Genomic DNA, 137,926 nt, shown 5'->3' with positions numbered 1-137,926 from the left:
AAACAGATGATTTTACAAGTTACTTTATGTTTCAGGTCCTCAGTATCGGCTGGAGAAGCAGAGTGAACCTAATGTCCCAGTAGATTTAGACTGTACCTTGGAGAGCCAGAGCACTTTGGAATTCTGCCTTGTCCGGGAGAACAGTATGTTTCCCCTTTTCACTTTTGCTCTTGTAAACTGCTTAAACTCACATAAGTTATGTATTTTGGAACACAAGCTGTACTGTCTGGGCAAGTACATTTTGACGAGACTCTCTGTCCCGAGGCACTTCTCCGTGGTGCCAAAACAATATTCCAGAGGGAAATGATGGATTTCATACCTTTAGTAAATAGTCTGCATCCTGTTTATCACTTCATGATTAATCTTTTGCTGTTAAACTGCTCTGTAAAGTTATGACCAACCCTGAAAAACACGAAATATGAACCTGTCTGTGCCGCAGACGTTGCTCAGTGAGTCGAGGGGTTGGTCTGCAGGGTGTTGGGCCGTGTCACTGTGGCTGTCAGAGGCACTGGGGGTTTCTAATACAATTTAAAGAAATTAGCCATGCAGAAATAACTACAGCAGTTTGATGATTTTTGAAGTGCCAGACAAATAATCTTCTCTTCAGCTCTGCTCAAATATTTTTATGCTCTTACTGTTTTAATGATCGTAATATTTACTTCCTGATTTATTTATTTACTTGAAACAATATGAAACTTAAAAAAAAACATTGGTTTGTATTTGTTCCCCATGGAATTTTGATCCATTCTTCATTCTTCGCAGCAGCCGTGCTCTCAGGTTTGGTGTTCTTTCATTCCATTTTGTGTAAAAATGTTGATTGTATCATGAGTAAAGCCAGTCAGTCCTGCCCTCAGCCAGCAACACTGCACACAGCTATTGTGAGAGCCTGCTTCAAGTAGTGGAAGAGTTTGTTCCCTCTGTGTGAAGGTTAAACCTTTCTTGGGTGCTTTTTGGCCACAGCAATTGCGTGTGACCCCAGCAGGGCAGCAGAGCATCCCCAGAGCAGCCCTGGGTGCAGCAGTGAGCACGAGGGACAGGAGCAGCCTGAGCTCCAGTGCTGCCGGGCTGGGGTTGGCACTCTCAGCTCTGGCTGCTGCTCTCCCTGAGGTGGGACTTGCTCCCAAAATGTTCCTGGTGCTCCTGGTTCGTTTCTGCACAAAATGGTTCTGAGAAACTGTAGGAGAGACCTTGCCCGAGGGAGCAGGGGGGCTGTGCTGAGGAAATGGAGCAATTCTGACCTCACTAATCGAGTTGTGCTCTTCCACAAGCCAGAATTCCCCGACGTCTGCATCCCACCTATTATTTTTGTATTGATTTTTAATCTATGAAATGATGCTCACTAGTCATACTTCCATGGGTTTTGCTTGTGATTTAAAATAACATTTTTTTTAAACCCAGGCTCTGTAATTAAAAGAATACTGTAGATACTGCATTTTTAATGTATTTTCATCATCTGTGGAGGAATCCAGGCTGGGGCCCGTAGCTGTGTCTCCTGCAGGGCTTTGCTCTCGTGGGTGACTAGGTTCAGGTTGCACCATTACTGGAAGAGTAAATCTGGTGGCAGTTTGTAAGTGGTGTAGCAGGAGGCAGTCAGTCTGCTCTGCTCCAGGAGAGCCTCGGGAGCCTTGGCTCAGGATAAATGTCAGTCAGTGTTGAGGGGACTCTCTTCCCTGCTCCTGAAGTCCTTGTGCTGCACTGCTCCCCTTCCCTCCCGGGCCAGGGACAGCAAAGGGAGCCCTGGAGAGCTGTGGGATGGATCCCTGAGGCTGCTGGGTCCAAATGCCCTGAGCTGGGGAGCGCCCTGGCCTCTCTGGCGCTCTGTGGTGCCCGTCCAGGAGCATCTCTGAGCCCTGCTGGGGTGACCCTGCCCTGTCCCTGCTGGGGCTGGCTGCTGGCCCTGCTCCAGGGGCTCCAGGGCAGCACAGCCTGTGAGATCACTCACTGTCCCTGCCTTGTGCAGAGCCTGGCTCACCCCGCATCAGAAAATGGATTTGGGGGTGCTTAGCAGCTATCTTTTGGCATGGAAATATTGACAGTTCAGCGCTATTAATAAAATAATGGCTTGACAATCCTATCAGCAAACTGAAATATTCACTTTGTGCATTCTGTCTTGATTTGAAATACTTTTAGCTTTGATATGCCAGTCAGAAAAAACTCTGTTGTAACAGCTATTACTTGTAAATGTGCTCTTCATAGTCTCATAGTCATTTATAAATATATATATGGATGATGGCAAGCATCTCCTGGGAGAAGAGCAGCCACATTCCTTTGGGCAAAGAGAAAGTTTATATTTCAGGGTATTAAATGAAACAAAAACTTTCCATTATTAAGAAATATGTATGGAGAAATCCCCTTTCCAGCCAGCATTTACTAATAGCATTCGAGCTAATAAACTGCTTCCAGTGTGCAGAACTTTTAACTTGCACCAAGATTTATCTTTAAACTGAAAGCTGCACTTTGTAATGTGAAATGCCTTTATGTGTGGTAGGAAGCCGTTCATGGCTAATTTAGTTTTATTCTTGCCATCTTACTTCTGGAAAGTTCCTCTTTCTCATTTTATCATTAGATAGTAATTAGTATTCAAGGGAAATTGGTCTTAATATATTAAAATTGGTTTAGTGCCTTTAGACCTATAGCAAAGCCAGTGTCTTATTGGAAAATGTAATTGGGGACTCTGTGTATGTAATTAATTGTATTGCAATTAAGAACTTTCATTAAGCAATATTCTAGTACATTAAAGTAATAAGGGACATTTTTGCAGTGCAGTTAACTTTGTGTTTTGTTGTTTTATCGAGGAAAGGCAGGTTCCCTTCTCTGCAGCAGGCTGCCTGTGGCACTTCAGTGCCGTGGTGCTCCCGAGGCGCCGTTTCGGCGCTGGCAGGGGGCCCTGGCACAGGAGGCTCCTGCTTCAGCTGGGTGCCCGTAGGAGGAGGCTCCTGCTTTGGCTCCTGCCTCACTCCCAGCTCCTGGAGCTGGGGCTGGTTTTCCACTGCCGTTGGTCTCATTTGAAAATCGGGGTTTCCAGCGGGGAGATGTGACCGAGCTCGCTCTGCTCCGCAGGGACTCAGCTCTGTGCTGGGGCTGTGTGGGCAGCCCAGGGGCAGCTGGAGGGGTCACTTCTGCCCTGTCACAGCTCCTGTCCCAGCACAGGAGCCATTGTGGCCACACAGTGTGGGGACAGGGTTGTGGGGACACCCCACTGGTTTCCAGCCCGGAGGAGGGTCCTGGCTGGCTCCGGGCGGTGGGGCAGCAGTGCCACTGCCACCCTCCTGCCTCGCTGCCAGGCACTGCCACACCACAGCCTCTCAAGATGCTTTTAAGTGCACCAAAAAGTTTGACATATCTCAGTGTATCTTTGGAGTAGTGCAGCATGAGGGTTTGACATGATACATTATGATAATCCATAGTATAGAGACATTAACACAGGGGTCTGTGACAAAATGCATTGTAATGTCTCGGAAGGAGCCATTACAATTTATCTTGTCATTCTGGAGCATGGAGTGGTTGCAGTGTTAAGATGGCTCTGCATAAATTCACATGGAGACTGTTTAATTTGATTTTTGGAATCCTTTCAAGTCGAATGGCACAGCCCAATTTGTAGCTTAACCCTTCGGTGTCCCCCTTCCCCAGAGGAGGGTCCGTGGTGTGTGAGAAGGGCAGCGCTGGGAGAGCTGTGGTGAAATTCTGTGACCTGGGAATCTCCTGCTTTATGCTCCCCGTGTGGTTTTGGACTCATTTAACAGCAGATGCTCACAGTGGTGTGGTGTTGAGGCCACTCCAACAGTACAAGTCTCAAGCAAAATTAATACTGAAAAATCTGACAAGTCGGTACCTGCTTTGCTGGAGCTTTAAGATCTGTACTAAAACTCCATCATCTCATCTTCCCATTATTAAAATTTCAGCAAAATATAGAGTTTTCATTAATCTCCTGCAGCAAATTTAGTTCTCTGAACTGGCAGTTGGTTCAGCTTTTAGGACTACATTAGCCAGGATATTAAACAAAACGTGTCATTCCTCAGGATCTCCTGTAAGAAGCTAAATCAGTTTTCAAACATATTTATGCCACTTTATCTACCAGCATCTGAATGATCATTTCGAGCTGAGGTGCTTTATTAGCAGCTGGCATGGAAATTACTCTGTGCAATTATATATCACATTATAGTAATGTTGAAATTGGTGTTAATCCAACGTCATAAAATGTAAAAAATCTTTAAAGTGTGTTATATTTTTTCAGTAATTGGCATTTTGGCTTAATGAGTTGTTGCCTTTTATAAAGGCAGTACCTGCAGTGGTAATGAGAATACTAATCAGTAAATAAAGTGCAGCTTCTCATCGGCGTGCCCGAGGTGCTGCTGGCACTGAGGGGGCACCTCTGGGGACAGACACCTCTGGGGACAGACACCTCTGGGGACAGACACCTCAGTGCCCACCTCTGGGTGGGCTTTGGGGCAGCTCTGGCTTCCTTGCTGGGTGACAGGCTTGGGTGGCCAGCAGGTCCCCTGCTCACCCCCTGGGGCCCCAGGGCTGCCTGTGGCCCGGGAGCTGTCCCCAGCGTGGTGTGCTGCTCTGCAGGCAGTGCCTGTCCTCGTGGCCTCAGCGCCCTGGTGGCTGCCCTGGGCGGAGGGTGGCGTTTCTGGTCCCTGGGGCAGCCAGGTGTGCCCGAGCCAACCTCCCTTCAGGAGCCTTGTCCCGCAGGTTCCAGAGGAGAAGAGGTGTCGGAGGAGGACCCCCAGATCGACATCGCCACGGTGCAGGACATGCTCAGCAGCCACCACTACAAGTCCTTCAAAGTCAGCATGATCCACCGGCTGCGCTTCACCACGGACGTGCAGCTGGGTAAGTGGGCGCGGGGCAGCGCGGGGGGCTTGGCTCGGCTGCCCGGCCCCCTGCCTCGCTGCACCAACCCTTATCACCCTGCTCCGCTCTCCAATGGAGCCCTTGGAAGCGTTGCTGGCGTCTCAGCAGTTAAAAATATTGCTTTCCATTGAAAATACTTCGGTATTTTTATTATCCCCAATCAGTTGCACATGTTGCCTCTGAAGGAAGGCCATTATTTAATGACCTCGTCTCTTTTTTTCGGTCTAGGCTTCCTAATGGAAAGCTTCTTGCCAACTGTTTTGTTATTTTTAAATGAGGCTTTGCAAAATTGGGAGTTATTGGGTTTTTCCTTTTCTGAGACTGAAAGATTTTTAACGACCTAGTGGAAATTTGAGGTGGAACAAAATAAATGAGCATTCTCTAAAGGTTTTATATTGTCCTTATTGGCTCGCTGAATGCTTTTGAAAACCTGAAGGCCAAGGGCTGACAGAATCCTGAATTATAAAAGCCCCATTACTGTTTTAAAATGATTGAATGGCTTTTTATCTTTGTGTTTAAATTGTGAAAATTTGATTAATGATGCATTGGTAGGTGACCTGTGACATTCCTGCAAATACTTCCATAAAGAAATGATTCAGCAGTAAGATATTACGTGCCATAATGTTTACAAAATACATTTATTCTGTAGAATTCAGAATTGTTAAACTATACCAATTCCTATAATATTGTCACTACGGTCCCTTCATTCCTCCATCCTGAAGCACATGTAAGAGTACATGTGTGTAAAATTCTCCCAGAAGAGGCTTTTTTTGTTTATTTTGAGCTGTCTCGTTGAGGCAGGATTTATCTGCTGGCGCTGGAGCAGGGCAGTGCTGGCCATGTTCCTGCCTTGAGCAAACTCTCGGGGTGTGATAGTTTGCTTCCAGTGAAGTTTGACTCACTGTATCTGGGAAGTGTCAGAAATGAGAGCTTGAAAAGGTCATGACAGATCACTGAAGATAAATGGTTAAGGGAGAAGAGCTGTTAAATGAAACAAATGGCTTAACTTGTGCAGCAGTGGAGGAGCTGACCCTGCCCAGTGCTGTAAGGACCATAAAATTTCCCTTTTATAACAATCTGTGAACTTGTGTGATTTTGATGGCAGTGCATTGACAATGGAACTTTATAATATTTTTTTTTTTTTTTTTAATCAAAGGAAACCCCAGCAGGGTGTTCAAACCTTGGGCAAATGTAGGAAATCAAAACCTTTTGATAAAGTCTGAGTAAGTTGCTGGGCTTTCTCCTGAATTTTTAAGAGACATTAGAAGATCAAGATTGGCAAAACAAGGACTGAGGGGCTGTGTGGGTTTGGGCTGATGAGTGTTACTTGTTACCTGTGAGGGACAGACTGCTTCTTCCTCCCTGAAATGGAAAAGACAGGGGCTAATTTTTTGTCTTCAGTCGAGGTGACTGGTCTGGGAGCTGTTCTCCAGCAGTTTGATGATGGCCAGTTGCAAAGACTTTTCTTTGCAGCTTTTCTGTGCCCTCAGTTCTGTGTAGCAGCCGTAGCAGGGCAAGTGTTTCTCAAGGACCCCAAGAACCCTCTGCCATCCCTTTGCTCCTTGTTGGCAGATCAGTGGTGTCAGTGGCTGTGCAGGAGTGGATTGCACTTTTTGAAATGTTTTAGCTGTTTTCAGGCCTGATCATTGAATTTGAGACAAGGTTTATGAAAAACATGGGAGTAAATGTGATTTCTGTACATTGTGCGTAGGTCTGTAGTAAAAGGTGATATGTGGAGGGCCATGGGAGGAGTGCCCAGCCCTCTGAGTGATGGGGTTTTTGCATTTAAGGTGGCAGTTGAAGGTCTGGGGTTTGTGTTTCAGCCCATATCACAGGGTAATGCACACACAGCAGCACTCTCAGCAGTTTCACAAAGGCTCTATCATGTTCTGGAGGAATAAGACACATTTACTTGTGTATTACGTTAGCACAACTAGCAGGAGCATATTGTCTGGGAAAACAACTGCTGGCAAGTGTTTCAGAGAGGGGAGGGGGCAATTGCAGAGCCCAACAAAGGGAGCAAGAACAGAACACTGCTACTGGACCCATACATTGATGGCATTCCTTTTGACAAAATGAAAGAATTTAAAAAATAGTAGAAGGAGCATTTTCACTTGGGTTTTGAGTATGAGTGATTTGTGCTGCGAGACAGAGACTGCAGAAGCCACAGACACAATACTGTTTTGATTTTAGGTTTCAACACATCCAGATTGTGAGAACAATAACACAAAAAAGACAACATTCTTTGTCAATGTACTCTCTGGATGTGGGTGAGCTTCAGCCAGCGATGTCGAGATACAGAAATAATGGATGAAGTATACAGCAACAATTTGCAGATAAAAATAATAGAAGTTAAAGTGTATTTTACATGATAAAAAAAAGATGAAAGAGGAGGAAGTCTGTTCCATCTGAGATGGTTGCAAAATGGTGAAGTAGCCTCTGCTGAGAAGATTGATGCAATGGGGAGTGACCTTGGCTTGGAGCAGGAGCTGGTGATGTATGTATGAGCATCTCGCTGCTAAATGGACCCAGATTTGTAGCACTAATATACATGGAAGCCCAGAACCAAACTCAGGATGGCAATAAATCAACAGCCACTTTGGGTGTCATTTCTGGTTTATATTCCACTATTGTTCTATCACTTTAATTCATGTCACTATCATCTGTTCATCTGGAACAGTTTTATATAATTTTCCAGTGGAGTTACCTGACAAATCCTATCAAATTAACAAGGTGCATTAACAGTATTGACTGACTGTGAATTCTGAAGTTGCGGGACCAAACAGTGACATTTTTGGAGGATATTTATAGGGGTGATGCTCTTAGAGGAAGGGATAGGGAACAGCCCTCACACACCAAGAATTTGCACCTTTATTTTTAGAACTTCCCCTGACTTTTTTTTAGTGATAAAATGAGACTTTGTATCATCAACTTCCATATTTTCCTTAAACTACAGCAAATACCATTTGGAATAATAAACCATTACAGTGAAATACCAACACCAATTTTACATAATCTGTGCAAAATTAAATCACAAACCAAAATGGGCTGCAGACACAGCCTACTCAAATTAGTGAGTTCCAGGAGCCTGGGTGTTAATTGGACTCTTGATACAATGCTTAATTGCAATGTGATCTCTCTGATGTGTGTTTAACGCATTGCTGGGTTAGGGGGTGTTCCCATAACCCATGGGGTGGGTGAGGCTGGCCTGGTCTCAGGGCAGGGGCTGCAGCCAGACCCCCCAGGCTCCTGCCCTGTTGGAACCCTCAGAAGGGAGAAAGTTTTCTGCTTTTTTTCCAGAGATGCAAGAGTTGAATTAAATTTTAAAACTTTTTTCCTATATTGCTTCCTTTTGTTGATCATGTCTCATGAGCTTCATGCTGTAACTCATGCCTGAAGACACATCATTGTTTTTAGGGTGTAAAAAGCTGCCTGGGAAGTTTGCTCAGCTCAGTTCAGTTCCTGAGCTGGGTCCAGCAGGATCCCCTCTGCCCTGCTGTGGCCTCCCCTTGCGTACTGTGTGCAGTTGTGGGCACCACAATGTAAAAAAGACATGAAGCCATTAGAGAGCATCCAAAGGAGGCATGGCGTGGGGAAGGGTCTGGAGGGGCAGTGTGGTGAGGAGAGATGAGGGTGCTGGGGGAAGCAGAGGGGCAGGTGCCAATCTCTGCTCTCCATGACAGGACTCAGGCAAGTGGCTGAAGCTGAGTCAGGGACGTTGAGGTTGATATCAGGAAAGGGATTTTCACCCAGAGGAGGGCTGGGCTCTGGAACAGGATCCCTGGAAAGTGAGCACAGCATCAGCCCTGCTGGGCTCAGGAGGCACTGTTGGGACAGTGCTCTCAGGCACGGGGGGTGTTGGGGGTCCTGGCAGGGACTCGGTGATCCAGTGGGTCCCTCCCGACTCAGCACGTGCTGAACCTCTGGTTCTGTTATTGTATGACTGCATGTGTGCTGTACAGCAGATGGAGAGGGGTGGGTGGTGATAGTGTCTGTTACACAGAGCACTGGTGACTGCACAACCAGCACTATCTCCCATAAATCTCACAGCTCGTGTAGCTACTGCTTCCAGAAGAGCTCTGTATGCGTTTAGAAGAATCTTTTCTGTGATATTTCTTTCTTTTGGTATGCTTATGCAGGAGAATAAAATACAGATTATCAATGCTGTTTGATAACCATTTGCTTCTGGTTTCAAAAGCTCCTGTGCTTTCAGAAAGCCCAGAAGGGCAATATACCTTCAGCCCATTTAAGATTTATAAAGTGTGTCAAACGGCTGATATGAAATCGGTTAAACTGATCACTCTTGTGGCTCTCTATTCTTTCTCATCTCAGGTATTTCTGGAGACAAGGTAGAGATAGACCCTGTTACTAATCAGAAGGCCAGCACTAAGTTTTGGATTAAGCAGAAACCCATTTCAATCGATTCTGAACTCCTCTGTGCCTGTGACCTTGCGGAAGAAAAAAGCCCAAGTGAGTAGTCCTTTTTATTTATGTTCTCTCTTCTCTGCCTCCCTGGATGTGCTCCATGTCCAAAGAATTATTGCTACCATGTCCTTTTCTTTCTATAGGTGTGTTTTTTTCATTACAGGATGTTTTTAATCTGACTCAGTTCTGTTATAGAGAACACAGCATAAACAGACACACATTTTACGAGTGTCCTCTGATGCTGCTCTCAGCTAATGGCATCACTCAGTGTTTCTTGCCCACTGTGACACCAAGGGAACACTGGCTCTGCCCAGCTGTCTCCAGCCCTGCAGCACAGCCAGCAAATCCATGTTTCAACATAATTGCAATTTTGGGGCACTTTTTAACTTCCAGACCGGCTTTAAATGTCTTTGGTGCAACTGAAGATCTCGGGCATGCAGTGAGTGTCAGCTCAGCCTGGATTTGCCCCAGCCACGGCTGCAGGGTCACTGAAGGTGCCACTCTGGGTGTGCTGCTCTGTGGTGGTGACTGGACCAGGGCAGCAGTGACAGCCAGGTCTGGGGACGGGCTGGACGTCCCAGCTCAGCCATTGCCCAGAGGTCAGGGCTGGCTCTGTGGAGTGCAACTCCAAAAGCAAGGGCTCCTGCTTGTTGTGTCAGGAGAGGAATGAGAGTCTCTGTCTGGAAAAGTTGTTTTAAAAAGCACAGGATGGGCCCTGGGAGAATTGGGCAATGGCTCCCAGTGGGGCCAAAATGGAACTGTCTACTATCAAAAAGTGACTGCAGTTCAAAAGCTCAGATGGATTTTATTGCACTTGTGCCTCTGCAGGGTAGTGAGATGCTGGTATTAAGTACTTATCTGCAAGGTGACAGAGAGGGAGAATTATGTGATACATATTTACAGAGGTAATGATCTGTTGAATTCTCTTGGAAGAGTAAATTTATGGCTGCCCCAGATTTTATCAGCAATTATTGAACTATATCCTTCTCCCCTTCATTACCCCCTTCCTACTCCATGTTCTTGGTTTAGTCATTGTCTTCCTTTTCTGTCTCTCCATCAAGATTTCATGATCCTTGGGTAGGCACAATCCCAAGGAGAAGCTTTCCCTGTGACCTGGCAGCATGAGGATTTTGTGTGCAGTGCAAGGGGCAATTTGTGCTGGTAAACCCTGACACACCTCTGCTCTGTACCCACATTTCTGCAAACGCAGATACTGAGGGGATAAAAGGGTGTCCCCAAAACAAGGCTGTATTTGGAGAGGTTTCTGCTGCTGTCCACACACCGGGGACAATCCCTGGACACCCTGGACCCTGTCCTGCCAGGATGGGGCTCTCCAGCCCCAGAGGCAGCACCTGCTGCTGGGGGGAGATCTCTGTGTACCCAAATCCTGCCAACCCAGGAGTTTCAGCCCCCCAACAGAGCCCAGGTGCAGGAGGGCAGTACCTGCACGTGGGGACCATTGAGTGAAGAATCACAGTGGCTTTGCAGGGGACACGGACAGGTTGCAACCAAGGCAGCCATGACAGTACTGAGGGGCTTATTTGCTCTTTTTTGTGTGAACATCTTTAACTTCTCCTACTAAATAATGGTTCAGCACAGTTCCAAAAGGAGAAAATACTTCCTCCTGAAACTGCTGACCTTTTCCCAACTCACTAAAGATGTTCCAAAAGTCATTATTTTAGGCCAGAGAAAAGACTTTTAGTGTGACATCTCAGAATGATGCATTTTGGGGAACTGAACAGCAGATCAGTATCTCTTGAATTTTAAATGGAAAAAAGTTATTTTAGTAGCATAAAGGAATGAAACTCACTGTATTTCACAAGTTTTGTCTGTGATTTTTATCAGCGTGGTGATGTATGTTTGTAGCAGAGTTTACATCAAAAATTATTCCCGGATCTTTCTTGAATGAATTATTGCAAAGAGAGGCTGGGTACAGATAAGGTCTTTGAGTTCTGCAATATATTTTGTTTTCATGTTTTTATCTCTTGTAACACAAACCTGCTCCATCTCCTCTTTCAGAAATGCTCGTGCTTGTCCCGTGGTGCTGGGCTCTGGGTTTGGGGCTGCCTTCCCTCCCCAGGCCCCTCAGTGGGGTTGGAACCAGCTGGGCTCTGCCCTGCTGGGCTGGGCTCTGTGACTCTGAAGAGGTGAAGGGTTTGGACCAGGCTCCTGCTTTGTAGTGAGGACAGGAGGTGTTGGAGTGGGGGCTGAGTGCTGGGACCAGCACGAGGTGCAGTGGGAGTCTTGTGCTCGTGTTCTTTGCTTTCCCCTGCACCGGCTCCTGCAGAGAGGCTTTGGTGGCACCTGTGTGTGTGTGAAAGGGCTCAGCAGCTTCAGAGCCCACCTGGTGGGGACATTGATGGACAGCTCAGAGCCGTTTTGGACAGGCTGAGTTTTCCTGTGCTGAGAGTTCACAGAACTCAGAGCTGCCTTCAGTGAGGGCAGAAAATGAAAACAGAAAGCTCTGGCATCTCATTTGCCATTAGTTGGGGGGGATTGTAGGCAGGGATGGCTGATGATTTTTGTTTGCCCTTGTAGTAGCCCTGGGTCAGAATTTGAAGTTTTATTTGTAAATTAAATCAGACTCCCTGGATTTAGACTGAGGGGAGAGTTAATGGCCCTGCTGGCTTGCTTCGATGCCATTAGAACCTGACAACGCTGGGCACGAACATCTTCTTTAAATCAGGTTCAGCCTGATTATCATGAGAGATTCTGAATGTTTTGAGTCTTGAAAGGAAGCATCCTATCATGGAGAAATAAGATTTAAGCCTTAATAAAGTAGTTGTCATTTTTATAGCTGAAAAGAGCTTTGTATCTCAATTAAGTGTACATAATATAAAGTCTTAAGGAAGCAACATAATACGTTTAATACAATTATATCCCTTTGCAATAGTGTAATTTAAAGGAAATCTGATTCTGGTAATGTCTCTTACATTACTTGGACAGAGGAGAAACTTCAGTGTCACTGCCCACTGCCGTGTGCAGTGCTGTGTGGCCCGAGTGGCCCCGGTGGATGCCCAGGGCTGCTGGGCACAGCTGAGCTGGGCAGGGGGTGCAGAGCTCAGGACAGCCCCCTGTGCCACCACACCTGAGCAGAACCTGCCCAGGGCCCTCCCAGGCAGCTCTGCTTTACAGGAGCTGCGGAAATTGGATTTATTTGATAATTTACTTGAAACACTGAAGCAACATTCTCTGTGATCCTTTATCTGCCTTTTTTTTTGTTTTCATGAAGCAGAGACATCTCAGTTGCTTTGTCAAAATAGCCTCGGTATGAAGGTAAGTGTAAACAAAGGTGTTCCGTAGGTCATGGAGTACATGGGTAACTCCAGTTTGTAATTTAATTGCCCGCTTTGCACCCTGCAGCTGAAGATTTCCTTTAAATTCTGATTCCATTGTTGCACTGGGGCTTAACAGAGTGTTAACCTGGTAATAGGCACAGGGCCTCCCCATTATATGTCTCGCTATCGAGCGGTTCTGCATGACTAGTTAAAAAAGATGGCAAGAAGATTAATGAAAGCTGCGAGTCCAGAAGGGGGGCAGGTACCTCGGTGAGACTTCCAGCGAGGAGATATTAGAGCTGAACCAGAGCTTGGCTTTTTCTTTATCCCATGACCTTTGAACCTGCCTTACTGTCGAGAGCTGCCAGCCGAGCCGACGTTTTGATTGATGTTGCTACACGAGTCAGTCTTTCCCATTGAATTCCACATCTGCACGAAAATAGCTTTTCCAGCAGTACTCACCCTGGCTGCAAGTGATAGCCAGAGCCATGCCTGAACCCCCTTTATGTAGTTTTCATTTAAAGCTAAAGGGATTTGATGTTTTAATTCAGTGCCCAGTTTCTCCTGATTATGCACGTTGGGTAATATTAATTTAATGAATTCATTGTTGGGTTGTGGAAGGGCTGAAAATACCCAGGAAGTGTTGGGAGGGCATTGGGTTCCTGCTTCTCTGCGGGCTCAAACAGAGCTGTTGCAGGTTTGCTCAGAGCCTGCAGTGGGGCCAGAGCAGAGGCAGTGTGTACTGTGCAATTGGTGCACAAAATATCATGATATCATGGTTCCTGACATCCCTGCTCCTGCAGCGGAGCAAGAAGTAACACAGTAAAATTCCTATTCAACAGGAGACTAGTCACAGGTTCTGACCAGAAGGTAAAAAACAGGTTCAGCAGAGAAAATGTTCCCAAACTTCAGTCTAGGAGGGAAAGGAAGATCCAAGTGTGGAACAGAAGGGCAGAGCCCAGCCGTGGGCACGCTGTGCAGGCAGGGGCGGCAGCGGGCACAGATGGCTCCGTGAGCCCCGGTGGGCTCGGGCTGTGCCAGGGCAGCGCTCAGCAGGACGTGTCCCTGCAGAGAAGGGCTGGCACAGAGGGTCCCCTGGCCCTGGCAGGGGCAGGAGCAGCCGGGCACTGCGGTGCTGATTAACTGCAGCCCCTCCAACAGCCGCTCATAAAAGTTCTCCTGAGCGCAATCAGGAGCGCGCATTGCCTCATCCTTTTAACAAATCTGTTTTGTAGCCCTATTAAAAGGGGTCTTCATCTATCCTGTCAAAGCTATTCTGCTGGGGTTTTTTAGTTTAATTACACTATCCAATTAAAACTCCTCGCTGCATTTTGATTCGCCTCTCCTCGGGCCTGAGTGGATGTGACATTTACAAGGCTCGCCTCTCCAGCAGACAATGCGTGATTGATGAGGTGCAGACGCAGTGGAGGAGCCCATTGCCATGTGGAAACACTGCATTTTGATTTATTTATCTTTTTTCCCCAAACGAGGTTGCTGGTAAAGAGGTTTTGGTCAACCCCGAGTTGCACCTCAATTTTCAGCATTTTTGCAGAAATCTTTATTAGTATTCTGCCTCTGATAATAATTTAAAGAAACAGAAGGCTTTGAGGGAAAATAATCCAGATGTGTGAATAGTTACCACAGTTTGACACAAAAGTGGGTGTGTGCTGCACTTTAATTGCAGCTCTGTTTTCAAGACATCTGGACCCACGTCACCCTCTAACAGCAATGCTGAGTAGCAAGCCTACAGTGGAACATAAAGGCTTGGAGGAAAAGAGATCATGGGATATGCTGCTGCCTGAGAGAATGGGGCAAGCCAGCTGGACCACAGCTGCTATTTTTTTCCTTAAGAGTCTTATCATTTGTTCCCACTTGAGTACTGCCCTGGTTTGAGGAGATCCACCCTGGGTTCATGGTGGGCAGCCCAAACCATCAGTGACTCCACTGGTATCAGTGGGGCGAGGATTTCACCCAGAACTGACTGCCCTCACTGCCTCTAACTTGTGTACCTCTGGGATAAATATCCCTTGCATGAAATGGGATTAACCCCACCTGTGCACACAGGTCCCCATCCCTGTTCTGTCTGTCCCTAGCCGAGCTCGGTGCCACGTCTGGATAATCCAGCTGTGCCTGCAACTTGTGACCTCCCCTGTGAAGTTTTTTTTTTGTTAGCAGAGGGTGTCAGGAAGGGTGTTGGATGTTTTTTAACCCTAACACAACTCTTGCAGCTCTGTAGGCCCTTCAGGCCTTCCTCCAGGGTCACAGCATCATTCCTGGGGTCTCACATGGGGATTTCACACAGCTGAGCCCCTCCCCAGTGCTTTGGTGAAATGCAGCAGTGGCTGCAGAGCAGAGGCTCCCCCATCTCCTGCAGGGTTGAAGGAAATGTGTGTCTTTGTACAAAAGTGTTGCTGATGTGTATTTTGTTATCCTCATTCCTTGCCTTTTACTGGTGTAGTTCTAATCCTTCTGCATCCTTTCTGGGCCCATGGGAAGAGATTTCAGGGTTTGAGCCGGTTGAGGTCACAGTTTCTGAAGCAGTGAGAATCAGTGATGTCAAAGGATGTTCATAAGTGCTTTGTTCTTCAGAGAGTCCTTCTCCAGCTATTTATTCCACTAATAACTCTTAATTGTTGACTTCTGCCTTATGGCCCTGTAATGACAAAGCAATCATCAAGGTATATTGAAAAATTAACATAAATTTGCATTTCTAGTGTTTGTTTGTTTTCTACCTTGTCCAATTCATGAACATTCTTTTCATCCTCCAGCTAATTCATGATTTAATTCCATTCTGTTTGAAGAGTTGGCAAAGGGTAAGGGCTGAATTGTAGGGTGGGAGGGAAAGAAGAAAAACTTTCTAGACTTGGCAGATTCGTAAAAAAATTATCTTTTCTTCTGCAAATTCATATCCTTGTTTTCCAAGCAAAAAATGTATCTTTTGGACTTTGATAAAAAGAGTTTATCACTTAGATTAAAGTGATTATTTTTCTACCTGTGTCAGGTGCAGCGTGGGGCCCACCAAGGGTTTGGATGTTTTCCCAAGATTGCGGGAATTAGCACAAGATTTACTGTTGCCTGTACGAGCACATTCTGGTCGGTGGTGGTGGAGCTGCAGTTCCACAGGGTTTCTGGGGGCTGTGTGCAGGTGTGGGGCTGTGCAGGAGCTGGGGCTGCTGTGCAGGGCGGAGGCTGCTCGAGGAGTTCCAGGGAAGGGCGAGGAGAGCCGGGAGCTGCAGCGCTGCAGGGCCTCTTCCCTCGCCTCGTTGGCAGTGCAGTGGTGCTAAAAATCAGGAGATGGGGTGAGCAGCTGAACGTGAGATGTGGTGCTGAAGGAGTAAATGAGCTCTCCTTGGTGAATTCCCAGTGAATTAGCATCCTGCCCTTCCGTCTGTAGGCTCCTCTCCAGGAGTAACCACACAGGAACCCATTAGTGTTGGGCTGGGGAAGATTTATCAGCGCTCTGAGCTGGGGCCAAGGGGCAGCAGGGGGGAGAGGCTGCTCTGCCGTGGGGCTGTGGCATGGCTGGGGGCTCAGGGGGCACCAGGGACACTGGCACGAGACCCCTTGGCTGTGCTGAGCTCGCCGTGGGCTGCACCCACCCCGTGACAAAAGCTGCTGGTAGCAGCTGAGTTTCTGTCATTGCTTTTGCTTCCATATCTGCTTTAACAGACAAACATACTCGGGAATAGCGTGGATTTTCTGCTGTTGTGCAGCTGATTGATCCTGATTGCGGGGCACTGAGGTTCCCTGCAAACACCCAGCCGCTGGTGGTGTGGAGTGATGGTAGCAGCTGCTTGTGCAGCATCTGCATTTGCTTTAAATCCCCCATCACGTGCAGCAGGAGCCACTCGAGCTGCTGCTGTTTGTTACCAGATCCTCTCACACGGAAACATCAAACCATGGAAGCTCCTATTGATCTCAGAATTGTCAGGGGTGGTGCTCTATTGGAAAGAGGTACATCACGTATTTAAGCACTCTTGGAAATGGAAATCAATCTCACAATTCATAAATTCCATCTGGCTAGAAGAGTAGCAGAGCAAAGTGCCAGTTAGGATTTCAGTGCGCTCATATTTCATTCTGTAAGTAGTGTGTTGTGGACTTGGAGCCCATAAACATGATGCTGTAATGGGGCTTTCTAAGGAAAAGTCTTCTTGGCTTCTTTCCACCGTGTCCCCAGTCCCAGCAGGAGGGGCTGTGAGTCCTGCACGGCCGCGGGTTCGGCATCGCTGCCGCGTCCCCGGCGGCTCCCGGGAGCCCCTGCAGAGCCACACTTGGCCAGTGCCCTGCCAGGCGAGCCCAGAGCAGCCCCTGTGCCCGTGGGAGCAGGAGCTCTGCCCTTGGCAGGGCTCCCTGGGCAGGGCAGAGCCCAAGGGACACGTGGGGGCACCGCAGCACGAGGCCAGGCTGTGCTCCCGGGGAGCAGGGAACACCTGGAGAGGTTTTGTCTTGATCCACAGCAAGAATTACCCAGAATTTCCAAAACCCAAAATGCAGCAGCTCATTGGGGTCCTCTGACCCTGTTTTGTGGCAGTTTAATTTCTGATAACCAGTGTGGAGTGTTCAGTGTCCAAGGAGAATGGTGGAGTGCAGTGCTGTGTCCCATCCCCAGGAGTGGTGCACTGGCACTTTTGGAATCATTAAGATGCTGTGTTCCAGGCAGAGCTGCATGCATTAACATGCTGATGAGCTCCCAGCTTGGAATTCCGCATTTTTAGTACCACTGAGGCATCATTTGTCAAATGATTTAAAGGGTTGAGTTTTTATTATTATTATTAGCCAATTTTTCAATACAGAATTTATATTCCAGATTAGTGCATCATAATGGTGTTTAATTAACATGCCACAATAAAATACTCGCATCTCAAATTTCCTGGCCACCAATCTGAGCATATATCAGTCACTTTTTGGAAATCTGGAGAATTAGATAATGTAAATAAGATTTCCAATTAGCTTTCCTGCAGGAAAGGCCTGGATTTACAGTAATGTGGCTGTTACTTTATGGATTGCTAACTTTGACTGTTGAACTGAATAAATTAGAAAACCGTTGGAAAAGTATCATGTATAGAATACATTTAATTTTAATTTTGAAGCCATCAGCATCCATACAAGTGAAGGATATTTTGCCTTCCTTTGTGTTCCACCTTAGACCTTTGTGTCTGACTCGTTCCTCCTGGCACCGCGTGTTGGAGTCCGGGGCCGCTGTCCCAGGGCAGCCACAGGGCCAGCACGTGGAACCCCATTTGGAATAGAGGCTGAGCGCCAGGAGGTGCCAGCAGGTCGCAGTTAGAGTTTAATTTGATTTTCCTTGCTGTGGGAAGGGCCATCCCAGCCTCGGGATGGGGCTGGCCTTTGGTGGCAGCGTGGCCGCGTCCCTCGGTGCCCTGTGCTTGGTGCCGCTCCCGTGGCCACCAGCAGCCAGCTGGGCTCAGGTGGTGTTTTGGGAGGAGGGTTTGGAGCGGTGGCTCGGGGGATAATTGCCATTTTGTGTTCAGTACACCCCTCCTCCTGCGGGCGGTGAGCAGCCCGGTGCCGGGGCTGCAGCGCCGGCGCGGCCGGGCAGAGCTAACCAGCCATTTGATGGATTTTTGCATTTCCTGCAGTGGGGATGTGATGGGAAAAGGAACTTTATTGACTGGAGTTCAGCTGCTCCTGTAAGCCACCACTTGCCTTAAATTGAAATGACATGAGAAGCCTGTCAGCATTTCATTGCTTCCTTCTGTCGTGCTGATGGTACGCTGAGATCACCATCTGTGGTTTTCTTCTGTCAGGCAACGAGCTCTGCTCAAACTTTACAGGAATATTCTAAGCAGTTTTTTTCTTATCTTTGCAGGTCATGCAATATTTAAACTTACATATCTAAGCAATCATGACTACAAACACCTTTACTTTGAATCAGATGCTGCTACTGTCAATGAAATTGTACTGAAGGTGAGTATTAAATTTTAACGTGACCCAAAATCCTGGTGTTTTACCACTTGTTAGACATTCAGGAGTGTTCAGGAGGCTCTGGAAACACACGAGGGTGCCGTGCCTGAGGACCACTGGGGTGTGTTTAACCTGCCAGGATGGCTGCACCATGCCTGTTGTTTTATTCATCCCTCCAACAGCCACGCAGCCACTGCCTGTCTGTGTGTAGCATTTCCTTTTGTGCTTTTTTCTAGCTAATGGAGACACCATTTTCTGTGGAATTTTATAGGAAACTACCAAATTTTATTGTGTCCAGGTAGTTTCCACCTCTGGACACGTGGCCAGCAGCCCTGTGCCTGCACAGGGTTGGGTGCTCCTGCCCCTCACGGCTCTGCCCCACACTCAGGTGTCCCTGCACAGCACACAGGGGCTTCTCCACCCTGATCCTCTCTCAGGACTGTTTGCTTCCTTGGGGCCCTGTACAGACACAAACTCCCTTGCTTTGGGAAACAAATTTTTGTTACACTCTTGAAAAATTAAATGGAATTTTCCACAAGTTCATCTTTCGTAGCAAGTCAAAATTCAAAAGCAGTAATTTTGGCAAACCATCTGTTATGTTTGCTTTTATTGGCTGTGTGGAGTTTAGAGGATTGTTAAACAACTGACGTGCGATAAAGTAACTTTTATTCATGACACAGGAGGTCAGTGTGTTTGAGGGGTTTCTGCTTTGTGAGCTGTTAGGCCAATTCTTCTGTTCCCACTTTATCTTAGATCAGCTGTTGCAATCCCAGACACTTAAAATCATGGAATCCTAGAATCATTAAGGCTGGAAAAGACCTCCAAGGTCATCAAGTCCAACCTTTGCCCAAGTACCCCCATGCCACATTTCCTTGGGTTTTGAACACTTCCACCCATCCGAGTCTGGTCATAAACAGAGGCTAAAAAAAAGGTTTACTGTCAATAACGTGAATATTCAAGAGAGAAATAATATTGAGCAACTTTTTTCCCAAGTTGCAGTTTGTTTATGTAGAACATTCTCTGGTTTCATGCACAAGTCACTGGTTTGTTTTCAATTCCATCAGCATTAGGGAGCGCAGAAAAATCAGACTTTTCAAATTAGGCTTTTTAGATGATCAAGTGAGAAGGACTGAGACTTTATTGACCATGAAAATTCCCTATATTTTTATGCCTTAAGCTGTAATATGCAATGAAAGTGAAACACTCTACAGTGCATAAAATTGTGCAAGTTTTAAGCCACAGCATATTAACCAGCTAATGACAGACCAAAGGGCATTTTTATCTTTTTGATTCTTGCATTAACCTTCCATTAAAATTATCTCTGAGATTATCACAAAGCATTGGAGATAATAAATTTAGGGAGTAGCAGGCTTGTTAAATATCATTTTAAAATGCTTTCATCAAGTAAAATGTGCCAAAACACAGGGAAACTCTGAGATTAGCTGAGTATGCAAACATCATAATGGAAGAATTCTTTTTACTGAGGCTGATCATGTCCTTTATTGATGCTCATTACTGATTATCCCAGCACCAGGGGGTCTGCACAGCTCCCTGCCTTCCCCAGAGGTTTGGGTGGCCCAGAATGGGACCAGGGACACAGGAGGGCAGCCCAGGGCTCTCCTGGCACTCTGGGCTCTCTCTGCCATCATCCTGCCGGTGCTTGCCAGGACCAGTTAGACCAGAGCCCTGCTCAGGGGTGGGCTGGGGGTCCCTGCCCACCCCGGGCTGTCCCCAGCCTCGGTGGCATTAACACCACCTCGTGTCTTGCAGGTTAACTATATTCTAGAGTCGCGAGCAAGCACAGCCAGAGCAGATTATTTTGCTCAGAAACAAAGAAAACTGAGCAGGAGAACAAGCTTTAGCTTCCAGAAGGAGAAGAAGTCGGGCCAGCAGTGAGCCTGGAGCAGAGCCTGCGCGCCGCGCTCGGAGCCGCTCCGCCGGGCGGCGGCCGGGACCGCTGCTCCTGCCGCGGGGAGCCGGCCGGCCGGGAATCTGAACTATCCCGTCTCTCACGGCTGGAAGATTATCCCTCCTGGGCGGGGGGAAGTCTCCCCTGTGACAGAAATAAAGAGCCATATCAGCCGGAAAGAAGACTGTTACGCTTCAGGTTCCTTTGATTAGAAATAAGAGAATGACGTAGACTGGCATCATTTAATTACTGTATTATGTACAATCACAAGAAGAGATGTGATTACATATTATTTCACAGCCTGGTTAAAATAAATTATATACATCTGTAATCCACCCTCGTACACGCAGGTATTGCTTGTGACATGATCAAATTTCTAAAAACAAAATGTAGGACAAATGTATCCATTTTTACTATTAATAAACAGATGTAATCTTTTTCAAGGTCCATATGATGCACAGTTCTTTTGGGGGGAGGCTGCAGTCCCAGATGGTTTCACTTCTGTTGCTGAAGTGCAGGAGGCATCCGTGAGCCAGGAACAGCAGCCGTGGCAAGGGAGCGCTTAGCGAGGGAGCGCTGAGACAGTCGAGTCTGTTGTGTTTGTTTTGTTCAAAAATATTTTTATTTAATTGTGCTTTTCAGCTTTGCAAATGCTTTATTGGAAGTTCCTTGCTGAAAGCAGCACAGTGGTTGGAAATCCACGTCTTGGAGGTGGAGAGGAGAATCCTCCCGCCCGGGACCCTCAGCTGCTGCCACCCTGGGGCTGGCACATCCACCGGGGCACCTTACCCCTGGGGACTCAGAAATGCCTTCACCTTCTCTCAATATTATTCCTTAACAATAAAAATTAAGACCTACTTTGTACTGGGATTTGTAACTATCTTGGCCTTGTTCATCCTTAACACGTCAGGGAACACGGGAATGGATGCTGGCACCCAGAGCCGCGTTTCTGGTTGAATTCACCAGAGGTGTCTTTCTTGCATCTCTCCAGGTCACTGGAGCTCTGCACACACTATCACAGAACTGCCCTGGTTCCCCACGGGGCTGGGGGCAGCTCCCTGGGGCACTGCCCACCCTCTGCCAGCCTCCACCTTGCTTTTGTACAGAGAAAACTTCCTGAGCCTTAACACAGCGTGCAGAGCAGCCCCTGGGCAGAGGGAGGGCCTGGGTCTCGCTGTTGTGTTTATGTTCTGGGTTTCAGAAGCTTGGCCCTGCACCACCGAGGCCAGGCCTCCCTGTACAGTCTTCCATGATATCTGCAAAACAAGAGAAACAATATTTTATAGTATTCTATTAATTTTTTTAATATTTTCTATGTGCAAATGCAGCACAGATACTATGGGAAAAGCCCCTTTGATGTAAATGACTCTTTTAACCGACTCTGTGAAATATTTAACATTAAAGTTGCTCTGTGAATGTTCTTTGGCCACCCAGTTTCAATTCTTTTTAACTGAACTGAAAAATTGCCTATTTGGTACCATAATCTGCAGCAATCTCCTGTTTCCATGGCCGTAGTGCTGTTGCCACCCCCTCACGTGTATTTATTATCAGCAGGGATTCAGCATGTGCAGGTTTGCTCTCAGGAGAGCCTAAAAAACTCAACCAGTAACATCTCTGCTGTCTGTGACATTGTGGCACAGTCCCTTGCCCAGACAGCTGTGTTCACACCCCCCTGTCAGTCACCTTCCTGCTCCTGGTGTGGGTGTCCTGGGACCCAGGCAGAGACGGACAGACAGAGGCTGCTCCAAGGGCTGGGTGAGGAGCGGGGAGCTTTGGAGCCCAAAGTGAGTTTATTTGCTCCAAGGGAGCCACTGACAATTAAAAACCAAATTTGCTTCCAAAGATCAGATTCAGTTTGATACGTGGCCCGCAGGAAACCTTCCTTAAACCCTGGAAAGGTCCAGCATCCCAGGAGCTGAGCATCCCTGCCCCAGAACAGGCATTTCTGCTGCCCTGCGTTCCTGAAGGAGTTAAATCAGTGCTCGTGGCTGCAGAGTGTGCACAGCTGAGCACGGAGCCATCACGGGCTGGTCTTTCCCCGGTAGCTGTAGATGTAATTGAGTCAGATGGGCATTCAACTGGGTCAGCAAGGCAAGCTGTTCCCCCATCCATCCCTGCTACCGGGCAGAGCCGAGCGCGGCTCCGGCCTGCCGCACGCAGGCAGCTGCTGGAGGCAGCAGAGATCCCCTGAATTCTCTCTGACTCCTGCTGTCAGAGGAGTCCTGTCCACAGGGACAATTCCCCTCCACCTCCTTGGCTTTATCAGAGCATAGGAGAACACCACAGAAAGACCTTTGAGCAGGGGACACCCAGGGCACCCTGGCACATGCTGGCACCCAAGGCCAGAGCACAGCGTGCTCTCCCTGGGCTCTGCAGGGCTTTGCCATGAGCTCCCAGAGCACCAATTCCAGCCAGAGTTACCTTTGGTTTTGGGTTGGTAGGACTCTGCTGCATCCCAGGGGTTTTGCAGCTGCCCCTCGGGGGGATCTGAGACCGGGCACCGGGACAGGCGAGCGAACCCACGGCACAGCCCTGGGTGCAGCCCTGGGATTAATGGAGAGAGTTATTTATGGAGATGTTTGTAATGGGCCCATGAATCCATGGAAATGCGCTGCTGTGGTGGTGGGTGGGGCTGGGTGCTGCTGCTGCAGCTGAAATTAATGCCCCTTAAATCACATCCCAGCACAGCCACCCCGTGCAGCACAGGGACAAGGACAGCAACGAGGACAGGGACGTGTGGGCACTGAGGGCACACGGCCAGCTGGGCCAGCAGCGTGCCCTGGCCAGGTGCTGCTCCCTGGCATCGCTGCTGTCACCATGGAGAGCTCAGGGTCACCATGAACTGGGTCACAAGGAGGGCTGGCCCTGGGCACAGCCCCATGCTGCTGCTCCACTGCGTGAAGGGTTAAGCACTGTCATGTTTTATTCTCCCCACACACCTCTGCTTAAATGCAAAAAGAGAAAAAAATCTCAACAGGGTGTTGTTCACTCTAAAAACCCTAAGCATGATTTGTGAACTCTCACAGCCTGGGTAATCTCATCAGAGTAATGGGATTATATTTCAAATCACCATGGCCTGTTCATTACACATTTAAACTCCTTTGACAGAGGAAAAGTTAAATAAAATGTGTGCGTCAGCCCTGGTTGACTTTCCCAGTTCTCTTTCTTGATTAGACAAACAGATGCTGAGCTCCAAAATGAAAAAATAATGTGCTCATTTATTCATTTTTCTGACAAGTCACAATAGATTTTTAACTACAAATGAGCCCCCTCCCCAGGTGGGAGCGCAGGGCCTGCGTGTGCCGTAATGGGCTGGGAGCTGGTGGCTGGAATGGGGCACAAGTGGTCATTTCCAAGCTGGGAGCGTGGGGACACGGCCACAATTCCCCTGTCACTGCCACTGCCACCACTGCGGGGCGGATTTCTGTGAGGAGCTGGAATTCCACTCCACAGCCACAGCCACCACCCGCAGCCCTGGCCCGGCCCCAGCACCCACCGAGGCTCTGGCACCTCCTGCTCTGCTCAGCCAGGCTGGAACACAGCCCAGGGCAGTGCCGGGGCTGCTGGGGCTGCCAGGACCACGGGGATGGATGTGGTGGGGCCATGGGGATGGATGTGGTGGGGCCATGGGGATGGATGTGGTGGGGCCATGGGGACAGCCGTGGTGGGGCCATGGGGATGGATGTGGTGGGGCCATGGGGACAGCCGTGGTGGGGCCATGGGGATGGATGTGGTGGGGCCATGGGGACAGCCGTGGTGTGGGCGCACTGGGCACTGCCAGCCACAGGCACGTACCTGCTTAGTGCACTCCCAGCTCCTCTCACGATGTCACTGCTCCCAAAACGACCTCGGCACGAGCACCAGGTGTGCCACGGGGATGGGGAGAGTTCAGCCCACGTGTGGAGGGTCTCGGTGCCCCCGGGTCCTGCGTGGGCCCCACCAGGGCGGCTCAGCCTCCTCCCAGGAGCCGCAGATGAAGGAGCAGGCGGGCTGCCGCGGGCCGGGCTGCGCTCCTGCTGGAGAGCGAGGTCTCGTCAGGGAGCACCGGCACTCTATTAGGGAGCTGAAATGCCAGATAATTAGAAATACACCAGCAAACCCCATTATTGTCAGGAGGCTGCAACTGCGTACAGTAATGAAGCAATTATTAATGAGCAACTGCAAGGCTGTCATTAATTTCAGCTTTTCAGGATCACAGACTACGACAAGTTAAATGTTGCAGCAGAGCCGGGCTGGGCTGAGCGGGGCTGAGCGGGGCCGGTCCCCACCCAGCCGGGCACAGCCGGGCGTTTTGGCACCCCTCAGCCTGGGTGGGACCATCCCTGTGCCCGCGGTGCCGATCCCCGCCCCGTTCTCTGCTCCTTTCCCTTGGCCCCTTCGGGCGCCCCGGGCCATGGCACCGACAGGGACGGGGACAGGGACAGGGACGGGGACAGGGGCGGGGACGGGCGCAGGCTGCGGTGCCGCCCCGTCCTGCGGCAGCCCGGGCGCGGGGCCGGTGGCTCCGGGTGCGCTCGGGGCCGGGGCAGCCGGAGCTGCTCCCGCACCAGCGCAGCCCCGCGCCGCAATCTGTCACGGCGGCTGGGGCTCGCCGGCTCTGCAATATGTACCTCATGTCTGGGCTGTCATCGGACATAATTCCTCCCTGCTGGCATATTGCTGATTTGTGCATAAGTGATGCGTGCAATCCACCTGAGCCGGGAGTCAGGGGTGCCTCGATCCGGGGCTGTCAGGGCAGAGTGTTTTAGTGCCTCCTGCGATTAGCTGGAATTGACAGGCCCTGAGAGCCGGGAATTGCACAACAGGGGAATTAACAGCCAGGGCTGGAGTGGAGTGTGGCACTCGTTTAATCTGCAATTTATCAGTTTGCGTGGCTCCTTGTCGCAGGCGGGAGATTACACTCCAAAAAAGACGACTCTGTTTTTCTGTGGTGCCAGCAGCCAGGGAGAGGCGGAGCAGCGCTCGGGGTCAGCGCGCCGCGGGAAGGGCACCCTGGAGCAGGGTGCGGTGGGCACTGTGCCCTGGGGCTGCCCCCGCCCAGGTGCCAACCCCAGCCCTCTCAGGGGCTCCCTGGGCCACGCTGGGTCCCCACGGCCTCTGCACCCCTGGGCACATCACCCACGGGACTCCAGAGGAGGATCCACGGAGCCACAGCCCTGTCCTGCTGCTCCCACGGGCCCTCGCAGAGAGTGGTGGCAGCGGGGATGAACCCTCGGCCCCCACCATGCCACGAGTGTTCCAATTTTGATAATATCATTAGAGGCTGATAATGGTTTCCAGGAACTCTGCAGCCTCCCTGCGAGGTGACAGCCCGTAAAGGCAGCGTGCAGATAATGTATTCTGCAAGGGTACGAAAATGTGACTCTGAGCACATTAAACTGCTTTAATGCGGTGACATACACCTTCCTGCCCGCATGCATTGCCCTCCGGGGCGCGCACGGCCAGCGGAGCCGGCGCCCCGTGCCCGCGGGCCTTACCCCGCTCCCGCCGCTCCGCAGCCCCCGCTGCCACCGGAGCCTCCGCCAGCCGCGCTCCCCCTTCCCCGCCGCCGGGACGTCAAGCCACGGGATGCAGACGCTCCCACTGTGTGCAGATGATCTCCTTGGCCTTCCTTGGTGTCCTGCTCGGATACTGAAACCTTTATGCAACCTCATGGTATCAAAGATTATTTATAATGAATTAAATATGTTTTCAGCAGCTTCTTTCCACACTTACTGCCACACTTCCACTGCCACTTCAACTTAATTAGGGAGAGTTCGCTAAAGAGATGGGAATAAATGCATCTATAGAAATATATCTATGTATAAATGAAGAAAGCCGCCACCGCAGGTCAGACCAGTCCTTTCAATTTATTGCCCTGGTACATTCATTTGTAAATAGCTTTGCCTTGCTGGTTTCTAAGTGCAAGGCTAATGTTGGAGTGCTTAAATTAATAGTGACGCACACCTTTCATTATTGCTATTAAATTAGGTGCTGGGCTTTGATGGATTCACTTGTTGCTGAACTAAAAGCCTCGTGGATGTGGGTGCGTATCCATTTGGTTTTACAGCAAGTTTAGGTCTCAGTGTCAAGGCAGGCAGAGCTGAGCGGGCTCCTCCTCAGCACACCCCTGTTAGCAGGAGGGCCCCTCGCAGCCGGGGAGCCGGGCAGGAGGACACCACGCACCCACCAGGGGGTTTGGGCTGCGTTCCAGGATCAGCACCACTGTCCCTGCACTAGGGAGAGGGAGCTGGGAATGCCAGCATCATACCCGGCACCAAAGGCCCAGGTGGATCCGTGCCATCCTCTGCAGTGGGCACCAGCCCCACACCACACCCGGCATCCGCCTTCCTGTGCCTGGAGAAACACACAGAAACGTGGCAATCCCCCCAAAATCCCTGGAGACGTGAGGTGTTTGACCCACACGTCAGCCCAGTCCCCTGCGAGCTGTGACTGGCACGGCCCCGGGACGTGCAGAGCCCCACGCTGGAGTTCCTGAGGCTCCTGAGGGTCCTGCCCGTGCTGCCCAGGGGCTGTGGGTGCCCCACGGCCCCTGATCCTGCCCCGGCCGTGACCCCATCTTCCTCACCAGTGCTGCCATTCCTGCCAGGGGCATCGGGACCCTCCTGTCCTGTCCAGGGGCTTGAGGCTCTGGGCTGGGGACTCTGAGCTGGGCTGGGGGCTCTGGGCTCTGCTGGGGTCTCTGAGCTGGGCTGGGGGCTCTGGGCTGGGCTGGGGGCTCTGGGCTGGGCTGGGGGCTCTGGGCTGGGTCTCTGAGCTGGGCTGGGGGCTCTGGGCTGTGCTGAGGGCTCTGGGCTGGGGCTCTGAGCTGGGTCTCTGAGCTGGGCTGGGGGCTCTGGGCTCTGCTGGGGTCTCTGAGCTGGGTCTCTGAGCTGGGCTGGGGGCTCTGAGCTGGGTCTCTGAGCTGGGCTGGTGGCTCTGGGCTGGGGCTCCGAGCTGTGCCTTTGTTCTGCCGCGCTGTTCCCACTCTTACGGTGCCACCTTGAGGCCGCCGATCGCAGCCTCCGGCGCGGCACAGGCTGTCTGTGGCCGCTCTGGCCTGTCCCTACGCCGCTCCCTTTCTCTGCCCTTGTTCCTGTCCCTACCCCTGTCTCTGATCCTGTCTGGAGGGCCAGCGACCCCCTCAACCCGCCCTTGCACTTCACCGACCCAGGACATGAGGCTGTCTGACACTGGGGGTCTGGTCAGGTCATGGGGTTTTGTCCCAGAGAAACAGCTCGGGACATTCCTTTGGGGTCAAGTCTCTAATTCCTGCCCCAAAATTCCCTGTGCTGGCCCTGCAGTGACGGTGGGGTGCACTGGTGTCATTTTCTGCCCCGTGCCACACGGCTGGCAAGGAGCAGCCCCGCAGCCCTGCCCGCAGCCTGGAGGGGCTGCGACCCCGGCAGGGCTGAGGCAGGAGGCAGCATCCTCCACCCACGGCCCTCCGAGCAGCTGGCAGCGGCAACCAGGTCACCGTCTAGCCTGAGGGCCCAACATCCCCGTGTCCGGAGCTGGGGCACAGACATCTGTTCAGAGCAGCTTCCCCACGGACGCAGGGAAGGGCTGGGATGGAGCTGACCCCCTCGGCTGGCCCTGCCAGCAGCACCGGGGACACGGGTGCAGAGCTGGTGACCGTGGCAGGTCACACTGGTCACTCCCCGTCCCTCTGGCGTGGGCATGCTGGACACACAAACTGCCTTTCTCTTGCTCTTTGACATTTTAGGGATAATAAATTCCTAACCACCCCGTGCCCTCTGCAGCAATGCTCCAATATTATATATAAACCCAGCACTCCAATATTAATTATAAACTACAAATACTGACCAGCTTCCGTGTCCTCCGCCAGCGCTGACAATCATTAACTGGAATATCAAATTTATAACGTTGGGATGCAGAACCTGGTGAGATGAACTGCTCTGCTTTTTAATCAGCTTTATGGGATGATAGAAAGCATTGATCGACAAAGACAAGACACAGTCCATGTTCCTGTGTCTGTAGCTGTGCAACCTTATTAATTTACATTTACAAAGGGTTGGTTGAGCTGCAGGGGACAGAGCTGGGCATCCGTGTGCTGGATGGACCGGGGCAGGAGCCGCGGTTCCCCAGGCAGGGGGTTTGCCAGCAGCCTGGCTCACCTGGCTCTGGGCAGGGGTCCCCACAGCTCAGCCTCGGTGGCACAGGCTCGGTGGCACTCGGGGACCCCCCAGGCTGGTCCGGGCTGAGGAGCGCCGTGTGCCTGCCCGCACGTACCTGCCCGAGCCGCGCCCTGCCCTGCCCTCCTCCCCCCAAAGGCCGCCGCGGCCGGGGCAGAGCCGCCCAGCCCGCCCGGTGCCGGCCGGACAGCTGGTGACCAGATTGGTGCGTCTTGCGCTGTCATATCGCATTTGCTCGCCTGCCCCGCGCCGCAGCCGGGGAGGCTGGGCCGGCATTTTCAGGTCAGAGGCTGCATCCAGCACAGGAGGAAAATTCCCATTTCCCCACCAAGACTGAACGGTGAAGTCGCCCAGCGCCCGGCCCTCCCCTGGCACGTCCAGCCCCGTGCCCGACCTCGCAGGACACACTCACCCCTCCGGTCGTGTCCATCCCGGGCAAAGGCTGAGGAGCTGGAGCGGCTGCAGGTGGTAGCAGGGGGGGCTGCAACCAGAGCCGGGAGCACGGCTGGATGGGAAGCCAGGCTTGTCAAAAAATTCGGTTTCATTCCTTGAATTTAAAAGTTTACTTAATAAAGGTAACTGAGGAGCAGTAGTGTGCTTTGGCTTCTATTCGGCATTTGATTTAATAGCACATGACGTTTTGATTAAAAAATTAGCTGTATATAATATCAATAGAGCTCACATTAGAAGGATTAAGAATTGGCTGACTGACAGGTCTCAAAAAGCAGTTGTCAATGGGGAATCATCATCGGATGATGATGTTCAACATGTTCATCCACGATTCGGAGGTAAATATCAAATCAGTGCTGATAGGATTTGGGATGACAAGGATTAGTGGGAAGGTGGGAACGCTGACAAGGGGGAGCTGTGGGGAGCTGATGATGCCCTGCACAAGCAGCGTCCCCACGCTGCTGCCAGGGGGAGCTGAGCCCTGCCACCACCAGTGCCACTGCAGAGGGCCCTGAGTGAGCCCTGAGCCCTCCTGAGACACAACACACCAGAGCCAACCCCCCCCAGGTCCCTGGAGCCCTCAGCAGCCCTGGCAGCCTCAGCCGCAGGCTGGGCATGGCATTTCGCAGGAGGTGATGAAGGAGGTGATGAAGGTCTGGCCCATGTGGTGCCACTGGCTGCTCCCAGTGTGAGCAGGGCACTGCAGCTGCTCCTCCTCTGCTGCCCTCGGTAGCCACAGATTTTGGAAGTCAAATCCCTGTGAGTGCAGTGCTGTGCCCAACCCACGAGAATTCCCAGTTGTGAGCAGTTCCACTTAGCGGCCGCAGGCACTCGGCCCCTGGCTGTGTTCATTAGTGACACGGCCCCGCCGCCGTGACAAGGGACAAACCTGTCTGAGCTCCGGTGGTGGCACAGCTCCCACGCTGTGCCAGGGACAGGGAGGGGCTCTCCCAGGTGCCTGCAGTGGAGCAGGGATGGGCTCCCACCGCGGGGCACGGGGCCAGCAGAGCCCAGAGCCACCTTCCAGCCAGGGCCTGCCACCGTGCCTGGCACGGCACCTGCTGCTGAAGGAGCCTCCCCTGTCCCAGCTCAGCACATCCAGCAGCGGGAGAGGAACCTACAGAGCCCCTGGCTCCTGTAAATCCCACTGAGCACGTGTCCCTGAGCCACCTCCAGGGACACCTGGCAGTGGAAGGACACCTCCTGTCCTCTACCACAGCAGCAGCCTGGGGGACACGTCCCAGCACAGGCACAGCCCTGCCCGAGCTGGGCCCTGGCAGGACGGGCAGCGCTGCCCTCGCAGTGCCCATGAGCCCCCAGCTCTGAGCACCAGTAAAGGCATCGTGCTGCTGCAGGGCTCAACTGGCCCAGCCAAAGAGCATCAGCTGCACAAAACAAGGAGTGAGTGATGCCACGATGCCCTGTTGGATTGGAATTGTGTGAGCAAAGTGGTTTTCTCAGAGAGATTTATTTCCTCTGCTGGTCACAGACAGCCAGCCCAGAGAAAGGAACAAGTCTCTGGTGCTGAGGCCACTGCTCCCTCCTGGACCCAGCACAGCTTTTATCCCATTGCTGAGGGAACCAGAGTACAGGAAATACAAACAGGTTTGCAATTCACCCACTGCAAAGCACAGGAGCACAGGCTCCCGTTCTGCTCCCCAGGGCCCTGCTCTCCTGCCAGCTACACCTTGGCCCCAGAATCTCAGCTGGAACAAAGAGCCAGATCCAGAAAGACCATCCCATGCCAGTGGGGGACAGTTCCTGCCCTGGGCCTGGACACAGCATCAGCTGTGACAGTGCCCTGGTGCTCTGGGACATCCATGCCTCTGCCAGGGACGATGGCAGCAGAGCCAGGGGCTCCTGCAGGGAGCTGCCCTGACACCCAGCACCCGAGCTGACAAAATCTCTGCTGCCCAGAGACAGAGCCTGGCACTGCTCCTGCCGCCACTTCAGCTGCAGCCACCATCCCTCCAAGGACCAGGCACCTGCAGGGAGGCACAGAACAGGATCCCCAGGAATGGTAAATGCTGCAAAGTGCTGGAGTCAGCACTATCGCTGAATTTTGCTTTCAACATCTGCAGCCCAATAAATCTTTGTCTCCTTCCAGTGAACTGTGCTCTTCTCGGGCTCCAATTTACATCCCTCAGCACCACGGTCCCCACAGCAGCACGGGCCCCGGGGGTGCCACTGCCGGCCTGGCTCATCACCCCGCGGGGCCGAGGGGACAGCGAGGGACCCGCCCTGGGCAGTCCCGGCCCCACAGCCCCGCAGCTCCCGGGCCGGGCGGCCACCGGCGCTGCCCTGTGCCAAAACCCTTCCGCTCTCCAGACCTTCCCTGGGCTTTTTTTTGGTTTGTTTTAATTGTTTTCAAAACAGATTTCATGTGGTCCCAAAATGAGACCATGATTGTAAATTAAAGTGTAATTAGCCTTTACGCTTTTATATTCATTAACTCTTCTCTGTTAATGATGCAGAGGCTGGAGCACAAACCCAGCATTATGAAACCACATCCAGGAAATAAAATAGTGATTTAGATAATGGCCAGAATGTATTGCTGCTTACACATAATTAAACAAATGCTCAATTTACACTTGGAAACATGAATGAATGTTGATTAACCCCAGCCCAACGACTCTGCTGGCGAGGTGGCTGAGCCGGCTGGGCGCGGGGCTGGCAGCGCCGGGCAGGGTGGGCAGCGCCCGCTCCCGCCCGCACCTGCCCGGCCCAGGTGCGGCAGCGCAGCCCGGCTCCGGCTCCGCAGGCTGCTGCCAAAAGCCACCCTGGCACACGGGGGACACCCCACACGGGCAGGGGACGCTGCCACGGCAGTGCCACCCCTGTGTCCCCACGGAGCAGCGGGGCCGCTCCCGCTCAGGCTTTGTCTCGGTCCCTGCTCCGGCTGCCCTCCAAAGGCGCCAGTTACTATGGAGACATCCCCGGCTCTGCGGGGGGAGCCCGAGCCCCCCGAGCAGGAGAAGGCTCGGCTCTGCTCTCCGGCTGGGGCTGGGGCCGGGATCGGGGCTGGCACCGGGAGCCCCGGCAGGGACAGGAGGAGCCATCCACCGCCTCCTGTGCCCCGTGGGCACCGGGCTGCGCCCAGGGCCGAGCGGGCTCTGCGGTGCTCCCTGGTGAGGATGGCTGTCCTGCTGGTCCCAGGGAATCTGGAGCTGGGGACATCCTCTGCGGAGCCCAGCAGAGCCATTCCCCACCTCGGCCTGGCTCCGGGCTGCCCGTGGCGGGACACGGCAGCTGGCAGTGTCCCCAGGGCTGCCCCCCAGCCCCCCCTGCCCCCTCACCTCGGCTCCCACGGACCGGTCATGGATCGCTGCCTCCACGGGCCGTAATGGCTCCATCCCGGGGTCAATACGGGCGCCTTTGACACATGATAGACAATAATTGCTCTTTCTTAGAGACTTTTTAGTTCATGGATCATTGACCTGATGGGCTGTAACAGCTCCGACAGAGGCTGCACACCCCTGTGCTTAACCACCCTCAGGAGCAGGCAGCTCACGAGGCCTGGAACAGTCTCTCCAAATCCATGCCCCCAGTGCAGGCTGCCAAGGGCCCTGGGGCCACTGGAAGCCCTTCTGGTGGCTTGGCCATGGTGTAGAGACCGTGGCAGGAGGCACAGGAGCCCAGGAGAAAAGGCCAGCACACCCCAGCATCCCTCGAGTACCGTGGGACAGAACAAGGATGCACAGGACCAGGTCACCTCCCAGGCTCTGCAGGCTGGAGATCCCCTCTCTGACAGCAACTTCCAGGTATATGATTTAATGAAAGGCACAATAAGAAGTGAAACAATTAGAATTTCTGCCTCATTATCATGGTAATCTTATCAGTCGGATAATGAGGTATTAATGGAGATTTAATGTGCCTCTCATAACAGAATCCCTTGGAGAAAACACATAAGGAAATTGCTGTAAATCCACTTAATGATGGAAAGGTCCCCAAACACCATATTCCAGAGGATGAAAAATGCTGGATGCAAATGAGAGAGAATCAAGGTCAATAACGCTGCGGGGACCGAGCTCACGGCAGCACCGGCCCCGCCCGCCCCGCCCCGCCCAGCACCGGCACCGGGCGGGAGCTCAGCAGCTCAACACATCCTCTGGTCTCGTCCGGAAAAATGAGCATTTCCTGAGAAAAAAGACGCCAACCATAATACTTTTGGACTTGACCACTCTCAGCAAGGCATCAAACAGCAGCCAGCAGAGGGACAGGCACAGTCCTGCTGCAAGGCAGAGCTATTTCTCTCCTCCCAAGCTACCAGAACGGCCAAGCTGCAGATTCAAAAGAATAACTGAAGAGCTCTGTGTTAAGCAGTCAGTGCAGTGGAGCTCCCTCTCCCCGTTACTGGATTTTGGTTCTTTTTTGCCAGTGTCCCTTCCCCGGGTGTGTGAGGATGGAGCAGAGCAGCAATGCCCAATGCGAACCACACAGTTAGTGGGAAGTGCTCACACCTGCATGGCCATCCCAGCACAACTGCTGATGGCACTGGAACAAGGCAGAAATGTCAGAGCCAGGCGGTTAAACTGCTCTCCTTTTAATCAGGTTTTACAGAATAATACATTAATAATCACGTTAAGAGACAAGATGGGGTTCCTGTATACAAGATTGTGCAAGCTCGTTAATTTAGATTTATAAAGGCTTTACCAAAGAGGAGAGGCAGTACAAAGCTTTTCAATAGAGGTAAAGCACAATTAAAAGGTACAGAACACACACTACTAACTGAGCAGAGGTTAATTCTCAAGTAGTACAGGCTCAACCACGTCCCCAGCTGTACCAGGCAGGAGCATCCTTCCCCTCCGTCCCCACCGCCTTTGCTGCTCCAGCTCTCCAGGCACACTGACTCACTCGTGCCAACACACAGCTCTGCTGCCAGCAGCTCTGCCCCCTCTCCTACCCCCTTCCCCCACCCCATTCCCACGGCAGTGAGTTCTCCAATTCTGTGAGAATTTGGCTTAACAGAACAAGAACATTTTCAAGCGATACAAACCAACACTGTGCTCACCAGACTCACCCACAGGAAACAGCATCATGTTCGTGGCTTTTTTTCCTGAAGTTTATGGCAGTTACATTCAGCATTTGGTAGTAAAAGGTCTTCAAAACAAAAACTTTTAAACTCAAATCCTTGATAGGCCAGACACATTCTGATTCTCCTTAAAGAGGATTTAAAAAAGGTTTAAAGAGAAATCTCACTTAGGAGCACAAAGGAATCTCCCAGAGATGAAAACCCCAGCGCTTTCCTTTCCCTCCTCTGCTCAAAAAGGAAACCAGCACCTCTGCAGCATTCCCAGGAACAGACATGCCACTGTTTAATGTGGCAGCTCCTCAGAACGTGCCAAGATCAGTGCTGAGACCATGGCCAAGCCTGAAGCCCACACTGTGACCTGGTACCAAGGACCCTGCCCTGCTCCACTTTGCCCAAAATGTTCCATTCCTCCTCCAGCGGCTCAAGTAGTTAAATTCACAGAACAAAGCACCGAGATTACAGCAACAGGCCCGTGGCTGGCACCTTTTGGCAGCAGTTCTGGTACTTTTGGTCCTTTATGCAGTGTCTTTTCACCTTGGCTATTGCACATCAAACCTAACAACATCACTTCCTAGACACGGAATTTAGCATTTTAAAACAAAACATTACGGGACGCAGGGGAAAACAGTAAAAGGACATTACAGGCAGGTTTTTAATTCTTTGGAAAGCCTAATTCTCTAACTACACCTATCAAGACTAATAAAGGACCTTCAGAGTAGGCTGGAAAAAAGAAGCAAAGGACCTTCTTGCTACAAAAACCCTCAGCTCACCTGGGGCTCACTGAAACAACTACTGGTTTTAAAATAACTAAGTAACATTTAAAAAAAGACTCCAGTTCTTTTAAGTATTTTTCTATGCAGAGAAACCAAGTGATAAAAGCTGTGAAGGAAATGGTTCTTGCCCCTTCCCTACAGGAGAGCGGACCTGAAAGCCCCGACGGTGCTGACCAAACCCTGTGAGCCAGGCCAGCACAGAGGGGCAGCACAGGGGGTGATCAGCACCTCCTGTGTCCCTGTGCCTTCTTCAGGGATCCCACAAATACTCTCCTCAACCAACACCCAAACTGCAGAACTTTCACACATCAGTCTTAACATCTCGGATATTCAAGTAATAATTACATATTACAGGACACTTCAATAGAAATGGATTTATATTGCTTTTTGATATGATCTGGCCATATCTTCAAGGGCATGTTTGTGCTTTGCTGCAGGGCTGTGCTTGCAATATTGAATTACATGTTCAGCACCAAAAACCCATCAAGGCTAAATAACCAGAATATTGCAATGCTACACAGACTGAGACACCGAGTAAGGCAGATCAGAAGAATTCTGTTTTGACTGAGTATTGCTCCTCCACACAACTGAGTCTCTAACAGAGGAGAAAGACTATAGAGAAAAGGAAAAGGTTACCATCCCACCTTCTCACCTGATTAGTTTGGCAAAACTGCTCGATTGAGTTATATCTGAGAGCCCAAAAAAGTAAGTTTCCTAATTATGCCTTGACAAGCACAGCCAAATCAAGCACTCAATACAAAAATTGCTCTAATTCCAATTGACCACATGATTTTCCCAAGTACTAGTTGCTTACAGGTTTTAATCATCAAAATGCACACACACACAAAAATGAACCAATCGTGTTTTGAAAAGAATGTGAGAAAGATTTTGTTTTCTTTACCAATCACAGACACCAAATCTTACCACATCCCTCTGTCAGAAGTGCACTGAACACTCTGGAAAGAGCAAGAAATAATACTGACATGAAAAAGTTCAGCGCTCACTGTCCTTTTTCAGTGCATCGAAGCTGAAAAAGAGCAGCAAGTGCTCATATACAGCCAACATGCCCCAGACCACTTCACTCATGAAAAACCCATGTGGTGTTGTGCATAAAAACCTCCTTAAATTGATAACTGTCAGTTTAAGGGGAAGGCGGGGTGAGAAATCTATAAAACACCCTGAACTGATGTCATGATATGTTTCATAAAGAACAGTGTTATATTATTTTAAAATATTTTTTATGAACAGTAAAACTTGCACTGCTGCATAGCAGACAACACGAAGAACATTTAGTAAAAACATTCACTGAACCCCCTGGCATATGTATTTAATGTCACTAATCAAAATATATATTACAGCCCAAGGTTCTGTTAAGGATCTCTGTTTGGGGTTTGTACAGTATACACAATAGCTCAGAAAAAATATTACAGTAAGGTATTTTATTTCTCCTTTTTATATTAGACTTTTCTATTGTAACTTACAGTCCCTCTCCTCTATATATCCAAACCTCTGTAACACCCTAATGCCCTAGCCAAGAAGTGTTCAGCTAGCTAATAAGCCCTATTATAAATTCCAGTTTTAGAAATTTCAGTAATTACATCTTAATAAATAGTTCCATTTGCCCTTTTTATATCTTAGCCTTTTGAGGAAGTCCTTTTGTCACCAAAACATGGTAGGTCACAACCTGTTAGAGGTCAGAGAGGCTTCTGCTTGTTTATTCAAAGGATAGTAAGTCCAAAGATACTTGCAATGCATTAAATATAGTTATATAATATTTACACTGTCCTCTCAGATTTTAAATCTAGGTGAAATATAACCAATAACTGATGTCAGCTACTACAAACTTTCAGTGTGGCTGGTGTTTCCTTAATAAAAGGTGTATTCAACTAGAAAGTTTACTACGTGGCTGCCCTGTTTCCTCTTGTTTCAGTTTTTCGTTAGAAATTAAAAGAAGTGAATTATTCACGTGAATAAGAATTCAGGAAGAGGGGTGGTGGAGAAAGCATGAAGAATTCTGAATGTTTTGAGACTCCAAAATACCTGAAAACTGTGGTCCCTTTTGCAGTGCCAGTATCTAGAGGGGAGGAAAACGCAACCCAAAGAGAAGAGGAAAATCTGTTAAATTAATTAGATTAGTAAAGGTGTGTTTTAAAATGCCTCAATTCTGTACAGTATTTTACAAGGAAAGTCTTTTCTTCAGCTTTTGCAGCTGTTGTACATTCTTAGAAACTCCTCTCCTGCTCAGTCTGCCTGTGCTGTGCGAGCTACTTGCGGTCATCGATGGTTTTGATGAACTCCACGGCTGCCGTGAACTGCATCCACCAGTAGGACTCCTCTCCAGACAAACAGTTGGCATAGAAACTGCTGATGTACTGCACAGTGGACAGCAGGCAAGGGGGGTTTGCCTGGGGTGGGAGAGGAGAGAGATACAGCTTGTTTGCAAAGCCCAACATCAACAAACACCGCCAGATACAGAACAGAAACACAATTCCCTTTGTGCAGCGATCCTCATCCTACAGAGTGTGCAACCTGCCTGCAGGGTAGGGACTGTTTATCCTCACCAGCCCCACCTCACATGCTCAGAAGGCATCAGGTTTGATGAAAGGAACATTTTTCCAACAAGGAAAAATGACTAGCAGGCCAAGAGAAAGAAGGGGAATGCTGCCACAATCTGTGAAGGTCATCAGGACCTCAACACTTGTAAAGCCTGTTGTTTCAGCATCTTACACGTCAGACCATTCTCCACTCATGTCAGAAAAGACCAGCAACACAACCCAAGTCAGTCCTGATCTGGATATCTTGGTCCTGAGGACAGCATGAAGCAGGCACAGATGACAGATGTTGTGGACATACCTCAAACAAACTCTACGTCCCACACAGCATCTGCACCTCAATTTTCTTGGTTCCAAATGCAAAGTTTGCTTGGATTCAAAAACCGTAACTCTGACCACATTTCTGACATTCCTATTCAAACCCTGCTGAACCAGATCTGGGTTTGAGCCTGGCCAGCTCCCTGGGACTCACAGGCATTATCTCTCCTCCTAAATTTGCTTGTTTATTACAGGGATTAACTGGCGTCTGCAATCTCTGCAAAAGAACTCACCTTTATGAGAACAAAGACCAGAACAGGAACAAAATCATCAGCCCCAGGTACAGAGTCCTCGTTGGCCAGGCTGAGGAGGTTCATGATGGTGGAGCACATCCTCAGGATGCACTGCACCTTGTCCCGGGGCGTCTTGTAAGCGCTGATCGTGCGGATCTCGGACTGCGCCGACGGCCACGGCGCCTCCCGCAGATACACCTGGGGGAACAACACCCTCCTTGGGCAAGCACTGCTGGGCACAGCAGCTCAGCCACCAGAGGCTCACAGGTTTTGGAGAAATGGGAGGATTTAAGGCAAGGTGAATTCAAACTGAAAGAGGGGAGATTTAAGTTACATATATGGAAGAAACTCTTCCCCGTGAGGATGGTGAGGCCCTGGTGCAGGTTGCCCAGAGAAGCTGCAGCTGGGTACAGCCACAGCATGAGTACAGTGTATTTTTCCTGAAGGATATTTCAGAGGTCACAGGCAGCAAAGCAACCCTTTAAAGTGTAAAATAGAACAATCCTCTCCTCATCCCAACCCCAGTCCAAACCCCAACACACATAATACAGAAGCAAAGGAAAAGAGTTGTTACCTCAGGTATCTGAAGTGCCTTGTGGTTTGCAGTTACTACTTTGGATAACCTCTGTATGTGCTCGTGAAGGACCCTGAAACACAAAAAACAAGAGTGAAAAGTAAGCAGCAGCCAGCCAGCTGAGGAAACTTGCTTCATGTTTGACAGGACAAGAAAGATCTTCATGAATGTGGCCCTACAGATGATGGACACCAGGTCAGTGAAGATGCAGAGAATTGTACAGCCAAGAACAACCACACGTCCTCTAGAGCATCCCAACAGCATCTGTTCTAAACCACAGGAACCCCAAATGCATGGAAAATACTGAGTGAAACCAAAAAATGGACCAGGTCCAGTCCTGAACCAGGTTTTGATCATTCTCTCAGCACACACACTTGCAGATCTGACAGTCTGTACCCCAAATCATCACACTTACGCCTTTTTTTTTCTGTTCTAGCAGTTTGTTGCAAACACATTCGCACATGATGCTAAAGCCCTTCCTTGTTCTTTTACAAAATGTTCTAACGAAAACATGAATTTGTGTGGCTGACTCAGACAAGTCTGTGGCAGGAGGGCTGCACAGCTTCCACTGCACCAACTGCAAAAGAGAAAACAAGTCCTTTGAATTCCATTAACTTACTGGTCACGCAAAATATCTCCATCCTGATTAGGGTAGAAGGCGAGTTTGAAAATGCGATTCATCACACTGCGCTCTATGGCTAATTGTGCATCCTGGAGCTGCTCCTCACTGGCATTCTGCCAGATGGCATCCTGAGCCATAGCCCCGTACAGGAACTGCAGAAAATCCTCTACTTGGGCCGTTTTATCATCTGCTGCCGTGAGCTTCTGGAAATCTGATAAAAAAGGAGAAAGAGAAAGAACATTCACTTAAGTAAAAAAATATTATTTCTGAAAAGTTTTTCAGGCACATTTAATGTGCAGCACTACATGCTCCAGGAGCAAGAACTGACTCCAAATTCCTTATGTGCTTCATTTAGTCAGATATGTGCACAGAGAACATAGAACCAGTTGGGTAAAAGTGGTTGTTTTGAGTTTTCTGGTGCCACTGTCTCTTATGCTGTGATATTTTTGAATCTTTCATTCACTTCATTCACACTGTTACTATCCCCCATATCTTCTAAGGTGCAGCCATAGGTTCTGGACTAAGACCAATTCAATTTATCATGTATCAGTAGATATAACAACTCAATTTATCATGTATCAGTAGATATAAACCAATTAATAGTATTCATGCTTCTGCCATGGGGCAGATAATGTGATTTAGCATAACTTTTTTGGCCAAGTAAGGTCAAATTACCTTCATTCTCTCAGCCCATGAAAAATGCAGACAATTACCATAGCTTAGCCACCACAACATACTGTAAAGTCACAGTAATGTGTCTCTTTAGCCATTAATTCACCATCTGAAATTAAAATCATTTTAGGAATCTACTCCTCAGATCAAAAGACATAGTTTAAAGCATTAACGCAAGTCAGCATCTAAATACAGAGTAAAGAAGTACAAAAACTTTGTCTGCATTAATCTCACCTTGAATGAACTCCCTTATTTTCTTTTCCTTGCTCTCCAGCAGTAGCCTCACACAGACTGTAGTGAAGTATCTGTTGGCCACTTCCTTATCTCTCAGGACTCTCTGCAGGAGCCTCTCCAGGTGCGCCTGCGTGGTCTGCAGGCCTTGGCGACAGCGCGTCAGGTAAGCGATGTAGGGAGCTCTTTTCCTAAAGCACAGAGCTCTGTGTCAGACTCACAACAAAGACAGAGGCTAACAGCTTTACAAACTGCTGAGTCAGAGTGCAAAGGATTCGTCCACTTGTTCCTTTTAAAACAAAACAATGCCTGAATTCAGAAGTTTGCCTCACATGGTGAGACAACTGCATCCTTTTGTGGGGAAGCAGAGATGCAATAACCTGGTTTGGTAAAGTACAATTTAAACTAAAAGGGACCTTCCCAGTCGGCTGGTGAATGAAGGCAGGGATCTGGGAGCCCCCTGGGAGCCCCCTGTGCCCCCTGGAGCACAGGGTACCTGTAGTCCTCGGCGATGGAGGCCAGCAGCTTGCGGCAGGTGCGGTTGTCGAAGCGGCTCACGCAGCGCATCGTCTCCTGCAGCTGCGCCATCAGGTTCTTGTCCTGCAGGTTGATGGCTTCAGCCAGCTGAACTTTCAAGAAGCACACAATTTCATTATCTAACAAAGAACAAAGGAAAAACATTAAGGAAAAGATACGTAGGCACGATGAAAATAAACTACCTTTGAATAGGGGAAACACATTAATGGTTTAAAACAAGACTTCTGTACATTAGGGGAAAAATGTTATTTTAGAACAATTTAAGAAGCCTTTTTGAGTTTTCCAGCTATCAGAGGATAAGCCTCCGTATCACTATCTTATCTAGCTTTTAGAACCATTCTGAAATGTGAAGAGGAGCCCATAAGGTGACATATTCACCTGTCTGCAAATAAACCCAGAGTGAATGAAAGGATACAACACAACACATTTATACTAAGTCAATATAAAGAGCCGTAAATCATTCAAGTGGCACAACTCCCAACAGCACATGTATTTTCAGAGTCTATCCTATAGCTTCAGGCTCTGCCTGCACTGTATCTGTGATACTTCATTACAAAAAAAACTTAGAGCAGGCTGAGATGGCAGTTTGTCTGTGGAGTAAGAAAGAAAACATTCTGGGGGCAAAGGGCAGCCTGTGCCCTCAATATTTATGGCAGAGAGAAGGGACCATAAATGGTGCAGTACAAGTGCTATTACACAGGGACAAGGAGAGACACAGACAGTGCAAAGAGCCTGTACCTTCAGGGTCTGTGTGGTCTGGGAGACCATTCCTTGTTGAATGTGTCAGCATCGGGAGGGCAACAGAATCTGCTGAACAAAGAGCCAATCTCAATTTCTTCTTTGCATCCCTTAAAGAGGAAAAATATTTCCTTAACACAGTTCATGAGAGGTCTGCTTCTTCAGTAAGAAATCTTTACTTTCTTTTTTATTTAATACTGCCCAGAAGTTATTTAACATCATTTTAATATACAGCATTGTCAAGACTTTAGAATATCAGCTCTTTGGATACAGCACCATTTTCAAAGGGATTTTCTTAAACACTGAATTGCTCTGTCCTCTCTGGTTACAAACATCCCTCCACCAGTGGAAATACGACAGTCTGAGATATTTAAAACTAAAGGCACATCAAAGTTTACAATAAATCTGCATTAAGATTCTTGTGGGAACCAGTCACACAGCTTCAGCTTTTAATTCTACTTTGTGGGTAAGACGAAACCTGGAAATGTCCTTACCTATAGGAGAAAGCAGAACCTTGTGGCTGTGCTACTTGACTTGCAGAGTCTGGGAGGTCGTCTGCAGACATGTTCTGCAAAGCCTCATCCCGCGGGGAGTCGTGCATGCTCTCACCATCCCCAATGGCCTCTGTGCAAACCAAAAACACACTGCACCTCAAGAGAGGAGTCAAGAAGAAACCAGACTAATTTTCTGCTCATTATTCTAAGGTCAGGGAGAGAATGGAGACAGCAAATAAACCAGCTAGTTCTGGATATATGAAAAAATGCACATTAAAACATACAACCTAAAAGCTCCTAAGAAGAAACTGCAAACGTTTTGGAAGGCACTTCTTCATTGCCATTTAAAACAAACAAAAAACTGGTAGGAGATGTGCTATCAACACCCAGCTCCCTCAATGGCAATACAAAAGAGCTGTCCTTGGGAATACTGATTTCATTCCCAGCCTCTGAGGGACTGTCCCACAGATTATTTGACAAAACATTCCTTGTTCAGAGCTGACATTGTTCAGCTGCTAATACTAACACTGGTCTAGAATGCTGAAGTGCTTTTATCCTTAAGGAGCAGAAGCTCTGTTGGTGGTCATTACAAAGCCAGGTTCTCACCTGCACTGTCGTAGTTGACGATGGCTCCTTCACTGGGACTCGTTCTCTTGATTGCATTCCTGTATTTGTCCAGAATGTCCTCAGCAGCTTGTGCCTGTGCACTGAGCCTTGGGCTGGGATCATCTGAAAGGACCATAAGAAACAACAGGAGTTACCCTGGTGTTGGGCCAACTGAAAGCAAATACAAAAACTTAAGCCTACACATCTGGACTCTGTTTTTAGCCAGATCAAACAAAGAGGTGCTTATGTTCTGTGCAGCCCAAATACAAATGTATTAATAAAGTCTGAAGCAAATCAGAAAACAAACAGTACAATCAAAGTGAACAAATGAAGTCAGATCCTGAGCAGATCCTCAGCACATTTATACTGCATACACAAATGGTTCTTGGGTATTTGAAGACTTCAAGAAAGGATCAGGCAAAAAGAAAACGAAACACCCAGGTTCAAACCATGTTTAATTTAACACTTAAGTAACTATTACAGGACTATGTGTACAGCTATCCTTAGAGCTGAGCTGTGACAAGGACAGGAGCTCTATAATGAGGGCGGGGGAAAAGTGAGGACTTGAGAATCCACTACATGCCCAGACAGACATGTGACAAGTTAAAAACAGCCTTCAAGTCAGGAAATCTCTATCCATTTTCTTATTCAAAATGTCAGCTCAGAACACGAACTGCAACAGCATGTACCTGTCTGTCAACAGCTACCTGGTGGGCACTCTGGAGCTCCAGGAGGCACACTCTGAGAGGAAATTACTATGATGATGTTATTCACATACCTTGAAGCGTTGCGTATCTGTCAGGCACCATGTCATCTTTGTCTTTTTCTTGTTTTTCTTTCTTCCTAAATGGAATAGGAGCTGAAAATGCAAGGTACCTCATCAAAGACTACTCTGAGATAATGGGCAAATAGCAGAAACTTCAAGGAAAGGGCTAATGCAGAAAATTTTCATCAAATCAACTTCTGTAAAAGCATAAGCTTATCCATGGGGTAGAGCAGAAGTGTACTGTCATCTCCTACAGCCAGCTCCACCTTTAACACACATGAGGTCAGGCAGAACAGTTTTGCCTTCCAGGTACAGCACACTCTAGGGAGCTACTAGCCAAGGGAGTCAGGGAGCTTCCCATTTTTATTTACATATTTATTTATACTTTAACCATAAAGGTGACTAAGGAGATAATAAAGGCAGTGTGAACTCTGGCTGAAGTACCAAACCCAGAGAGAAACGATCCTACCTTTGGGCATGGCAGACACAAAACGTTTCCTCCACCAGGGCTTGTTCCTGTCAGACTTCTCATCATCACTGTCTTTCCGTTCCTCAATCTGCAGAAGAGCAGAGTCTACATTTGAGCATTTACCAAATCAAGTGTAAAGAGAAAATTTCTCCTTCACATCAGCTTTTGCTACCCTGACTGTAAAAACAGAACTACAGTAGAGCGCAAAGAGCAGATTAAGTCAGAAATATCTCTCCTAAAGAAGACATCCTACAAATGCAAACCCATAGCCACAAAGAACCTTAGATTTCACTTATTTCTATTTTAAAGAAAATTAGTTTTCAGGCTGCTGCATCAACTTAACACTACAATGAATCTGTTTCTGAAGTACCACCGGTAAACCTCATCCAGTAAATTTAAGAAAAGCCAGATCCATTTAGGCTGCTCTGGACATCTGCAGCTTTATCTTATAAAACATTACTGGCCAATGTTTAAAGGGTAACAAAAGTGCGCTGTAATTCCTTAGCTAAAGACATTTAACTCCAACTTTCTGGCATTAGGCGCGTAGTTAAAGTGGGCACGTGAGACAAAAATAAAACGCTAACTAGAAGCTTCACCTCTCCCCTGGAGGAGTCCTTGCTGGGAGATGAAGATGACGACTGAGAGGCGGCCGCCAGCGCCGCTGGCCCGGTGCTGCTGGAGGCCATGGGCAGCTCCCTGTCCTCGTTGCCAGCCCGTCTGTTCCAGCCAGGATCACTCATGGGCCTCCTGCCCGAGGACACGATGTCTGAGCTCCTGCTGCGCACCAGCCTCTCGGGGTACGAGTGTCTCTGCTTGAAGGCTTCCAGCTCCGCCGGCACCAGGGCGTGCGAGCCAAAGCTCGGCAGCCGCGCCTCGTTCCCTCCCACGGCTCCCTCCAGGATGGGTGGGTCTGGGGGGGGATGAGAGGGTCTTGCATAGTGCACTTTAGGCCTTACCACAGCTGACACACCTGTGGACACAAGCAGAAAAGAGGCCACACACATTTCTTTCAATATTATTCCAAATTACCCGATTACCTGGTACTAACATAGAAGCATTGAAAATGCCTATTTTAAAAACAAAGCTTAATCTTTATAACTCACCCTCATTTGAAGACAGAGGGTCAAACAATGCAAGCAAAGAATCTGTCTGAGAAGGAGGAGATGTCAACTGACTTGCTCCTGAAATATAGAGAGAACAAAGTTAGTGCCATGCCAAATACGTCTCCAACATGAGAGACACTGGAAAAACAGACTTTAGCAACAAAAGTTACAAAACTTATACTGCAAAGTATTTGTAAAGATATTCCTGTATGGAAAAATCTCTGTAGTACCTTGAAATGATCAAAGATTTACATCACAAAAAATGGGGAATTCTTGAGAAGCAACCCAGTTCCAAAATGCAAGAGGACAGTCAATATAATCAAACTGAATTAGGGATCCAGCTCTAGTACAGCAAAGCACTGGAGCCTCTTTGTCAAACAAATACTGTACTGGCAAATAAAGAAAATATTAAGCTTAGTCACTAGCACTTTGAAATTGGCGAGAAATTGTACAATTCAAGGATTCCATAAATGTCACTTGTTTTTATCAGAGATTCCAGATAAGTAACTTACCATGGGCTGTTTCATCCATGTCGGGACTTGTTACAGAATCTTTGCCCCCAAAGTCAGAGCTACATTCAGACCTGAGATCCTCAATCTTGTTAGGAATATCTTCAGATGTTGCACTAATACCTTACACATAACAAAAGAAGCATCTGTAATAGTCTTTCAAAGGGCAAGGAAGCAAAATCCTGAGGCTGTTAAAATGTTTGGCAGACAGTGAATAATCAAGTTCCAACTCACAGTTGCACCTACAGACATTACAAATTTCTATACTCATAAAACAACAGTTTATTTTTGCTCTACATCTTCAAAAGTGTTACCATAGCCATGAATACACTCTGAAAAGAGGCATTAGAAAGACACTTCAGTCTTACATACTGTGCAGAAAATTAAGAACTAGAGCTATGATTTATTTAAATAAAACAAGTTGTTTAAAATGCAAGAAAGTTTGGAGTTTCTTCCAAAGCAACACTCCTCTGCTAACCACTGCTATTGCAGCACAGGGCATCCACCTCTCTGCTGCCTTTTCTATTTCTTCTGTGAGGTGAACAAAGAATCACAGCTTTGAAAATTCCAGAATGAGTGCAGGAAGTTATTTTATGAGTGATGTATAAATAAAGCAGGTGCAGCAAAGTGAGTGCTGCCCATGCTGAGATGGAGCAGCACTGTCAGACAGCTCACACACCTGACACAACGCTCAGGCCGGGGGTGCTGGGCCGAGAGCTGACCTCCCTCACATCTGTGTCATCAGACGTGCTACCCAGCCCAGAGCAGCTCTCCAGCTCTTGGAGTCTCTCCTCCTGTTTTAAATCTGGAGCCTCTACAAAAGGGAGACAATGGACAGTAGAGAGAGAAGGTATCATTACTCAATGCCATGCTCCCTAAACATTCACAAGCAGAAGGAAGGGGTGGGGGGTGATTCAGAGTATCAACTTTAAAGGTAACCACTTCAGCTAGAGTTTTCTTCTATCCTTTGGTACAGAAGGCAGGACTCTGCACAGACAGCAATGCTCTGTCTGCACAGGCATGCTAAGGACTGTCTACTGTTTTAATTGTTGTATTTCTTAGACGACAGGATAGAGTCACATACCAAAGAGTCACTAACCAAAGTAAACCGTGGTCCTGGATAGCTCCTACCACAGGGAGGAAAGCAAGCACAAGTTTGCTCTGAAAACCCTTCTCTTCCCATTCAGACCTTAACAATTTCTTAGGTAACAGAAGTCTCTCCCAATGTTTTCCATCTTCTTTCTGCCTAAGAGCATTTTGTCCTTTTAATCCTGGAAGTATTTGCAAAAACTAACTTAAGCCTAGGACAGTAATTTCTTGAAGAAAGAGGAAGAGGCTGATGTTTTGCATTCTATGCCTCTGGAAGAGTCTTAGAATCATGCTAAAGAAATACGCAAAAACTGCCCGATTCTGACCTGAATCACTTGGTAATACTTCCACACTCCACGCCTCACTTGTGGTTTCTGATATGGTTGAACCTGTGCAGGGATCAAGCAACACGGATCCTGAACCTGGCAAACACAGCAAGCTGCCTAGCATGTTCTCTGCAGCTGCACCTGCAAAAGTAAAGCCGGAGCGTATGGCTAGAGCTGGGCTTGGGCAGACAGCTCTAGAGAGAAAAGGAAGAACACCTCTTAAGTGTCCTTGGTAAAGCAATCAGGAAACACAACGTTGAAAAGAAACGAGTAACTAAGCACAGTCCAGGTCATGCACACAAAAATCCTCCTAGAGCAAATCTCCAGTTGAATCTGTGGAAATGCCCCTGTTGAGGAAGGGGGAAGGAGGAGGAGGAGGAGGAGGAGGAGGAGGGCTCTGCAGCCTCGGGTTCCAGAGCAGCACAGGACCTACCCAGAGCACACCCGTTACCTGCGATCTCCTGCAGCCGGTCCTCGTCGATGTTGGGGTCGAAGTCACTTCCCAAGACATCTGTGCTCCAGGTTTCACTCACAGTTTCTGAAATGTCTCTGTCATCAGTCAAACCCATCATGTCACGGATTTCAAACTTACGGAGCTTGTCATCCAGGTTATCCTGAGTTGTGGCTGTGGAAAAAGAAACAGTTCTTGATTTTCTGAAAGGCTTCTACAATTATTTCAGATTGAAAGCCTGTAAGAGCACATTAGGAAAAACATCCCAAACAAACAGCCCCCTAATTCTGTCAGGTAAGGCAGTGCTTAAAGGAAGGCCTGTAAAGCACTATTACACTACTCAAGAAATGCTGCCTGAAAAAAAATTGAAATGTAAGAAGAAAAATCTGGAAGTACACATGGTAATCTATCAACTAAATTCACTGAAAAAATAAATGAAATGTAGTGCTACAAAGCCACTGATACTATTGCTGTAGAGGAACAGGATCACAGGAAAGCTGAGGGCTCCAGGGATCATTCCAGCCCAAACTCCCTGCCCTGGTCAAGGACACCAGGTTGCTCACGAACATGTCCAGTCATATTTTGAGCATGTCTAGGCTGGAGACACCACAACCTCTGGGCAACCTGTTCAGTGTTTGACAAATGGACATTAAAGACAAAATTTTCCAGATACTTCCAGACTACTCCAACCCAGATCACCCTATTCCTGAAGGGAAGAGCTTGATATCACGCAAAACTTTACGGTTTCCTATAAAGGACTTAAGTCTCAAAATTCCAGGCAATTTCCTTTTCCTAACAACAGACTACAAAGAATATTTTTCTGGGGGGAAGAAAAACACCAAACCAAACCAAACCCACAAATAAACACAAGATCGATTGCACAAGGAAAATGTCTATTTTTTTCCCTTGAATTGGTCAGTTTTGCAACCTCTTTCCAGCGAGACTTTGGTTTAGCATGCCCAGCGGCTCAGGCTCTGGGCAGAGAGTGGCACCTGCCTTGCTCGTGCTCCAGCAGCTGCAGAGCCTCCACGCCGTTGCTGCCCGAGGGGCCCGCGCCCAGCTCCGACACCGACTCCCCCTCCAGATCCAGGGAGGACACCGAGTTGGAGCGATTGGAAGGGCCTGGGAACACAGATCTACTTTAGAACTCATCTGAGTAACAGCCCCCAAAGTAACAATTCAGGACACAAAACTCACTAGAAAAATTACAAGAAATGAAGTAGCAGTTCCAACACAAAATATTGAATCTCACCACTACTGTACTTAGCTGGAACTTAAAAGCCAATAAAGTCTTTAACCTATTTATTTGTTCATGAATTTGTTTTCTTATTTTGAGGACACAGAGCAAAAACGAAGTTATGGAAGTTATACAAAACAATGCAAAAGTGATGTGTCCAAACTTCTTCCATCCCACAGACATCTGTGCTTTGTTATGTCTGAGGTTCATATAAAGGAGTTGTGCAGAAACTATTCTGAGATATGTAACAGCTAATTAGAACATGATGAAAAATAAGTCTGAGATGTTCAAGTTTAGAGCTAAGTTACAGCTCTTAATAACTAGTACTGCACTTAAGTTTAAAACAAAACAAAAAAAACCCCTCTATTTTCTCTTTTTAAACATACTTAGTCTTTTTCTTCCCAACTCTCAGATTCAGTTATGCCTTTGTAGGTCAAAATTTAGCTCCAGGCTTTATTCTCTGAACAACTAAGAAAGAAGACAGGCTCTCAGAGTGAAATAGCACAGTCTTCAAAACAGCAAAGCCAAGATGCTGTATTTAACACACCTTCCTTCTACAGTTAAGGGGGAAAAAACCAACAGAGCAACAAAACTTCTTCAAGACTTAAGCAGCCCTTCACCTTCAGATATTCCTTCCAGGTTATCACTGCAGAGGGAGAAGCGCAAGGTTTTATCAGGTTTGCCGTGGAGCTTGTTCTCATCGATGGGGACATCGCCCTGCCCACCATCTGCAAGCTGCATGTTTAACACCTGCAGGGTGGCAGAAAGAAACAGGACTTCATTTAAATCATCTATTTTTCAGGTCATTAAATAGCAAATAAAACATTGGAGACATGTTTTTGTATTGTTAATGGAACACTTAAAATTTCTTCCATTCTGTTCAAAAAAAGACAGCGAACTCCCAAGTCAGAGCCTGGGGAGAAAGCAAGGAACCACTCCACGGACATTAGCAATGTCCTGATAACAAGGGAGCCACAGCTCCCTCATCACCCCCCCAGAGCAGAGCAGTGTGGAAAGGATCTGCACCAAGCTGCCAGAGGAGATAATCCCAACCACCAGGCAGGGAGCAAAGCCGGAAGCAGCAGCTGTGCTACAGCTGGAGAAGGAAAAGGCTGGGACACCAGCCCTGCCCCAGGAGCAGTCTGCAGGCACTGATGGCACTGTGAGCTCAGCTCTGCCCCCACCAGAACCTGGGCCTGTGCCTTTCATGAGCTGCCAAAAGCATCAGGATCAGTGCTCCAGTTCTGCCTTTCACCTGTGTCCCTGGACACAAAGGACAGGGCATGCAGAGACACAGCAGTTTCTTCATGTTCACAAACAAGAGCCCAGGTTTGCTCTTAAGCTTCTTAAGTGAGGGAACAAACCCACCTACCAAAGGCCAGTTTGAAAGCTACAACTCCCAGGCTCAGTAACACAGAGTAAGGATTTAAATTCCCATTCCAGCTTTATTACCAAACTTAGCTTTGCACCCTCCCTGCTGTGCAATTAGAGAAGACAGAGGCTGCACGGTTCAAAACATCTGAGATGCCATTATTTCTGGATACCTCATTTTCTGACATCATTCCTGGAGTAATCTGTGGACCCGTCCCCAAAGAAATCACCAGCACTTCCTCTGGCTGCACTTCTGGAATAGTCTCCTGGGAGGACCCTTCATGATCTCCATGCTGGTCCATTAGCATGTTTGATCTACTTCTGCTTCGAGTGGCTGAGAAAACATTTCAAAATATCCACATTAGAAAGCTTTTCCTTGTGTTTAGGAGGGAAAAAAGACAACACAATGGAAATACAGTGTTTTAATTAGCAATACACACTGAGTAAATGTTCAAAATCAAAGTGTTATTAAACTTGTGAGAGATGGAACTGATGTTTCAACTGTACTGCCCTGTGGAAAAGGAAACTTTCAACATAAAAGTTGAGAAGCAGAAAAACAAGGTACACTGTGACTTGTTTGCCAACAGCAATTCAGCCTATTCCAATCACAGAAAGACCTTTTATACATTATATGAGAAAATTAAGTTTGTTACTAAAAAAAAGGTCTAGGTTTCTGTGATTTAAAACTCTAATTAATTTACTTAAAAGGCTTTTTCTCCTAAGACGTAGGAAATCTTATTCTAACAGGCGTCTCAAACCCAGACACACAATACAACATCAGATGGTTTGCTGTGATTACTTTTGCACTCCTATGTCCCCTTTTCAGCTGGCCTCAGATTCCCACATTTGGCTCCACAGAAGTAAAAACACCCACATGAAATTAAGGCTTCTAAGAATGGCAGCATGACACCAATTGCTTCTTTATTTGATGCAAGGAAAACAAGGCAAGTGTGCAGAAGTGGCAGCCAAATTCTGATTATCTGGCAGAGAGGTTTTTAAAACCCACATGTACATAAAATGAGTTCATACACTGCAGAAATGTGCCAAGGGAGCTGATAGCCAGGGTGGCCCAAAGGCATGCTGAGTGATGTGACACGAGTCAGAGTTGCAGAGAAGAATGGAAAGAGGGCATTACCCACCAAAAGGGGTTACTAGAGTTATGTGAGCTGACAGATTGGTAGCAGAGGTATCCCAGGCAGTAATCGCTGCCAACTGCTGTCCTGGAGTTCGAAAGCATTAAAATGAAACAAAAGAAACAAAAACTTTGAGCAAAAGCTATTTTATACCATAAAATAAATGCTGTAAAGTGCCACTTCTTTAGAGGTGTAAGACCAGAACCATTCAAAAGCAGAGTAAAACCAGCATGGGACAGGTTTGTTTTGGGGGTGGTTTTTTGGGGTTTTTTGCCACTTATTGGCCTCTGCATATTTTCATCCTTTTACACACCAACACCAAATCTCTCAAACAAAAATATCCCACATGGTCATATTCACATAAATATACACTGATTAAGAGTACCACACTTCTTATTTTAAAAGAAAGTATTATTAATATGGAAAAACTCTAGACCCAGAAATCCTATTCAAAAAACAAAACCCAACCAACCTAAAATTGCATTCCAGAATACTGACAGTTGGAATTAGAGCAGGCAAGGAATGGAGAAAGGACAAACCTTCTCTTCTCAGCACATACTCTAAAAGTCCTGCTCCTGCTTGTTCACCCTCCTGTCCATTTGTTCTCTAACAAAAATGTTAAACTTATTCTATCCCACTAATTAAGTGCCTCTGCTTCCATCTTACTACTTTCCTAAGCGATTTTCCCCCTAGATCTGCTTCCCACCTTCAAACCTTCCCCTTTTTGTCACTGCCAAGCACCACCATTATGACTACCAACCACTCCAGAAATTTTCTCCAGTTCAGGCTGGAGTGATGAAGGTCATTCACCACACTTGCATTAGACAGTAAGGAAGTTACCTGGGTTTAAGAAAAATTCTTCACCATCTGCACAGAAAAAGTAGGAACTGCAGGTGCAGGTAAAGAGTAAGCCCAAGAGGAGACAGAAAACAGCACAGAAATGCCCGAGGTGTCAGAAACCAGGCGGGAGCTCTGCTCGCTCTCCTTACCTATGGGCAGTCGGTTCTTTTTGTTGGCTGGAGTAGTTGCAGGAGAAAGCTGGGGGGTGTTATATGGAGTCATTTCTAGGCTGCTGCTTTTCCCTGGTTTGTTCTGGGGTAAATTTGCCAGCAAGTTTTCCAAAGCCATCCGATCTTCCTTAAGCTGATCGCTTGACATCACGTTCCGCATGAAGCCAACCTAAACACCGACAATCGTTTGGTAAGAGCTGCAGTGCCAACCAGCCTGCTCTTGCCAAGGTGGGACACGAGGGAGCAGGCTGGCAGTGGCCCTGTCCAGGAGCAGGAGGCATTACCAGGGCCGTGAGCTGGCTGTAGGTCATGTACACCACGGTGCGGCTCAGCCCCTCCAGCAGGTTCACGGCCGACATCGGGGGAGTCTCGACCGCGCGCCCGTCGATCACCACGTCCAGGAAAGCAGCAACACAGCTCTGAGAGACAGCAGACAGTGTCAATGACACCCCATCCCTAGAGTTTGGAATGAAACTTATGACAGGAGTTAACTAGCTTACAGACTAATTTAAGTTCCGCTTCCTACTTCTGAAATCTTGGGATAAAATGGCAGATATTTTAAGGTCACTGAAGAGCAAGCAAGGAACGTGTGCAGTTACATTTAGCATTTTCTTCGTTCCTTTCCTGCATTCCAAAGTGTTACTTACTTAAGTGCCCTCTTACAATTTAAGAGAAAAAAATAATGTCAATAAACAGTCCCTTCCTGAAGGATCTGCTGAGCACAGACTGAAAATGAAACAAAGAAGCAACGATATCACTTTCTAATCTGAGTGAAAATGTTACTTGTACAATAAATGTCTAACTTTGTTTGGTGACTGTGTAACAACTAGAATTACCAAAGCCTGGATAGATACAAGGTTACCAAGGATGCCAACAGGTTTTTAAACACCTGACAACCTCTCAAAAGTCATCAGCTTCACTGTTGCTCTGACGAAGGTGACTGCTCTATGGCTACGCATGGATTCACACTAACAGGAAAAGCTGAATAAAAAAAGCAAAACTATGAAAAAAAGAAAGAGAAGTTACTTGCACTAAGAAATTACTTGGTGTTAAAGCAGACATTAAACTGAGGCTGTTTTCAGATCAAAGTGTTTTGCTAGGTTCAGTTGAGAAACCACAGACAGGAATTCAGTATTTCACAGAATCACAGAGAGGTTTGGGTTGGAATAACCTTAAAGACCATCCACTGCCAACCCCCATCATGGGCAGGGACACTTTGCACTAGACCAGGTTATTCCAAGCCCTGTCCAACCAGGCCTTGAACACTTACAATGCTCAGTTGAAAATACCATTTAATTTTTTAAAATATTTTCTTTTAAGAAATATCAGGTCAGAGTAGAAGCAAGAATCCCCAACCCTTAATTCTACTATTCAAGATTTTTTCCCCAGCTTCGTTCAGGATTTAATATCTGCGTTTCATTACATGTAACTTGGAAATTAAACACTTAGTAAGTCCTTTGCAAAGTCTGAGAAAGGAGGCTGCAGAAGGATGATGACGTATTCACCAAGTCTTTGATTTTTCAGCCTGGATTCTTACTTTGTCAAATTTAGCAAGGTTGCTCTTCGTACGTGGATCTCCTTCCTCAGAGCCTGTCATTGCCAGCTGCTGCAGAAGTCTCCCAACCTGAAATTAAAAAGAAGTACACAGAATAAGCCTTTCACATCATGATGCACCTGATTATAAAAAATATTCAAAAAAGCTCCTCCATTCTAAATCATTTCATTTAATACTCCAAGGAATACTTCTGATCGAGTGGACAGAGATTTGTGCTTGCTTTCTGGGAAGAAAAAAATGCAAGAAGCTTTAGGAAAAAAAGGCAGCCATTGCCTTTAACAAGAAAATGTGCACACACAGTAGGCTGTGACCATCCATACTTCCCCCTCCCAGGAACAAAGCATGTTTTGTTTTTGCAACACGTCAGAATTGAGAGTTGAATCTAGGTCATCTAAACCTAGAGATTTTCAAAGGCTGCATATATTTTACTAAGGAGAAATAGCAGGAGGGCTAACCCTTATTTCAGAGCACATATCCCTTATTCATCTCCAAGTGCAAAGCAACCCTCAATTTAAAGAGCTGCCAAGTGCTCTGCTACAGCACGTGAGCAGTGACACAGGAGAGGATTGCTGCTGGATTTTAGAGGAACACTGAGCAAACACTCCCTGCCCACTTTATAGACAACAGTAAAAAGCAGGTTTTGTTCCTCACGTGGAAGAACATCCTTAGTCAGACAAGTGTTGCTCAACACCTTCGGATGACTCCTCTATGTAATATCATTAAATTGTCCAAGTGTTTGCATAATGACAAAAACTGGTCATGAGGGCTGGGGAATGCTCCAAGTAGAGCATTGGACATCACTGCCAGACAACAAGGGGTTTTCAGCAAAGTATTTCATTATTTTTTGCAATACCTGGTATAAGATTTAACATTTGCAAGAACAGCATAACATTCTTTTTCCACACATTCCAGAATTCATCTTCTCATCATTTTTATGCCTTAGCTTCCATCCCTTAAAACAGCTTTTATAAAGGATATCTGCAACTCTTCTAAGGGATACAGGAATACATGCCGTCAATTTTTTCAAGTCAGTATTTTAAGCAAACAGATAAACTTTGCAGCCTGCCTTTTCAGCAACAATTAACACAAATATTTTGTTAGCATTCATTTTATAAGTAGGAGAGACAGCACCTTCACTTGTACCGCAGTAGCATCAGTTCTAGAGGAAAGAAAAAAGCCATTTATATGTTTTTAAGACTGCCTTGCTGTGATTCATACCTGCATCAGATTAAATCTTGCCACCTCATTGATAGGAGCATCAGAAATGATGCCGTACTGCTCCGGGTTGACGATGGCGGGGCAGATGAAGCAGGCCAGCAGGAGATCTGTGCACATGGCTCTGACCTCGCCCACCTCCAGCCTGTCCACGCACGACAGCGTTTTGTACATCTGCGACACAATCCACCTCAAGCTGTGGGGAAAACAGTACGTGTTTTGTTTGAGATAGCCAATGAATTTGTTGACCAGGGTCACCAGTTTGGCCTCGTTGGAGTCAACCATCTCTTGGACTCTCTGCTTGAACTTTTCTGTGCCTTTCTCTCCAAATAACTTTTCCTGCTGTACCGGGGAGAATCTCTCAATTAACTTGTTTGCATCGGTTTCCAGGTGGTCTTCATCCTCAACCAGAAGCTGCATGATTGGCTCATGTAAGGTAGCAGTAAGAAAAAGTTTTGCAGAAAAGAGTCCTTCAGAGAAGAGCTTGAACAAGATGCTGAAGGCACAGGTGCCCCGTCTCAGCAACCGCCTGGGGTTGTCACTTTCCTTCAGTTCAAACTCAATCAGGTACCGGAGCACCTGCAGCAGGTAGCTCTCGTCCTCCTGCATGATGCAGTTGCCATAGATGGAGGTGAAGACTGTGTGAATGACACTCTGGGTGTTGTCCTGGTTGAGCTTCTCTCCAGCAACCAGGCAGGATGCAATCAGCCTGGGGTTCTCTCTCAGTCTGTTCAGGAATTCTCCGTAAGCAGTCTCCTGGAATCCCAGCTGCTTGTACCCATCCACAAACTGCGTGTCCTCCAAGATTTTTGCGTGCTGGCAACATTCAGCAGGAGAAGCTTCAGCGCTTTAAAGGAAAACATTGAAACACTTTAAGTAACTCTTAAGTAAACAAACTTGCTAAGAGATTCCACATGATATATCTATTAACCAAGCTGCCACAGAGGAAAAAGTCTTTCCAGACTTTTGGAAAAGTCTGGAAAATTATTTGCAAATTCTGCATAGCTTGTTCTCATGAACAGAAGCAAAACAAACACAGGTATTAAAAAAATAATTGCTTCAAAGGCCAACAAGTAACTTTTGCTGTAAGATTCCCCAGCCGAGGTTCGGTTCACAGCTCACACTGCTGTGCCCGGCCCAGCAGAGGCGGCGGGCTGTGGGGAGCTGGCACGGGGCGGGGCAGTACCTGGTGATGATGAGCCTGTCGAGGTTGATGCGCTGCTGTTTGGAGATCCAGGCCGTGCGGTAGAGCCGCTCCGCCGTCTTCAGCACGTCGGCGTTGAGGCGCTGGATCAGCGCCTTCTCCGAGCTGACGTACAGCCGCTCCTGCTTCAGGTGGTGGGCCAGCGTGTGGATGTCCAGCTTCACCATGGTGCCCTGCACACACCGAGCACAGCGCGTCAGCCCAGCGGGGAGCGAGCCCTGCCAGGCGCGCTGGGCGGCGCGGCACGCTGCTCTGCCCTCCTCAATCCCCACCTGCTGGGGCACACTCCCAGGGAAGGGTCCCAGCTCCGTTGGCTGGCACACAGCAGGGAGGGACACTGGCAGAGAAGCTGAAGGTATTTTCAGCTCGCCCTGGTGAGCAGGAACAGGAGCACAGCCCTGACCACACCTCAGGTGCACCTGGCCTTACCTGGGGACACGTGGCCCTGGCCACAGCTCAGGTGACACGAGTTCGGGGAGATGAAGACCAGCCCCCATTCCCACTCACTGTCTGGGGAACAGACTCCTTCATCCTAAAGCCCATCCACATAACCCAAGGACCTGGGTGCTGGAATCTCTGGCCTGTTACCCCTCTCACCTATGCACCAGAAGCACCAAGCTCCCAATGCTGCTCTTTGCTGCTCAAACAATAATAATAGTAACAATATTGCTAATTAAGAGAAAAATCCACCAAACCACAAACCAAGGAGTATCAATACCCAGATAAGGCAGTAGTTGGAAATAAGCTTAGAGACTTTGCTCAACAGTAGAATTCATTCAGAAAAAATTCCTCAAATATTTCAATACAGTAAAATATTTCTTTGGGCCATGATCCAAAAACGTTGTTTTATAAAGAGAAAAACTGAAACAACCATAGGCTTTCATAGCACATCAGGGGCTAAAGTCTACACAAACTACTGTTCTGTATGAATGCAATAAACGTTTTAACTTCACAACTACAAAACATCTCAGCAGAGTTCTGCACCAGAGAAGACATTTCCAGGAGCAAATCCATGTAAAACTCAACGTTTGGGAGGAAAAAAAACCATCAAGTGCATTAACACTGACAAAGGAAGAGGTACAATCATGCAGATCATGGAATTGATGGTTAACTGCTTCACTTCCCCACCAGAACAGCCACACCAGCTAATTTGGGAAGGACAAGGGTTGAGGCAGATTTCACCTGCAGCAGATTATAGTACACCTGTCATGTGTATCAGTAATGGAGATGTCAGAGGGCTCTAATGAGGAACCCTTCAATACTACAGTCAAAATAAAAACTTACTTCCCGCAACCTGCAGTGACTCTGGACAAGCCTTGCTTCACAAACCCATTTAGACCATGCTTGAGAAACTACAAATAATGTGCTAGAATACCACGTGCTGGCCCAGTGCTCTCCCCTGCTAGTGTTTTAAAGATCTGTGTTTCACTGCTCAGCAGAGCAGGAGGTGATCCTCACTGAAGAATACAGATTAGCTCCCTAATTAGACACAGGTTTCCCATTTGTTGGGTTTTTGCAGCCTGACAACCAGGTGCACTGACAACCACCACTGCTCCTTCTGTAATTAAGTCCTTTCATCTACAGTTTTAACCTCACAACCAGAAGCCAGGCAGACATGAACAGAGAAGCTGTCACAATGCATTAAAAAAATTGCAATTTTATTACACCTGAAGGTTTAAAGGCCATTCCTAATAAACACAGAAAAATGGGTATAAAGCTCTTTTAAAAAAACCCCAAACTCAAAAAGACCCCAAACCAAATTCAGCAATCCTAACCAGAAGCTACAGCTGATGCATCCAAAAATGAGACGGGAACTTGAAGGATGTGCTAATTCAGATGTTTTTAACTAGGACAGTCTCAGAGAAATGATTAGAAGAAACATTGCTGTTACTGCCAAAGTTCTTTGTGAAACAAATAATAACTTCTTGCAACAAATTTAGTTTTAGTCTCAGAATTTAAGAGCTTGCAAAAAAAAAACCAACCAACAAAACAACAACAAACCAGCAGTAAACCTGCTACTGCCTGCAAACACAGTAGTAACCAGTTTTTAGGCTGTGAGCTAGTGCTATCAGCCTGGAAAAAGAAGTTGAAGCCATAAAAGCACACAAACAAGACCTGCAGAGCTGCCTTCTGTAGGGCTATACTCAAGAGCTGCTCATACTTGATCAAACTGAACAGTTTTAGTTGGCATTTTCCACTTTCAGGTGTCAACCCACAGTCTCCACTTTCCTGGACAGAAAGTCCAAGTGGATCTCCTGCTTCTAAGCAAGTTTGGGAAGGAAAGAGAGACCCACATGGAGTACCCCTAGGAACAGTCTGTTGCCTCTGCCTACAGTCCTTTGCTTTGCCTTTGTTTTGCCAAATTTCAAAACAAGTCTCTATTTTTGTGTCACTGGTTACAAACCCATTTACGAGCAGACAAGCTGATTGAACAGCTCCTGAGGTGTTTCCACACTTAGGAGCAATTTCTCTCAGTTTCACTTAGGGTCTTTTCCTGGTTTTGTTTATTAGAGAAGATGTTTCCAGCACCAGGGATGGGCAAAGCTCCCTGAGAAGCTTGTGAGGAAGATGCTCTGCTCCTTCCTCCTCTGCCCATGGTCAGAGCAAGCTCCGACAGCCCTGTCAGCAGAAGTGCACAGCCCCACACAGTGCAGAGTCCTGTGACACACACATTAATCCCCTGCCCAGCAAAAGACTCAGACTCCTGCACTGTGCCATTTGTGATGTCACCTGAAAAAGACTGACAGCAGAAACCTCCCCCCTGCCCAACAGGAACAACTTGGGCACCTCCTCACAAAGAGCAGACACTGAGGCCCTGAGAAGATGTGGGAAGTAGCCAACTGCCATGCATTCTGATTTTTCCTTTTCAACTAATTGCCTCTCTGAACTCTAGGCCTACAACAAGGCTACAAAGAGCACCCTCAGCTGCATCTGTGCTGCTAAATATACTGGTCCTGTGACTACCTGATAACATCCCATCAGTTGGCCACTGCCCACGTCTGTGTCTTATCTGCCTCTGCTGCAGAACAGCAGAAATAACGAAAGCCAGAGGAGAATTGATTCAGAACTGAGCCACAGCAGGTTACTGTGTGCCACTGCTTTGTCAAGAGCTGTGAAAATCCACAGGATTTTCTGTCAATCCACAGGACAACTGCATGACAGCAGCTTTCACCCTATGTACAAGAAAACGGGATCAGCAGCTTCTCCAGCTTGGTGAGCTCCATAAAAATCAAAGTGTCTCAACTGCTGAGATCCAGCTCTGTGGAGAGAAACACCTCAACACCGCCTTCCACCAGTTTTTAAATGAATTATTCTGAAGCCACACACGCACAGCAAGCAAGAGCACAAACAACTCTGTCTCCACCTGAGGTCCCTGGCAGACACCTGAGAACAGCAGGGATGTAAAAGCAGCAGTTTAACACACAATGTACTTCAGCAAGGCTCAGGGAAGAAACCCCAAAAAACCCAGTTGGGCAAGATGCACTACTCCTCTCTTCAGACCCTGGTATTACCAACACAGCTTGTCCTGAAAGAACAAGCTATTGTACCAGTAACACACCCACCTGACACACACTGCTCCTCCCCAAAACCTCTTCCCTTTACAGCTGAACAAAGAGACAGCAGCTGCATCCTCTGACCAGGCTCCAGAAGGTGCACTCCAGAGCACTTGGGCCAAAACTTCAGCAGCACTTGGCCACAGCCAACACTCAGTGACACACAGTGGAACAGCTCCAGAGCAGAGCCTCTGCTGATTCCTTGTCTGTCAGATTACCTTATCAGCTGCTCATAAACAAAAAGGTGCCTGTAATTACCCAGCAATCTGGTTTATGATTCCATGCGCAGCACCTGGAATAGCAGATATCTGTACACAGCTATATAAAGGAGTCACTTCAGGATATTTAGCTATCCAACAGCCTGCTGTGGCTGAAGGAACAACAGATATGTAAAATTGTGCTATGTGCAGATTACTTTTCAATCCTGGGACTTCATGTTGATATGGAAACATTTCCATTTTCTGTCAGTTACTTCAAGACTACTCAGGAACCTACAAATAACTGTGACACAGTAAGAGCAGCTTAGCACAACAACTCAGACAATTTCCCTTCATGATGCTCCACATATCAACAACAAAGACTGCATGACCTGACAGCATCCTAGATGCCTTGCCCTGCTGGCAGCACACATTTGTTCAGAACCTGAGGCAGTCTATCCTTTGATGAACACAGGACACAGATTGCCTCCCACTCTTAAAAGTCCTGGAGAACACGCCATTGAATCTTCAGGTGCTGAACTCCACCTCACAATGTCCATGGGTTTGTCCTGGGGCATACAGGAATGAGCCACATCTCTCTTGCGTATTTCTGTGATCCAGTTGGCAGAAAAGAGATTAGGTAAAGTGGTGAACACCGCTGGTACACCAGATCCTTCTTCCTCCTCCCGTGTTTCCTGCTCAGGGCTACTTTCTCCTCCTGAGTCTGGCTATGCAAGACTCAACTTCCAGAGCAAGTTTGGGCATATCTAATGTAGGCAGGGCAGGGCAAGGCAAAATCCCTCCATCCTGCTGAAAAATAGCTCCTAAGCAAGCCTGAATGGCTTCCAAGCTAATTCCGCCCTGATGAAGTACCTCTTTCCTCATTAGTATTTATAGTAGCTTCTCACAAGCCTTATTTCTCAAGCTAACTGCCCGTCTCCCCCAGCTGAGCTAGAAGAGCCCTTTTCCAGCAGGATGGTTCACCATGACCTAGGGCTCACTGCTGACCCCTCACGTTACAGCACCCACCAGCTCAAACACGTGTGTGACACACAAAATGCAGGTGCACTGTGTAATTGTCATTAATAAGAAACTCATCCCCCACGTTTGTTTCTGCCCAGAGGCTGCTCTCAGCTAGCCCTGATACTGTCCATCCACATGTGAGGAGAGCCTTGTTTCTCATACCCCATAACAGAACTCACCGGTAAAGGACGGGATCAGCTGGCTACTAAATTATGGCATTGCCAGTGCCATCTGTTATGGCACTGCCATGTTGCATAAAATCAACAAAAGCACCCAACCACGCTAAAATCGAACAGTTGCTTGTGATGCCAGAAAGTGCAGTTCCCTTTAGGTGAGGGTCACACTAATAAACTTTCAGTCAGAACAAGTGCAGAACTTGAAGCTGCTCAAACTGACAAAACCAACCTGTACTCCTGAGAGCAGCTCCCTTCACATCCACCAGGAAAGGCAGCTGCTACTGAGGAGAGTACATTCTCCATTATCTGACAAATATCACATCAAAATCCATACGTTGAGCATCTTAAACATTTTGGAATCCTCCTCAACAGCAGCAGTTGAAAAGTGTTTCCTGAAGCCACCGTCCTACTGCTTTTACCAAGTATTTCAGATTTCATATACCGTCCGTGCCATTTCCCTTCCATCCTCTTCAAATTGCAGCTTCTACTCGTGAGTCAACAGCATCGTCGGCCAAAATAGCACTTTACCTATCAGTAAGTGTAGTGTCACATGCCCGCTCCGAGAGCTCCATCCCAACAGCTCTCAGGAGCGCGGTATCATGACTTTGCAAGAAAAAAACCTGATAGAGCCTGCATCGAGCTCTCCAGCCTTAGGGGTCTGTGAGTAACCAAAAAGGGAAGTCACCGCACTGGTCAAGTTTCAAGTTTTAAACCTGCCCAACACAAAAGCCATGAAGGAGAGGCGGCAGCGAGCGGCTCCCGGAGCCGCGAGGGCCCCGCTCCGAGGGCTGCGATTCTCCGAATGCCCCCGCACCGGGACCGCGGTGCCCGGACCGGCCGGGCGGGCAGGGCAGGGCTGGCCCGGGCTGGAAGGGCACGGACGAACCCCCGGCAAACCGCACCGACAACTTCTGCCGCCGCCCCCGCGCCGCTCCCCCGCCTCCCGGGCGCCCTATCGCGATAAACCCACCCGACATACCCTCCGCGGCTCCGTCTCTCCTCGGCTGCCCGCCTTCCCTCTCGCTTCCCTAGAAAAACCAAAGGGTTTTGTCAGGCCCCGGGCCTTCCTCCTCCTCCCACCGCTCCCTCCTCCTCCTCCTCGGGGGGAGGAAGCCGAGCGCTGTCGCGGGATTCGAGCGTGTCCCTACCCGGCCAGCGCCCCGGCGGCTCCCGCTGCGGCCCGGGCGGGCGCGGCACTGCGCAGGCGGCGACGGCGCTCCTGGGACTTGTAGTCCCGGGGCCGGCACGGGCAGCGGGGCCGGGGCAAGGCGGAGCGGGGCGAGGGCCGGGCGGAGCCGGGGACGCTCTCAGAGCCTCGCTCCGCCGTCAGCCCCGGCTCCGCCCGGCCCCGGCTTGTGCGTGCGGGGCTCGGTGTCGCGACATGGCCGGGCCTCGCGACCTGCTGGCAGCGGCGGGACGGGCTAGCGCCCGCCCGGGAACGAGTCCCGGCGTCGCCTCGGGGCCCAGGGCACACGCGTGTCACCTCATCCCGGCGGGGCTCTGCCCGGAGACCCTGCACGGCCCGGCCATGATGCTGGCCCGGCTCCAACCTCCCCGCACCTCCCTCCCGGCAGTGCCCCGGTACCACCCGTACCCCCGGTGCCCCCGGGAGCGCCGGCGCCACCCCCACCGGCGGGTTATTCCCCCCCGGACGGTAACCATGGAAACTTCCAGAAGTGCCCCCCCCCACCCCGCGGCCGTGGTCCCGCCCAACCAATGGGGACGCTCCGCTTGGCTCACGCTTCTCTGTGGCCGCGGCCGGCGGGTGGAACCAATGGGGCGGCGCGAGGGGGGCGCGCCGGGCACGGCGGAGCGGTCGCGCGGTGCTCGCCAATCGCGGGAGGCCAGCTTGGTAGCAGCCGGCCAATGGAGAGGCTCCAGCGAGGGCGCGGCAGCCAATGGAGAGGCTCCACGAAGGGGTAACGGAAGGTATAAAAGGGCGGGCGGCGCGGCCTGGCGGCTCAGCAGCGATCGGGGTGCGGCGCTTCTGCACGGTGAGGTTCGGGCGCGATAAGGGCCGCACGGGGCTGGGCCGGTGAGAGGGGGATGGCGGTTGAGGGCTAGGAAAGATGGGGTAGGGATCGGGGGTGATTCCGCACGGCGGGGGCTGGGTTGTTGTGGCGCGGGGAGGGGTGAGGGGGGCGGCCACGCACGTGGCGCCTCCGTTGTGTAACCGGCGGCCTCTCGGTAGGTGGGCGCAGGTGAGCGGTCGGGATGAGGCTTCTGCTGCTGACGCTGCTGGCGCTGGGCGCCGTCTGGGCCGACGACGAGGAGAAGAAGGAGGACGTGGGCACGGTGGTGGGCATCGACCTGGGCACCACCTACTCCTGGTACGTGGGAACGGGCACGGGGGGCCGGCCGGGCTGGTGGGCAGTGCCTGGGCCCTTCTGGGCGGGCAGGGCCTGTGGGCCCACGGGAGCCGCGGGGAAGCGCCTGCGGGCCCGGGAGGGCGCGGGGAGGAGCAGAAGGGGAGGCGGGGGGGGGAAGCGAGGGGGGGGGGGAATGTGTGCAGGCCGCGGCCCCGCCTGACCGTTCCGCTTCCCCCCAACCCCAGCGTGGGCGTCTTCAAGAACGGGCGCGTGGAAATCATCGCCAATGACCAGGGGAACCGCATCACACCGTCCTATGTGGCCTTCACCCCCGAGGGGGAGCGCCTGATCGGGGATGCTGCCAAGAACCAACTCACGTCCAACCCGGAGAACACCGTATTCGATGCCAAGCGGCTCATCGGCCGCACCTGGAACGACCCCTCCGTGCAGCAGGACATCAAGTACCTGCCCTTCAAGGTGGGCCCCGAGCGCAGAGGTGGGGGGACTGGAGGGGAGGACCTACAGTTGTGGTCAGAAGATGCATCTGCTGAGGGATTGGTGTGTAAACAATAGTTCCTGGTGTTAGCTGCATGCAGGTTATGCCTGTCATAGAGGTTTGGCTTGATGTTTAGAAAGAACCATGGGAACAAGTTGGAATAGTTGAACAGGACAGTATCCTTTGTTCTCCTCAGGTAGTTGAGAAGAAAGCCAAGCCCCATATTCAGGTTGATGTTGGAGGTGGACAGACAAAAACATTTGCTCCTGAAGAAATTTCTGCAATGGTCCTGACAAAGATGAAGGAAACAGCAGAGGCTTATTTGGGGAAGAAAGTAAGTGCACAGAAAACACTGGTAACAACTTGGATTAGCAGCTTTAGGAAATGGGAGACGGGTAGGCTGAGCCAGGACTGACTTTGCCATCCCAAACCATAGTCAGTGCTGCAGGCCCCTTCAGCAGCTCTGTCCAATGGGCTAAGCTGCTGCTGGCTCTTCATCTCTAAAGATGGGCCGCTTGTTCCAGCACTGCTCAGAGTGGCTGGTACTGCTTACAGACTGTAACAAAGCTGTCCCTCCCTGCTTAGGTGACCCATGCAGTTGTCACAGTGCCAGCCTACTTCAACGATGCCCAGCGCCAGGCCACCAAGGACGCGGGCACCATCGCGGGGCTCAACGTGATGCGGATCATCAACGAGCCGTGAGTAGCCCACCCTGTCCTGCCGCAGGGGAGCTGTGGGCTGGCACCCCCAGCCCTGACAGCCTGTTCCCTGTACAGAACAGCTGCTGCCATTGCTTATGGACTGGACAAGAGAGAGGGAGAGAAGAACATCCTTGTATTTGACCTGGGCGGTGGAACTTTTGATGTGTCCCTCCTCACAATTGACAACGGAGTCTTTGAAGTTGTGGCTACTAATGGAGACACTCACCTGGGTGGAGAAGACTTTGACCAGCGTGTTATGGAGCACTTCATCAAGCTCTACAAGAAGAAAACGGGCAAAGATGTTAGGAAGGATAACAGAGCTGTGCAGAAGCTGAGACGGGAGGTGGAGAAGGCCAAGAGAGCTTTGTCATCTCAGCACCAGGCCAGGATTGAAATAGAGTCCTTCTTTGAAGGAGAAGATTTTTCGGAGACACTCACTCGAGCCAAGTTTGAGGAGCTGAACATGGTAAGTTTAGAAAGGTAAAGTTACACAGCCTCAGCTCTGGATTGGGACTGGGGAATGTGCAGCATCTCATGCTGTGACATTGCACTTTGGAGTATAAATAACTCTGTGTAAGCAGGCAGCTGTTGCCTGCCAGGGAGCTGGGCCTGAGACAGTTTGGCATCTCTGCTCTGTAGTGGTTGTACTTTGTACCTCCAGGACTACACAATGGGACGCGCTGCGAATACAGTCTCACAATCCTTGGGGTTTTGTCTTTGCAGGACCTGTTCCGTTCCACTATGAAGCCTGTTCAGAAAGTTCTGGAAGATTCTGACCTGAAGAAGTCTGATATTGATGAGATTGTCCTGGTTGGTGGATCCACTCGCATCCCCAAAATCCAGCAGCTCGTTAAAGAGTTCTTCAATGGGAAGGAGCCTTCTCGTGGCATCAACCCAGACGAGGCTGTGGCCTATGGCGCGGCTGTGCAGGCCGGGGTGCTCTCTGGGGACCAGGATACAGGTACTGCCACCTTAGAGTTGACTCAGCAGTGGATGTTGGCCATGGACAAGCAAATGCAGACAAACTTGGGTCTTTTCCAGTCCTTGGAATTCTGTGCCCCTGAGGCCTCAGGATCCTGTCTGCAGTATTGTGTTTTGTGTTGAAGTTGTGTCACAGTCTTGCCTTTGATCTGTTCCAGGTGATTTGGTGTTGCTCGATGTCTGTCCCCTGACTCTTGGCATTGAGACCGTTGGAGGTGTCATGACCAAGCTGATCCCAAGAAACACCGTTGTTCCCACAAAGAAGTCTCAGATCTTCTCCACAGCTTCTGACAACCAGCCAACTGTGACCATCAAAGTCTATGAAGGTGGGTGTCAGCTGTGGTGGCCCATGTGACAGCTGGAATCTGTCTGCTGTTGGGTTTTCCTTACTGTTCCTGATTGTCAAAGGCTTGTAGGTACTTTGTTCGTGGAACCGTCACTCGTGGTTTCACAAAGTACAGGCTACAGCTGGGAAAGAAAGTAACCCTGTGTCATTGTTTCTTGCAGGTGAGCGTCCCCTGACCAAGGACAACCATCTCCTGGGCACCTTTGATCTGACGGGAATCCCTCCTGCCCCTCGTGGTGTGCCCCAGATCGAGGTCACCTTTGAAATAGACGTGAACGGGATCCTCCGTGTGACGGCTGAGGACAAGGGCACCGGCAACAAGAACAAGATCACAATCACCAACGACCAGAACCGGCTGACGCCAGAGGAGATCGAGAGGATGGTCAACGATGCTGAGAAGTTTGCCGAGGAAGACAAGAAGCTGAAGGAACGCATCGATGCCCGGAATGAGCTGGAAAGCTACGCCTATTCCCTGAAGAATCAGATTGGGGACAAGGAGAAGCTGGGTGGGAAGCTGTCCTCTGAGGACAAGGAAACAATAGAGAAAGCAGTGGAGGAAAAGATCGAGTGGCTGGAAAGCCATCAGGATGGGGACATAGAAGATTTCAAAGCACAAAAGAAGGAGCTGGAGGAGGTGGTTCAGCCCATCGTGAGCAAGCTGTACGGCAGCGCCGGCCCCCCGCCCGGCGAGGAGGAGGCAGCAGAGAAGGACGAATTGTAGATACTGGTGTCCCCGAATGTGGTGTGTGTATATATTGGACTCAGGAACACTTGTTTAAAATATTGAACTCTTAATTTGGAATGTAACTTTGAATCTTCACTCGTGAGTGGAGCTGGAACCGCTAGCCCGACGTGGCTGTATCCTGCTTTTCGTTAGCAGTTGCTCGATGTCTGGGGAGGGGAGTGGGGTGGGAGTGTAAATGTGGGTTTAGAAGTATTGGCAGTGGAACATTCTATTTAACAACTTGGTCATGTGAACTTGGTGTAGAGCTTTTCTACCTGGAGTGACCACAATAAATTTGATATTTACACTGGACTCTGTTCTGGTTCTGTGATCTCCATTCCCAACTCCAGCCAGGATCTGGATTAACCCTGAAGGATGGAGTGCAGCTCACCCCCTCAAGGTCACCTTTCATGGGCTCATGGAGAGTGGGAGGTTTGAAAGCAGGAGTTGGGCCTCTGTTGCCTTTGAGTGAACTGGGGTTCAGTTTTTGAAGGGAGAGGGTGGACTTGGGACCTCACTGCAGTTTTACAACAGATCCTGATAAGGAAGGGGGCAGCTTTTATTGAGCTGGGTGAGGGAGGTTATCCACCAGAACCCATTGTCTGCAGTAGTGGTGGTGCCCAGCAGTGAGGGAGGAGCTTGGCTTAATTATGTTTTCCTGCAGTATTAAAACTTAAGAGCTTTTAATAAAGTGTCATATGAAACAGACAAGTTATCTGAACAGTGAAAAGTAGTTTACACCTAATAAAGGTTCTTAGAAAAAAAGAAGCCTAATTGAAATTTGGTCTCTTTATTTAACTGATCCTTATCCAATCCATAGGATTAGTCCAGAATGACCTTGTCTGGTGCCAGCTCCAGCAGTGCCTTAAAACACCTTGGCTCCTGCCACGTTCCCTGGGCTGGGGCTGCAGCAGGACCATGTTCAGGCAGAGGCAGAGCCCTTGTCCCTCAGGGGTGCCAGCACAGTGCCAGCTGCCCCAGGGTAAGGACATGTTCAAGGGGCACAATTAACCCTAGGGGATGAGGCTGGTGCTGTGGGGACTCTACTCGATGAGGGTGACCAGGCAGTCCCTGTGTATCTGCCCCTGTGTGTCCATGCCCCCAAACACAAACAGCAGATGGACAAAGGTGTCTTCAGCACAGCCCTCTGCCAGGCCCTGCTGGAGGGGCTCAGCTCTGTCAGCTGCTGACACAGGGGGCTCTGTCCCAGCTGGGGAGTCTCCTGTGTCCCCATGTGCCCCAGCCTGCCAGGGAATGACACACATGGCGTGGTCCAGCCTCCCGCTGGGCAGGGGAGACTCGAACTGCAGGAGTGTCCAGTGCTGCCTTCCTGCAGAGCAAAGATACAGTCACAGCTTTAAGCATCACACATCAGGCAGTGACACCATGAATTCAAAATTTTGGGCATTCAGTACTGCAGGGCTGTAACTCCAGAGGGAAGCCCAGGCCTTGAGCAGGTAACGTGTTCCCCAGCTGCCTGGCATCTTCCCTGGCACCCCTGAGAGCAGCCTCCCCACCTGTGTGATACTTGTACGTAGTATCCAGTGTCCCATCTGGACCTATTCCACCAAAAATGTACAAGTGCTCCTGGAACGCTGCCGAGGAGTGGGATGCCCGTCCTCCAGGGACGTCCCCAGTGGCTGGGATCTTCTCCCATCTCATGTCATCTGGTGCAGGAAACAACATGTCCAGGGTTATGCATTACACAAACCCCACACATTTTGTTGATTTAAACAAAGGAGGTAATACTTTAAGCACTTAGGAACTAGTATTTCAGAAAAAATGTCCCCCAAATCAAAGCACAGCTCACAGGTACTGCCCTGCAGTGCCTCCATCCACACTTACTTGTGTCGATGCAGAACAGGTCATTGTAAAAAACATCTCCAGCTAAACCTCCATGGATGAAGAGTTTGGTCCCAACTGCAACCACGGCGTGTCCGTGCCGAGGGGAAGGAGGATCACCATGAGTCTCCGGCTGGGACCAGGCCAGGGTGGCTAAAAATGAGAGGACATGGGCATTAGGAAGAAAACCCTGGAAATTCTACAAACCAGCATTCCCAGAGCCCTGCCGAGGCTTCTCATCCAAGCCACGGGGTCTGAATTCCCAGTGAGCACACGAACACAAGGGCCTGTCAAGAGAGGAACAGCCACCCATCCCCTGGGACTCATCTCCAAACAGAGCTCAGCAATTCCAGCCCTCTGGCTACACCCCAAGGGCAGCGCTCAGTCCCCCAGCTGGGAGTACCTGTGTCGAACACGTGCAGCCGCTGGTCCTGAACCGGCTCCGCTCCCTTGTCTCCACCCCCGAACACGAACAGCCGGGCCCCGATGGCCGCCGAGGACGTGTGGAATGTCCGAGGCTGCGGCTGCTCCCCCCTCACTGCAGGGCTCTCCCACGTTCCTATTTCTAGTTAAAACATTTGATTCACCGAACAACCAACACGGGGACGGAGGCCGGGCTCGTCCTGCAGCCCGAACCCCGGCCCGGCCCCGGGGCACTCACCGGGGTCCAGCACCTGAACGCAGCCGCGGTTCCCGGCGGGGTGGGCTCCGCCGAACACCCAGAGGCGCGGGGGGCCGCCGGCGGGCAGCAACGTGGCGTGCTCATAGCGCGGCCTCAGTCCACGCCAGCCAGCGGGGACCCAGCGCAGCGGGGCTGTGGACGGGGACAGGCGATCGGTCCCGGCCCCGGCCCCGGTTCCAGCCCCGCCCCGGCCCGGCCCGGCCCTCACCCAGCTCCACGAAATGTGCGTCCGCGAAGGCCCCGGCGGGGTCGGCACCGCCCAGCAGCAGGACGCGGCCGGGCAGGAGGAGGCAGCCGAGTCCCACGCGGCCGCGGGGCCGCTCCCCACGCGGGCTCAGCCGGTACCTGCGGGGCGAGGGCGGCGCTCAGCGCGGGCTGGGCCGGCCCGGGCTCCCGTCGGTCTCCCGCCCCACTCATCGCTATCCTCCCATCACCCCCGGCCCGCTCAGCGCCGTGCCCGCCGGGGCCCCCGCCGCGCTCACCACTGTCCCGGGCGCGGCCGCCGCCCCGGCTGCAGCAGCGGCAGCGCCCGCGGCGCCATGGCAGCGGGGCCGCTGCCGGGCCGGCGGCCGGAAGTGCCGCCGGAAGTGCCCTGCGCTTCCGCCCGCGCCGGCGGCGCGCTCCGCCGCCCGGAAGTGGCGGGGGGGGCCCGCTTCTGCCCGAGCCCGTGCCAAGATGGCGCCGCTGGACCTGGACAAGTACGTGGAGATCGCGCGGCTCTGCAAGTACCTGCCCGAGAACGACCTCAAGGTGCGACTGCGGCGGCGGGGCCGGGACCGGCCGGGGCGGGCCGGGGCCGGGGTGGGCGCTGCCGGGCGGGCCGGAGCGGGCGGTGCCGGTGGTCCCGGCGCTGACCCCGACCCTGCCCCGCTCCGTCCCGCAGCGCCTCTGTGACTATGTCTGTGACCTGCTGCTGGAGGAGTCCAACGTCCAGCCCGTCTCTACGCCCGTCACCGTCTGCGGGGACATCCACGGGCAGGTAAGGCCGGGCTGGGCCACTCCCGGTACAGCCCCGGGCCGGAGTCGGTGCCGATGCCCGGTGACCTCTCACGCCTCTTTCCCCCCGCAGTTCTATGACCTGTGCGAGCTGTTCCGGACCGGCGGGCAGGTCCCCGACACCAACTATATCTTCATGGTAGGTACGCCGGGCGCGGCCCGGCCCCGCTGGGTTTGACAGGGGCCGGGTTTGAAATCCCGAGGGCTCCCGAGTCCCGGGCCCCGCCCGGCGCCGGGGCCGCTGTTGGCTCCTGCCGCGGGCTGTACTCCCGGGGGCCCCGCGGGGTGAGGCAGAGCGTCCTGCCCTGCCCGGGTGTCCCGGGGTCACGTCAGGACAGCGGAGAGGGGAGTGCCCCGAGCCGCCGCGGGTCCCGGCAGGGCCCGGCTGCCCTCCAGCGCTGGGTTCCTTTGCGGCGGTGAGCAGCTGGGAGCGGATGTGTCACTGTGCACCTTCTCCATGTGCGGCTGTCTCTGCCTTCAGGGGGACTTTGTAGACCGAGGGTATTACAGCCTGGAGACGTTCACGTACCTCCTTGCACTAAAAGCCAAGTGGCCTGACCGTATCACGCTGCTGCGAGGCAACCACGAGAGCAGGCAGATCACCCAGGTGTACGGGTTCTACGGTGAGTGCCGCCTGTGGCTGCAGCTCCTCTGCCACGGGAAACACGCAGGCAAGGCCACGGTGCCCGGGGCTCCCGGGGGCTGGGGGCCACATGGGCTCCAGGGCTGTCCTTTGGTAACATGGTCATTGTGTTTCTGAAATGAAATGTGTTTAAGGCAGATCTTGCTGCTCTTTTCCTCTCGTACGTGGGGTTTTTGCTTGTGTCGTGGTGCCACGTTCGGGCACAGGTAGAGCAGGAGGTACTCGGTCCCTCCTGCTGCTGGTGCTGGTCCTGGCCAGCAGCAGGACCCAGCAGAGGGCCCCTGGCAGGGCTCGTGTGACACACCTGCGTGTGCAGGTTCTGCTGGCAGTGTTTGCTCTGCCTGTGTCCTCTGATCCATGAGGAATAAAACTGTTCTCTCCAACAGACGAGTGCCAAACCAAATACGGGAACGCGAACGCCTGGAGATACTGTACCAAAGTCTTTGACATGCTCACAATAGCAGCTGTAAGTGCAAACGCCACGCCAGCAGATTGTCCCGATGGGAGCTGTGAGCCGAGGCTCCCCTGGCAGCCGTGCTGAGGGCTCTGTGTCATTCCCCTGCAGTTAATAGACGAGCAGATCCTGTGTGTGCACGGAGGCCTCTCCCCAGACATCAAGACCCTGGACCAGATCCGGACCATCGAGCGCAACCAGGAGATCCCTCACAAAGGCGCCTTCTGCGACCTGGTGTGGTCGGACCCCGAGGACGTGGACACGTGGGCCATCAGCCCCCGCGGGGCGGGCTGGCTCTTCGGGGCCAAGGTCACCAACGAGGTAACTCACTGCTCAGGGCCACGCAGTGGGGTGGGGAGCTGAGGGGCTCAGCTCAGTGTGGGCTTTGAGTGGGGCGAGGGCACTGCAGCACACTGAACTGCCCTGTCACACCTCTGCCGGTAACTCGTGGTGATGAGGAAGCTTGGTTTGTGCCAGCTGGAAAAAATGAGCCACTTGAACCTAAAAGCACAAATGTAACTGCCAGATATACTAATACCCATCTTGCTTTTGAAAAGTATGACGTGGTCAGACTCACTAGTGTCCCTGGGCTCTGTGTGGAATGGTTTCCTAAGGATGTAGGAGAAAAATACCCTTTTCTAAGCAATTATTGAGTTAATTTTGTTGTGTCTGCACTGAGCAGACTCCTCAGGGCTCTACCCAGTGCCTTTGCCAGGCTCTGACCTGGCCAGGCTCAGCCTGCGTTGACAGCACATTCAGGAAGGCCTGAGCCCTGCTGCCTGGATGTCAGCTGTTCCCAGTGCTCGGGTGTCTCACTGCTCAGGTTCCCAGCCCCTGTTGTGTTCTCTGTCCTGCTGTGTGGGCCAGGCCAGGAGCAGCACGTGCTGTGGGCAGCAGCCTCGCTGACCTTCCGCCTTCCCTTGCAGTTTGTTCACATCAACAACCTGAAGCTGATCTGCAGAGCACACCAGCTCGTCCACGAAGGATACAAATTCATGTTTGATGAGAAGTTGGTAACGGTATGGTCAGCTCCCAACTACTGCTACCGCTGCGGGAACATCGCGTCCATCATGGTCTTTAAAGATGTAAATACAAGAGAACCAAAGTTATTCCGCGCAGTTCCAGACTCAGAGCGTGTCATTCCTCCCAGGACAACCACGCCGTACTTCCTCTGAGCCCCCGCCAGCCTGCTGTCACCTCTCCCTGTCCTGCCCCTTTACAATATACTTTTTATTGAGCACTTTGCTGCTGAAATGCTGCCTCTTGCCTTTTTTATTTTTAAATTATCTAAATTTATTGTGTATTATGGAGTCTGTAGCAAGTTTTTTTTTCCCCTGCCCCTAGATTAATTTCAGAGTATTTGTAATATGTCCTTGAGATTTGTACTACTGCATGTAGTCCTCGCCTAGTCCTGGGTTAGATGATCTGATTCCCTTAACCACCACGCTCCGGGAGCCGCTCGGGCCGGTCTCTTGTTCAGCTTTTTGTTTTTGGTAAGTTTTAAGAAATTTCAGCAGCAAAGTCAGTGCCCGGTGCGCGGCGGGGCCGGGGCTGCCCGTGCTGCGTTCACGGCGCAGGACCGAGCCAGCCTTTTCCGAGTGTTATGTGGATCCCAATAACGCGGTCGAAGGGCTGTTCCCCGTTCCCGGTTTGTTCCGTTTTCCTCGGGATCCCGATTAAACCCGCGAACCTGCTGCAGCGACGGGATTTGTACATTAAAGTCATTGTTCGGATTTTTCCCAGGCTCTGTTGTGTTTGTAGCGGCCGTGTTTGGTGCGCGCGGGCCGGGGCGGGGCGCGGCGGCCGCGCGGGTTCCGCTTCCGCCGGGGCCGGCGCCGTTTCCGGCTGGCGCGGGGCCGGGGCGGCGGGGATGGCGCGGAGCACGCTCTCGTCTCGCTTCCGCCGCCTCGACATCGACCAGTACGACGAGAACCGCTTCGTGGAGGAGCCCGAGGAGGCGGCGGCGGCCGAGCCCGATGCCAGCCCCGAGGTGGAAGCGCTGCTCAGGCAATATCCTTTGGGCCGGGGGGGCCGGGGAGTCCCGGGCAGCGGCCGCGATCGCCGCTCGGGCCGGAGCCGCCCGTGAGCCGCGCACGCAGGTCCCGGTTTGAGTCCTTGACCGCCGCCGCACAGGCGAGGCGCTGCGGGCCTTCCACACGGCCATCCGCAGCTCCCCGGGCAACACCAGGAACCAGGCGATGAAGGTAGGGCCGGGCAGGGCTGGGGCTGCCGGGGACAGCGGCACCCGCAGGTGCGAGCGGCACCGCGGGGTCAGTGAGCCTGGGCTGGCGTGGGGATCCCCCCGGGACTGCCCCTTCCTCCTCTAACCCCAGCTCTGCTCTCCTCGCTTGCAGAAATAACCCAGCCTGGAGCGCGGCCATCTCTTGCCAAACACGGGTCTTGGGATCGTTCCCAGCTGTTTTCCTTCTCGTTCTCACATGTCTCTCTTTGCCTTGTCTTCCCAGGAGCAGGCCCAGGGAACGATGCTTAAAGTCCTCACATCTTTTAAAAGCAGTGAAATAGAACAAGCAGTGAATTCCTTAGACAGAAACGGTGTTGATTTGTTAATGAAGTACATTTATAAAGGATTTGAAAAGCCAACAGAAAACAGCAGTGCAATATTACTTCAGTGGCATGAAAAGGTACGTGCTGGGGGCACTCTTGGCTCAGCCACGCTCGTAGGGTCCTGGCCAGTGGTTTCAGGAGAGCCCCTGAAGAGAAGCAGGTGGTGGCAGGGCCTCATCCCTGAGGAGCTCAGTGTTTGCTTTCATCTTTGGTCTCTCTGAGCCTGCATTCACAAAGCCTTTGCCTGTATTTCAAACCTTACCCCCATGGGAGGGGGGACTTAAGGCAGGGAGTTCTCCCTGCAGAGGAAAGCCTTGTGCTGCCCTTGGCACCCAGCAGGAGATGTCCTGGGAGGGACAGGGCAGCTGCAGCTTCCTCTGGGGCCCAGCTCAGGGGGCTCAGGCTGGCAGTTTGCATCAGCTGAGTCACAGGCTTTAGCAAACCTGTTTGGTTGGCCCAGGAGAGCATTTTGAGGTCTCCAGAGATTCCACTGGGGACCAGCAGGGGCCTCCTGCGTTTCTGTGGAATGTCAGCTGTGAAGCAGAGTGTGGGATGTGTTCAGCAGCTGACTGTGGAGCCTCCTTCCCTGTCTGTGATGGCTGAGGCACATTCTGGGGTGAGGCACATCCCTGAAGCTGCTGCTGGGTGCCCCTGCCCCCGGGCAGGAATCCAAGTGAACTCTTGCCCCACTGCAGGGGTTTCAGCTGAAGTCCTGGCTGTCAGTGCTCCTAGGAAAACTGATCCCTGGGAATGCTGCAGCTCCCTGAACAGAGCAGCTGCTGGGAATGCTGGTGTCCTTTTCCCAAGGTGCAGAGCTTTTCCTGCTGTACATAAAGCTGGTGTACCATGACTCCAGCTATTGCTGCTGTCACCAGCTTTGCCAAGCCTTGACAAGGAGGAGAGAATTTCTTGGGACAGCAAAGAACATCCTTCTGCTTGTTTTTTTTTTTTCTTTTTTTCCTGTTGTTTCCACTGAGGTGCTTTCAGGTAAGAGTGGGTGGTGCTCCCAGCGTGGGAGGTGACACAGCACCACCCTGACTGGTACTCAGAGCGTGCAGGGACATGAAAGGCATCTCGTCCTCTCTGTTGTGAAAGGAACAGGGCAGGTCTGAGGAGGCAGGGTTTAAAGCCTGGTGTTCTGCTTTGTGGCAGTACTGGTAGGATGAATGGCTTGCTCAGAGCAGTCAGCTCAGTGGTAGTACCAGTCTGTGCTCTGGAAAGGCCTGTGGCAGGTCTGGCAGCTCAGGAGCATTTACCTGCCAGTCCTGCTCCAGGTGGGTGCTGTGCATTTGTCCAGCCGTGCTCCCCAGCGCCACGTCTCGCTCTGCTCTCATATCCCTGTGCTCTATTGCATTGTGGCTGCAGAGTAAATGCCCCACTTCCAGCAGTCAGCTTAAATATTGTTTTCATAATCACCTCCATCTTCTAGACTTAAAAAGGAAACACTGTTCACATTGAGGGACACAAATGAAACTGAAGCGAGCCCCTCCTCTCCTCAGGGATACCGGTGGTGAGACATTCTGCTCTGTCAGTGACTTGCAACACTGGAGCCCTCGAGATCCAGAAGTAGTTAGATTGTGGAGAATGACAGTTCCTAGCTTTGGAGAAGAGCCATGCTCCCGTCTGTGGCTGAACTCCTCTGTGTTTGTTCTGTGTGGGGCGTGGTGACTCTGTAACCTCTCTCCTTTCCCACAGGCACTGGCAGTAGGAGGCCTGGGCTCCATAATAAGAGTTCTCACAGCAAGAAAGACTGTGTAAAGACTTAACTTGGACAGAGGTGACGGTCAGGTTTGGACTCAGAAGAAGGAATGAGCTGAAATTACACTGGTCCATCTTTATTAGAGATTGCAATCTACTGAAATCCTACAGTAACCTCCTCTTGGAATGCTTTTAACCTTAAAGGTGGGGGAAGAGTAAAGGTATTCCTGCATATTCCGACTATCACATATAGGAGCCAAGACATTCTCCTGCTCCCTTCTTTAACAGGCAGAGAGAAGGCACACTCCTGCCTCCTATACTGTAAGTGAGCAGGTATTTCAGATGCTGCTTTAGCCAGGTGTGGTGATAAAAGCTCCCGTGTGTCCTGCTTAGTCCCAAGGTAGCTGTGTCCAGGCTGAGGTCCTGCAGCTGAGGGTGGGAGGAGGGCTCTGAACGGCGGCTGGGAACGTGTGGGCAAAGGACTCTTGGACTCTGGGCTTGGGTTCATGTAAAGTGAAGTGCCTGCTGCATCAATAAAGTTCTTGGATCACGTGAGTTAAATTTATTTTCAGCTAAATTTTAAGTCTGCCACTTACTCCAAAGCAGGCCTGGAATAACCCAGTCCAACCCTGTGTCCACTTTTTAGGACTGCTCCTAACTCCAGCAACTTAGAGAATTTGTCCTCAAATCCAGCTCTGTCCTGGGTGTAGGGAGTGAGACCAAGCTCAGCATTCCCAATCAAGACGTAAAAGATGCAGTGAATAGAACACGTAGTAAGGATCCTGAGTTTGATTTTTATATTCTTGTCCACACTAGAAAGTCAAGCAGATACTTCAGGACTTGTGATTTAAGTATTAGTGTGCTGTCTGACCAGGCAGGACACACTGCTGGATCCATGGCTGTGCCCTCGTCCCTCTGGCAGGGCTCCCTGCCCTTTGGCACCAAGGAGCAGCTGCCTGGGCAGCCCCAGCTCCACCCAGTCCTCGCTTCCAGCAGCTGCTCAAAGTGCAGCAGCAGCTGCTCCTGGTGGGAGGTGATTTTGGAAGCACAGTGGCACAACTCATTGTGGCACAGGTCCCTGTGAGAGGCCTTGGTGGCACAGCTGGCACACCCATCCTCACCCTGGGCAAAGGTGGGGCTTGGGTCATGGTTTAAAAGTCAATTTTAAATAGCTATAGCATCCCAGGGGAGATAACCAGAACTATAAAAAGAAAGAAATCAAGATTGGGGTTTGATCCAAAATGTATTGCACCACAAATTTCATAGTGTTTCATCATACAATCCATATTTACAGCATAGAAGGAAAGAAGTCCAATGGTGATAGAAAGGATTATGTATAACCACTGTTCTGAGACAAGGGAAAGTGCATTAGCTTTTTAATACATGTATACACACCAGTCTTGCTCTGATACCTAACGAAAATTCAACACTTAAGAACTAGTTTATGGTAAGTTGATCCTTTATGAGCTTTGGGATCTGAAACTGAAGTTGTTAGTGAATATATAACATAAGATTTTACTTTGTCACTCTGTTCCAGGTTGCCTGTCCTGCTTTCCTTACTGTTCAGCAGTAACCTTTGAAGCCAGGATCAACATAAACCCAACAGTCATTCAGCAGGGAGCAGGGGGAGTGAGGGAGTCCTGATCCCTGGTCCCACAGAAACAGGGCAGGGCAAAGGGACACTAGAAAGGAAAAGATCTCAGAGAATAAAATCTTCCCAGGGTTATTCCACCCCGCTGTGTCTCAGCAGAGAAACAATTGAAATAAATGTACTTTTTGATTGTCTATTTTCACAGCAGAGCAGGGCTGAACCCTTCCATGCTCTGTCCTGTCTGGAAGTGCCATGAATCTGGTTACTAAAGACTGTTTGGACAAGCTTTAGTGTACCAAAAAAATCTGTTGGTTTTCTTAACTTCAGACAAATCCAACCTGGCTCTAAATGAGGAGCAGCACCTGTGCCCAGTAACAGCTCCTGGCAGTACCTGTGTCTGGGGTGGGGCTGTCTGGGAGACCAGCAGGCTCTGGATCCTCTGGATCTGCACATTCACCTCCTGCTGGAGCTCCACTGGAGAAAGCTTGAATTATCCTGAATACATTTAACAGAAGCATCAACTTGTAAGAGAATTTCCAGAACTGCAGCATGCTTGCTGAATTCAATACATGTGTAAGTTTTTTGAAACAGGTCTCAGTTTCCAGAAATCAGTTAGTGCTGCTTCCCATTTGGATCCAGATTTTGCAGTGGTGTTAATAACTCTGGGCAAAATTGTGCTTCCAGGGAGGAAGTGCCACCTTGGTCCCCTGTCCTTATTGTATTAGGAAAACAAGCTGCTGAAACCACAACTTGTTCACTAAGAGTTGAATTTTGCCCTCAAACCCCTCATGAGCAGCATTTCTTCTACTGTAATAGCCAGGAGTTAACAGTTAACATATTCATAACATTTTTTAGGCATCGGTATTTGAAGTACAGAAAACCACAACCAAAGAGGCAGATCCTGGTTATAAGGATTTGTTGCTAGCAGACTTGGAAGAAAAAAAATGAATCAAAATGTTTAGTACCAGCATTCTTCCCCCTTTGTAACTAGATTTTTATTTTTTTTTTAAATAAAAGGTATTTTTCAGTGTGGATTTACAATACCTAGAACTCAGCTTTAAAAATTTAAAATGGTTTCCTACCCCTTTTCCCACTGCTAACAACCCATGGAACAGGCTAATGGATTAGTTTTAAAGGCGACTGAGGATTAGGTACTATAATTAAGACCATTTTAAATATTATTTTTCTTTAAGAAAAGTAAAATCAGACAACTCTAAAGTTGTGCTCTCAAATTAAATAATCATCAACATGCAGCCTTGAGGGCTGCAGGCCAGGATAAATGCACCTTAAATTACACAGTGATATGAAAAAATGCCAACCATTAGTTAATGTCAGTATTAGAAGGCAAGGCAGAGTTCTTTTTTGGTTAAAGCTCCTGCTCCTGTCCTGTGAAAGGCTTTGCAAACCATCCCACTCTTAACACTGTTCTGCCAACACATTTTTCATTGCTGGCTTCCCACAGCCAGACAAGCAGCTTTTCTGTGCCCAGAGTCACTGGACTGCAGCACCCTGGAACAGCAGCTGGAATCACCATCCCAAGAGACTGAACTGGCAGCCCTGCTGCCAGCACGGTGCTCGGAACCCTCTGGTGCCAGGAAGCCAGGAGTGCTGAGCACAAGGAGCTGCTCCCATCACAGACACCGAGGTGGTCCTGACTCCAGCCCAGAGCTGTTCCAGTCTGTAGTGAAAATGTCTCCTTGCACAGTATTAGTTTTGTAAACAGAGCCAGAAGTTCTTGTACAAAATACTGCAATGACAGTGATTAAGACACACCTGGAGCAGTGTGTGCAGCGTTCTTTTCACAGAAAGAAGTGCCTGGATACTGCCTGCCACCTTCGGGTTCCCTTAAGGCCACAGAGTCCTTGGGCTCGAGATAGACGGGCGGATGCTGCCTTTGGGGGATGGCTTTGACCCAAACCAGGACATCTAGGACACAACAGCACAGCACACATCACACAGGGCTCACACTTCCCAGGTGTGAAAAAGAAATTACATGGTACACAGCCGTGTTCTCATCGTTTGATGGAAAGAGCCATTTATAAATCAGAATGCTCCAGACTCCAGACTGAAGAAGGGGAGGCAGCTTCACACAATCAGATCTGGAAGGAACAGCACCCACTGCCCAGAGGTGAAAATGACTGAAGATTATACTTACATGTATTCCTTTAAAATAATTTCAAATTAGAACTCTACAGTCATTTAAACATGGTGCCTTTAGTCAATGTAGCATTAGTGTTCCCTGAAGCAGACGGTGAGGAAATCTCTTCATCTGCAGACTGAACATCCCAACTCCCTGGGTGGGCAGGGATGATGCAGGACCTGGAGCTGAGGCAGCACTCACTGTTGAACATTCCCTAACCACCACACAGCCAGGGCCATGCAGATCTTAGCCCATGGAAGGGAGACACAGATCTTGGTATCTGAGCCCAATGTGAAAAGGACAAACCCAGAATTAGGCTCCTGCTGTTAAACACTGACTCTGTTTGGGCAAGGAGCTCCCAGTTTCTCCCCACAGATCAAGTCCACTGGGCAAAGCTGTGCTCCAACTCCTCTGAGCACCAGAAAGCTGCTATTTCCCTCACTGAAAGGGACAATTCCTGGCATGCATGTGGTCAGCTAACATTTAAATAATAAATAACATTTATTACTGTAGCTAACATTTGGAAAAAAGACACTTTTCATAATCTTCCAGCACCTAGGAATTTTCAGTGTCTCATTAGAGACTACACATGTCACAGAACCCTTACCTTGTACTCCAGAGTTTCTTTGAGCATGTTTTCTTCCTCTTGTGAAAAATTCAGTAACACAGACACAGCTTTAATGAGATGGAATGCCTGAAAGAAACCACAGAGTTGTGTTCCAAACACGTTGCTGTCAGCTATTTTGTTTTATTGCCCCCACTGTACACTTTTTGCAAAATTATGGAATTGGCATAAAGTGTCCTTAGGAGGTGACAGGTGGCAAATTCTATAGAAAGAGAAGAAAAGTGGCACCTTTACCTCAGATTCCCTGCAGGACATGAACTTTAGTACAACATGTTTAAGGTACTCGAAGTTTATCTCCCTGGAGTCGTTCAAGTCAGAGTTGTTGGTGACAGTCACAGAAGAAGCATTAGGCACTTCAGAATTTGCACGTAGCTCAGGTACCTCACTGTCAGGCCTTATTTTCTACAGAAAAACAAAAAAAAAACACAGAGGAAAAAGAGAAGTATGTTGCAGATGCTGTTAGCTTGACACTGGGAGGGGTCTGGGTTCAGGATATCTAAAGAGGGTTGTACCCACAGGTGGGTACAAACTGGGCATCAACAGCTCCTCATCCATCATGGGGTCACACACAACCCTTACCAGCTCTTTCTGGAGAGTTTTCTTCAGTTCTGTCATTCTTTGCTGAAGTTGCTTTATCATCTGTAAGCACAGCAAAGGAGAGTTTAACACAGTATTCATTGTCAGGACCCCCAGGTATCTGGAAAAACCCAAGATAAATGAGTACTGAATGAAATAATAATTAAGCAACACTGACAGCTGTGAATAAGCAACCTGAAATCCTTGCCCTGCCAGCTGCACACAGCAGCAGGCATGTGACAGGACACTGGGGCTTTTATGTGACAATTCACTCAGAGGGCTCTGCAGGAAAGCTGTAAATAGTATCATTGGGTGCATCTTTGTGCCAAAATAGATCAGGATTCATGCAGCTCTTGCTGCAGTTTTTATTCATGGTTGGTATATACTTGTGCAATCCAGAGAAAAGCATTTACTCACAGCATACTGGATTCAAATGAACAGGCCTGTCCTTTTAAGGCTGCAGCACAGGCAGCACCAACTACTTGGCTTCCTAATTAAAAAGGGAAAGACTACCAGCTGTTTCTGTTCACCTTGTTTTTCTCAGCAATTTGCTGTTCCAGCTCTCTGTTATCCTTCTGAAGTTGAACAACATCTGCAGCTGCCACCTCTCCATTCTGTTCCACCACAGAGTTTTCTGGAGAAGGCAAATGCTCATTGTTCAAGGCCCTCGTTGATTCCTCCAGTTCTAAAACCTATAAAAATAAACACGGAGAGATATCATGACATTTGCAGCCCAAGAACATTCCCCAGGGAGAAAGGCAGACTTCTTTTGGTTGTCCAGGCAGGACAGACCTGGGGGGCTCCTGCACACCTCCCTCTTTCCCCAAAAGTCTGAGAATGGATTTGCAACTGCACTCACATTTTTCTCATGCTCTCTGGCCAACAGGCACGCCTGTACCTGCAGCTTCAGCTCATCAATTTCTTTTCTTGCTGTTTCCTCTATCTCCACTGCTTGGCTCTGCCTTGCTTCTATGTCCAGCTGTAGCTGATGCACCTGCAGCAAGACAGCTTCATGGTCTGGGAAAGGAGAGACCTGCTTAGTATCAGTGTTGCACATCAGATGGGAGATTCTAATCCATTTGGTCTGTCATGAAGACCAGGGAGAGACAGGAAGACAGATAAGTGACTGTCCAATTGTTAGTGCATTTTGAAAATGCTAAAAGATTAAATATGAAAGAGGAATCTAGAAAAATTACAATCTACCAGGCAAGGCCAGAACTAGAGACTCTACTTCAGTTGTCTGGGATGCAGTAGACTCGTTTGGTCTAACCTTGACTGAGTTGGTTGAGTTCTTCCTTCTGTTTTAGCAGCAGATCACATTTTTCATCAATCAGCTGGTCTTTCTCCTTTATTAGGGTATTCAGGTGTGAAACCTTCAAAACAGGAAAACAATGAACAGAAGTCATTGAAGATATAAAACAGGAAGAAGGTTTTGAAAGATCCAACATCCTTCAGAGGCCCAGCAGGCATCACCTCCACAATGCTGCCCTCAGGAACAACCACTGAAGTTATTACTGGAAGAGCTAAACCCCACTTGGCTTCTGTGCCACCAACAGATTGTCACAGCCAGCATGTGGCAGCTGCAAAAGCCCCTGAGCAAAACAGGAGATGGCCTTAAACCCCTTCTACACAGATCTGACCCAGCAAGCACAGATCTACAGCAGCCCCAGAGGAATAAAGAAACCAAAAGATGGGACTAACTCCTGTCAAACCTCCTCAGTTGACAGTTCCTACTTCAAGCAAACACAAGCTCACATTATCCACTATTTTTTATATAGGAAGAGCAAAATAAGAAAATAAGACTACCTAGAACTGACAGTTGGTAGTGGATACAGGCTCCTCCCTGTGAGGAAATGTACAATTTTACAATTGCTCTGCTCTGGAGGAACCCAGGACACAGGCACTGAAAGGAACTAACCAGAACAAACAGGTTTCTCTCAAAGAAGCTGCCAGATGTCAGAGACTCCCCATGGCCAGTGCACTGAGACAGTAACACCTCACAGATGACAGGGCTCTGAAACAGTCTCAGGCTTACTGAGGCAACCACTGCTGTCTCACATGCTGTGGATGTGATTCTGACCAAGGGTCTTGAATGTTAGGATAACTAAATCCAAACCTAGTCTGCTCTTTGAAAGGTTGGGGTGTCTCAAATACATTTTAAAACAGTCATTATTCACCAACCTGCTCTTGTAATTCCTCTCTGTGTTTCCTTGTTTCTTCCAGCGCTTTGGCAATTTCCACACTGACAGTTTCTCTGCTGCTCATCTCATTCTGCAAACCAGAATTAATTGAGAGGTTATGTGAGACAACTAAATCAAGTCAGTCTCTCATCTTTAACCCCACATCTACTAGGACTACAATTAAAGTGTTCTGACACACTACAATTTCCAAATGAGTGAGGTTTGTTTTACTGACTGCTGCTTTCTGCATATGCAGGAGCAACACACAACTGATGTAAGAACCCAAACAAACCCAATGCTTACAAGATCTTTCAGCTTGAAGTCTTTATTACAAAGAAGTAGCTCCTTGCTACAACAGATCTCTATTCCAATTGTGCATCTAGGAATAGCTATGAAAAAAATTTCAACCATCTAAAATCACAGTCAAAATTGGATAAACTGTAAACACCCAGCTAATTTAAGTTTTAACTTTTTGGTTTGAACACTGTGAGTGGAATCTGATGTTGACCCATTCTGCATTTATCACTGCTAACAGGATTTCCAAGCTCTTCACATTCCTGACAATATGGGAATGCATTATTTCTGCCTGATTTAGGCAGACCCAAACATCCTGGTTCAGAAAAGGGTCAGCCCTTTGTAATGCCTCTCAAACACATTTCTGCTGAGTACCAGAGATGATTTACAGCTCCAAGTACCTGCAACCTGAACAGAACAGGCCTCCAAGCACTGAATGTAACCCAGTGTGTTGTTTGCTGCTCCCCAGCCTCAGCTCTGTTCCAAGACAATGCCAGTTCCCACCCAGCCCTTACCTTCAGCCTGTTCAGTTCAGACTCCTGTTGTTTTAATGAACTCTCATACTCTTCTTTGCTTCCCTTGAGGTTTTCATTTTCCTTTTCCAATTGGCTCTGTAAAATAATGAGTGTTTAAATATACAGTACAATTATTCTAATACTTTGTTTAAGCAATTAAACACATCTAATGTTTTGGTCATATTTAGTGCCTCGAAGTATGATATCTTCTATTGTAATGCCAGGAGTGCTGAATAAGAACATTTAGGCAACAAGCAAGCTCTACAAGCTGTGTTAAAATCATGCTGTAAAGACTCTCACAACCCACCAGACAGTTTCTGTACTTACAATCCTGTGCTGAGTTGTTGTTTTATCCAATTCCCAAGCTTTTTCAAGAGCAGCAATCTGAGACTCCAGCCCGGTAACTTTCTCATCATACTGATGTTTTTCACTTAAAATCTGTTGCTGCACCTGTTTTCTTTCATCCTCTAGATCAGTTTGCTTAAGAGAATAAAGAAAACCACATTAATAGAATGGTATTTTGACATCATTCTGACACCATTCCATGAGACACTCTCAAACTGAGGAACACTATTCCTTTGGCAGCAGTGTCATGTACTCACAGACCAGAGTTCAGGAGACAAACAGCAAGAAAACAAGCACTCGAATAACAAAACAGAGAAGTGATTGTCTCTGGGGATGCTGAAGACTGATCTGTTACTGGTCAGGGAAACATGCAGGAGACTCACCAGCTTCTGGATCTTCAGATCCTGGTCAGCTGCTGCTTCTTTGCTCTTTTTCAATGTTTCCGTTGCAATCCGTAGTTTCTCTTCCAGTTCTTTATTCTAAAATTACACCTTAATTAAATTCCTTATCCACTGGCATCTATGTTATTAAAAATGTTTGCATAATACAGAGTGGCCCACAAGGGGAAGGTAAACATTAAATCCCTGAAGCCACAGAGACAGAGAGGCTGCCTATTTGAAACATGCAGGTTTCAGAAATTCTTCACCACAGCACTGCCCCAGCAGTGCTTGCACCTGAGTTGTTTGTTTCTTACTACAGGGAGGATCTGCACAAAACCTCCATCTTCACCTCTAGGCCCTCCTCCACCCATGAAGTGGGGAGATGCCCAGAGACACTGATCAGTTCTTCTCCTTTCAAGACTAAATGTGATTAAATGTGCAGTCTCACCTTTGGCAGGGAGTGCAGTGAGGGGAGGTAGAGTAGGGCATAGAGGATGAAAAAAAGAGTGGGAATCTGTGGTGAAATTAAAAACTGCTCACCTGTGTTTCCAGCTGGTTCAGAGCCTGGCTGTGCTGTGTCCTGTCTGTCAGTACCTGCTGCCTGCTCTCCTCCAGCCTCTGCTCAAGAGCAGCTTTCTGAAGATTACATTGAGGTGAAGAACACAAGCAAGGATGGACAAAGACATAAGTTGGGGGAGTAATAAAAATTTTCTTATTTATATCATTTATAAGGTCAAACTAAAATGGGACAGAATGTTTTACTATCTCTAGATAACTTTAAACTGCTTTGAGTTTACTAAGCCAAGTCCTTTTGTCACAGCAACACAGAGTGATGAGGCTGTAGGCACCCTGACCAGGGAAAAGCAAACATCCCCAAGACCCATCTGGGGAAACATTGCTGATTCTGAGCAGGAGCATCAGTGCTTGAGAAAGAGATCAAGAAGCAATGAGAAAAAGGGGATTTACCACAGCTAAGTTTCTGTTTCCAGCTGTTGTTTAGCACTTCTGAGGCTGAGGTTTTCAGCATACAAAATTCTGTTTGCACACCTATGTGCAAACAGTTCCCCTCCCTGCCCCACTGCCTTGCCAAGAACAAGGAAAAGCATTCACTGTACTTGTGAGGATTAATTAGAGAAACTCCCAAATTGTTCCACCTCCTGTGGGGATGGCAGAAAGCTGCTCTCTTCCTTTTAAGCAGTCAAATGCAATGACCAAACAGACAATGCAGAAAGCCCAACACAGACATCTGTGCAGGACCTACACAAACAGGCTCAGTGCAGCCACCACATGTTCTGCCAAGGCAAATGTGGCTGTGTGACATCAGCAGCTTTCTTTCCATGGCTGAGAAGTAATGTAAGACCTAAAAAACCCAAAACAAACAACTCACTAATACTGTACCTCTAAGCAGCCTTTAACTGTGTAATTACCTCTTTGAGCAGCTCCTGCACATGTTCATCTCCTGAGAGATTTCTTTCTAGCTTTTTTTCCAGGGAAGACACCTTTTCCTGCAGCTGTCCAGTGAGTCTATCTCTCTCAGCAAGTTCAGAAGTCATCTGTGAGAATGAGAAATCACAGCATCTTTTTTGTAATGAAGCTTTCAGCTGATCTGTTGTGGTTTGACTTTTGGAAATGCCAATAGAAAGGAAAGTCCTATTTAAAAAGACAATTTGATCCTGGAACACTTTCTGGACACCAAACTTCCAACTAAACAAAGGTGAACATTACCCAAATGTGCACCCTTACACCAGGAGCAGCACATGCATCTGAAAGCACCTCACCTTTTGCTTCTGCTGCTCATATTCCACCTTCAGAGATTCATGCTCCACTTGTAACATTTCCAGTTTCTTCTCACAACCAGAACCAGCCACTCGAGCCTAAACATTTTGAGAAATTACTTACTTTGAAACTTAAATTTCCAACACCACATAACTGATATCTAATCTAACTTCTGCAGACATGGAGCTCTTTGAATCAAATCTCACTTGGCTCAAACTTACATTTTGCAAGTCTACAGAAAGCTGCTGAATGACAGTTTGTAGCTCCTGTTCTCTTAACTCCAGAGCAGTGATCTTATTTTCTGCATTTGTCTCAGCTGTCATTAGTTCATCTCTTCACAGAAAGAGAATAAAAACAAGTGACATACCATTCCAGAAAAATAATCTTTAGCAGATAATTCTGCTGCTTATGAAAATGGACATCAACAAAGTTTTCTTGTCCTAAAACCAGCCACCATCATCAACCACTGCTTGATTATACATTTTCAAAAAAAAAGTGACAGTTAAGCATTCAAACTATGAAAAAAGGAAATAATTTACAAAAAAAGTATTACTATCATTGGCTTGGCATTTACATCCCCATGGCTGTAGCAGAGGCAAAAATTCAGTCCACTCACTACACATATAAATTCTTCTAAAGAGACAGAAGTGAGCATGAAGTAAAAATACAGGGGAAACACATCCACTGCTCCTGTGAAGCCCTCAGCTCCATACCTGCGAGCCTGCAGCTGCAGGAACCGCTGCTGCAAGTCCTGGAGGTCCCTGCTGAGCCCCGAGGCCTCGGCCCTGGCCTCCCGCAGCTCCGCCCCGGCCCGGCTCAGCTCCTGGGCACGCGCCTCCAGCTCCTGCTCCGCTCTGCTCAGAGACTCTTCCTTCTTCAGCAGCTGGACATGACAACATGATCTTTGGCATTACAGACGACCAGGAACACTGATAAACCTTTTCTCTGTTTCACTAATTTATGGGCTGAATTCAGTGAGATAATAGACTATTGTGTACAGTACCTGCTGTTAGGATTTTGACACCAAATCTGTGTACAAGCATAAAGGGTAAAAAAATGTATGCTGGGCTACTACTAACTTAATATCCTAGTAAAAATTTTAGGAAATAAAAAGTTTAATAAAATATTCTTACCATGTGTTTAACTTTGGCAATTTCCTGCTGCTGAAAGCCCTCCAGTTCATCGATTTCATCTCGTTTTTGGAAAAGATTCAAACTCTGCTCCCTCATTTCTTGTAACTGTGCTTGAAGCAATTTCTTTTCCTGATAAATGAACAGAACCAAAGGATATCAAATGATATCTGTATGCTCATGTCAGGTTAATGTGAGTTCAGGTAAACTCTCTGGGAAAGAAATCTTGTCTTGCAGCCATACAGCTCCTGATGGTGCTCCATATACAACTAGAAATCCTTTCAGATTCATGTCACAATGAAAATTACCAAACTCCAAAAAAACATAGAAAGAAATCTGAATTCATTACAATGCCACCAATGACCATCTAAGCTGAACTCTTTAAAATGGACAATGTTGCACCTTACAGAAGGACCCATCGTTCTTTACTTCCCCGCTGAAAACCAAAACCAGAAAGACCTCCCCCAGGTATTTGGGCTGGTAACAAAAAGCAAATGACTGGCCTCTCCCTCTGAACAAAGACCAAATAATAAAAAGGGCTGAAGAGAGTTGAGTTCTGATAGAGTTGGAAGTGTGCAGGATGGTGTTTGCAAATACAAAGAGCTACACTACACCCTCTGAGAAAAACACCCAAGGTTAATTACCTTTTCAACTTGACCAAGTTTTTCCATCCACTCCTGAACAAGAAAGAAAGAAAGGAGAAAAAACGATATCAAAATCTATTTGCAGACTTTCAAGGACAGCAATTATGGTTCAAAAAAAAAGAAAAAGAAAAAGAAGAATTTGTACCATTAGCAGATACCAAGCTTTGGTAATGATTAAAAAATAATCAGCAGCAGTACAGTAACAGCCAGTGCTTGAATTAAGGCTGAGGAATCATTCATGCTACCCGAATACATAAGTTTTATGCAAGTAAAATAAATGTGACAACAGGCCTACTGCCATTGAATCTTATCCAAGCACAAGCTTAACCTTTCATTAGGAATTTTTGTGGGCTCTTGTTAAAACCAGTCGGAACAGTCTGAGCAGTGGCAGGTCCTGCACCATTCCTGGCACTGAGCTCAGCACTCCCTCCTTCCCTCAGCGCTGGCACGCTCACACACAGGGCTGAACAATTATTTTAATTAATAGTAACACCTGCTTAAAACATCCGGGTCATGAGAGTCTAAATAGTCCTGCTCAAGCTCTCTTACCTTGTCCTTTTTTTCCAAGGCCAAAGCCATTCCCTCAGCCATCTTGGCTCGACTGGCCTGATGAGCTTCATTCTGCTCCTGAAACTTCCTCATGGAGGCTATCAACAGAGAACCACCAGCTATATTAAAAACTCATCTTTCAAAATTACTTCTCACTTTCCTGTAAGTTATAAATAACTTTAAAGAGCTTCTTCTACAAGTAATTAGCCCCATCTTGACTGTAGCACTAGCGCTGTGCTACTCATTCCCTCATGCTGCTTGCAGGCTGGCACAGAGCCAAAGCTAGCAGCAGACAGGAACACTGCTCCTTGCTGGGTTAGAACAAAGGTGCAGGTTTCCAAAAGGTCTTTCCTGCATGTTAGCCCCAAATGTGGCAGAAGGAGCGTAACAACAACTTCATTCAACACACTGCTGCTGCTTTTTAAACTGTAAATAAGGTAACAACTTGTGTTCTAATTGTTCACACTACAGAGGTGCACAGCTTGAAAGGAAATCATTAGCACACCTGCACACCGAACCTCTTTCCTTCCAACCACAGCAATTTTCAACTTAACTGAACAAAAAGGAAAAAAAGAAAAATACGTACAATCCTGATGCTTTTCTAATGCATTTTCAAGCTTCTCTTTTATCTTCTGCAGATTTCGGATCTGATCAGCATAATCTTGTGTGAGGAGGGAGAAGAACAGACCAGGAATGGACAGACATTGGGGAAGGACATTTTTAGGGTAACACAAAAATAAAAAAGAAAAAGAAAGGAAAAAAAAAAGAAAAGAAAAAAGGATGAGTGGCAAATGAAAATGATTTTCTTAATCAGAAAATCATTCCTGCTGAGGAAAACTTGGGTGACCACAACAATGAACACAAGCAAATAGTTCTGTACTGTCCACAGGGTTGGCACAAACAGAAGGGCCTGTCCCAGGGGTGTCAGTCACACAGACAAGAGCAGAACCAAAGAATGAACAACTGTCCTCCCTTTTTACTTCATCCCAGAACAGTGACACATTTCACTCTGCTCAGAAAAGGTGTCTGGCACTGCAGGCTGCAGGGAAGGATTAATTCATGGCCATTGCATCCATCTGCTCCTTGTTGCAGTCCCACAGCACTGCCCTCACCCTTGCTCAGCAGAACTGACACGGGAGGGAATACAAACCAAAACAGAGTGTACACACACCCTGGAGAGGTTCCTGTACGATGGAGAAGAGGATTTACTCACTGGCTGGTTGCCTGCATGAGACTCCTGACACCCAGAGCCTCCCTCTCTTGTGTTAAGCCCCAGCCAGCATTTTTAAATTTACCTTGTGCGAGCAGATGAGCACTTGGGCCTTTTGAATTTGATGTGAAATAATTTTTGAAGCCTATATTTTTTTGAACTGAACAGAAGCCAAATAAGTCACCAGAATAAATCAAAATAATCCTTATCTGGCTGTAACCTTTCCTAATTTTCCAAGGCTTCCCATGAGCTTTGGGAAGCAGCAGTGTAACACAATTCAACCCAGTCCCCGGTCCCCTCCCTACAACAGGGATGGGGAGCAGTGCCACCTTCACTACAGCCTTACAGAACAAGGAATTAGAAAGAAAAAATCCTCAGGACTGTTTTATGTTGAATTCTTGGTTTCTTCTTCATTTCCAAGCCCACTTCTTTAAGGATGGCACTGTGCTACTGTCAGAAAGCTCAGACCCTATCAGAAACAAACCAAACACACAAGTGGGGACAGATATTGTTTGAAACATGGGACAGAAAACTATCCCAGCTGTTCCAAGCAATCACCTAAATATATTGTTGAAATCAGCAAATACGCAGTTGCCTTCATAAAAAATTAATGATGCTGGATGCTCCCTTCTCATCAATCAACAGGGCTGCTACAAATCAATTTTCAAAAGACCCTAACCCCATGTATATTCAATAAATTAAACCATGTAAATTCAAAGGAAAACATTCCTAAAATAACAAGTTTTATATGTATCACAGCACATACCAGATAGCTTCACCTCCAGTTTTCTTATTTGCTCATTTCTTCTTAACAACTGGGATGAAAGATCCTCTCTGGAGCTACTTCCATCAGAAGCCTTGGGAGAAAAGCAACACTCTGTAACTTACAAAATTCAGAAAGAGTGATCCTGCCATACATTAGGTCTGGGATAATAACCACTCTCCTGCCTAGGAACAGCACTTGTTTTTCCCATAGAGTAGAAAATTGCACTAGCACAGCAGAATGCGTTAAAAATGCTGAAAAAGAAAACCAGCAAGGGCTTCATAGTGCCAGGCTGCCTGCTCCCCAGAGCACAGGGCTTGGGAAGGAGCTGGGGCCTGTTTGTCCAAACTGCCACTGAGGAGATGGGGCCACGGAATCACTGAGGGGGAGGAAACCAGGCTCCACAGCACAGGCACCAGGAAAGGCCAAAGAGAGAGTCCTGAACATCAAAGTAATTAAAAGAGAAGCAGCAATGCTTTTCAGGTGGGATAAACTCACTGAGCCCTGATGCAGCAATCTGTCCACGCAAAAGCTGCTGCATAACTGACTTATGAGTCCTCTGGCAAGTTTTGCTCCATCAAAGCCAACAGCAAGAGCAGTTAAATGAATATTGATAAAACAAGTAACTCTTGGAGGTTTTCTGAAGACCATTCAAATTAATTACTTGTTTTGCCATTACATTATTTCATTATTTTGTTTTGCCAATTCATTATTTGTTTGCCACTATTTGTTTTCTGTTCTACAAACTTGCAAGATGGCAAACAGAATTTCTACATGAAAATTTCCCAGAGTGCTAAAGAGAAAGAAAAAACTCAGAAAAACACAAGACTAATATATTTCCACTATAACATGTATTTAACCATTAGGAGCTCCAACTTCCTGCTTAACACAACTGAAATTTCAGCTGAGCTTCAAAAAAAAATTATTTCAAACCCAACTGTGTAAACAACTTCTTCACTCTGCAGACACCAAACAGAGACTTGCTGCTGGCCCCAGCAGTGGGGTGACACTGCCTTAATCCAGGCTTTCAGAAATGTGACAGCCAGCATCCAGGGCAGAGGTCCAGAGCATTCCAGGGTCTCACTTAACCCATGCACTCCTGGAACTTTACCACTTGTTTGAACAATGTTTTATAGTGAAAAAGAGGAACTACAACGGCTTTGACTGCAACAACACCGCACAGGTTTCCAGCAGAGACATATACAATGTCTCAGGCAGGAAGAGCACCAGGAAACCCAGAGGTAAAATGAAAACTGTTTACACGGGAATGAAAGCCTCCTGGCAACTACCATGCTTAACAAACGTTTTCTCTTCAATATTTAATTTCACTCAAGCTAATGATACATTTATGCATTAGGAGATACACTTACAAAGACACCACAGCACGTTTTCAAATCACACACTAGACTTAAAATGGTTGTCTGCAAAACCATAACAAAAATACTGTCAGAGGAAGGAGATTTCAAAGCAAGGTGTAACTCACAAAGTCGTCTCCGGAGTCTGCTCCCACGGACGTGATCGATTCCCTGCTGACAGACCTGGGCATGCGGGCGCTTCCTCCGGGCCTGGGAGCCACCGCCGCCTCCTCTGCGATCTTCTTCTTCAATTTGGCAAACATTTTACTGCTCTACAGCCCTGAAATATCCAGGTCCTTTGGACAGCCACGACCGCCAACGTTTAATACGCTGGCACTCTTGCCTAAAGCTTCCAAACGCTGAGACTGAATTCTGAGCCTCATCCGCTGGTTTACTGCATTTCCAGCGCCACTGAAGCCCTCAAGGCCTGGCAGTACCTGCAAATCAAACAGAAATGGGTTCCACACTAAAAAATCCCACCGGCAGGGACCATTTAAAGGTAACAGAAAGCCTTTTAACATCGCATCTGTTACAACACGTTAAAAAATCGGGTCTCCCGGAGCAGAATCCGTTAAAGAACCAAACCAACGGCCCCAAACGGCGGCGGGGCCGGGCCCCGGGGAGCGGGCGGGTCCCCTCAGCCCAGCCCAGCCCGGCCCGGCCCGGCCCGGCCCGGCCCGCGGAGGCTGCTCTGCTCCGAGGCATGGATGGCCTGTCACCGCCGCTCCCCCGCGGCCCCGACCCGGCTGTCCCCTTCTCTCCCGGTCCTCCGCCCCCTCGCTCCTCACCGCCCATGCCCAGCCGGGCCTCGCCGGTCCCGCGGCCGCCGCCGCTTCCCCGGACACCGCCGACCCGGAAGCGCCGCGCGGGGCGGAAGCGGCGCCGGCCCCGCTCCGCCCCCGGCCCCGCTCCGCCCCCGGCCCCGGCCCCGCTCCGCCCCCGGCCCCGCTCCGCCCCCGGCCCCGGCCCCGCTCCGCCCCCGGCCCCGGCCCCGCTCCGCCCCCGGCCCCGCTCCCGCCCCCGGCCCGGCTCCGGCTCCCGACCGAGCTCCGCCCCCGGCCCCGCTCCGCCCCCGGCCCCGCTCCGCCCCCGACCGAGCTCCGCCGCGCTCCTCCCGCTCCTCTCCCGGCCCGCCTCGTCCCTCAGCCCCGGCTCCTCCCGCTCCTCTCCCGGCCCGCCTCGTCCCTCAGCCCCGGCTCCTCCCGCTCCTCTCCCGGCCCGCCTCGTCCCTCAGCCCCGCTCCTCCCTCCCGTAGTCCCCGCCCGGAGCGGAGCAGGCGCCTCGGTACGAGAGTTTATCACAGTTTATTGACAGCACAGTCCGCCGGCAGGGACGGGGCGGCGGCCGGGACAGGGACAGCGAACGGCTCGGACACGGCACAACCGCGAACGCCGGGCGGGAGCGGCCCCGGCGCGGCGGGGACAAAAGCGAACGGAAATCTGCTCCAAAGTCTCTGGAAAGGCTGGAAAGGCGGTGACGAGCGGGACGCGGGGCTGGCGCCGGTCGGTGGTGCCCGGCCGGAGCGGGACAGGCGGCAGGGCCCGGGTCCATCGCGGCTTCGCTTCTCCCCGCAGTGTCCAGCAGTAACACAAACACGCTCCTCCCCTCCCCGAACAACGGAAGAGTCGCTTCTGGCATCACACTGCTTTGGCGATTACAGATCCCTTGCAAAAAAGTCCATTTGCTCCAAAAAAAGTTTATTTATATATCTCTATATATTTTAAGGAAAATATCCGTTTTTACCAAAATACGATATACAGGCACACAGCTGTAAAATAACTTTAAACCAATTCACTATAAAATTACTTTTGGTAATAAATAATTTGATTCTCAGAGAGGCAAAACGCTCCCTGTACCTCCGCAGCTGGGCTGCCCGAGGCACGGTCCCTCTGCATTCCCAGAACGCTCCCACCTGCGCTCCCCTCCTCGCTGGGCCTGGCCCAGGGCAGAAGCCACTTGTGCTTTTGAGCCTGCATGAGGCAGAATCCTGCTCCCAACAAACCAGTTCAATGGCAGAACGATCACCAACACGTGCCAAAAGCGATCTGTGAAGTCAGGGGGCAGATCCTCCCAGCAGGGTTTATTCTGAAGGAGCAGCTGCTGGGACTGGGCTGGTGAGATCTGTTCTGCTCTGGGGCTCCTGCAGGCCAGCCAGCTGTGCTGGGGTCTGCTCCCAGCGGGAATCAAACCAGGAACAAAACATCTGTGCGTGCCTCTGGGCAGAATTCAGAGACAGTCCTTAACCCCAAAAAATGTCAGATTCAGAAATCCTGAACTAACTCTCCTCAGTCTTGGCAATGGTTTAGACAGGAAAACAAAAAGTGGCTGTCACTCCTAAATCTGAAGGAGGTACGTGTGCCCTCTGCTCTAGTGAGCAGATGTCTATTGATCTTCACAGCACCTGAATACGTTTGGTCACAGCACAGTATTGCTCTAGAAGTCCCACGTTACAAATACAGGAGAGCCCCTTCAGGAGTGTATCATCTGCTCTGCAGAGCTTAGCCCGGCTAAGCTCTGTCCAGTCTGACCTTACAAGGTGCACAGAGCAGTTTTCAGCTCTCTGTATTAAATTTTTTTCCCTTGTTCATATAAGTGTTCCTGCCTGCTGAGCTCCCTCAGCCCCAGGAGCAGCCGCAGCCACCAGAGCAGCTCCCAGCACCACCAGGACCGAGCGAGGCTCGGCCGCTGCTGCACCACTGAGCTGCACTCGGACAGCTACTGAGGAATCGAACACAGGTAAAGCTTTTACAAAAGAAACCTCAAGACAAAACACTTGTTCAGACAGATTCCAAGATTTTTAGCTTTGGGAAGAGCAGACTTGCAGCACAGCATGGTTACAGGACACGGGAGGCAGTGAGGCAGGGGAGGTGCTTCCTAACTCATGCCAGGGTGGGCTATGGAACAGCACTTCCATCCCATCCTGAGGGGAGAAGCCTGACCACAGCTACTCAAATTGTAACTTCTGAGGATGATTAATTGAAGCCAGATTTCCTGCTGTCCCCATCTATTTCCTATGATCCTTTAAAGACATCACTGCATATCCCCCTGGGGAACAGTCTTGAGGGGTTTAGTCAGTCATGCCTTGACAGACATTACTTTGATGAACTACTCAAAGAAAGGTCCTGAAACTTCTCAAGAAAGCACTCCAGGGAGCAAGTCCTGTTTGCGCAGCTCATGGAAGTTAGTGCTCCATTTAGCTGGTGCACAAAGCAAAATGACACATCACATCCCAGGAGGAATGAAAAACCAGAGCATTAAAGACTCATAACCCTGCATTGCCCTATCACTGTTATTTTGAGAAGTCAAAGGGGAAAAAAAGGCAACAGCATTACTTTGGCGAGATGTTCCAAAGCCAATTTGAGCAGGAGCACAAACCTACTGTGGGAGCAGGATTCATCTGAGCACACCACATGCAGGGAGTAGGGAGCCAGGCAGGAGCAGTCCTGTAAGGACACAGCTGGTCCAGTTCACCTTGTCCTCTCAATGTTTTACATGCAGAATTTACCCCTTTAATTTGGCATTGCCTGGTGCTAGCAAGTCTTCTCTGCTAATATAAGCAATAAAGATACATGGAGAAAGGGAGAGCGAGACAAGAGGGAAGGCATCAGGCCTGAGAAGAAAAGGACTTGTTCTCTTCTCACTTAAAAATGGTTCAGTCTTTGCCTGGCTTCCACACTGAGGACTGCAAGATACAAAACCAGATTTTCTTCAGTACACACAAGCATACACCGAGAGGTACCTACGACCATAGCACAGAGCACACAGTAGCACAAGTTCAGAATGACTTAGTTCAAACAAGACAAGCTTTTACTTGGAGGGGAAAATATCAACATTTTCATACTGAATGCAGTTCTTTGGGTGGGAAAGAAGGGGCTGGCTCAAAATCCAAGAGCAGACACTCGTCCTAGCTACAGCTAGAGCAGACAGAGGGTATGAGCCCTCTGCTTCCACAGTACAATTCCAAACTCCTCCCAGCACAACAGGAGTGAAATCTTTATCTTTGAACGTCCCAGCACTGGACCTTCTAACAAAGATCAGCGGGTAAGAGGAGAATTAGGAACCTCAAAAATTAATTTTTCATTTGGACAGTCATTGCTGCTAAGTTCAGCTTCTGAACTAATTTTTAAGGCCTATATTCTCCTCCTACATTCCAGCTTCTTCTTTTAAAAAGTGCATTCTTCTCTGATGAGATCTACCTTGGCAAAAAGCAAACAGAACTTCCTCGAAGGGCTGCAAATGGTAGAAGCCTCTCAGGTCACAAGCAAGGACTCCCCTCTTCAGCCTGGCTAAACAAAGGTGAGGACCACCAAGGCTTTCCCAGTCAGTTCACAAGCAATGTCCCAGAGGTTCACCAGCCCACAGGAGTGGAATCATCATCATCATCATCATCATCATCATCATCATCATCATCATCATCACTCCTATGCTTGGAAACAACATACTCTTTTCCACAGAGATGGAACCAAAAAAGGAATAGCTTCATCAAAGTAAAAGCTAAAGCAAAGCAAAAGCATTTGGTTGGAAGGCAGTGAGCTGGGGAAAACTCAATTCCTTTTTTCTATGCAAGCTGAATGCTGTTGGTAGAGGAACAGCAGGCAGGGCAACAGATAACCTGCCTCTCACTTGCTGCTGCATTAAAGGCTTCCCGCATCTTTAGCCTCCACATACAATCCCACATTTTAGCAACTGGGGACCTCCTACCAGGCAGAAAGGCCAGGATCAGCTTCACAGTAAATACATGGATCTTATCACTGTAATACATACAGGAATACCGATGCCCCTGGCTAACTAAGGGCTCCTGTACCTGGAATCAGTTATCAATTACTTCAAGGTCCAAGGGTAAGTCCCTGGAAACAGCAAACTACAGTGGCAAAAGAGCCATAACCTTTAGTACAACCACAAATGATCTGCAGCACCTTGTGGAATCCACCCAACATGGCGTATGTGTGTATATATAAATTTTGTATATAGACATCATAGTGGTTCATTCTTTTTAATACATATACAAGTACCTGTACATACATACATATTTACAATTTACACCAGGCAGTAGATGCATGTGTACTGTACACACACACACAAACGCCGAGCACACACATGCACACACCAACACACACCCGTCAGAACAGACTCCACAGCCTGGCAAAGCAAGTCCTGCCAGACTCCAAAGAGCAGCACCAAGGGGGGGTCTCAATGTACCAGCTTCACGATTGCTTAGGACAAACACAAGCATTCACAGGATTTTGTACACTTGGGAAAAAAAGAATGGATGGTGCAAGCTTCAGCCCAGCTACAAAGAACCTTCATGCAAAATTCCCAGCTACACTGCAGCCGTTCCTGCTGTTCCACACTGTGCTCCCTCAGCAGAATGGATCCACCAGGCTGCTCTGGCTGACCACATCACACCCTGGGTGATGCTCTGCCCCCAGGATTGCCATGACACTGCAACAGTCTCCAAGTTCTGCACTGTTTCCATCTAAGCACAGAGGCATGGCTGGGGTTAAACAAAAAGCACTTGTCCTCTCACTTCTAGCAGCCCATGGAACAGTGACAACTAGCTCTTCCATTTATTAGTTTAAGTATGTCCATTCCCTCCTCCTTGCTCCCCCTGCACTGCCAGGAGCTGCCAGAGCTCCTCCAGCTCTGCAGGGCAGGCAGAGCAGTCCCAAATGAGGCAGCCAGCCCTCTTCTCAGCAGCCACAAGAGCCTTCTCCAGCCAGCCCCTTCCCAAAGGGCACTGTCCTTCTGCAGACACCCATCCAGCCAAGTACAGCCTCCTCACTGCTCCTGAGAGCAGAACTGAGCCTGGGAGGGCATGGAAAACATCCAAGGGGCTCTGGCAGCTCCCACTTGGCTTCACCTGCAAGGGGAACACCAGCACCTCTCCAGGGCTGTGGCACAGGGGGGTCAGACACACGAGGAACAGGAGGGGCTGGCAAAGCACTGCACAGGACATCCTCTCAGCTCTGCCAGGGACTGCACATGCTGTGGGAGCCACACATTCCATCCACACACCTGCTGGAAATCCTGCAATTTCTTCAAGTACCTCAAACTGAAGAATGCCCCCTCCTCCTGTGGCAGGATGCCCCACATGACAGTGAGAGGTGGGGGCTGACCTTCAGGGTTTGCAGTTTGTTCACCTGCCCAACCAGGTCCTTGGCCAGCAGTACACGGTTCATACAGAAAACTGCTGCACCTAACTTATAGGGAGCATTAAGTATCTTTACAAATTCACTTCAAAACTGCTCCAAATGCACCTTAAATTGCCCACAGTTTTGTCTCCTCACTTGCCTAAGACTGAAAAAATATATTTGTTATGAAGGAATCTGTGTTATTGCTATGGTTGGTTTGCACTGTGTGGTTCCATCTTTACCATTTCAAATCCAAACTCTTTGGGGATAAAATATTGGTTTTTTTCTGCTGATTTTTTTCTTTCCAATTTCTTAAAATTGTATAAAAATAAAGGATTTCCACAAATGTGGGCTAAAGGTAACCAATAATACTTCTATGCTTAGGATCAGCTGTTGGAAATGTGGTTGACAGCCACAACACCAGAAATAAACCTCTAGTGATTCTTTAGTTTAACATTTAAAAGACATGAAAACTTCTGCTTATAAAATTGACCCCATACAGAATGGAACAGCTCAACTAACAGCTGTTTATTATTACTTTTTAAAATAATGGTCCTAAATTTAAAAATAAAATCAAGTACTTCCTTTTATGATTTTCACATTATAAAACTGCACCATTCAAAATCTGTGGCCAGGGAATCCCCTTTGCAGTAAGACAGTTTCTTTTAATAGTCATCGAGTGTGTTTTCCAGGAAAACATTCCTAACATCCAGAATGGAAGCCAGCTCCAAAATGTGCTTTTGGAGGTGAGGGTTCTCCACCGTTTCATCTCTTGGCAGCTGAGGATAAGATTCGGGATAATTTCGAGTCTCCTGCTAGATGACAGTGAAAACAAAGAGAATCAGACACTCATTTCTTTCACACCCTCTAGGAAGAAGACTGCAAAAGGCCAATTTCACCCTAATCCATTCAGTATGGCACAGAGACAGAAAACATTCTAGAATTTTCAGTTTGGTCTTTCCATTGATTCATAGATGGTCACAGTGGCAATACAAATGCCTGTTCATCTCAGATAGTTATTGGTATGTTCACTGAGGCTTTGCAGGAAAAAAAAAAAACTGAAACCACTAAAAGAGACAAAAAATATTCACCTGTACTTACCTACTAGGCTGGAGTTCATTTCTTGAAATTACAGACATGTAAGCATCTCCAGAGGGAGATTCATCTCATCCTAAAACAAATATCTAAGACACTGGGGGCAAATCTCTCCCCGCTGACACAGACCTACTTCTTTTCCCTGGTATCAGAGCAGCCCAGGTTGCTGACTTAGGCTTGGAGAGCTGCTGGACAACTACAGTTCCACAACTGAATACTGCACCTTTCAATGCTCCAGTCCCATTTTTCCCTGCAGTATTTAAAATGGAGCAGGCAGTTTATATGCCAACACTCACATAAAATGGTGTAGAACCAGAGCAGACTTCTCTGCTGGCACAGCTTTAACCAACAGGGAGGCAAAAATACCATCTTCCTATTTAGTGTATTCATTTACACTTCAAAGACCTTTCAAAACCTATTCACATGAACACATTCCAGAAACAATGACCCACTCCTCCCCACTTCCCCTTATATTCTTGCTCTATACCTTTTTGGTCATGTAGAAATAATAATCTTAAGTTATACAGAGGAATTTTTCTAGCAGACAAGGCTGTCCAGAGTGACATAATGGAACTGGAGTGTGCCTGCTGTGTTACGTGCAGGATGAGGCTCCTGCAAGCCAAAGGCTCCGCGCCTTTGGAGAGACACAAAGCACAGCCTCCGAGCAAGCTGCAGGAACAGCATGTGAGCATCAGTCCCTTTCTGAGGTCACCCTGGCCCTCCCACCTGACCAGGGCAGCTCTGCAGGCCTGGAGCTCCCACAAAGGCACAGACATCCCTGCATACCCGGAAGATTTTGTGCATCCTCATCGTAGCCGAACAGAAGATAAATCTTGTGAGAAGCAAGCGAAGGAATTCATCCCCAAAAAACTGAAGGAAGGACTGATCTGTAGAGAAGGCAAAGAAAGCCCAGTTTAGAAGGGCTCAGAGCCCCTGGGGGGCCGAGCTGGGCCTGGCCAGGCCGTACCTATGGATCGGGAGTGGGTCAGCAGCTGGGCAATGTCCCGGTTGATTTTCCGGAGGTAATCCTGACACTTCTCCCACAATCCTCGGCGCATGCTTGATAATCCAGAGACAAACAGGAATGCCATTAAGGGATTGTTCAGAAAGAGTGTGAAGAGGCTACCCCGCTGAGACTGATCTAAAAGGAAAAATAAATCAATAGACAAAGGGATACATTTGGCACATGAAACAGAAACGCTGTCCCTGCCGCACAACGAAGTCGCTCACCCGCTAAATTCCGTCACAGAGGAGCTACTCCTGCGTGTTAGTTACACCTCCTCTGGTGCAGACCTGATCCATGATTGGCAATAAAGGCTTGCTGGAGACGTGCATTAACACCAAGAGACCAAAACTGACTCTGCTCCCTTTCTGGGAGCAATAATGCTGCCCAGAGCTGTAACAACCACCATCATCCATGCTGGGCTGGCCATGCCTCAGTCTCCCTGCAGGAAAGCCTTTGCTCCAGCCCTTGTTGGAGCCATCTGCAGAAATGTCACCAGCATTGGAACAAATTATTTACCACATACACTAGCTAAACTTTATCATACTACTTCAGGAACTGGTAACCTGATTTAGGGGTTACACAGTAGTGAAAACCTGTCTCTTCCTGAGGAATCCACGTTCTGTTTGGGACAGATACAGGAACTGCAGCTTGTTGGGAAATGCAATACTGCACATACCTTGTAATGCTTTTGGATATGCTGTTGGAGAAAGCAAGCACACCAATGGCTGTCCAAATAAGTTTGTGAAATTCTGTAACAGATAAGAATTTTGAAGTATTGATGGTCACTTTGCTTGCCTTGAATATTCAGCAAGTCAAGGGTACAAATCATATTAATGACAGAAGACACTAATGCCCCTCACACAGCTCAGCATTGGCAATGAGCCTGACAAACTCACTTACACAGGGATCACAGCACAGAAGGAATATAAGCAACTACATTTTAAATTAATTACAATTCTCTCATTTCGTTGCTACTGACGGCTGACACTAATTTCATGGAAATATGGCTTTCAGTAGTAACACATTACTTGAAAATAAAAAAATCATGTTCTGCAGTAAAAGTGAAAGCAATTGGGTTTAACATCTTCCCTCAACACCAACTGAACTGCCCAGTCAAAACCATTTCTTTGCCCTTTTCTTTCTAGCAGGAGGAGCTATGACTGATGAAACAGGAGGGCCCAGAGAAAAGTTTTAAAGTAAGTTTCCTTTAAAGCAAGTATGTCACAACCTGGGAAAAAAAAGCCAAAAATCATGCACACAACCTCATTAGCTGTCACCAGAAGAGCTTTCTTAAACTGAAGGCTTGCAAAGCTATAGAAAATTGTGCCTGCATCCTTTCAGAGCACAGACTCGAACCCCACCTCCAGAGCATACGAGTGCCACACACACATCTGCAGATCAGATTCTTAAAACTGCAGTTTACAAGTGTAAGACATACAACACCACAAGCATTTGCTTGTGAAGAATCCTCAAAAAGTTATTTTTTTAAATTCCTTTTGGCATCTGCATAATTCAAATGAACTTTCCCTCCCAGGCAGCGTATTTCAGTGATATTAGTTTTATAGAATTAATTTGATCTAAATCTGCTAAACACTAGAGACAGAAATCTAGTCTAATCAAAATAAAACATTTCTTATCTCTGACAGAGTGCTGAGTACTGCTAGAAACCCTTCTAGCTCATTAGGAGCCCAGGGAAGACTGATAATGCTGGATACTAAGGTCTGGTCTCTAAGGAAGAAACAAAGACAACTCCCTTGCAGACAGTGACAACAGGTCAGCCCAGGAATTGGTGAAAGAAACATTTCAACCTGCAGGAGCCACCCCAGACACTGCTGGTTTGACTTGCACACACACTGGCAAGGTTCTATCTACCTCCTGCAGTAATTGGTGTTCTCAGTCCCAGGAGCACACTGACCAGTTCAGTGAATTCCAGCGTGTGTCACTCAGCTCCAGCCCAAAGCAGCCAGGCCAGCAGTGACAACAGCCCTGCAGCCCCACAGCCAAGAGCACCCCTGGGTCACCTGTGGGTCCCAGGCACTGGCTGAGAGCACTCTGGACTCTGCCCCAGCAGAGGTTAAGCCAGGAGAACCTGCCCTGCAATCCAGATGTTGACAGGAGGTCTGGGTACAGAATGTCCTACCCTTCAGTGCACGGACAACTCCCAAAAGGATAAACTCCATTTTGTTTCAAATTTGACTGTTTTTTTACTTCAGTGTTCAATATTTCCAACAGAAGTATTGCTGATTTTTACAATGCATGTCATGCACATCTCCTTCCAAGAAAGAACTGCCCATCATCTCCAAAAGAAGTCACTTCACATTTAAACTTTGCTAAGCTGAGTATTTATACCATATCACTGACAAAGGCCTTGCATTCCCACTGGCTGGAGGTTTTGGTTTGGTTTGGTTTTAAAAAGACTTTGCATTTTACCATGATCCTAGACAACCACAGCTACAGGAAGATATTGATTTAAAAATATTATTTCATCCACATATGCAGTGGTAACCTTCAAGAACACACAGACAGCTATATTTAAATGGAAGTGTTAAAAAAAAAAATTCACGGCTTTCAGTAGATATGCTCGATTTGCAGTTATCTTCCACTTTCAGCTAAATATACAGGGCAGGAAGCTGTTCAAGTGCTGCTGATTTGACAAACTGGCAAGTCACTTCCTGGCAGGACTTACTTTCAGTCATCACCATTTAAGTCCTGCAGAGAGAGGGAGAGGACGGGGATGCGTGCAGGAGAGCAGGGACGGGCTGCAGAAAAGGATGTGTGAGCATTTGCTGTTCCTGCTGGTACTGCTGGCAGTGACATTTAAATGTCAGGATAGCTCCCGTCCTATCAGGGAGGATCAGAGCAGCCACGGGGAAAAAAGTCAGTATTGACTTCAATTCCTCACACGGCTGCTCTTTGTTCATGCCAGCACTCGAGCCCCCAGACACCTCCCAGCCCACAGGGGACAGTCACAGCACGGCTCTGTCAGGGCTCTCTGGGGACAAGGACCCCAGCACAACCACAGGCAGGAGTGTCCAAGGGCTGAAACACTGACCTTGAGAGCTCTGCCATGAACCTTCACTGGAAAACGGCACAAGACACCTAAACCAGTCCCCTCACATGCCTGCCTGTGTTCAGTGGCAAGAGATGGGGAAGGCGAATGTCACTTCTGCAATGCTGAACAGATTTCTTTGTAGGTTCCACGCAGTTCTGCCCACACTGGTCTGATCTGGGTCAGTGCTCCTAGCAGCCACTTCTATAATCCTGTTCTGAAATACTTCCCAAGCTCACATTTCTGAGCTCCTTCCACACAGACAGAGCTGGACGCTCTCCACCAGCTGTGCTGAACAGACTGGTGGGTTTTACACCCCTGCCAGCTCACTGCAGACCAACGAAAAGAAACTCGGTGGAGGTTAGAGAGTTGCTTACTGTGTGCCCACAAAACAAAGAAAACTTAATTATCAAATTTAAATGCAATACAAAAAGCAAATTCTACTGTAAACACTTGACATTGTTCTCACAAGACTTACAAATCGACATGTGGAAATCCATTGACCCAAACAGGTTCTTTGCTCTAAGCTTTACACAGAACCCCAGTCTGTCCAGAGATGGAATCCTTTGCTCTCTTACAGAGCTGATCTATTTGACATCTTCTAACAATTCTATTAGAGAGGAGGGTGGTACAAAAACCAAAACCAAACCAAAAACCCCACACAAGCTATACCTTTTTCCCCTGAAAGAAAACCAATCCTCCTGATGTTATACTGGCATGAAAGTCAGGAAAGAGCATAGGGAAATAAATCCCTTCCAAATGGTCACTTTCTCAGAAAGACAAGTAAATCACTCTAATTGTGTTTCCTTCCATTTAAATGGGGAAGTGAATTCAAGAAAAAAGCAGATTTGTTCTGAAACCAGTGCAGTGAATTTAAATAAAGTGGTGTTTAAAAAGCCCTCTGAGATACATTACACTAAAACAAACCAAAGAGCCAACAGAGAGGCCAGATCATTATCTGGCTGTCAGCAGAAGTTCCCTGCCTCAATACAGACCTACCCTGACTCACACTGACCACTGATTTAGTACCTCTCCTTGGCCAGCACATGCCTTCAAAACAAACAGCACAGCCTGTGGACACTGAACAAGGCACAAGTTCCTCTGGCCACTAGACGTCCCTGTTCCTCCTCCGAAAGGCAGCTGTGGATGTTCCCTCCCTCACTGCACATAATGGAGCTATAAAAAGGAACACAGAAGAAGTGGCACTTTCCCCAGATACAGCACATTCTTATTACCCCATTCATGAATGAAATACATGTGTAATGCTCTCCAGATTCAACTGGCCACCACGAGTGCAATGCCTGCATCTGAATTACCCGAACTGCAGATTCCCAGAGGTGATTTGGCATGGAGCAATTCTACTGTAAGTCCAGAGCACCCTAGGAAGGAGGCTCAGTGTCCAAGCAAACACCACTCTACAGTAACACTGGATGCTAATTTGAGGCTTGTTACTTCCTTGGTTCAGACACTTTTCAGACACAGACACCCCGTGTTTTTTAAGATCAGGCTCAATGCTTTGACTCCTTTCTGTTGCTTAAAAGCAACTGAATGTTGGATGACTGGAAAAAAGAAAAGCACATTAATTATCTCCCTCCCCCATGCACACACACCGAGATTTGTCTTTGGTATAAAACAAAAGTAAACCTCCCACCAGAGACCTTGGAAATCTTGAACCTTTTTTCCCTCCAGGAGGATTTATTACTTTCCAATGAGCGGCTGTTCATGTGCTTCTCCTTCTTGTTCCTATTCATAGGGTCAGATCCTGACTAGCATGCACAACCTCAAAAGAAAAGAAAGACTGAATACAAACTGTTTAAAAAAATGGCCTGTTAAAAGTGTAAGCTAACTAGGGGTTGGCACTGTATCCTACCACAGGAGGAACTGCCTCCAAGGGCCTTACCTTGTAGGCAACGCTGTTGGAAGAATCCACGATGATGAACAGGGGCTTTCTGGTGAAAGGGTAGAGATCTCCAGGGTGAAGGCTGCAAAGAGAAAGGGACCCCTCAGAGCACCACAACTGCTGCACAGCTCTCACACTGCACAAGTGTCTCAGCCACAGAGCCGCCCACAGCCAGATAAAAAGCAGACAGATTTCCCATGCTGCAGTCCCCAGATTCATCCTCAGAGAGCAGCTGCACTATTGTCTATATTTGCCTATAATATGGGCTGTGGGATTTGTCATAAGTTCAAGAGAGGTTTAACTTCTGGAGAAGTCATCCACCACTGCTCTGAAGTTTGTCAGCAATGAGTAAGGTCGAAGCGTTTAAACGATTGTTGAAAGCTGCACATTCACTTCTGAGCGTTCAAGCCAATCCCCATTATGACGTCCTGCACCGAGGAGTCTGAACTCCAGAGGTGTTGATGCATTTTTCTCTACTGAAGACAAGCTCCTGTGCATTTGCAGCTGCCCCACACTCACCAGTGCATCTCCTTGTAGGACTGGTTGCGCTTGTGGAGGGCATCCCCGTTGATGATGTCGCGGTTGCTGTTGGTCAGCACGCCCCCGAAATCGTACGGACCTTCAGGGGAAAGGAGGCTCAAATCAGCAGGGGCAACTCACCCCTGCTGCACACGTACTGACTACATGACAGGGAGGAAGCAACAACAAATCCCAGAAAACTAAGGGAATCTGAACTGCTGCAGTTGTAAGGAGGGGAGAGAGGAATGTGGAGACGTCACTAACTGCACACGCCTTTTTATGCTTTTTTAGAAACTTCAGCATCTATCAAATAGAAGCAAGGAATGCAATTTCATAACTTCTAATTTAATTATTCACTATTAACCCATAAATGAATGCAAATTATTCCAATATTGGTTCTTGTTACACCATAGAGATAAAAGATTAAAACCCCTTACATGTCTGACACGGGAAAATCAATACCTTTGTAGAATTACTGTATGAGTTTGCATATCCAGATTCAGAATTTGATCAAAAAATACAGTTAAATGAATCAAAAAGACTAGAACTACTACTGTCATTTGCAGTTCTAACACTGCAAAGGGGAGAAGGGAGAACTCAGAGAATGACAAAGGGACACAATAGCTTTAACCAGATTTCAAATCTGTATCAAAGGTATCTTAAGATTTCAAAGTCAGAATTCACAATTTTCACATGCACATGCCTGGACATGTGTTTCTACTGTTAGCTGAATATTCTGCTAAATTTGCCAAACTGAGCTACCCCCTGAATGTCTGATGGAGAGCAAAAACAAAAGCAATGGCTATAAAAAATATAAAATCCCACAAGATACCAAGAAATATTTCTGCCATTGGTATGGGAATGAAATGTCAATAACTTTAGTAAAACAAAGTATTAGAGTTTCCTCATTCTGTGATACATTTGCAGACTTGGCTGACCCACATTTGGCCACCAAATGCAATTTTTTCAGGTTTGGATTCAAGGCGCCTTTCCATTTAAGGGAAGCTTTGGGGATACAAAATCAGGAACAGGACAAACATTAATTTAGCAGTATTACAAACACCTCACATGGTCTGCCAAACACACAGCTTGCAGGCAATGCACAGTGCAACTTGCAGCTGCTCTCCCCTTTAATAAGGCAGAACTGTGTGCAGACCACACCGCCTTATTAAAGGAATGCAGTTGTGATGGGTTCCTTGGTGAAAGCAGCACACTGGAGTGCAGCTCCTCAGGGACTGAGCCTGGATGCCTCTGCCACAAGCCCTTAAGCTAAAACAACACATGCAGAGAGGGGCACATACCACAGGCTTCAGAGGACACACTGCAGTTAGGACCTATCACCAAGCTGCAGCAAGAAGTAAAATGTTAAAAGCATTTTTAAAAAATCACCGCCACCGTCCAAAGGTGACAGGGATTTTTTTTTTCTTTTAACATTTTGAGAGCTTGATAAATCATGCACTGGGGTGAACAAAGCATGCATCTTATAAAGGAATGCAAGTCTCAAACAGATGAGGTTTTTTACAATATTTAGGATGTTAAAAAATTATTTTGATTTTTCTTTTTCTGGAATTATATAAACAGATCTTTGGACCATGTTTACTTCAGCCAACCAGTTTTCAGCTTTTACATTGCAGCTGCATCCAAATATTCTGCTAGATTGAAAAGAACAGGAGGGTGAGGTGAGGGGAATTGTCAAAAATCATGAGAAGGGCTTGAATTGTCAGGTTAATGAGCGTGCAAATAGACCAGTCCCTGCAGCTGCTTGAGTCCTTCCACCACCCATGTCCTGGCCACACGTTCTCCTGGTGCTGGGCATTGGAAAGAATCACAGAGTGCCACGGAGCCACTTTATGAACTTTGTGCTGATGCATCAACTGAGCCACGTGGTCTTCAAAATTGGGAGGCTTTTATTACTTCAGATGCACCAAAAACTGGATGTGTCCTTTGAAAAGTTCTCAGGCTAATGCACACTAATTAAAACACAAAGATTCAATTACTGTTTGTGGAAAATAAAGGCTATCCTACTAAGCAGACAGGAGAATCAAATTGACTTGTCTTTTTATAGGAGCTTTGTGACATCTTTCTTGGTCACTTGTCCTGGAACATAAGGAGAATTCAAGCCCTGTTCATGACAGGGAGCATTCCTTTATTGTACCTTCACTATCCGAACGACCTGATGGGAACACGCCCGTGGCAGACAGGTAAATCAGCAGCACGCTGTTGGCAGGCAGCTCCTGCAATGCAAACAGGGGCACCAGGGCCAAGGGAAGAAAGGTACAAGTTTATTTTAATACTGAATCGTCACCTCCATAAACACACAGTCACTGTAATTGTGCTACTCCTGCTTCTGGCTCCCCTCCACTCTGCTCTTGGTGCATGGATTGGCCCTGCCCCACCACAGACACCCCTTCCAACAGACCAAAAGTGCCACCTGATGAAATGTCTGAACTTGTTCTCCACACAAACCTCTAGGCTGGTATCAGAGCTCCAAGCAGCACTGACAAAGCATCTGCTTCCACACAGACTCTTTCACTGTCTATGCAGATCTGAGGCTCTCCAAGATATGGAACCCAAAAGCTGCCAAGATCCACGCAGAGCCCAACTCCCAAACCATGCATAAGGGAAGCTTTGTTTGCAGTTTGAATGGGATACAGGACTGGAGATTCAGTAGCTGTACAGTGCTCAAGAGCAACAATCTCCTGATGCACTTCCCCCATTCTGGTTTGTGCTTGGCATTATATGAAATGAAAGAACACTCTTAAGATTTTTCTATTCTCCAGATCAGTGGAGATCTACATTTCATTCAGTCTCCCAAACAGTCCTGGATGGTTTTTTATTACAAATAAATTCACCAATTTCACAAACCTTAAATGATGCTGCTAAAAATGTATATAGCTGGCTAAAAGTTGGTTTATAAAGCAGGTATTTATGGGGGTTTTCCCGCCTGGCTGGTTTCTCTGTTGACTCCTGTTAAAAGAAAGAAACAAAACACTACTCAAAAAACCCCAACAACCAGATATTATCAAAGCAGCCTCATAACCCTCTAAATTTCTATTTATTAAAATGTTCCAACACACTACCCACACAAATGGTCTGCCCATTCCTCATTTCCTACCACATAGTAAAGCAAGATGCACAGTATTCAAACCATAATTTGGTTTTATCCCTCACTGAAACGTGTGAACTAAGTCTTTCTTACTCTCTCAAGTATCACCCAAGAAATGAGTGACAAAATTCACTTCATCTCAATTAAATAAATGAAAAATCTTCATATTTTCTTTTGGCCCCAGATAGAAGACTTGATACTTTCTCTGAAGGGACATTCAGCTGACTCAGTAATCTGATGAGTCCATAGGTTTGAGCTACTCTTCACTAATTTCTCGTGTAGGTTACACCACCTTTACTAACCTGTTCTGCACAGTGACAATACTGAAGGAGTAGACTAACTTAAAAGCAATCAATCAACAAAAAACCCAGTTAAGATGTGCTGCCAGGTTTGTTACTCAAGTGGAGCTGACCTGCATTCCGGGTTTGTTCATTTGTGATGCCAAGTTCATGGGTTCCCTCTCCAGAGCTTGCAGCATGCGGAACATGTCGATTGTCAGTTCACTGAACTTGACCTGCAAGAGAGTCACACAGTTTATTCTGCTAGACACACATTAAACAGAATTTCTCTGGAATTATCCAGCTGAGAGACTCCACTGCACACCAGAGAGACCATTCTCTCTCAGGGATCTGTCAGTGTCATCTTTGAGTCTCTGAAGAGCTGTGAATGACTTCCAGAAGAGCTCCCAGAAGACAAAGTCTATTTGTTACTGCTCTACCAGGCCAAGTCACTGCACTGCAGACCCCTGCTTCCAAATTAAAGGCTTCTCTGGGATGTGGATTAATCAGGTGCTGAAATGGCTATGTACCATGAATTCAGACAAAAGCTGACAAAGACAGATGAAGTGTAGTTAAAATATAACTCCCTTGCTTACCTGAAAAGAGCTCAGAGAGAAGCCAAGAAATTTGTACAACTTCACTATCATTATCATCTAAAAACAGAACCTAGAATGTCTTTTGAAAACCTCTTACTGTTGCCACTGAAGTGGCAACAAGCTGAAGTCATATAAAAGCTCAAGTCAAGCTTTTTCTGGATGTATCTTAAAGGTCTCCCATGCCTGCATGTTGTAACAAATAATCCAGTATATGAAAATCAATTGTGTCTACTTAATTGACATGTTGAATATAAACAATAAGAGGTCAGTACCAGAGATCTAATATCTAACATTTCATTTTTAGGTCTTATTTCTGTGAAACCTCTTCCTCTTGCTACCACTGCAACCATCACAACAAAAATACTTCAATGTTCTCCTCTGTTGGAATCTCTGCTGTATGATCAGGAGGGATGTCATAGGGGGGAACTCCAAGAAGCAAACCTGGGTGCCCAGAATTTCCTTTACCTGGTTGTTGCAGTTCCCAATAATGAGCGCATCTGCAAGAGCAAGCTGTCCCACTATCATCCCCTGCTCCAGCAATGGAGCTCCCGTCTCAGAAAGCCTGTTAGAGGTGATTACAATGGTGTTGTCATCATTTAAAACCATGACAGGGTCTGCCTAAAAAAAGCAACCAGAATAAATCAAGAATTCAGGAAAGCATACAGATTTGCAATCAGAGAGAAGTCCACAGGTCTCGGCACTTACAATAAACATCTCACAAATGAGGCAGATTTTTTAAATTACTTTGTCATACATTTATTTATATATTTGTATGCAGGCTAGAGGGTAAAGCCTTCCCAGCTGGAAAAGCAAACTTCTTAGGGACTGCAAGAAATACATGTGACAAGCACATGAAGGTACAGCAGCGAGAAAAGCATATTGCCTCCAATGACATGGACTCTGCTTCAGCTTCACTGTACCTGAGGAGCCACATGTCATCAACAACCTTACACATTCATGCAGAATCCTACAGTCATAATAATTTTAGCTTGCTTTCCCTTTGTAGAAATGAATAGCAAAGGAGGAGAGTGAATGATAATGGTGCCACCCATTCTGGCAATGTTTAAATATTCCTGTGAACGCGTGTCAGTGATTCATGGGACAGGCATACTGTCCCTGCACTGGCACACCTGCTTCCCTCACAAATGTGGTGATACAGCAACACTTCCATCAACAAGACAGAAAACTCTGAAACTACAGGGGATGCTATTCTCACCTCAATAAATGCTGCCACTTCCTGAAGAACCAGGTTCCACTCCACCTGATCTTCAGTATTGAAACGATGCGTGTAGTCTTCAATTTCATCTGACAGCTCCTGATGTAAACAGTTCAGAGATAGACACAGTCACTCCTAAAACCAAACTTTAACAGGCAGTCAGTAACCTTATATTTTGTTAGCTGTGCTGGCCTTTAAGAATAATAAATAAATAAATTCCTTGAGAACATATGCAGCACACTCCTGACTAACATGCCAGCCAAAACGCGCCCTTTCAGCAGACAGGATGCCAATGCTACACTGAGTTCTGGCAATGCAAATTGTCTTCTACGTAGGTCCAAATGCAAAGAATATCTGGAGTTAAGTATAATTATCCCACTCACAGCTATGTCACTGGTTATTACCATAAGCTATGGATACCAGGGACTCAAATTTCAGCTTGCAAGGAACTTTAAATACCTTGAGAAAGGGGATGGTGTGGCTGGTTTAGCTGTGCTAGGCGAAGCCTGCAGTTCAAGGGAGCTGTGACACACACAGCAATGCAACCTACACAAAGCTGTCAAGCCCAGGAACTGCTTGAAGCGAGGTTGTCAGAGGGGCTGGGAAGCATATGCTGTGGGGAGCAGCTTGCTGTTCCTTTGCTGCACTTCCAGGGCACCTCCCTGTCTGGGCTGCAGCTATTGGAATATTTTTACTTGCTGTTCAAATAATGCAACCAAATAATTTGATCCTGAAGTGTCATTATTAAATGTCTGAATGACAGAAGGTATTCCTATGTTGGATGTCCATAAGACTAGAAAAGCAAGGATCAGCAACCTCCCACCCCTCAGCACCTTTATCCTGATTCTAGCATACCTTTACAAGGTCCTTTACAACATCCATCTTGTTGAGCAGGAGACAAACCACTATGAACCTTGCATAGTAACGCAGCTTCTTAACCACTAATTCAGGCCTAGACACAACAACAAAAACACCACAGCCAAATCTGAGATTAAAATAGAACAGAGGCAGGTAGCAGGGGTAAGGGAGAGGAGGAGTTTAAGACCACAGCAGGGCTGAACAGTTGCATATTAAGAGCTCTGACTGAACTCATGTGGTGATGAATAGCCACCTGGTTGCTTGGAGGTTTAGTTAAAATTGAGTACAGGGACATAAAAAATAACTTAAGAAAGCAACAGCCTCCTTACTTGACAGGGGCATGGGAGTCAGATATCATGGCTGGCTGCTCAAACCTTGCTGTACTGCAGTATGAGCTGCTGTTCCCCTGAAAGGCCTGAGGAGAATCACACAGATTCCTCTGCTTCAGCCCAGCTGACCCATCTTCCACCCACAGCATTCTAGCTCCCAGCACTGATATTGCTCAGGATTTAAAATGACAAAACTTTGGGGCTAATAGCCTTCTATCCAGGACCAGGTAACAGAATATTCCAGTCATATAGCAAAGCTCTTATTTATCCTGCATTTTTCAATAGTGGCAGAAGGATTAAAAGAAACTTCCTTCAACAACATGGATTTTATCCTAGTTATGCTCCGACAGTTTATAGCTCCTTGCTGCTTCCACACACCTTTCTAGACTTGAAAAAACAAGGGCCTCCATTCAGACATACCTGTCTTCTTTGTTGACTTGGGAGTAGTAGGACCTCTGCCTGATGGCTGAGTAGAAGGAGAAAGCCTCGTTGAGATAGCTGGTTTCAGAGGTGCGCAGGCTGCGGGGAACAGGGGCGTCAGCTCACTGCCTCACAGGCAAAGCCACACCAAACCCTCCCTTCCTGCCCCTCAGGCAGCCTGTGCATCCCTGGCAGAGCTCCCTCCTCAAGTGCCATCCTAGGAGAGCCAGACTCTCACTGTGGGATGTGTCAGAGCTTGGATCCCATTTCAGATAACAATCAAAGCTGCCCGTCCTGCACCACACGCAGGGTGATGGGGTCACTGAACAGCAAAAAGGAACATTAGGCTCCCAAACCTGTAAATCACATTTTCCCACAACATTCTAATGCAGCACACGTGGAAGACACTTTGGAGGCAGAGAGAAGTCCTTGGGCAGTACCAGTGGCACCAGGCTCACAGGAGCCCTTCCCTGCAGCACCCCTTGCAGTCCCCAGGGCCCTCATTCACAAACAGACATCATGACTCAGCCCAAGCACTGATTCCTCCTGACTGAGCATCCACACATTTGGCATGCAGCTGCCACTAACCCTGCATTGCCCACTGAATCCTCTTCTGTGCTTACTTACTAATAATGGTAATAGAGCTGCCCAATCTTGGAAGCAATTTCCCCAATTTGCCACCTCTTCAACCCATACCGATTGTCCAATACTTGTCTATGTCGCAAGAGAGAAAAGAAAGATTAAAAGGATTCCCAAATATCCCAGAACATCCCACCAGACAAGACAAAGAGCCATTGCAGGGCCAAATTCAGCTTTCATTACGGGTGCAGCATTGCCAGCAGCAGCCCCTCACAGAGCCAGCAGCACACACACCCCACAAGAAGGGCCGTTTATCTTGCATAAACTTGCCAGAACCAGACATAAGTGCGTTGCACAAAATACACACAACAAAAGGTCACCACTTCCCAGGAGAACACGCAGACTATGCAGCCAGAGGAAGGTGTGAAGGATCAGAGCCCACGCTGCAGCAAGAGACTTCACACCATTCCAGATTCTGCTCTGCAGAATCCATCACCTCCTCAGTAAGAAATTAAAGCACCACACACTCAGGTAGAGCAAAAGGGTTTGTTAAAAAAGTCGCACTAAACACTCTGCAACATTTTAATTCAACAGACTGTGAGCACTGCAGGAAGCTGCTGTTTTCTCCCTTCATGCTTGAACAACACAGTGAAATCTCAATCTTAGCTGGGGCTCTGGGCATTCCAGAGATTAAAGCTGCACTTAAACCCACACAACACATCTGCCTACAACATTGCCTTACCGGTGCTGCTGTTGGAACTTCCAGAGCTTGGTGTAAACATCAAATGTCCGCCCAAAATAGGATTGCCACTGCTTCTGCCCATACTGAGGTAAATCCCTGCAAGAGACAGTGACAAAAGCAGAATTAGGAAGCAGAATCCAGTCAGCCCAACATGACAGAAGCACGTTTGTGTCTAAGTCAGAACTGCTTTGTTCAGGAGTCATTCACATACTTCAGAATTTTGCCTGTACCCAGAACTACAAGAACCATGATTGCCAGAGTTTCTCAAAACCTGTTGTTACCGGATCTCTCCAAATAGGAAATGATCATGTAGGAACATGCAACAGGTGTTTGAAAATATCTTGCAATTTTGCTAAAAGAGAAGTAACTATATGGTTATATGCACAGAAAGACAAATCGGACTGTTAAAATATCATAATACAGAAAAACCCTACCCAAGAACAAGCAGATGGAAAGTAGTTAATATAGACTGATAAAATTTATTGTTACTGACTAAGGAAGGAATCTTTTTCAAATGGATATGGCCGTGTTTCAGAAACAGCCTATGACATCACTACCAAAACCAGTGCCCCACTGTCAGCAGGTCAGGCCAGCATATGGATGCTCACAGTTAACACTCACTGGGCTCTGTTACACCATCACCACATTTGTCACCCTCTCACTCACAGCTAGTGACACGACACAACCTGAGAACTTCTGGTTTTTTCCTGTCAGTCTCCAGTGCTGCAAGGTGAGTCAGCCAACCCAGTTCCGCTCTGCTCTCCTACCTCCCCTCGATTTCCATGCTGTGCTATATTTCCACCCCACAACTATGATGTATTCCTAAGGATTCTGGCTTTAAAGGTTCATACTCTCAACCCTCATTCCTCCCATCTCCCAGGAGAGACCTGAATCATGAAATAAATGCAACAGAGGGAACCAAATCCCTGAGTCCCACTGAGCACGTATTCCCTACACATCTACACCAAAGCTCGTTCAAAGGAGGTGTACAACTCTGCAAGTGGAAGTAGAACAGCTTTTCCAAGACAGAATCCTCTTTTATTTGATTCAAGATTGATTTCCACAAGGAATGCTCTCTCAAATTACTGTGCTGGTTGATGTACCACCTTCAGCAGACAGAAAAGCAGCACATGCCACATCCAAGCCTGGAGGGGAGAGACCAAGCGAAGCACCACCTTTAGGAAACCTTGCCATGTCCTCTGAAGGAGCCAGAGAAGCAGAGCAGTACACACCATTTCAGAGCAGCGTTCTGGCCTGTTTCTGCTCACTGTAATTGCTTTAACAGCACCCGAGGTAGGAAAGGAAATGAATATTCTTCTGCTCATCAGCCAACTGTACTTCCCACACAGCTTGAAAGGACCTAGCTCAGCTACTACAAGTAAAATGAATCCCTTACCAGCTACAGCTCTTACCAGCCTGGAAAAGCATTCCAGTACTTGGTGCTGATATTCCATGAAGATGCCAAGGAATCTGGGCAGGATTTAACCAAATTAAAAAACAAAAAAATCCCTTCAAACTTGTAATGGGCTGCTCAAAATCTTGCAATGTATGGTGGTGTAGCAAGGGGTAAACAGGAATATAAATATGTGCTTCAGGGTACCAACATCTTCATTGAAATACAGCTTGATACAAACACACGCAAATTGAAAGCATTTTCTGCAAGGAACAATTCACCACCTTCTCTCGCTGTAATAGATGTAAACATTTTAGCTAAACAAAAGAAGCTAAGGCACTGTCCAAACACACACCCAAGGTACAGCACAGACTCTGACACAGCAAGAGGCAGCTATAATTTAATTTAATTAGCACATCCACAAGATTCAATGTTAAAGTATATATAAAAATATATGTAATTACAAAGCAACACTGAAATGGATAATTTTTTAAAAAAACATACAAATCAAAGTTCCCTGGCACTAACCTATAGAATGCCTGAATTAACAAGTTGACTTGAAGAATCCCAACCCAAGAAAGCACCCTTCTCTCAAACACCAGAACCTGCACAAACTAATCACTAAGCAGGCAGAGTTATGGCGCAGGTAAGGGCTGATGATGCTCATGCATCTACCTCATCAGTAGCTAATTAACACACTCACCTTCACCTCCCCATTCCACACCTTGCTCTGCACAAGCCTAAACATTCTAACACACCCTGGACACAAAGCCCAGCTCGGCTGGCTGTGCTGCACTAGGTGTGAGTGTGTGCAAACGAACGGTGCTTGCAGAAGCCTCTGCCAGGGCAGTGCCCGTGTGTTTGGCACTGCTGTCTGCAGCCACTGCTGCCTGTCCACACGGATATTCCTCCTGCAGCCTGCCTGCCTAATTGCAGCTGGCATAGCTGCACAACACCATGGATTCCTCGGCTCCCCAGGGAACGGGAAGGATCTCCATGGAAACAGACAGTAGCACTTGTTCTTTTGATAGTATTCTGACATGGCTGTAATAAAACTTCATTTATGACAATACATTACTGTGCTTTCACTACAGCTTTTTGCAGACAAGAGCTGCCCTTCCTGCCATCCCTCTACTGCTCTGTGCTGAACATCACACATGCTGCTCCCGTGTACCAAGAAATTTTGCCATGAGACGGATGCATAAGCAAAAGAGGACATTTAGTGCAGTTTTTTAACAGAACATGGGGACGTGCATTATTTGGTGAGAATTAGCCCAAAGTAATTCCAAAGCCTCGGCTAATTGCAGAGTGGGCTTTTAGCACACCTCCTCCCACCAAAGGAGACAGGGAATACATAACCCAGAAGCAATTAGACACCCAACTTGAGAGCTCAAGACCCATGTTATAGCAGGACTTATTGCTACTTCCAGATCTACAGGAGGGCACCAGAGCAGTGAGGAGAGACAAAGGCAGCAGCTTTTCCTGCGGGGTGTGCCCAGCCCAGGCTGCTGGCCCACCACTGCTCTGGCTGAACACTACTATAGGAGGGATAAAGGGGCAACCAAACGAATCCAAACGTACAGGAGGGACTGGAGATTTTATTTAGGACAATACAATAGCCTGCAACAACGAGTGGAAACCATTTCCAATTCCTTGGCTTTTAGAACATTCCAAATGGGACGAGAAGACACAAACTCTGATGTTCTAGAATGATGGGTTTTCACACTGGGCACACAAGACTGGTTCTCTTGCTACACTACTGTAGCTGCTGGATAAATTTCACAGACAGACCAGAATTTTATCCAATTCTTGCTGTACTCTTTGTCTGCACAAAGACCAGCACTACTTACGTGCTCATAATTAATTCTCTGTCAGGAGTTCATTTCAGCCATGCTGCCAGATAATACTGGCTGAAACCCAATTAAAGGTGCTGAGGTGTGCTTGGCCAGCGCCACACGGAAGTTGTCACACAGGGACATTAAAGATGCTGAGAAAGTCCCAGAGACTCAGCAGCATGCTTCAAAGAGGAAGGCTACAATAACTGTAAGTTTAACTTTCAAAGCTTTAAAGACATTCACAGTTTTGACAGGTGATAAAAAGAGACAATTTCCTTTTATGTTCATGGGCTTGTAGTAGTTACAGGCTCCTGTTCCCAGAACCTGAGCTGCAGTGGGATAAAAGCGCTGTGGCACAGAACCAGAAGGTACCTCCTGAGCCTCCTTTTCTCCAGGCTGAGCCCCCCAGCTCCCTCTGCTGCTCCTAGTGCTCCAGACCTTTCCCCAGCTTTGTTCCCATCCGTGGACATGCTCCAGCCCATCAGTGTCTCTCTTGCCACGAGGGGCCCAGAACAGGACAAGTTGCCTCACCAGTGCCCAGCACAAAGGGACAATCCCTTCCCTAAAATACAGTTGCTGAAAGTCTTTTAATTCCTTGAAGTCTCAGGCTTCTTTGTGATACTGAACACATTTAAGCATTTTTTAACATTTAAAAGAAAATAACAGCAGTGACAATACACCATGACAAACTGCTTCCTTACAGCCTCCCTCTTCCCAGCCTTTTTCAAGAAAAAATCAAGTGGGAGTGGGGAAAGGGGAGAAGAGAGCCATTGCAACACACTTCATTAACAGTTTATTCTAACTTATAGCCCAGGGTAGAGACACCAGGAAGACAACTCCCCAGGGTCACCCTAGCAGGCACAGCCACAGGAGATGCTATCACTGGGAGCACGAGCACAAAGTACACTTTCGAGCAGCAACCTTGGCAGACCATCATATGTTTTCCTCAAATGCTGTATTTGGCATCTGTATTGGGAAGAGAGGAAGGAAATGCTACTGAAACAAAGACGTGGCAGGCTGAGCCCTTGCAATTTTTGGCAGGAGCAACAGCTAAGCAGCTGCCAACACAGCTATAGGCTCAGCTCCCTGTAGCTGAAGTGCCCAGAGGAGGTTTTGGGGAGGAAATCATTGCTCTTCTCTCCCTCCCCCATCACTTCTTTTCTATGAAAAATGGTAGGGGCAAGAGAATAGCAAAAAACACTGCAGCAAAGGGCGTCATCTGTTTTGAAGGTGTCATGCCTGAATCAAATGCATTTATTATGAAGCAAGTGAACTAAGAATTGGGATGCTTGCCAAGACATTTCCAGGTGAACTCCCCTGAGAACAAGCACTAACAGAGCAGATACCTGAGAATTATAATGTTGCTTTATCCTGTCATTATGCCCATGGGAATAACAGGTCTTAGAGGTGAAATGGTGGTCAAGTGTAAGAAGTAACTGTGCCAGGTTACAGTAAGGACAGAGGTTCCTGTTCTGCAATACTCCTATTTTCACACAGCAGCACTGGCTGCTTAATCCCATCTCTAATTTTATTTACCATACTTCATCCAAAGGTATTCTCCATTTTCTTTTCATTTAGCTAGACAAGAAGGTTTCTTTCTGGAAAAGTACCATGGATACACTGAGAAAGTCCATCTCTCATCTCAAAATCTGACAGAAGCACTACTTCCCTCCATGGCAAAGGAGGCACAGAATGGCTGGAGGTTCTCTGCCACCTCTCTGACCTGAACTGGAGCAGCACACAGCCACAGATGAACTACGTTCATTTCAGGCCAAAATTTCAAGCAAAATCTATCAGAAAGCCAGAGTAATGTCATATAAAGTGCTGGAAATCCTGGTCTCAAGATCTCAGCCCTTTTGCTTTAGACTGTCTTTCATGGGGGGTCAAACACAATCACCAAGAACCCCTTGTCTCTATTGCCCATTTGCCATTCAGATTTTGGAGCACAAAATGTTTGTTTTGGATTTGGTAATCAACTTCTAAAGCACATGAAAGGATTATCAATAGCGGGGGGCGGAGGAATTAAAAGCATCTTTGCTAACCATCTGTGTTTGACTAACAGCAAGCTATAAGGGCCCAAACATACAGCATTACTCAGAGACCAGTAAGAGGCTGAACTGCCAGCCAGATATGAGCTCAAACCCCTGTTACTTAAGAGACTCTACAGCAAAGCTTAGAAATAAAGCAGCTTTGGATACATGCTGTTTAACTCAGCATATATTGACATAAACAGGATATCCATATTACTGTCCAAACGTGTATTCCCCTGCAGACAAACCGGTTGGACTTTCCAGCTGTTGTTGCAGCTGCTTAGTAGATAAATGTAGATTTTACCTTTTCCCACAGTTCAGATCAAGCACTTGTTTCAGCAGACATATACAGGACATGGTTTTGATGTTTCTGTTTGTCACTTCCTAAATTTCTTCCCCAAAGATATTCCCTCTCCTAGTTTCCTCCCATCCAGAAAAATCCTCCTCATTCCTTTCTTTTTCCACAGAGACAGTAGTGGTTTGCATTTGCATGCTGTGGACTGCACACAGTCACACCTAATCCTTAACTGTGGTCCTCAAACACACCATTTCAGCAATAATCACATCAATTTAATAGACTTCCAAATTCTAGTTTACTGTAAACTGGAACCTCTGCTCCTACAAACATACTCACATACATGGTCCAAAAGTACCCATACAGGGGTGCGTTATTCTCACCTAAAAAAACTTCCTGGGTTTGGGTTTGAAATGTTCACTGTACTGACTTCAGCATCACATACTGCAGTGTGTGTTCCAAGGCTTTTCTGAAGGAATACTCTCAAAAATCCACTAACCTTAAGCCATTGAAGAGCTGCTTAGATTTATCCAATAAGTAGCAAAAGTCTGTCACCGTTTTTCTCTCTGCTTGAGGAATATCATCTTCAGCTCCCCCTGATGACATGGTTTCTTTTAGGGCAAGCTCAGTCCTATGGAGATAAAAACAGCCATATTACCCAAAAATCAACGGCTGCTATGAACTCATCCAGACTGAGATGCATGTTCAGCTCCATGGGGATGTAACACAGAGCATGCAGTTCTCCACAGGTTACCCTTCTCAAGACTCATTAAAAAAAACAGCTGAGAATCAAGGCATGGGACTAATTATTGAACAATGCACTAGTTAACAGAGCAAAATTAAAAGTAACAGTGGTACAATAGTCACAAAATAAAATAATTCTGAGGACTGTCTTCACAAACACAAAACTAACAATAAAAGGACTGTAGCACAAACAGCACTTGGGTTTCACACTTGGACAAAGAAATCCTCCTAAAATTTGCCTTCTGCAGAGGTATTTATCCTGCAGCTGTATTTAGAGACTAGCCTCAGTTCTCTTTACATTTAATTTTCTTCTGTTACTGCTGAAAACTGTAGCTCAATGGCTCCTATTGCTAAAAAAGGGCAAATTTAGCCAGAATGCTAAAAAGTACCCTACCATCCTTCCTCTCTGCATGCTCGTGACTGTTTAATTCCATGGCCTGCATTGCTCACAAAGATACCTGCAGATCCCTTTTTATTCTTCATATGAGTAAAATGTTATACGGCACAATAATCACCTGAACAAAAAACTAAGATATAAGGTAGGTAATTGTAGTATTGAGTAAGTAAGGGAACATGAAAGCTTACAGAGGCAGAGTGGCTTTTAAAAATCTTACTCCAAACGTACAGAGATATCAAATTATCCTTTTGAGCATAAAAAGATGAGCTACAGATTTTGCAGCAGAAACAACAACAAAAACATCTCTGGAAACGGCTGCTAGGTCTTCAGCTCTGCCCTGCTCAGGATTTTTGTGCAGGATAAACACACCTCTAACTGGGCACATGCAGAGGGCTTTTACTTCCACCAGCTTCTCTACCAGTTCTGGTGTGTTTCTGGTAAGCAACAGGTTTCCATTTGTGCAGCACCTCTGTTTGGATGCTATTTGCACAAATCATTACCTACACGTCCCATTCCAAGCCAGGAAACGGCAAAGCTCACTCTTTCCAACCATCTGGAAGCACCCAGAAGCATTTTTCAGCAACTGTCACAAAAAAATCCTTCATAATAACTGAAGATGCCTCAGAAATGCTTCCCTGAACAAACACTTCATGCCTAACAAACGCAGGAGAAACTGGCAGCTTCCACCCAGCTTTTTGGGGTAAGTTAGAGGGCCATCCTGCCAACCAAGCAGTCTCATGATTCCCCAGTTTAGACAAGATGCAGCCCACACAGACCTGTTTTTACACACCCACGTGACAGCCCACCAGAGCACCAGAGCAAGGCCATGGGGGTATTGCACAAACCACTTGCTGAAGAGCTCCAGAAAAAGGTAAAAAGTGTCTACATTGTCAGGTAACTGCAATACAGGTGCCAGAGTCCAAAACACAGCACCCAGATGTCACAAGCTTTGGCATGAGCCTGGCAAGAAGGATGTGAAGACTGTGAGCACCAGCCTGGGCCTGAAACCTGCAAACATTCACATTTACACAGCACAGAACAAACAACACCAAGTACTTAGAGCACCAACATATGAGATCGGAGTGAACAGTGAGACCTGAAAAACAAATGTCAGAAGTAGCCAGGAGGTGATTCAGGAATTTCAGGAAGAGGGACAATACCCCAGGTCCTGTGTGCTCCACAGCAAGGGTGACCTAAATCCTGCAGCGAGCCCGTAGGTTCTGCGCTCCACCGTGGCAGTCCAGGCACTCCAGAGCAGCTTCAGACACTTTTGCAAAAATTGAGGAGCTTGCTTAAGTTGCAAAGTATGTTTCATACAATCTAGATATCGCTCTTTTAATTTCATGGCAGTGAATTTTATTTTACATCACCCTTAAGTTATACGACCCAACAACCCCAACCACTGCCAATGAACATAACCCGTGTCAGCTCTGATACAGGCAAATAAAACCAGCTAGGCTTTGGGTTGTTTTTTAAAACCAAGTACTTCTCACATGCAAGGAGTTCACCAGACCCACTGTGAAGAGGCCATTTATGCAATCAATAAAAGATACACAAGAAAATCCAAAGCCTGCCAATGTGAAAGGTATTGGAAGGCCAGAAAAATATGTGAAGCTGGCTTTTCCAGCTGACAGAGAAGGAAAATAAAATTAGTTATTTCATGCACTGGTTTTGGCTTATCATGCTCTGGAGGGGGTGGTATTTGGTGCTGTACAAAGGAAGAGCTACTATCAGGAGCAGCTCAGGAGAGGAGGAGGTGCTCCTGCACTAAGGACTGTGTTGTAATGCAGCAGCAGTACAGACAGGAGGGAGAATTATTATTAGAACAGCAAGTGGGCACAGTAAAGGGAGGAATACAGCTCCTGACACGGCCCTTTCCTAAGGGACTGCTCAGCTCCAAATGAACAATGTAAATAAAAAGCAACCAGGAGCACATCCACAACGGGGACCTCTCCTTCTCCTTGATACTAGAAGTTATCACATGGATCCCTGCTCGTCTGCAGACAGACAGTTCTCCCAGTTTTGACAGCCAACTATACCAGGAATATCACCTACTTAATTTCTTGTTCTCTGTTTGATGCTTTTTGCTTCTTTAGTGCAAAAGAAACTGTTGGGATGTTTTGAATGACAATTTTTTCTTAAGTAACACATTAAAAAATGCTCTTCAGAGTCTGCAGAAGGAGACATTGAAACATTGGTTTAAAAGACTGTTAGAATAAGTCAGAAAATGGTGGCTTCCAGCAGAACTTATTATTCTCTCAAAGATATTGCCAACTCCTCAGGCCATACAAGGCAGAAGAGCCGTGCTCGCCAAGCCCCACACTTGGTGTGCCAGGTTCTTCCCTACAAGCTCTCAGAACACAATTCCAGGTTTGCTTAATGCAATACATTACTGGATTTTACAAATTCATCCCATTGCAACACCCAGAGCAGCAGAGCTTCACAGATACCCCAAAGGATGGCAGCTAAAGCTGCAGCTGAAGGGCAGCAGAGGAGGGATATGGGATAGAGGTTTCACGGTGCTGGACAGTATTTTTAAAGTCAGATGTCACTTACATCACACACGTCTCCACTTCCCTGTGGTTTGCTGTCTTTTGGCTAAGGTTTTCCAGGCTTAGCTGGAAGGGAAAAAGAATGCTGAAGTTAATGGTATGCACTCCCCACTGGCCCTGCCCTGGGATTCAGGCCTGCAAAGCAAGGCAGGCTTCGTGAGCCATGAGGGAATGCTCTGGGTCAGGGAAATCAAGCTGACAATGCAAGTCCAGCATGGATACGTTCAATAAGTGCATTACATCCTCCCAGATTTGCTCCATAGCCAGGATCACTGTAAGCTGCCATTCAGCTGCCTGCTGGAAGGGGAGGATCACAACTCTCCACCCAACGTGTAGGAGCAAAGGAAACCTCACACACTGAAGGTGCAGCCATGGTGTAACCTGAGGGCACAGGGCACAGGAGGATGTCAGGGGTCTGTCAGCTCATATATCAGTGAGGACAGGCAGAATCAGGAGCAGTTTCCTGGACGTGGCACCTTGACCTCCTGACAGAGCACTTGTACAACGCAACTGCCTTTTTTTAAGCCATCATTTCTTCTCAGTTGTGGAACATTGACTGGCTTTCAAATGCTTCCCACTCCCTGCTTAGAGGCACAAGTAGTAACCAAAAACCAAAGCAAACACACTTTGTTCATCTATCTTGTTGATACAGGATTTTCCCCAAACGAAGATGTTCCTAGAACTGCTCTCCACAGAAACCAATGGTGGAAAACACATTCCAGTCTATCAGGATTTTAAAGCTGTCAAACCTTGAGTCAGAGACCAGCTCTCTTTCCACTTTTCATCCTGACACATCTCCCACAGCATCACTGCCAAAAGGGGATGTGACACAAAGCCAGGAGTCCAGCTGGTATCAATTTCTTATCTGCAAATTACCAACACAGATAAAAGTAACCTCCTGGTTGTCCATACACAAAGCCTGGAACCATCATGTCCCAAAACTCTATCCAAAACCGGCCAATCTTACCTTCACCAAGCAGGATGCCTACCTTGGCTCCCTATTTGCCTGTCCTTTTCTTCTGCAGACTGGCACACTCGTGTCTCATGTTTTCTTTCAACGCTATACTGCACGTTTTGGGAAAACCATCTGTGTGTTTCCATGTGATCTGCTCAGAGTGCTAGTCCTGACAGAGCCTCAGACAACACAAAACGCATTAGAAACCAAATTCATTCCTCTTGCCAGAATACCTAACTCTCCATCAAGAGCCACTGCCCTGAAGTTCCCAAGACACCACTCAGTTCTGCCCAAGAAACACTGAAATAAATAATTAGCAATTCCTCCAGACAGGCACTGAAAACCTCACAGCTTGCTGGAGTCAGGAATTCAGAGGGAATGGCAATGAGCAGTTATACATCAAGCCATTTCTTAACAAAATGTAGGTGGGGGGGGAAAGATTTCTTTATGATTCCAAGGTTTTTAGTAAAATTTGGAAGCGATCACAGACATTCCTCACCCCAACCACTGTTCACCTCAGGGCACGTCTGCACTGCAGTGGCTGCAGCTCTCCCAGACACATCCAGCTCCTATTCCAGCAGCTTGCTGGATGCTGCAGGAGGCATCTGGGAGCAGGCTGAGCCCACACCTGAGCTCCTGGCAAGGCTCAGTCCCAGGGGACAGCAATGCCCAGGGCCAGCTCACAGAACAACCCAAGCGTTGTGTCCCAGCTCTGCTCAGTGCTCTGTGGACATGCACAAGGAAAACGACACAGCCTGGGCTTAGGGGACACTTCTGTCTGAATGCCACAATGATAAGCAACTTTAACTTAAGAAACAGAAATAAGCAGCTGTTGTATCTAACTGATAATGTTGGTTAAATCATGTCCTCTCTGCCTGGATGTCTGTTTACTTCAAAGGGCACTAAGGAGAAATGAATTACTGACTTCATGTACAAATTACAGCAGGGCTGACAAAATCACCTGCAAATGTAGCTATGTCTAGCAACTACCCCCTGTTGGGAATTCTCCAAGAAACTGGTTTTCCTACTAAAGTACACACTTTTAGAGCTAACTTGCAAAAATACTGTTACCTCTAAAGATTAGGGAAGAGGGAAGTCACTTAAAATAAATAGTTAAACCACACAAACCCCAATGAGCCCGTGTAGTAACACACCCACACCCCAGTGCACGAGCAGTCAGGGCCAGCAGTTGCTCCTACAGGGACAGGGAGCCTGGTCCCACATCGATCTGCATTGATCCTTCCCTTTGCATCCCAATAAATCCAGCTCTCCCCAGCACAGGGCAAGCTGCCACTGCCCTGGGGCTCCACACGTTCTGAGGGGCTCGCCAGATGCTTCCTACAACACAACAACTTTCTTCTGTCTGGCCTTCCCTTTAATAGATGCACTAAACACATTACTTCAACTTCTTTTGAATTTTGTGAAAATTACTCACTAGATAATCTTCAGGACTTTCCCCCTACAACAACAACAGTTACATCAGACAAGGGGTTGAAAAGCTGCTTGGAGAAGAAGAAAAAAGAGGAAGCCTGATCGTGCATTCCTAAAAAAGGGAAAGGAGCGGGCAGGGGATAAATAAGAAAACAAGATAAACCCAGGCACGCACATTCCCCAGCTGCACACTGCTGTGGCCAGTGGAAGTGGCAGAGACCAGGCACTCAGTTACACAAGAACTCTTATACAAGTCACACAAATTTTATTTCTGCAAACTGAAAGTTTACTACTCTCACATGAATGCATCATTCCTTCCTCAGCAGATCAGAGGATGAGAAGATCCGCAGCCTCACAATAAGAGCTCAGAGTTCAGGGGAGCTGCCACCTCTGCATTACCTGTGAAATCTCAACAGGAATAGTGTCATGACTTCCTGTAGGAAAAGAGGCAACACCACAAATTCAACTCCATTCTGAATCAAATGAGTTGGAAAATACAACATGCAGCGTCAATCCCATTCTTTTAACTTCAAGTAAGTGCTCTGTCTGTAGAATCAGGCTTTACATATGTTTCAGACATGTTTAAAAATCCTTTTATTGCTTAGAAGCACACCTGTCTGTATCCAGAACTGCAGTTTTGGCATCCTTCCCCTCAGAAACATGCGGAGGTGCTCATTAACATCATGCCATGGAAACCGTGTAGTCCCTTCCTGCCTCCTACACTGAGATCATGGAAGCCACACCTCACCAGCAGACTCCTCTGAATTCACTCTGGGCGGACTCCCTTTGAACACAAGAGACATGATCTCACCATGGGATGCACGTGGCCTTCAGTCGCCTTCAGAACACAAAACTTTCGCTTCTCTTCTTTATGTTTCTGCCACTGACAATTTGTTCCAGCTTTGTCCGTTCTGCGCCCTCTGTGATCCTTTTCACTGCAGTTCATGACCTTTTGTGTATAGGATGAACAAAGGGCACAGGCTAAAAATGTCATCACAGTTGGGCCTCTGCTCTTCTACTGACTTCACTGGTTTGCTATTAAAAACAGGCTCAAGCTCAAAGTCAGAGCAAAGAAGAATTTCTGGGTCATCAGAGTCTAGGAATCTCCAGAAGATGGTGCAGAAGCAATGTGGAAGAGGACATAAGCATTTCTTTTCATCCAAATTCAAATCATGAATCTGTCGTGGCGCCTGCACACCACCTACATGGTACTTAGCAGTCATTTGCTTTGTATGAAAGATCAAGAGGAAAAAAAACCATCAGGCTGGCCCACTCTTGGCAGGGGTGGGAGGGTATAAGGGAGACATAAAAACACCATCAGCTGTGGCAGTGAGCTGTGTGTATTTACATTTCACAGGCTGAACTATTTAGTGGTTTATTTACACACAATGTTCTTGGAGCAGCTAAAATGCCAGTTGTGTTTTATCTCGATTTTGTGGCAATGCGCATAAGCCACAGAACCATAGCAAGAGTCTGCAAATGAGAGACGAAGCTCCTACATCTGGAAAAGCACATGAGCCACTGTGAGAAAGGAGAGAGATTTTGGGAGCACAGGCACAACCAGGGCTGAAACGCATTAGTTATGACAAGACACCAAAATACAACCCAGGGACTCGAAAGCAACGACCCAGTCACAATGCAAGAGCTCGTGCTGCAGGGATTGCACATCCCAGGGTAACCCTCAGAGCCAAGCCAACCTACGGCACGGCACAGCAGCCTCGGGTCCCTCCGGCTGCCCCTCCATGTTAGAGTGAGCAGGGAATTGCAGTCAGCTCCATTTTATGCACATTCGATGGCAAGACGCCAACACAACTGTTGACTGAGCCAAATCTGGGCCCCCTTGAACTAAGCCATCACCTAAAGCAGGGTGGAAAAGCACATGCCTCTCGCCTTCCCAGCAGCCAAGTTCCTGAAAAGCATCCCAGTTACAAGATTTTTCTTTCTTTCGTCTGACAATAACTGATGGTTTAACTCTTTTATGTACACTCATTAATTTGAAATGAAACAGCTAGCACGGAGCTGCACTGTACAGCAGTGGGATGGAGAGGCTTCCTTCCAGCCAGCCAAATGATTTACTGGCTGGCCCAAATGGCAGCTGAGGCCAGCGCCCGATCTGGAGGGCAGCTATCATCACACTCTGCAGCCTGTTCCCATCCTCAGCCAAGGTGCCAGTGGCTGCCTTCCAACTGGAACTGTATTCTGACAAAAGGGAACGCAGGACAAGCTTGGGAAAGCTTTCTGAGCCCTTCGGTTCACTTCTTCCCTCCAAACCAGTGTTTGGTGGGAGCTGCCAGCACACTTGGGAATTGCATGGAGCATCACCACTCCGGGAATTCACCTTCCTGAGCAAGCACTGCTCCTGAGCCGTGCCTCTGCCTCACAGCAGAGAAATCCCTCTGCTGACTCCTGCTTTAATTATATTTCAAAAACTCAGCTTCTAGTCTGTGTTCCATTATATTAATAGCAATAATTAAAAATACTTCAAACAACAAGTCCTCTAAACCTGCCGTTTCATCCAGGCTGTCTGGCAGCACACACTTCCTTTCCTGACTGACATCCTCAGGGAACCAGATTGATGGTTACTCTGCTCCATCCCTGCTGCAGGGCTGTGCTGCGTTCTCTCAGCACATGTAAGCTGCAAGGTAATATTTGTGTTGGCAACTTCCTTACATACTTTACAGAACCAGACCTCCATTTGACCCTCAGTGCAGCTCCCACACACAACTTGGTCCACTCCTTTGAACTGTCTCCTCTTGCTGCAACACATGCTCCATACCATACCTCTGTTTCCAGCCTGTTTAAAAATTACACAGCTTGAACAGAGCTTTTGTGCTTCAGCAGTGCACCTTAGCTATAAAAGCCAAGCCTGCAGAACGCTCTTATTTAAGAACACCAAACAAAATTATTATAAAATCTGCATGTACAGGTCTTGGTTGTCCTTCTCCCAAGATTGCTCTGATGGAAGCAATAATTTTTATGAAAAAATGAGAACTGTGTAAAGTTCTGTGTAAAAAGACATCAACATCCAGGTTTTTATGGTCAGAATCCAATAGCTGCACTGTGCTTTAGGGGACTAGTGGGGGTGTTGGGGGTTTTTGTTTAATATCAGCTCCATTGCAGCTCTTAAGGCAGTAACACCACCTCAGAACAGACTTTCACACCAGAGATCTTCCTTCCTTACCCAGAGCACACCAAGCAGAATAAAAGATAAACCAACAAAGTAACGTGTCCAGATAATCCAATGAATTCCCATTATCCATCTGTGCCGCAGCAGATCATCAACAGCTCCATTTAATGCCAACAGAGCTAAATCAGAATAAAAGTGATGCAAGAAGAGGGGAGATGTGAGTGGCACACGGCAGCGAGGCAGCTGCAGTGCGAGCAGGAAACTGTGCAGAGCATCATGTGACGGGAGCAGCAGCCGCGGGAGAGCTGCAGCCCCCAGCTCCCACCTCCCCAAACCGGTGCCTCCCGGCAAGGCCACGGACACCACCACCTGATCCCAATGCAGAACTGACTCGGGTCAGAAGCTTCTCGATGTTTTGAATCGTTACACTCCATTTTTATTACTTCCCTCCACAAAATAAAACAGCGGCACAGAAATGATTAACAATGAGCTTCATGTTCCTCCCGCTGGAATGCACTTTCAGCATCTTTATCACTTGTAGATCGACTTTCTCAAAAGAGCACAGAACACGGTATCATTCTTACACGGAGAGCAAAGCCCAACCAGACATTGTTGTGATAAAATATTCCCTTGTTTGTAAGGGACATGGATTGCCAACTGAATTTTGATAGCGTATTGTAGCTACATTTCAAGACAGAACAATGATCACATTCTCCTCTGTAGAACAACAAAATATTCCCTCTCTCCATATAGTTTCTGTGAATGGTTTTTCTATTTCCTGCAGTAAAGGACCTGGCCATCGCATTCGTGACTGTCTGTATTGCTCTGGCAGCCCAGGATGACTGGAGAATAATGCTCTCTGCTCATGGTGAAGTGACTCACTCTTTCTTTCATTTAACATAAATCGTGGTCCAATTGATCCAAACATCTTGAATGAAACTGCATTCATCTGATTTGAAAATGAAGCTTCTTTTTTCTACACATATGATCCCCAGCAGGGCACCAGACTCCTGGAGTGCTTCTTCCACCGTGCTAGGGACAGCACAACCATCTCACCACAGGGTCAGGTGGGGTGAGGAGACCCCAGCCAGGAACTGCCCCTGCAGATCCCACAGCAAAACTCATACCAGGATGATTTTCTACCATTTGCAAAGACTGTTACCACCACAGCAGTCCCACTGCCCACAGGAGCAGAAGGAAGCACACACATACTGGGAGACTCACTCACATTTTAGTCTTCATATGGTCCCACAGCGCTGCTTTGCATTAGCTGGACAAGATGCCAGGAATTACAAGTTGCATTTGGATAGCTCATGTAAAATCCAGATTTTTTTTTTTTTTTTTATATTAAGGGGTCCACTTTGCAGGTTGGAGGACCAGAAATGCTTGGCCCAAACAGAGCTAAACCGTAGAAGCTTGGAGTCTGGTTATTAAATGAGAGACGTGCAACTCAGACATTGATGAAAACAGGTCCTATTCTGTGGTGGGAGATTAGATCTAGAGCTGAAAACCTGCAGTCTTGATCCTGAATGTTTTAACAGGTTACGGACATTTTTATAAGGCAAGAAATTTGAGGGGATGACATAACATAACAACCATCCAGCTTCTGTCCCCAAGGGCATCTCACGTCACCTATTGTCCAAGACACCTCTCTGTACAAAAACAAACTGGTGACAAGGGAAGTGCTGCGATGAAAGTTTAAAATCAGAACGAACCCACGACGATTCCAGCAAAACGGCAGCTTGGATACCCAGCACTGCACAGACTGCTCCCGTAAAATCCTGCAACGTTCCATCCCAACGGGCTCGTCTGGCGATGCCGAACGCCGCTACCTGTCAGCGGCCGCTCCGCACCGACAGCCTCGCCCGCGGCGGGCGGGAAGGGAGCGGGAGCGGCGGCGAAGTTAATAACGAGGGGTCGTTCGGGTGATTATTCCGGCTACGCTGCCAGCCCAGGCCTAAGCGTTAGACGTGTCACATCGTGTTCCTCCTCTCCGTTAGCAGCAAAGACAGCGGCGAGCACGGCCCCGTGCCGCCGCCGGGCCTCGGCAGCTCCCGCCCCCGCCGCCCCTCACCGCGGCACCGGGCACGGACCCGCCGCGCCGCCGGGGGATGCTCCGCGGGGCCCCCGCCCGCACCTGCCGCCTTACCTGGGCTCCCACGCGCGGCGGGGCTCTTCCGCCGGGCCCGGAGCTCTGCGGGGGCGAGACCGCGGTGAGGGGCGCGCCGCCGCCGGGCCTGCCCCGAGGCGCCCGCAGCCGCCGCCGCTCCCGCCCGCCCCCGCCGCCGCCCCGCCCGCGTCCGCCCGCGCCGCCGCTCCGCCCCCCGCACCTGGAGGCCGGGCCGGAGCGGGGCAGGCGTTGCCGGGCGGTCCCGCTCACCGTCCGCACCCGCCGGTCCCGACCACGGTCCCGGTCCGGGCGCGGCCGCAGCGCCGCCGAGGTTCGGGAAGCGCGGCTGCCGCCTCGCGCCGGTCCGCGCCGGCCGGCCCCGCCCCTGTGCGCTCCTATTGGCCGCGCGCCCAGGCTAACGGCGAGAAGGCATTCTGATTGGCTGTGCCGGTTGTCAATCGAGAGACTCCGCCCTCCCGCGCGCTGCCGGTGAGGCGCGGCGGCTGCTTGGATACGGCGGCGGTGGCGCCGTAAGGAGCGAGACCGGCCCGTCTGTCTGTCCGTCTGTTCCTCCCGCGCGGACGCCTGCGCGCACGGCCTTGTCCTTGCCCCTGCCCCTGCTCCGCGGTGCCGCGGCGGCCACTCCCGCCCCGCCCGCCATCACGTCCCCATCACTGCCGGTGTAAGAGTGCCGCACCTCGGCCAGCGTGGGAACACCGGCTGCGCTCTGACGGGCTCCCGAGGCCGACAGAGAGCGGGGGCGGCAGCCGCAGCACCGAGCGGCTCCCGCGGGGCTGCAGCCCCCGAGCCCGGGGCCGGCCGTGCCTCCCGCCCTGCCTGTCAGCGCCCCGGGCGGGACCACCGTGCCTCCCGCGGGGGGCGCGCGGATCGCAGGCTCCTCCCCCCGCCCAGCGCGCGTTGGTACGGTCCGGCCCTGCCACCGCCCCTCTCCCTGCGCCGCTTCCGCCTTTCTGCGCCGCGCCGCCCGCCATGGTGAGAGCCGGGCCGCGCGTCGGGAATCCGCCGGCATCCCGCGGGAACGGCACCGGGATCCACCGGCATCCCGCGGAGACGGCACCGGCATCCCGCGGGAACGCCACCCGGGCAGCCACCGGCATCCCGCGGGAACGGCCACCGGGCACCCCGCGGGAACGCCACCCGGGCAGCCACCGGCATCCCGCGGGAACGGCCACCGGGCACCCCGCGGGAACGCCACCCGGGCAGCCACCGGCATCCCGCGGGAACGGCCACCGGGCATCCCGCGGGAACGCCATCCGGGCATCCCCCCCGTCCCACCGGGCCCGGGAATCCCGGAAGTTCTGGGCCCGCATGTTCGCGCCGCGGGGCCTGAGGGTGGGCGGGATGCGGGCCCGGGGGTCGGGCGGGGACACTGACGGCCTGTCCGCCGCCCGCAGGCCAAGATCAAGGCCCGAGACCTGCGCGGGAAGAAGAAGGAGGAGCTGCTGAAGCAGCTGGAGGATCTGAAGGTGGAGCTGTCGCAGCTGCGCGTGGCCAAAGTGACCGGCGGGGCCGCCTCCAAACTGTCCAAGATGTGAGTGGGGCCGGGGGCGAGGGCAGCTGGGCAGGGGCCGCCGAGGCCCGCGGGCGCCGTGCCTGAGGGCTGCTCTCGCAGGCTGTGCTGGCTGTGTGCTGTGGAAAAGAAAAACCTGAAAAGCCGCGTGGAAAAGCAGTGCATCTCAGTAGGCCTGAGGGCCGGTGCGTCTGTGCTCAGAGGAGCTGAGCCGGGCGCTGCCGCTGCTTGCTGCAGTGGGGCACTGTGTAAGGTTCTGTGCCCCGGGTTCGGTCCGCGGAGCTGCTCCTGCAGGGTGTGCTCAGATCCCTCTCTTTCCCACCTGCAGCCGTGTGGTGCGCAAATCCATTGCCAGAGTGTTGACTGTCATCAACCAGACCCAGAAGGAGAACTTGAGGAAGTTCTATAAGGTAAGGACAGGTATTTTCCGTAAGTGGCCTTTACACTCTTGCCGTTCGCAATTACAAAGTCTGTGGGAAGGACTGCTACTTAAAACTCTGTGAAAAAACATAATTTATGTTCAGTTTAAAGTTCTTTGGTCATAGTTGCTTTTTAAGTATTAGTGCAAGAGTTCTGCAAGCTTGGTGTGAGTCTGCTTTTGCAGAAGGATCCTCTGGCAGCATCCCTTCTGTGGGGTGGGGTGGACTTGCTGGGAGATGCGGTTTGCAGAAATGCAGATACTCTTACTTTCAATTGATTCATCTCGCAGGTGACCAAGAAATTCTTTAATTCTATTTGGTTCTGTAATTTTTAGAATATCACTTCCTGGAGTTTGAATTAGACCATATTGGGTGGGGAAAAAAGATCTTTTCAAGAGGTTCTGGATAAGTGGGGCTTGTAATATTCGGCCTTACTTAAACCTGAGTCAGAGCTGCTAAAAAAGGTACAGTGCACTCGTGTTTCCCAGCACTGCAGTGGTAGTCCCAAGGAAAAGAGGCTGGGGCGGGAGCTCAGCTGGGAGCAGTGTCTGAGCTCAGCTGCTGTGTGTCTTGGCAAACAGGGCAAGAAGTACAAGCCCCTGGACCTGCGGCCCAAGAAGACGCGGGCCATGCGGCGCCGGCTCAACAAGCACGAGGAGAACCTGAAGACCAAGAAGCAGCAGCGAAAGGAACGTTTATACCCGGCCCGGAAATTCGCCATCAAGGCATAGCCCTGGGCCAGCTGCACGCTGGGCATGATGGCTCATTAAATGGAGTTTGCTTTGGAAGTGTCACTGGTGGTTTATTTGGAGGTGGTGGGTAAAGAGCTCATAAAAGAGCCATCAGCCTAATGGAGGGAAATGGGAGGATTCACAGAAAGTGTTTGGACTGAAACTGCTAATGAAAATACAGACCTGGCAGTTTATTTTCCTCTGAGGAACAGGCAGTGGGTGGGTACAGATCTGTGAGGCTGGTTCATCCAAACATGTAAGAAGTATTTAACTTGAGATTAATGTAGAATGGAAGTTTTTCACAAATGTTGGTGGTCAGTCGATATTTATCACTATCACAGTTTAGAATTTTATCTTGTGCCAGTGTAATAGAAATTAATTAGCTGAGGGATTTCACAGGACATCATGGAAACTCATCAGCACTGGGTTCAGATCCCTGGGCAGTTCGGGGTCGGGGATAGTGTCACACCAGGTGTTCTCTGTGTGGCTGTAGGTGCTGCTGAGGGCACGTGAGCTCAGGCTGTGAAAGAGAACTGAACTCTACAGGTGGCACCTCTGAAATGCCACACTTCTTTATACCTGCAAAGCACAGCATGGGTTAAATGGTTTGTCTTTGTCCCCCATGGAGTTCTTTGGGACTCAGAGATGGGGCTGCAATTCCAAAAGCCTTTTTTGGTCCTGATTGTGAGGAAGAGTTCCACAGTGCTGCTGGAGCGTGAGGGCTGCAGCACTCATGGTTTGTATTAGTGCAGCCAATGCATTCAAACATAAAAAATTCCCTATCCATTAGGGAGATCCTAGATTGGATCCAGATTCTGTTTAGGAAAAATATCTTAATTCTGTTCCCTCAATTAAGGATTTTTAAGCCTCAAGCTAGTTTTATCCAGAGAGGCATAATCACGTGTGGTGCAGGGAATTTTCCCTACATGGTGGCATTGCGAGGGGTGGCTGTGCTGTGATGTCACCTGGGCTGTGCTGGCTTTGTCTCTGTTTGGATGGGGTGCATGGGACGTGCCTGGCAGCGAGAGGAGCGGGGCTGGCACAGTGCTGGGCCAGGCAGGCTGCGTGTGGGAACAGCTCCTTGGCTCGGCTCTGCTCCCAGGCAGGCAGGCAGGCAGGGTCACAGGGGGCTGTGTCTCCATGTCCGTGTGTCCTGCTGGGGCTGGCAGAGCTGCTCCAGGGGAGCATCAGCCGCTTGTCCGAGCAGGAGCACCCCCCGTGAGGATCCCAGATCTGCACACTCCTGTCCCAGGAGCCTGATGCCAGATGGAGACGGGAGAGGGGCTGGTCCCTGTGCTGGGAACAGGGCAGGCTGGGGCAGGTGGCTGCTGCCAGATCGTGCCTGGCTGCATTTGGGCTTCTCTTTGGAGAGCTGTGGGCCCTGTGCTGCTCCAGCAGCACAGCTGAGGGGAGCCTGGTGCCTCTGCCAGCGTTCCTGACAGCACAGCGAAGAAAACACGGCCTGAACTCTGCCTGCAGAGACTGGTGAGTGTCAGGGTGTGCTCCAGGTGTCACCTGCCACCCCAGCCACAGGAGCAGCTGCACTGCTGAGAGAGGATCTGCTGTCTCAAGGATCCAGTCAGTACAGATCACTGGCATGCCAATCAGTAACAAGAGGGTGGGAGACACAAAAATGGGGGAAAACCCCAAGTAAGCAGGCACTGAATATCCAGGAGCCATCCCCATGCTGAAGTGGGAGGCAGTACTGGAGAACAGCTCGGGCCTCAGTTTGTGCACAGCCCCCACAGCAATTTGAGGAGGTGAACATGTTTCTGGCACTGCACTAAATCCTGGGGCTGAATTACTCCATCCACCCATAGCTGTGTGACAAAACCAACCAGTCCAGCCCTTCCATCAGAAGTGCCCTGTCCTGTCACAGGAGACATCCTGCAGACAAGCAGCCCTTTAAGTGACCAGGAACAACAGAGTGATTGAGAGGACACAGAGATGAAGTGATGGGCTTCCTTCAGGGCACAGGTGGAGAACACTCTTGTTCCTGCTGTGAGAGCAAGGCAGAGCCTGTCCTGGCTGGGGTCTCGGTGGTCTGTGCTGGTTCCCTTTTTACCAGCCAGCCCCAGAGGGTGCCCAAGCTGCCCCAGCTCCCTGGGGGAAGCCACTGCTGTCAGGGCTGAGTGCACTCTCTGGCCTTGCTGGTCCCCAGAGGGAGGCAGGCCAGTGGCAGGAACCCGCAGCGAAGGGCCACCCACTCCCCAGAGCACCCCAGTGTCACACTGCCTCTGTGGGGACCACGCAGCATGTCCCCTGTGTCCCTGCAGGCTGTGTGGCCCCTGTCCCCTGTGCTGCCTGGCTGTGGGGTCGGTGTGGGACCCTACTGCAGCGCTGACCCCGCAGCTGCCGACACCAGCCCTGGGTTAGCACCGGTGTTTGCAGAGCCTCGGCAGCTCAAACTGTTTATTTGCTCCTTGTAACTGAAGATGTCCCTCAGCACTGGAGAGGTTTCCTGGGAAAAGACGTTCTTCAACAAATAAATAATTTCCCGGGTGGGGATGAGGACAGAGGAGCAGCTGCCGGCTGGCTGCAGGGCACAGCCCAGGGCTGGTGCTGCCGCAGAGGGAGCTCTGGCCCTGTGCCCTGGAACACATCCAACAGGACCAGATGTTTCTGCCCAGCACAGCGGGACCGGCCCGGAGCAGATGGTGTCGGTGGGAGCTGGCAGCACAGCACCCACTCCTGGACCCGATTCTGCATCTGGGGCAGGGCCTGGGGGAGGAGGGGCTGCAGAGGGGCAGAGGCAGATGTGAGCTGTATAATCACAGAGTCCTTCAGGATGGAAAACACCCTCGAGACTGACTCCAATTGTAAACCAAATATTGCCGAGGAAAGCCTAGGACCCACCTCCCTTGGCTGGTGTTTGCTGCGATGGACAATCCCCAGGTCTCCTAACGCTCCTGGCATTGCTCCTGTCACCACTCCTGTCACCTTCCTCCTTCAGGACAGTCCTTGGCTCCTGCCCTGAGCGCTGCCACAGGGCTGACCCTGGTTTCTGCACACAGTGGGACACGGAGGGACGTGCCAAGCGCTTTGTGGGCAGAGAGCTTGGGAGCGACCACCCGGGCACGCCCCGGTGCCCTCGGCCGTGCCGTGCCCGGCACAGGCGCGCTGGCAGAGCTGGCCCTGCGTGGCTGCGTGCGAGCTGCGTGTCTGGTGCAGCTGGTGACCACAAGCCCCAGGCTGTGAGGCCTGGCAGGAAAATGCCGCGTCCCGCTGGCTTTGCAGATGGCCCGGGTCTGCCCGGGGCAGCCGCCCGCGCGCGGCCCTGAATGCCCGTTTTGTTGGCCGCTCTGGGGGAGGACTTGCCCCGCACTGCCCTGGGCCGCCGCTCCATCAATACGGGCAGTGTGCGGACACAGGCGCAGCGCCGCAGGGCTCAGCTCCCGCCGGCCTGGGGGCTCCCAGGGCTGGGGGCTGCTGCCTGCTGGGGCTCCTGGCTCCCAGCCAGCCTGGCTGTGCATCCCTAGGGAGATGGAGAAAGGCTCTGCATGAGGCTGAGCTGAGCCCAGCCATGAGAGCCCCCCGCTCCCTGCCGTGCCGTGCCGTGCCATGCCGTGCCAGGGAAGGGGTGTGTGCAGGTGCACCCTGCAGCCCGAGGGGCTGCCATGGCGAGGCCAGGGTGCTGTGGAGCTGGTGCTGTAAGCCTGGGAAAGATTTCTGTTTCCACTGGTGAGTGAGTGAGTCAGCGGCGGCACCGCCAAGGCCCGTGGCTCCCCTCCCTTCCCTCCGGCCACCGCCACCGCCCACCACCCGCTGCCCAGCCCTTTCCCACAGCTGCTCGGGGTCGTCAGCCTTGGCACCTGTGTCCCCATGTCACACCACGTCCCTGCACCTCCCTGCAGTTCCTGGAGACTGACCAGAGGCCCTGGTGTCACCAACGTTCTCCCACCAAACATGTCCCAGCATGGCAGCAAGTGGGTGGGGGCATGGTGTGAAGGCTGTGGCGCTGGCACTGAGACTTCTGCTCCCCAGGGATGACGTGGGGGCTACTGGCGTGGCTGGTCACCATGTCCCAAGCAGAGCCCTCTGCCAGGCCCCTGGTCCTGGACCCTGGCAGTGCCCAGACAGCTGAGCTGCAGGGGATCCAGGCAGAGGCAGCTCTTGGGGTGGAACAAGCACTGAAGTTTTGGGGCACCCACAGTGGGTGCCAACAGACAGCAACCACGGGCAGGCTCTGGCTGGGATGCCACCTGCCCACTGTACATCCTGTCCACCCAAAGACTGGGCACCCCCGGCTCAGCTCAGCCCTGAGGCAGCTCAGCACTGGGCCAGCACCGTGGGGAGAGCAGGACGCCAGCCTGGGCAGCAGGGCCAGGAAGGAGGCAAAACCACCACAAACAAACCAGCCTGGCCAGTAACTGAGAAGGGAGCAGGGGGATCAGGGCTCACTGCCCGGCTGCACCGAGGACAGGAGGAGATTTTGGCCACCAGAGCCACCTGCCCAGATGGCCTCAGCTGCCCTTCCCCAGGCATCACATCGCTGTCACGGGGGCTTCGAGCACCACAGCCCCCCAACATCCCTTTCTCAAGCTTCATTTGCTGCTTGCTGCTGAACTGAGAGATTTTAATCTTTTAATCATGTTATGAGCCGAGGTGGTGCCGGCCACGCACAGGAGGAATGTCTGGAAGTCAGCAGCTCCTGTCGCAGTGGGAGCCCATCCTGCCCCCACCCACATGTCCCCACCTGGGGACCCCTGTCCTCCCCAGCCTGGCTTGTTCTGTGACTGAACTGGGACCAGGGGCAGAACATGAGACCAGAGACCAGGACCAGCCGTCGGGTACCCGTGTCAGAACAAGGATCAGCTCACAAAGGGCTGCTGGGACTGAAACTCCCCACCACAGCCCCAAGGACCCAACACAACGTAGCGCTCTGACCATGTGGGTTTCATTCCTCCCTTCCCATGTTTTCTGAGCGAGGGGAGCGGAGGGGTGTCCGCAGCCCAGCCCAGCACAGCACGGAGCCACGGCAGCCCCTGTGGAAGAACAACAAAGCCCTGGAATTAGAGATGTGCTGGGAGTTTACTTTACCACAAAAAAATGTCAGAAATCCGTATTGTTTGTTCAGGGATTTGCTGGGGATCGCTAGATAAAAGCCTGGCAGGGACCAGTCGGGGGGAAAAGTCGGCCGGCTCCTTTCTGGTGGCGAGGACCCACGGCCAAGAGAGGGGGCAGTGCATGGCCGGAGCGGGGGCTCGGGCCGGGGCAGGGGCAGGGGCAGGTGGTGCTGTGAGCCAGAGGAGGACCTGGAAGCAGCGTGGGGCCATCAGAGGGGGAGCCGGGC

General features: G+C 48.8%; 9 protein-coding genes across 20 annotated transcripts in view; 5 read left to right on the top strand and 4 right to left on the bottom strand.

Annotated features, from left to right (window-relative positions):
* Nucleotides 1-21,552, top strand: part of MAPKAP1 (MAPK associated protein 1) — a 78,504-nt gene extending 56,952 nt beyond the window's left edge. For 2 of the 4 annotated variants that reach the window (XM_084219741.1, XM_084219742.1), the window contains 5 exons: nt 36-143; nt 4,696-4,836; nt 9,190-9,327; nt 18,391-18,488; nt 20,256-21,549. In XM_084219741.1, coding sequence (XP_084075867.1) covers nt 36-143; nt 4,696-4,836; nt 9,190-9,327; nt 18,391-18,488; nt 20,256-20,381 — 611 coding nt within the window. In that variant the 3' untranslated portion in view covers nt 20,382-21,549. Of the gene's footprint in view, nt 1-35; nt 144-4,695; nt 4,837-9,189; nt 9,328-18,390; nt 18,489-20,255 lie in introns of all 4 variants that reach the window. The other 2 variants (XM_084219740.1, XM_084219743.1) reach the window with 2 other exon arrangements.
* Nucleotides 21,553-33,912: 12,360 nt separating this feature from the next.
* On the bottom strand, nt 33,913-61,977 carry GAPVD1 (GTPase activating protein and VPS9 domains 1). 4 transcript variants are annotated; one of them, XM_084219800.1, is made up of 28 exons: nt 61,898-61,976; nt 61,729-61,777; nt 55,782-55,972; nt 54,599-55,442; nt 53,363-53,449; nt 52,110-52,244; nt 51,805-51,994; nt 50,822-50,902; nt 49,856-50,016; nt 48,932-49,061; nt 48,071-48,196; nt 47,075-47,248; nt 46,624-46,764; nt 45,888-46,022; nt 45,212-45,331; nt 44,700-44,777; nt 44,193-44,566; nt 43,597-43,684; nt 43,140-43,220; nt 42,362-42,484; nt 41,756-41,885; nt 41,262-41,371; nt 40,483-40,642; nt 39,990-40,177; nt 39,081-39,294; nt 38,462-38,534; nt 37,888-38,085; nt 33,913-37,189 (listed from the first exon to the last, which is right to left on the bottom strand). In XM_084219800.1, exons 3-28 carry the CDS (start codon nt 55,964-55,966, stop codon nt 37,049-37,051), a joined length of 4,467 nt encoding a protein of 1,488 aa, XP_084075926.1. In that variant the 5' UTR covers nt 55,967-55,972; nt 61,729-61,777; nt 61,898-61,976; the 3' UTR covers nt 33,913-37,048. The 4 variants fall into 4 exon arrangements, with proteins under 4 accessions (XP_084075926.1, XP_084075928.1, XP_084075927.1 ...); XM_084219802.1 differs by lacking the exon at nt 50,822-50,902; XM_084219801.1 differs by lacking the exon at nt 61,898-61,976 and having other exon boundaries at nt 61,720-61,827.
* A 737-nt stretch (nt 61,978-62,714) lies between these two features.
* On the top strand, nt 62,715-66,906 carry HSPA5 (heat shock protein family A (Hsp70) member 5). The gene is made up of 9 exons (XM_084219806.1): nt 62,715-62,743; nt 62,941-63,079; nt 63,304-63,535; nt 63,751-63,888; nt 64,140-64,252; nt 64,331-64,721; nt 64,979-65,216; nt 65,395-65,562; nt 65,744-66,906. The coding sequence occupies exons 2-9, from the start codon at nt 62,964-62,966 to the stop codon at nt 66,301-66,303; spliced, it is 1,956 nt and encodes a 651-aa protein (XP_084075932.1). The 5' UTR covers nt 62,715-62,743; nt 62,941-62,963; the 3' UTR covers nt 66,304-66,906.
* A 194-nt stretch (nt 66,907-67,100) lies between these two features.
* RABEPK (Rab9 effector protein with kelch motifs) lies at nt 67,101-69,402 on the bottom strand. The gene is made up of 7 exons (XM_084219691.1): nt 69,313-69,402; nt 69,039-69,175; nt 68,810-68,962; nt 68,552-68,713; nt 68,152-68,301; nt 67,824-67,973; nt 67,101-67,636 (listed from the first exon to the last, which is right to left on the bottom strand). Exons 1-7 carry the CDS (start codon nt 69,369-69,371, stop codon nt 67,350-67,352), a joined length of 1,098 nt encoding a protein of 365 aa, XP_084075817.1. The 5' UTR covers nt 69,372-69,402; the 3' UTR covers nt 67,101-67,349.
* A 103-nt stretch (nt 69,403-69,505) lies between these two features.
* Nucleotides 69,506-72,660, top strand: PPP6C (protein phosphatase 6 catalytic subunit; the record flags this gene model as incomplete). Its single annotated transcript, XM_084219453.1, is given in 7 exon segments — nt 69,506-69,582; nt 69,584-69,809; nt 69,900-69,965; nt 70,308-70,449; nt 70,856-70,935; nt 71,035-71,244; nt 71,850-72,660. Coding segments are annotated over 7 exon segments (1,050 nt in total). The 3' UTR covers nt 72,099-72,660.
* A 93-nt stretch (nt 72,661-72,753) lies between these two features.
* Nucleotides 72,754-75,813, top strand: ARPC5L (actin related protein 2/3 complex subunit 5 like). Its single transcript, XM_084219454.1, has 4 exons — nt 72,754-72,935; nt 73,057-73,127; nt 73,389-73,565; nt 75,184-75,813. Exons 1-4 carry the CDS (start codon nt 72,794-72,796, stop codon nt 75,244-75,246), a joined length of 453 nt encoding a protein of 150 aa, XP_084075580.1. The 5' UTR covers nt 72,754-72,793; the 3' UTR covers nt 75,247-75,813.
* Nucleotides 75,814-76,410: 597 nt separating this feature from the next.
* On the bottom strand, nt 76,411-92,141 carry GOLGA1 (golgin A1). Of its 2 annotated transcripts, XR_014616667.1 has the most exons (24): nt 92,048-92,141; nt 91,388-91,696; nt 89,908-89,998; nt 88,518-88,592; nt 87,932-88,029; nt 87,383-87,415; nt 86,742-86,870; nt 86,322-86,491; nt 85,830-85,941; nt 85,611-85,706; nt 85,260-85,385; nt 84,373-84,468; nt 83,836-83,931; nt 83,435-83,587; nt 83,108-83,203; nt 82,300-82,389; nt 81,389-81,491; nt 80,978-81,135; nt 80,649-80,810; nt 80,122-80,181; nt 79,777-79,944; nt 79,525-79,611; nt 78,551-78,703; nt 76,411-77,272 (listed from the first exon to the last, which is right to left on the bottom strand). XR_014616667.1 is itself a non-coding variant. In XM_084219694.1 (23 exons), the coding sequence occupies exons 2-23, from the start codon at nt 91,520-91,522 to the stop codon at nt 78,623-78,625; spliced, it is 2,415 nt and encodes an 804-aa protein (XP_084075820.1). In that variant the 5' UTR covers nt 91,523-91,696; nt 92,048-92,141; the 3' UTR covers nt 76,411-78,622. The 2 variants fall into 2 exon arrangements, 1 of the variants encoding a protein (XP_084075820.1); XM_084219694.1 differs by having other exon boundaries at nt 76,411-78,703.
* A 460-nt stretch (nt 92,142-92,601) lies between these two features.
* Nucleotides 92,602-130,232, bottom strand: SCAI (suppressor of cancer cell invasion). 5 transcript variants are annotated; one of them, XR_014616676.1, is made up of 18 exons: nt 129,992-130,098; nt 119,136-119,267; nt 113,084-113,179; nt 112,390-112,476; nt 111,763-111,861; nt 111,011-111,107; nt 110,156-110,254; nt 109,405-109,557; nt 108,478-108,579; nt 107,825-107,926; nt 107,115-107,193; nt 104,960-105,059; nt 104,441-104,522; nt 100,168-100,240; nt 99,453-99,626; nt 99,272-99,372; nt 94,829-98,205; nt 92,602-92,970 (listed from the first exon to the last, which is right to left on the bottom strand). XR_014616676.1 is itself a non-coding variant. In XM_084219970.1 (18 exons), the coding sequence occupies exons 3-18, from the start codon at nt 119,240-119,242 to the stop codon at nt 98,056-98,058; spliced, it is 1,701 nt and encodes a 566-aa protein (XP_084076096.1). In that variant the 5' UTR covers nt 119,243-119,267; nt 129,992-130,036; nt 130,173-130,232; the 3' UTR covers nt 92,967-98,055. The 5 variants fall into 5 exon arrangements, 4 of the variants coding, with proteins under 4 accessions (XP_084076096.1, XP_084076097.1, XP_084076098.1 ...); XM_084219970.1 differs by adding an exon at nt 130,173-130,232 and having other exon boundaries at nt 92,967-98,205; nt 129,992-130,036; XM_084219971.1 differs by lacking the exon at nt 129,992-130,098 and adding an exon at nt 130,173-130,231 and having other exon boundaries at nt 92,967-98,205.
* A 657-nt stretch (nt 130,233-130,889) lies between these two features.
* Nucleotides 130,890-132,690, top strand: RPL35 (ribosomal protein L35). Its single transcript, XM_084219976.1, has 4 exons — nt 130,890-130,945; nt 131,368-131,504; nt 131,812-131,893; nt 132,484-132,690. The coding sequence occupies exons 1-4, from the start codon at nt 130,943-130,945 to the stop codon at nt 132,631-132,633; spliced, it is 372 nt and encodes a 123-aa protein (XP_084076102.1). The 5' UTR covers nt 130,890-130,942; the 3' UTR covers nt 132,634-132,690.
* The last annotated feature ends 5,236 nt before the right edge of the window (nt 132,691-137,926 follow it).

This window comes from Fringilla coelebs (assembly GCF_963513975.1).
Source record: "Fringilla coelebs genome assembly, chromosome: 21".
NCBI classification, from domain to species: domain Eukaryota; kingdom Metazoa; phylum Chordata; class Aves; order Passeriformes; family Fringillidae; genus Fringilla; species Fringilla coelebs.
Note: the sequence above shows the minus strand (reverse complement) of the source record. Positions and strands in the feature narration are given on the sequence as shown.

What these genes read in the sequence shown, in the direction of transcription:
- GAPVD1 (XM_084219800.1), bottom strand. Translation starts at nt 55,966, where the DNA reads ATGGTGAAGCTGGACATCCACACGCTGGCCCACCACCTGAAGCAGGAG. An exon ending in AGGACTCCTCCAGGGGAGAG is followed by an intron (nt 43,685 to 44,192) that starts GTGAAGCTTCTA and finishes GCTCTTCTGCAG; the next exon opens with ATTGAGGAACGGAAAGACAG. An exon ending in AGGCACTTCAGATACCTGAG is followed by an intron (nt 38,086 to 38,461) that starts GTAACAACTCTT and finishes TTGTTCCCCCAG; the next exon opens with GTGTATCTGCGGGAGGCGCC.
- HSPA5 (XM_084219806.1), top strand. Translation starts at nt 62,964, where the DNA reads ATGAGGCTTCTGCTGCTGACGCTGCTGGCGCTGGGCGCCGTCTGGGCC. An exon ending in TCAAGTACCTGCCCTTCAAG is followed by an intron (nt 63,536 to 63,750) that starts GTGGGCCCCGAG and finishes TGTTCTCCTCAG; the next exon opens with GTAGTTGAGAAGAAAGCCAA. An exon ending in GACCATCAAAGTCTATGAAG is followed by an intron (nt 65,563 to 65,743) that starts GTGGGTGTCAGC and finishes TGTTTCTTGCAG; the next exon opens with GTGAGCGTCCCCTGACCAAG.
- RABEPK (XM_084219691.1), bottom strand. Translation starts at nt 69,371, where the DNA reads ATGGCGCCGCGGGCGCTGCCGCTGCTGCAGCCGGGGCGGCGGCCGCGC. An exon ending in CGGCCGCGCCCGGGACAGTG is followed by an intron (nt 69,176 to 69,312) that starts GTGAGCGCGGCG and finishes CTCGCCCCGCAG; the next exon opens with GTACCGGCTGAGCCCGCGTG. An exon ending in CGTTCAGGTGCTGGACCCCG is followed by an intron (nt 68,714 to 68,809) that starts GTGAGTGCCCCG and finishes TGTTTTAACTAG; the next exon opens with AAATAGGAACGTGGGAGAGC.
- ARPC5L (XM_084219454.1), top strand. Translation starts at nt 72,794, where the DNA reads ATGGCGCGGAGCACGCTCTCGTCTCGCTTCCGCCGCCTCGACATCGAC. An exon ending in GGAAGCGCTGCTCAGGCAAT is followed by an intron (nt 72,936 to 73,056) that starts ATCCTTTGGGCC and finishes GCCGCCGCACAG; the next exon opens with GCGAGGCGCTGCGGGCCTTC. An exon ending in TACTTCAGTGGCATGAAAAG is followed by an intron (nt 73,566 to 75,183) that starts GTACGTGCTGGG and finishes CCTTTCCCACAG; the next exon opens with GCACTGGCAGTAGGAGGCCT.
- GOLGA1 (XM_084219694.1), bottom strand. Translation starts at nt 91,522, where the DNA reads ATGTTTGCCAAATTGAAGAAGAAGATCGCAGAGGAGGCGGCGGTGGCT. An exon ending in CAACAACTCAGCACAGGATT is followed by an intron (nt 83,204 to 83,434) that starts GTAAGTACAGAA and finishes ATTATTTTACAG; the next exon opens with AGCCAATTGGAAAAGGAAAA. An exon ending in AAACTCTCCAGAAAGAGCTG is followed by an intron (nt 79,945 to 80,121) that starts GTAAGGGTTGTG and finishes GTTTTTCTGTAG; the next exon opens with AAAATAAGGCCTGACAGTGA.
- SCAI (XM_084219970.1), bottom strand. Translation starts at nt 119,242, where the DNA reads ATGTCATCAGGGGGAGCTGAAGATGATATTCCTCAAGCAGAGAGAAAA. An exon ending in AAGTGGCAGCATTTATTGAG is followed by an intron (nt 109,558 to 110,155) that starts GTGAGAATAGCA and finishes TGCTTTTTTTAG; the next exon opens with GCAGACCCTGTCATGGTTTT. An exon ending in GACCCACTCCCGATCCATAG is followed by an intron (nt 99,373 to 99,452) that starts GTACGGCCTGGC and finishes CCTTCTCTACAG; the next exon opens with ATCAGTCCTTCCTTCAGTTT.
- RPL35 (XM_084219976.1), top strand. An exon ending in GCCTCCAAACTGTCCAAGAT is followed by an intron (nt 131,505 to 131,811) that starts GTGAGTGGGGCC and finishes TCCCACCTGCAG; the next exon opens with CCGTGTGGTGCGCAAATCCA. An exon ending in ACTTGAGGAAGTTCTATAAG is followed by an intron (nt 131,894 to 132,483) that starts GTAAGGACAGGT and finishes CTTGGCAAACAG; the next exon opens with GGCAAGAAGTACAAGCCCCT.